Source organism: Triturus cristatus, chromosome 2_2 (assembly GCF_964204655.1).
Source record: "Triturus cristatus chromosome 2_2, aTriCri1.1, whole genome shotgun sequence".
Taxonomy (NCBI): domain Eukaryota; kingdom Metazoa; phylum Chordata; class Amphibia; order Caudata; family Salamandridae; genus Triturus; species Triturus cristatus.
The window spans coordinates 565,644,475-565,788,653 of NC_140582.1; positions in this window are offsets into that span (position 1 = coordinate 565,644,475).

Here is a 144,179-nt window from a genome sequence, read left to right on the forward strand (position 1 = left end):
ACCCCCAGGGTTGGAATGTGATCCCTCCTAGATTTACTAGGCATAATAGTCAACGAAAGGAGTACTTGAGGTCTTTTACACCCCTGGAGACAATTAATAGGTTCGATGTGTTCTCGGGTATGGATGATTGTGATTGATGTTTAAGGATTGAGAAGGAACGGGGGGTTAGCTCTAGTGCATCCAGGCCAATGGGAAATGGGCTGGTGATCCACGGTAAGGCTAAAGAATTACCTAATGGAATTATGGCCCCTGCGGATCTTTCAGGTCTGGATTGTTCATCTTCGGTCCATATGGACGGAGGGAGTTATCCCCTAATTCCTACGGTGTACTCCCAAACTCCCAATGCCCGGGAACCATGAGAAGCGGGTGGTAGTAAAGAAGTCCCCATTACTCTGCCCTCCAACAATAAAAAGATCATACATTTAGTTTCTTGGAACATAGCAGGTCTGAGGAAAAAGTTGGCCCTCCCAGAATGGCACAGCTTTATTGAAAAATACGACGTATGCATGTTCCAGGAAACATGGAGTTTAACCCCCGTTTTTAAATCGGGGTATGTAACCTTTTGGCTACCCACTCATAGTGGTGGTAAGGGCAGACCAGCCGGGGGACTACATATATGGATAAAAGTAGAATTAAATTGGAAGGTTACTGCTCATGATCTGGAAAGTGAGGACATCCAACATCTAACAATCATAGGCCAGGCAAAAGATAGCCGAGTGGAATTATTCAATATTTATGATAGAGGGATCCAGGGAGATAAAACGTCAAAAACCTTTATGCTCTTAGAGCAGGCCTTAGGTAACTGCTCCCCATCATCTAAATTCCTTGTGGGTGGGGATTTCAATTGCACATTCGAACCGCTAAGCAGGGATGACCTTCTGGGCATAGCGGAGGAGGATGCAAACTGGTCTATCCCTACCTTGTCACTTCCTCCAATCAGGAAATGGACAACCAAGGCACTGCAGATTAACGCTCTTACTGTTGATTTCAAATTAAGAGCATTGAATGGTAGATCATCCTCTGATCGGGCAGGGGCCATGACGTTTAATAGACTTAATGGCCCGTCCCGAATTGATTACATTTTATTGGACATCACTATGTGGTGTGACTTAGTGGATATGGAGGTAGTTCCCTCGCAGGACAGTGATCATAACCCACTGAGTTTGAAGTTAGGGTGGAGCAAATTAAAAAGTAGTAGTGAGCAACCCCCACTGAGGCGAACAAATGAGGTGGTCCCATATAATGGAAATCGGAGGCTGAAATGGGAGAAGATTAGCTCCGACCCTGAGAAACTGTTTAATATCAGGGCTCATATAGAAGATCTGACTTGTGAACTGACGGGATTAGATCCAGAAATAGGGGATGCCCACGAGCTGCTTCTTCCCCAGATTTATAAAAAGGCTATCGAGAAAGTGGGCAACTATTTTCTAATCTCGAGCTCAAAAAAAAAAACGCCCAAACCCAGTAACCCCTGGTACTCTGCAAAGTGCCGGGCTAAAAGACGCGAGTTAACTGTGGCCCTGCGCAAAAAGAATCAACCCCTAATTAGAGTTGCAAGGAAGGAATATGCAAAAGAACAAATACGAGCAAAAAAAGACTGGGAAGAACAGTATTGGCAGGATCTCAAAAGTGCCTCAGAAAGGAAAAATGCTTCATTGTTTTGGGATCTGATCAACAAGGCTAGACAGGGTAACCAACCTGTACTTGTGAATCATATTACCAGCGAACAATGGTATTCCCACTTTTCAAAAATATACAGCGGACTGGAGGCAACCAGACCCCCCCCCTTTGATCCAGCCAGACGGGTTTCTCCCATCATGGGGCCCGTGGATCCGTTCTTGACTTCGGAAGTAGTATTGGCTATAAAACACCTGACCCCGAGGAAGGCCGCCGGTCAAGATGGTATACCTGGGGATCTCCTTTTGGAAGATCCCACAACCTGGGCTTCAGTTATTGCATTGATAATGAATTTAATTTCCAGGGGGCACCCCATCCCAGATTCGTGGAGGGGTGCTGAGGTGATCACAGTATATAAAAAAGGTGATAGGGATGACCCTGCTAACTACAGACCATCAGTCTGATTGACGTGATCCAGAAAGTGGTTGGCAGGGTCATCATCTTGAGGGTAGGTGCATGGATGGAGAAGGAACAGGTGCTCTCCCATTTCCAGGCCGGGTTTCGGAAAAAAGTGGGCACGATGGACCAGGTCTTCCGCCTCCTTGCGATCTATTGGAAGTCGGTGACAATTAATCGTGGTAGCCTTTATCTGGCTTTCATAGATCTCAGGATGGCGTTCGACCTGGTCCCTCGCGCAAGGTTGTGGGAAATCCTGGAGAAGATGGGCTTCCCGGCTCCATTGTTGGATTTCATTGTGAGACTCCACGAGGATAATTATGCTAGGGTCAGATGGGGCACTCAGGGACAACTGACGGAGAGGGTGCCCATGAGGAGAGGAGTTCGCCAGGGATGTGTTATGGCGCCGACTTTATTTTCCCTATTCGTGAATGGTGTGGTGGATTATCTGAGGGAAGAGCCGGCGGATGCTCCATCCCTGGCCGGGGAAAAAAACCCTACTCTTCTCTTCGCGGATGACACCATCTTGATCTCGAAAACCCCAGCAGGGCTCCAAAAGCTTTTGAACCGCTTTAGTGAGTTCTGTAAGGATAGGGGTCTCACAATCAACACCTCCAAAACGAAGCTAATTGCCCTTGCACCACCCAAAAGATTTAAGAACTCCCTCACGTTAAATGGTGAACTCCTGGAGATGGTGGATAGTTTTGATTATTTGGGGGTTAGGGTGAATAGCCGGATGACCTGGAAAGACCATCTGGCTAAAATGCTATTAAACTTTAAAAGAGTAGCTGGGGCGGTTTTGCGAGAACATAGGGCGTCATTGAGCAAACCAGTGGCACCTATCCTCGCAATTTATGAAGGACAGGTTTTGCCATCTGCACTCTATGGCTCTGAATTATGGGGGTTTGAGAACATCCCGGAGATAATCACTTCAGAAAACAAGTTCCTGAGGGATCTTGTAGCATTACCAGTCTCCACTCCATTAATCCCCTTACGTCTTGATATGGGCAGGCGCCCCCTTAAAGAATTAGTGCGCCTTCGCCCTTTACTTTCTTGGGTGCGTCTGAGAAGAACTGAAGAGCTCCAAAACTATGCAGCCGCTCTAGATGATCTTATCCTACTCGATAGAGGTAATAGGATTAAGTGGCTGTGTAACCTGAGACAGATGGTTGGCTTTTTGGGTCTGAGTGATCTATGGAGGAGTCAATCCCCTCCACCCAAGCTAGTTATTAAGAAGCTGTATTGGGATTGGGTGCAGCGGGAGACTTCTAGAAGAGGCACAGGGGGTGCTCTTACTGAGCGATTCCTAGAGTTCAAATGGTCTAGGATATTTGAACCACTTCTTGATTTTATTGAGAAGCCCTTGGATAGATCACTGTATTTAAAAGTTAGGTTTGGGATCCTCCCAGTAAATGCATTCACCTCTGGGTGGAACAACCTATGTGGCTCCTCTAAGGCTTGTCCGTGCTGTGCAGCACCTTTAGAATCTGTAGCACACCTTATGTTTGCTTGTCCAGCTTATAGGGTGCCGAGGAGGATTTGGTTAAAACCTTTGTGTAAACAATTGGGCCTCAGGTGCCATGTAATGGCGCTGAGGGTCCTTTGTACTGATACGTCTTCCACCTTGATGGTATGTGGCGTAGCCAAATTCATTGGAAAAGCCTGGTTGATACGAATAAGGAGACTTAAGTCCCAACTTACCCAACAGGATAGAGGGCTTTTAACAATATAGATTTGACACTATTGGCATTAGACAAAATGGAAAGTGGGTAGTAAGATCCTACCACGTATCTAGCATATCTGCTTTTTATTATAAGTTGTGTAGTATGATATTATATATTCGATTTTATTATTGTTAATGAAATATATTGACGAGTTGTTTTACTCTTTTAAATGTGTTGTAACAGTCAGGATCTCGACATGATTTAATTGTATTTTAACCTTGTATTTATGTGCTTTTATGATGTTTTATTCATCGAATAAAGAATACTGACTGACTGACTGACAGTAGTGTGCTTTAATCAGCATCCAAAAATAAGTTTGTCCCTTGAAAGTTCAAAAAGTACAATGCCCATAGGGCAATCCAAAGTTCCAATCCAGGTGGGGGACACAGTGGGACGCGTGTCCCCTAGCTTGCCTGCACAGTCAGACTCCTTCGTCTTCCAGAGCGGGGAGGGCATCATGTGGGGGGGAAGGACCAGGCACCGCAGGGACATGAGGGCGAAGGGTAGGCGTCGTGGGTGCAGGGATGGAGGACTCCACCACAGGGGGTGGGGCAGGGCCAAAGGCGGAGGCCAGGATGGCGCTGCACACCTTAGCAAGGTCCTCCAGCGACTCCCCTGCACCCGAAGGAACCACAGGCCCCAAGGAGGGGGGGGGGCGGAGGGATGGGTCGCAGCGCCACTGGGGGAGGGTGTGGACAGGGGGAAGGAACTCAACCACCCTGACCGGGGACTCCCTTGACCGCTTGCAGGGTGGTGTCACAGTGGGGCTCAGGGACAGAGCGGCCATGAAGGAGTCTTTGCCGGATATGTGGCCAGGAGAGCTGATGGGAGGGGATTTGGAGGGAGTGGATTTGGTGGAATGCGGACTCCCACTCTGGCTGCGTGACTTACGTTTGCCCCCGACCCAGTGGGTGTGCCTACTTCACCCTGTGTGTGCGTGCCAGGAGGTGTGCGTATGACCTTCCCTGCTGGTGTGGTGCCTGTGACTGTTGTGGTGGGTGCATGCTGACGTCTGGGTGTACGTGGGACAGGCATGGACACGGTCGCTCCCTCCTGCCCTGCTCCTCCCTTAACGCTGGCTGGGTATCGTTAGCGCTGCTACTGTGCCTACTTTGATTGAAGCATTATTCAACTGCGACTCTGCTTGCTTGAATTTACTGCATCTCGCTAGCGCTGTGAGAGTGCCTATATCGATTGAAACTCGTTATTTTTCACAGTACCTTGCTCATAGAGATAGCGCTTTGTCTGTCTGCTTGACTGTCTGCGCCCCGCTACTCACCACAGATTAATTATTTATCTATTCCTCCCCAACCCGGTCGGCTATTGCCTTTGAGCCGCCATTACCTGGGTTGTTGTTGTTGTGGCCGGAGCCCGCCCCCTACACCACGCACCCGCCTCCCAGCAGCTCCTCCCTCCCACTCAGAGGCAAGGCTTCCCCGTGCACATCGCGACGCTGTGACCGTCCTGACTCTGTTGGACACGGTCGCTCCCTCCTGCCCTGCTCCTCCCTTAACGCTGGCTGGGTATCGTTAGCGCTGCTACTGTGCCTACTTTGATTGAAGCATTATTCAACTGCGACTCTGCTTGCTTGAATTTACTGCATCTCGCTAGCGCTGTGAGAGTGCCTATATCGATTGAAACTCGTTATTTTTCACAGTACCTTGCTCATAGAGATAGCGCTTTGTCTGTCTGCTTGACTGTCTGCGCCCCGCTACTCACCACAGATTAATTATTTATCTATTCCTCCCCAACCCGGTCGGCTATTGCCTTTGAGCCGCCATTACCTGGGTTGTTGTTGTTGTGGCCGGAGCCCGCCCCCTACACCACGCACCCGCCTCCCAGCAGCTCCTCCCTCCCACTCAGAGGCAAGGCTTCCCCGTGCACATCGCGACGCTGTGACCGTCCTGACTCTGTTGGACACGGTCGCTCCCTCCTGCCCTGCTCCTCCCTTAACGCTGGCTGGGTATCGTTAGCGCTGCTACTGTGCCTACTTTGATTGAAGCATTATTCAACTGCGACTCTGCTTGCTTGAATTTACTGCATCTCGCTAGCGCTGTGAGAGTGCCTATATCGATTGAAACTCGTTATTTTTCACAGTACCTTGCTCATAGAGATAGCGCTTTGTCTGTCTGCTTGACTGTCTGCGCCCCGCTACTCACCACAGATTAATTATTTATCTATTCCTCCCCAACCCGGTCGGCTATTGCCTTTGAGCCGCCATTACCTTGGTTGTTGTTGTTGTGGCCGGAGCCCGCCCCCTACACCACGCACCCGCCTCCCAGCAGCTCCTCCCTCGCCCCTCCCCCTCCACTATCCTTATATGACAGATGCAATAGCGCGCAGCGTTCACGCGCAGCGATCGCGCCCCGGTCGCGCCGAAGGTGCGCCAAAGGTAAGCCCGTCTACGCCCGTCCGCGCCTGGACCGCGCCCAGCGCCATTCCCCCTGGTCCTCGTAATGCCCACCCCTCCCGCATTACTTACGATGCCACCACCCTCCTAGCCCTCAACCCCGGCCGTTCCCCCAACTGCGTCCAAGCCGCCCCTGGACACACCCATGGACCCTTCTCCTGCAACTCCTGCAAGTTCGACGGCACCAAGAACAACTCCTCATCCACAAACACAAAACATATAACCGACCCCCACCATCTAAAATGCATCCTACTCAACACCCGATCGATCCACAGGCACGCCATTGACCTCTGGAATCTACTAGACACCATCTCTCCGGACGTAGCCTTCCTAACAGAAACATGGATGAATGCCTCTTCAGCCCCAGACATCACCATTGCCATCCCGGAAGGCTATAAGATCATTCGCAAGGACCGTACCGGCCACATAGGAGGAGGCATCGCTATCGTCCATAAGAAATCCATCCGCATCTCAACCAGCTCAGACGTCAATCTCACCAACTCTGAATACCTTCACTTCCAGATCCACACCGACCCCAAGACCACGCTCAGAGGCACCCTCCTTTACAGACCACCAGGACCCCGCGCACAATTTAGTGAAGACATCACAGACTTCATCACTCCACACGCGCTCCCCTCCGAGGAGTACATCCTTCTGGGAGACCTCAACTTTCACCTTGAAAAGAACAACGACCGCAACACCACCACCCTTTTGGACAACCTCGCCAACCTCGGACTCAAACAACTTGTCACTACCCCCACCCACATCGTAGGTCACACACTCGACCCTATCTTCACCTCCAGCAAACATATCTCCTTCAGCCACACCACAGCTCTCCTTTGGTCTGACCACAGCTGCGTTCACTTTACCTACAACAAGCCCACATCCAACATCCACCACCAACCCACTCTGCAAAGAAGCTGGAACAAAATCACCATCGACCAGATCTCCTCATCGCTTCTGCAAAACCCCCCAGCCCACTCCTCAAACCCAGACCAAGCAGCCACCAACCTCACCCAATGGTTATCCAACAGCGCCGACATCCTAGCACCACTGAAAAAACGACAAATCAAACCAGGCAGCAAGAAGGCCTCCTGGTTCAACGATGATCTTCAGAAATCCAAGAAACTCTGTCGCTCCCTTGAGAAGGCCTGGAAAAAAGACCCAACCACCAGCACCAAGGACGCCTTCAAAAACGCCACCCGCATACACCACCAACTGATCCGGAATGCCAAGAAAGCCGCTTTCAAGAACCGACTAGATAACAACGCCCACAACAGCAAGGAATTATTCAACATCGTCAAGGAATTTACCAACCCCTCGGCCAACTCCAACGACATCACCCCCTCTCAAGCCCTCTGCGACTCCCTAGCCTCATTCTTCCACAACAAAATTGCAGACATCCACAACAGCTTCGACAACCGACCCAGAGACCAACCCACCCAACCCCCTGCAGGACCCCCACCCCCCCCGAATAGCCTCAATGACTGGAAGCCAATCTCCACTGAGGACACCATCCGTCTGATTAACTCTATCCACTCAGGATCCCCCACAGACCCATGCCCTCACCACATCTTCAACAAAGCAGACTCCGTCATAGCACCACACCTCCGAGACGTCATCAACTGCTCCCTCAAATCCGGCACCTTCCCGGAAAGCTGGAAACATGCCGAACTCAGCGCCCTTCTGAAGAAACCCACAGCTGACCCCACCGAACTCAAAAACTACCGCCCCATCTCGCTCCTCCCATTCCCGGCCAAAGTCATCGAGAAAGCGGTCAACAACCAGCTCGCCGCCTTCCTCGAAACCAACAAATCCCTCGACTCCTCACAATCCGGCTTCCGAGCCAAGCACAGCACTGAAACCGCCCTCATCGCCGCAACAGACGACATTCGAACTCTACTGGACAATGGAGACACAGTCGCCCTCATCCTCCTCGACCTCTCCGCAGCCTTCGACACGGTCTGTCATAGCACCCTTTTACAACGCCTCAGAAACGTCGGAATCCAAGGAAAAGCACTGGAATGGATCACCTCGTTCCTCACCGGAAGAACCCAGAGAGTCAGGCTTCCACCATTCAAGTCAGAGGCCACTGAAGTCATCTGCGGCGTACCACAAGGATCTTCACTCAGCCCCACCCTCTTCAACGTATACATGAGCCCCCTCGCGGTCATCGCACGCCAACATAACCTCAACATCATCTCCTACGCCGACGACACTCAACTGATCTTATCACTCACCAGAGACCCTAACACCGCCAAAACCAACCTGCATGAAGGAATGAAAGAAGTAGCCGAATGGATGAAACACAGCCGTCTGAAACTGAACTCAGACAAAACAGAAGTCCTCATCCTAGGCACCTCCCCCTCCGCCTGGGATGACTCTTGGTGGCCAGAGGCCCTTGGAAAAGCACCTATCCCGACAGACCACGCACGGAACCTGGGCGTCATCCTGGATTCCTCACTCTCGATGAACAGACAAGTCAACGCCGTTTCTTCATCTTGCTTCAACATTCTTCGCATGCTCAAAAAAACATTTCGCTGGATCCCCACCGAAACTAGAAAAACAGTCACCCACGCTCTGGTCACGAGCCGACTGGACTACGGAAACACCCTTTACGCCGGTACCACCGCAAAACTCCAGAAAAAACTCCAACGCATCCAGAACGCTTCAGCTAGGCTCATATTAGACATCCCGCGTATAGAACACATCTCTGGTCACCTGAAAAGCCTCCACTGGCTCCCCGTCAATAAGAGGATTACTTTCCGCCTCCTAACCCACGCACACAAAGCACTCTACGAAATCGGACCCGAATGCCTCAACACACGACTATCCTTCTACACCCCCCCCGCCAGCTACGATCCTCCAACCAGGCCCTTGCCACTGTACCTCGCATCAACAAAACCACCATGGGAGGTAGATCCTTCTCCTACCTGGCAGCTAAAACCTGGAACTCACTTCCCACTCACCTTCGCCTTACTCAGAACCACCTAGCATTCAGAAAGCAACTTAAAACGTGGATATTTGACAAGTAAGTCCCCACCCTTCCTCAAGCGCCTTGAGACCCTCTGGGTATGTAGCGCGCTATATAAATTTACTGACTTGACTTGACTTGAAGTGTGGATGGGTCAGGGGTAGGGGGTTGGACGTAGCGCTGCAGGAGACCCACTGCTGCAGTCTGTGTCGAGTCAATGGACCTCAGCAAGTTGCGTTGGTCAGCCTGCGATGAAAAAATGCCCTCCAAGTATGCCTCCATGTTGTTCAGCACTTGGCTGTGGCCATGGAGGACATTAAGCATCGCAGCCTGACCAACCTGCAACTGCCGCTGGATGTCCACAGACTCGGCATTGGCGGCAGCAGTGGAGACAGGGGCAGGGGGTGCGGTGCCTGGCAGGAAGGAGACATGTGGTGACCGGGCACGCTGGGAAGGGACACGAGCAAGTGGGAGGCGGCTGATGGCAATGGATGGGGCGGGGTGAGATGTTGTGCCGCTGGCAGCTGCTGGTGCAGCCTCCGCCCACTCGGAGAGATCATCCTCGGACCCGTCAGCTTCATATTCTGTCGTGCCAGTGGACAGGTCCTCGGCCTCACTCTCCTCCGCCTCAGTTCCACTCAATGTGCCAGCCACGATGTCAACGCTGGCACTGGTGCTCGGTCCCTCCGCTCCGTCTGTGCTCATGTCTCCCTCCGTGTCCCCCGACGATGCTGTGGGCAAGGTGAAGAGACAGCAATTAATCACACACCTGTATACATATGTCACATGAGTCCAATCTACATAGGTTACAGTGCATAGCCTGAAAAGAAAGATCAGTAACATCTACAACACAAGGTACAGATGTAGGGCATGCAACACACAGTTGGTTGACCCACCATGCCACTGAAAAACCATGGAGAGCATGACACAATAGCAAATGACATGAAATGGAGTTTGACAGAGGAGCCAGGCCCTGGGGACAATCCAGCACTGCATCTGCACCACACAGCGTTGCCGAACATAGGGATGAGCAGGGACCATATCCATGGACTTGTGGCCCATGCTGCATAGGTAATACTGAAAACATGCCCAACATGACTGGCTCACTGCACCTTGAGTGTATGTCCAGACAAACATCACACACTGGCCAGACCTAGCAAGGAGATTTCAGGTTTTGACATGTAGGCTTTGCCCGCACCAACCACCCCCTACATGAGACAATTTGTTGAGACACAGGAAGCACTTACATCTCTTAGTCTGGGTGAAATACACAGGGGCTGCATAAATGCAAGATTGGACGCCAAATACCCAAGGTGCGCCTGTCCAAATAATCATGTACAAATGGTCATCATCAGATGATTGTAACAAGACACACAGGCACTGGCCACCGTGAGTATGAACAAGGAAAATCAGGTCAGGCTGTACAGTGGACACTTGTACTACATTTTACGTCAATATACATGGTGCCAGGGGACAATGGCACAGAGCACAACCTATGCTGTAGACACTGAGAGTGTCCACGTTTTGTGATGACACACATGACACCTAGGAAAATATGCCCCAGGGGACAGTAGTGGCCACACAACTCCATGGTCCTGAATGGGAATGACTGCAACACATGCCACCATCCCTGCACTATGCGTATCGCACACTCATGCACATCATGTCACAGGCCACAACATAGGACATGCATCCTGTAAGGCATGACACTTGAGAGACTAACTCCAATGTCTGGACTCAGCATCAGTGCCAACTGACATGGAACCCACATGTACTGAACTGGACAGGGCACAGGCAAGGTCCCAAAACCTGTTACACACCACCCCCACACATGATGCTACAGGCATAGTTCACGTGGAGAAAGCGCCAGCCTACATTACCTTGTGAAGGAGTGACTACACACAGACCAGGGAACACATTGCAAGGAGGGGAAGGGAGGCAGGAGAGCACCGCTATACTGTGGGTAACTGGATCTGCACAGCACCTTTAAACCCTGGCAGTGTATCCATGCAACTGTGCACTTACAAATGCTGGTGACACACAACAAACACACATGTACCTACCCCCTTCCTGCTGCTGCTTCTCCTGTAAGCGCCTGTCCAAGTCTGGAAATTCCACCACCAGCACACGCTTGTGGATGTGGGTCAGACGGCGGCGCCCGCGGTTCTTATGGGTGTCAGGTGAGTCCCCCAGCAGGACCCGTGCGATCCTCCGCGTCCAGCACCGGATATCCTGCCAGCGTTTCCTCACCTGGGCCAGGCGCCGCTTGCGACCGTCCATCCTCCTCACGGCACTGACGTCGTTCATCCATATCTGCTTCTTGGCAGAGGCGCCTACCTGTGAGGATGAACAAGTGACACTACATCAATACACCAGGCACATGTCACAGAGAGACATATTAGAACAAATTTGCTGTTTACAACAAGGCATAGTATGCATCCAACGCATTGCACCTTTGTCATAGGGACATGATCCTCTGGGGAAGGGCAAAAGCAGTACGTGCCATTGAAAGTACACAGGTGGAATGAGGGCAACGACACAATCAATGATCCAGGCTCACACTGTGCATCAGAAGGTACACCAGGATAATGTGCAGCACCTCTAAGCAGTCACATGCCACAGGCCACTGACGCTACCGCAGCAGAGTACACAGACACACACAGGCACAGGACATTCACCTGCCATTGCCAAATGCAGCGACAAACCTCACTCTGCACATGTGCCACTAGACGGGGGGGCTCACAGGTGTGGGGCTGGCTCTGCACGTCAGACACACAGCACTGCTCCCTGCTCACATCACATGGGCAGGGTATATCCATCCCTCATGCAGCCCGGGTGCCACACTCCGCATATGCACCCACCCACATGACAGGGGACTTACACACACACACCGATGTCCAGGGTACGAACACATCATGTGGACACTCTCAGCACAGGTACACAGAACTAACACACATCTGTGGGTACAGTCACCTGTCACACTGGGCTGACCACATAATAAAATGAGGACTGTAGAGGCTACATTCCCATGAGGACAAGACAGGCAGAATGTGGCATGCACCATGCAGTGATTGTCACAGTAAACACAATGCAAGTGAGGACGGCAGACATGCACCACAGCATGCACTGGCTGGGAGACATCAGGCATTCCCTCCCCGGGACCCCCCTACAGTACATAGCATGTGTGTCACACCTGGACACAATGCCAGAAGTCACAGTCACAAACAAGGGACACAGTCTGTGCTAGTAGACTCTGCACTCACCTGATACCCTGGTCGCCCATACAGCAGGGGGTACTGTGGGAGGATCACATCCAGCAAAGCCAGGTTCTCCTCCAGGATGAAAGGCCGTGACCTCTCCACAGACCTTGACATGGTTCCAGGGAATCAGTAGCAGCAGCTGGGTCGTCGAATCCAAAGATGTGCAGGCAAGTGCTCCCTCATGGGACCTGGCTGCCTTATATCTGCCTTGCTGGCCTGTTTCATGCACAGGAGTACAGAGTGATTGGTCACTCACATTTGCATCCTATGTTTCCTCCAATCCCTTCAAACCTAGCACAGTCAGTGGGTTCTTATTGTGTTTTTTTCTTGAGCATGATGTCAACTCCAGAACCACATTGCAACAAAGTAGATTCATTCAAACTGACTACTGCTGTGCACCTGCTGAAAAAAAATTCAAACTTTAAACTTGGTCTCCATGACAACCAGCATGCATGTAGGCCTTTATACTTGTCCCTCATGTATCCCCTATGTAATTTGGAGTTTCACACACAGGTACGGTGCGTACCGGGGCCCTGGGGCACCACAAATGCATAGCAACGGCCCGTACAGGCGTGTGTACGGTCCGTATCACTATGGGTGTGCTCGCGTATGCGTACCCATAGTGATAGTGAGCGTACGCACGCGTGTACGGTCCGTACCACTATGAGTACGCATACGCGAGAACACCCATAGTGAAAGTGAGCGTACAGGCGTGTGTACGGTCCGTATCACTATGGGTGTTCTCGCGTATGCGTACTCATAGTCGTACGGACCGTACACACGCCTGTACGCTCACTATCACTCTGGGTGTTTGTTAGAAGGCGACCTCAGAGGGGCCCGGAGGGGGCCCTGACTGTTCTAAGGCCAACCCTCGAGGTATCGTAGCCGGGCACTGGCGGGAGACTCCTCAGGGGAGAAATCTCGTATCTAGGATCGTACACTCAGCACCACACGACAAAGAGACACCACACCGAGAGTTCTTAAGAATAAATCTTTATCAGATCGGAGTTGTAGGATCTTTATGATCAGCAAGGAGCGCGGGCTCACAAAGTCTTGGGGGGGGTAGGAGGTAGCGGGACAGTCTTTGGGGATATGGATCAGATGCAGGAGCGTACCCGGCGCACAGCTCACAATCCTCGAGCTGGGGGATACGCTTGTCGTCGTGGGGTCCGGCGGGACCAAGAGAGTCTGTGGGAGCCGCGAGTCACTCAGCAGGGCTCAGGTACAAGTTCGGAGGTCTTACGATCTTCAGGGAGCCGCGAGTCACTCAGCAAGGCTCAAGCACGAGTTCGGAGGTCTTACGATCTTCAGGGAGCCGCAAATCACTCAGCAGGGCTCAAGCACAAGTTTGGAGGTCTTACGATCTTCAGGGAGCCGCGAGTCACTCAGCAGGGCTCAGGTGTTTCCAAGGCGAATCTGCCGGACAGTCCCAGAGCACCCCTTGTTATAGGGCGACTCCTCTTTGATGTCCGGAGTCTGGGCAGGCAGGGGTCCTCTCACCTGGGGGTCGCTTGTCGGGGTTTCCTGCCATTGTCCTTTGATCCTTTCAGGGCCGGGTCGGGAGGAGTCCCAGACACCCAGCAGGCGGGGAGCCAGCCCTCGGGGAGGCCGGCGGGCCGATCAAAACCCACCTTCCCAGGGAAGCGCAGAGGTGTGATAGAACTGCTCCTCCCTCTCTCATCCCAAGGGGAGCGCGATGTCCTCCAGCCGGAGTGGCGCCTCTAGGCCAGGGTCGCGCTGGGGCCGGGCGGCCATCTTGGTGCATGAAGTGGGCACGCGGGCCCGGTGTGGCCGAAAGGAGGAAGGCCATGGACGGGGAAGTCCGGGTCGGGTGTGTGTGTTCTGGTGGGAAGGATCGGCTAGGTCGTGGGCTCGGGGGCTGTGTGAGGCGCAGGGTCAGGTATGGCTATGTTACGAGGGCCGGGTCTAACACGCGTCCCCCCCAGCTGAAAGCCGGAGAGAACTACCCATCCTCTTGGGGGTTCTCTTCGCTGAGGCGGAAGAACCGGGAGAGGCCGTCAGCGTTGGCGTGGTCCGTACCAGGGCGATGTTCCACGGTGAAATCCATCCCCTGGAGGGAGATTGACCACCGCAGTAGCTTTGGGTTTTCTCGTCGCATCTGCATGAGCCATCGCAAGGGGCGATGGTCGGTTTGGACCTTGAAATGGGTGCCGAACAGGTAAGGGCGTAACTTCTTGAGGGCCCAAACTACGGCGAACGCTTCGCGCTCGATGGTGCTCCATCTCTGTTCTCTGGGCAACAGCCTTAGGCTGAGGAAGGCTACGGGCTGGTCTAGGCCTTGGTCATTCACCTGGGAGAGGACTGCCCCGATGCCATGCTCGGAGGCACCAGTTTGTACCACAAACTCCTTGGAGTAGTCGGGGGCCTGGAGGACGGGGGCAGCGCACATGGCCGCTTTCAGGGCATCGAACGCCTCTTGGCAGGCAGGGGACCACTGCACTTTCTTGGGCTGTTTCTTGGACGTGAGTCCCGTGAGGGGACCGACCAGGCTGCCGTAATTCCGGATGAATCTCCGGTAGTAGCCCGTGAGGCCCAGAAAGGCTCGGACCTCCGTTTGGGTAGTGGGGGGTTCCCAGGCTAGGATGGCATCGATTTTGGGCTGTAGAGGGGTGACCTGCCCGCTTCCGACCTGGTGCCCCAGGTAGGTTACCGAACCTTGCCCAATCTGGCACTTGCTGGCTTTCACGGTGAGGCCTGCCTGGTGCAGGGCGGTTAGCACCCTCCGGAGGTGCTGGAGGTGCTCACTCCATTCAGAGCTAAAAACTGCGATATCGTTGAGATATGCAGCACTGAATTTTTCCAGCCCGGCCAGGACTCTATTTACCAGTCGCTGGAAGGTGGCCGGGGCATTTTTCATCCCGAAGGGCATCACGCGAAAGCGATAGTGCCCATCCGGGGTGGAGAAGGCGGACCGCTCCTTGGCTCCTTCTGTGAGCGCAATTTGCCAGTAGCTGCAGGTGAGATCGAAGGTGCTGAGGAACCGAGCAGCCCCAGCCAATGACTTCATTGAGTCCCCGGTAGTCCACGCAGAAGCGGAGTTCTGGGGCGACACCGGGGGCAGCTGCTTTTGGGACCAGGACCACGGGGCTGGCCCAGGGGCTGTCTGAGGGTTCGATCACTCCTAGGGTCAACATCTTCGAGACCTCGGCTTGAATGCAGGACCGGACCCGATCAGGGACTCGGTAGGCTCGGTGTCTCACCGGTGGGCTGTCTCCGGTATCCACGTCATGGACACACCAGTCGGTGACTTTGGGGACCAGGGAGAAGAGGTCGGAAAACTGTCCTAGGAGCTGGCGGCAAGCCTCACGTTGCTGGGAAGTGAGGGATGGGGAGAGGTTCACTCCCTCTACGGAGCCGTCCTTCTCTTTGGTGCACAGGAGATCAGGGAGAGGATCCGACTCCTCCTCGGACCCGTCATCAGTGGCCAGTAGGAGGCTCAGCTCCGTCCGCACAAAGTGGGGCTTTAGGCGGTTCACGTGGAGGACCCGGAGGGGGTCCCGGGGTGACTGGACGTCCACCAAGTACGTGACCTGGCTCTTCCGCTCAACCACTTTGAAGGGCCCGGTCCATTTATCCTGGAGGGCGCAGGGTTTCACGGGGGCCATGACCCATACCTGCTGGCCCCGCTGAAACTCGACCAGAGTGGCATTCTGGTCGTACCAGCGCTTCATCTCCTCCTGGCTCGCCTCCAGGTTGGCCTCGGCCATCTCTCGGAACTTGCTAGTCTGGTTTCGGAGGGTCAGGACGTATCGGAACACATCTCGGGTGGGGCCTCGGGGCGCCGCCTCCCACCCTTCCTTGTCCAGGCTGAGGGGCCCCCTGACGGGGTGTCCATAGAGTAACTCAAAGGGGCTGAACCCTAAGGATTTCTGGGGAACTTCTCGGTAGGCGAATAGGAGGCAGGGGAGCAGGACGTCCCACTTACGCCGGAGGGGCTCTTCCAAGCCCGCGATCATCCCCTTCAGAGTCCGGTTAAACCGCTCTACCAGGCCGTTTCCTTGAATGTGGTACGGGGTGGTGACTTTATAGGACACCCCGCATTGTTGCCATAAGGACTTCATGTATCGGGATATGAAGTTGGTACCGCGATCGCTCACGACCTCGCGGGGAAAACCCATTCGGGAGAAGATTCCCATCAACGCCTGGCCCACCACGGGGGCTGTGACGGTGCGCAGGGGGATGGCTTCAGGGTATCGGGTGGCATGATCCACCAGGACGAGGATAAAGCGGTGCCCTTGGGAGGTTGGGGGGTCCAGGGGCCCCACGATGTCGATCCCGACCCGCTCAAAAGGGGTACTGACGACAGGGAAGGGTTGGAGGGGAGCCTTGCGCTTTCCTCCGCTCTTCCCACTGGCCTGGCACGTGGGACAGGACTTGCAGTGGGCTTCTACATCTGCTTTCATTCTGGGCCAGTAGAAGTGAGTCACGAGGCGACTGTAGGTTTTGTCCTGGCCCAAGTGGCCTGCGAGGGGAACGTCGTGGGCCAAGCCCAGGAGGAGGTTTCGGAAGCGTAGGGGTACCACCAGCACCCGGCCGGATCCTAGCTCCACCGACTTCTGCTCGCTGTACAAAAGGTCATTCTCCCAATACACCCGGTGCGTCCCAGTCTGGTCGCCCGCGGCCTGGGCCTCTGCCTGTTGCCGGGGCCCGACCAGGGAAGGACAGGTAGCCTGCTCTCGGCAGAACTCCTCTCGGGAGGGGCCCCCCTCGTGGCGCCACTGGGCCAATTCGGGCAGATCGCCTATCTCGGTGACCTGGGCGGAGTCGGAAGGTGGGGGTTCGTCCCTGGCGACCGACCCTTCTTGTGGGGGGATGTGGGGACCCTGGGCGGGGACCATCCTATCTTCAGTGGTCGGGGCGTCGTCGATTTCCCTCAGGGGGGTCGGTCGGGCCGCCAGGGATCGGGTGGTGGCGCACACCCACTCAGGGAGGCCCATCATCCCTAGGTGGGTCTTGCGCTCGACTTGTTTCCAGGGGGAACTTTCCAGGTCGTTCCCCAAGAGACAGTCGACTGGCTGGGAGGTTCTCACTGTGACTTTCAGTTTACCGACCACCCCTCCCCACTCAAAAGGCACCAGGGCTACTTTACATAGACTTTCCGTGTTGTCAGCGGAAATGACCGGGCAAAAGACGTTGGGGAGGACCTGGTCTTCGTTGACTAAATGACTGAGGACACCGGTGATGCTGGCCCCGGTGTCACGGAGGGCTTCTACTTGGTGGCCATTGATCGTTACGAGCTGCCCATATTTCTTCGTGTTGGAGGGCAGGAGGCTTCCAGGGACCATTTCTCTATCTCCTAAGGACACTAGGGCCATGGCTGCGGGTTCCCACTCTACGGTCTCCTCAACCTCCTCCCCCAGTGCTACATTGGCTATCTGTCTAGCGGGGGATGCTGCCTGGGTGGTGTGTGGGGCCATGGGGCATTCAGGGTCGTTGGCGTAATGCCCGGGCTTCTGACAACGGAAACAAGTGATGGTCACCCGGTGCCCCCGTCTCAGGGGGGGGCCGGATACAGCTGGTGGGGGTGCCAGGAAAGGCGGAGGTTGGGACTTCGGGGGACTAGACTGGGACTCTCTCTGCCCTCCCTGGTTTCCCCCCCCTCTCTGGCGGGGTGGTCCCTGACTGGCTCGGGGGTACTCTCCTACAGGGCCCCGGGAGACCCGGGTGTTGGTCCAGCGATCCGCCTCGACAGCCAGCTTTCTCGGATCTGTGAGCTTGCTGTCGAGCAGATGCTGGCGCAGTTCCACAAAGCAGTTCGCAGCCAGGTGATCCCACAACATAAGGTCTGTTAGTTCTTCCAGCGCGGTTACCTTGCAGCCCTTGATCCACCCATCGAAGGCGCGGCTGAAGAAATTCACATACTCCACCCAGGTGGTACCCGGGATCTCGCCGGCAGTCCCGGAACCGCTGGCGGTACATCTCCGGGGTGAGGCCGTACCTTGTGAGGAGGGCCGCTTTCATGTGGTCATAGGAGGTCTGCATGGAGGTTGGTAGGTCGAGCAGGGTGTCTCTCCCTTCGCCCAGGAATCGTCCCCACAACCCGGCCCCCCAATCCTTCTGCGGGACCCGATGGGAGGTCATGGCGACCTCGTAGGCCCGGAACCACTGTTGAATGCCATCGTTTTTGTAATATTCTTTGACCACATCCTTGGGGATGTGGACCTTCTGCTCCGCTGGGGAGGCCGCCTCTCGGTTCCCCGGGGGCCGCGCTTCTTCGCTTTTTGCTTTCAGCTCCATTTCCTTCAAGCTGCGTTCATGTTCCAGTTGAAGTCTCCTTCCTTCGTGTTCCCGTTGGAGTTTCTTCTCTTCTAGTTCTCCCTGCACTCGCATCTGTTCCACCGCTAGCTTTTTCTCGGCTAATTTCAACTCGCCCTCAATTTTGAGTTTGGCTAATTCGAGTTCGTGATGGCGACTTCTTTCTCTGTCTGCGAGTTCCTCCGGGGATAGGCCCCCGTCTGGTACGAAGCTTCGCACCTGGTTGCTGCTGCGTTCTCCTTGGGAGGGTCCAGCTTCGTCGTGGGGCTCCACCGCTCCTTCTGGGCGGGAGGCTCCAGAATCCACCCAAGCTTTCAGTGCCTTTTGCATATCTTCTTTGGTGTTGAGACCAGTGGTAGCGATTTTGAGTTCCTTACAGAATTGCTTCAGTTCTTTGTGTGTGTACTCTTCCAGCTGTTCCACCTGGAACACGGTACTGGTGTCGTTTTCTGTGAGAACCACGGCGTTTCCTTCTGCCATCTTTGTCGGTAGTGCGTCAGCCGTTCACGGTACGATCTCTAGATTATGGGCCCGAATCCCGTCGCTTGCCACCAATGTTAGAAGGTGACCTCAGAGGGGCCCGGAGGGGGCCCTGACCGTCCTGAGGCCAACCCTCGAGGTATCGTAGCCGGGCACTGGCGGGAGACTCCTCAGGGGAGAAATCTCGTATCTAGGATCGTACACTCGGCACCACACGACAAAGAGACACCACACCGAGAGTTCTTAAGAATAAATCTTTATCAGATCGGAGTTGTAGGATCTTTATGATCAGCAAGGCAAATATATACAAGTGGAGCGCGGGCTCACAAAGTCTTGGAGGGGGGGTAGGAGGTAGCGGGACAGTCTTTGGGGATATGAATCAGATGCAGGAGCGTACCCGGCGCACAGCTCACAATCCTCGAGCTGGGGGATACGCTTGTCGTCGTGGGGTCCGGCGGGACCAAGAGAGTCTGTGGGAGCCGCGAGTCACTCAGCAGGGCTCAGGTACAAGTTCGGAGGTCTTACGATCTTCAGGGAGCCGCGAGTCACTCAGCAAGGCTCGAGCACGAGTTCGGAGGTCTTACGATCTTCAGGGAGCCGCGAGTCACTCAGCAGGGCTCAAGCACAAGTTCGGAGGTCTTACGATCTTCAGGGAGCCGCGAGTCACTAAGCAGGGCTCAGGTGTTTCCAAGGCGAATCTGCCGGACAGTCCCAGAGCACCCCTTGTTATAGGGCGACTCCTCTTTGATGTCCGGAGTCTGGGCAGGCAGGGGTCTTGTCACCTGGGGGTCGCTTGTCGTGGTTTCCTGCCATTGTCCTTTGATCCTTTCAGGGCCGGGTCGGGAGGAGTCCCAGACACCCAGCAGGCGGGGAGCCAGCCCTCGGGGAGGCCGGCGGGCCGATCGAAACCCACCTTCCCAGGGAAGCGCAGAGGTGTGATAGAACTGCTCCTCCCTCTCTCATCCTAAGGGGAGCGCGTTGTCCTCCAGCCGGAGTGGCGCCTCTAGGCCAGGGTCGCGCTGGGGCCGGGCAGCCATCTTGGTGCATGAAGTGGGCACGCGGGCCCGGTGAGGCCGAAAGGAGGAAGGCCACGGACGGGGAAGTCCGGGTCGGGTGTGTGTGTGTTCTGGTGGGAAGGATTGGCTAGGCCATGGGCTCAGGGGCTGTGTGAGGCGCAGGAGTCAGGTATGGCTATGTTACGAGGGCCGGGTCTAACAGTGTTCTCGCGTATGCGTAATCATAGTGGTACGGACCGTACACGCGTGCGTACGCTCACTATCACTATGGGTGTTCTCGCGTCTGCGTACTCATAGTGGTACGGACCGTACACACGCCTGTACGCTCACTATCACTATGGGTGTTCTCGCGTATGTGTACTCATAGTGGTACGGACCGTAAACGCGTGCGTACGCTCACTATCACTATGGGTGTTCTCGCATATGCGTACTCATAGTGGTACGGACCGTACACACGCCTGTACGCTCACTATCACTATGGGTGTTCTCGCGTATGCGTACTCATAGTGGTACGGACCGTACACGCGTGCGTACGCTCACTATCACTATGGGTGTTCTCGCGTATGCGTACTCATAGTGGTACGGATTGTACACACGCCTGTACGCTCACTATCACTATGGGTGTTCTCGTGTATGTGTACTCATAGTGGTACGGACCGTACACGCGTACGTACGCTCACTATCACTATGGGTGTTCTCGCGTATGCGTACTCATAGTGGTACCGACCGTACACGCGTGCGTACGCTCACTATCACTATGGGTGTTCTCGCGTATGTGTGCCCATAGTGGTACGGACCGTACACGCGTGCGTACGCTCACTTTCACTATGGGTGTTCTCACGTATGTGTACCCATAGTGATACGGACCGTACACGCGTGCGTACGCTCACTATCACTATGGGTGTTCTCGCGTATGTGTACCCATAGTGGTACGGACCGTACACGCGTGCGTACGCTCACTTTCACTATGGGTGTTCTCGCGTATGTGTACCCATAGTGATACGGACCGTACACGCGTGTGTACGCTCACTATCACTATGGGTACACATACGGCAGCATTCCCACAGTGATAGGGAACGTACACAGGCCCTCTGAGCGAATGTACGGTGCCTTTCACACATCACAGTGGTGACAGGCAGCACACCGGAAGGAATAGGGCTGACATACTTGTCCATGGATGGACATCAAGGCATTGTCTGGGCAGTACTACATGTGTGGGGCACAGGTGTGAAAGGCTGTGATGTGGCACATTACTCCTGAGTCGAGAATGCACCAGATGTATGATGTGATGTGTACAGATGTCATGTGTGACGGTGCAATGTGTGCCAGGCATGCCCTTAACTCCTTTGACATGTGTGCATGTCGTACTGCACACTTGGGATGAGCGTCACTGGCATGGCACAGTCAACAACACACGCAAGTGTCCCCTGATCCCCGCTACAGGGGTTACCACACCAGACATGTGACTACCCACGGTGCACGATGTGACTATGTCATGTATGTGTGGGGTGTTCCCTTTAGCTTGATGTTGTTGCTCACTCAAAAGCATCAGCTGTTGCAGCAACCAACATGTGTCTGTGTGTAGATGGACATGGCACACTGTTACGCACACCAGGCAACATGTGGTATCGGGTGTGAGGTACGTATGTATGCATGGGACACGGAGTAGCGTAACAAGGACATGTCTGCATCCTCTCTATGAATTTGTGGTGAGTCATTACATGTACACCTTATTGGCAAGGTGTGTGGGCTGTCCTAGTGTAATGTCATGTGACCTGTGGCTCTAGTGTTCCACTACCAGTCTCTGAAATCGACATCCTACTTCTGCTGATGCGTTGATGTATGTCACTCCTGTGTTGCGTCTGGCTGTTCACTTACACTGGGACACAGCTAATCCCATGCCATGGCATGTGGAGGTTCACAATCTCCGTGTGTAGCTGGGTCTTGGTAGGAGTGTCACCTGGCAGCCATACGTGTCCAGGGCATGTGGCACATACCTGACTCCGTATGTCGCATATGTGTATTGACAGATTAACATGTGCTCAGCACCAAAAAATTGTTGTTGTAGTGCACTCACATTTCCTTGTCACTTCCAAATTACTGCAGAGCGCCGCCTCTTCCCCGAGCAATTCCGGACTTGGCTGACATGCGGGAGAATGACTGTATCCGGTGCTACCGCTTCCCCCAACCGTTGATTGAGGAGTTGACGGCGAGGCTGGCACCACACCTGCAACCGCTGCACAGGTATCCGACGGCACTGACACCCAAGCTGAAGGTAATGGCAGCCCTACATTTTCTTGCCACGGGTACCTTTCAAAATACCATCGCTCATGTTGGTGGCATGTCGCAGAGCATGTTCTGCCATGTGCTGCATGATTTCTTAGAGACCATGTTGCTTCACCTGGATGAGTTCATCCATTTCCCAACCCCTGAAATGTTGACTGGGGTCAAGCGTGGATTCTATGCCCTGGGAGGGATTCCCCATGTCATTGGGTCCATAGATGGGACACATGTGGCTTTGGTACCACCACAGGCACAGGAGGTAGCGTACAGGAATCGCAAGCACTACCACTCCATCAATGCCCTTGTGGTGTGTCTGTCCAACATGGTGATTTCACATGTCTGTGCTCGTTTTCCAGGATCAGCACACGATGCCTACATCATGAGGCGTAGCAGGGTGCCTGAAATGATGACGCAGCTGCGCAACGAACGAGCATGTGTTGTTGGTGGGTACACTCTGTCTGTCCTGTATTTTGCGTAGACTTCCAGCACGACCGCTTCTCCTGTCCTACTTATGTCCATGTGCTTTCCATGTAGGGGACGCTGGCTATCCTAACATGCCATGGCTGATCACACCTCTCCGCAACCCCATCACGCCGGCCCAGCTCCGCTACAACACCGCCCATGGCCGGACAAGGCGAGTGATGGAGAGGACATTTGGCCTCCTGAAGAGCCGATTCAGATGCCTCCACAAGACCAGCGGCGCCCTCCCATATGCTCCGGCGAAGGTCTGCAAGATCTGCATGGTGTGCTGCATGCTGCACAACATGGCAGTTGAGAAAGCTGTGCCACTCATCCTGGATCAAGATGATCAGGACCATCCACCCGTGGAGGACCAAAGTCTTGGCAATGGGGCTAGTGATGTGGAGGATGTGGTTCCGCAAGAGGATATCCGGAGTCGGCTCATACGCGACTTCTTTGCTTAGTGGTGAGTACCAGTGTCTGTGTGTGCACGCATTGGTCCCCGTGTGGCATGTGTTGCCATGTGTGTGTCCATCTGCATGTATGCCACGTGAGTCAGAGGTGTGTGTGGATGTGTCACTGGAGTGATGGTGCCAGTGATGAGTGTATTTCCCCAGTCATAATTGTGACCTAGCATGCTGTCATCCTTATATGTGTCGAGTACATGCACATGCAAGTGGCTGTGCTTTTTGTGGCTGACTTCTTGTGTGTCTCTCATCCCCAGGTACTTGCGCATGCCGTCTGCTGGTTGCATTGTTGTGGCACTGGTATTCCTCATGGACACGTCATCGTGTGCTGACTCAGCGTTACACGCACGGACAAGTTTGGAAGTCTCCTTAGGGTAAGGGATGCATCAGGGGTGTATTGGGTGTGGCAGTTGTTTACGATGTGTGCACACTGCCCCTGTCGATGTTTGGTTCCTCTGCAGACATGTCGCATCACCATGGAAAACATGACATGCAGCTGGGTACACCTGAATAGATGGTCAGACTTGTTGACAGTCATCAGTGATGGGATTGTGGATTGTGGTGATGGCATCAATGTGTGTTACACTGCCCTCGGACACATACGGTTTGCATTGGCTTGACATGGTGTGGGACTTCCACATCAGCGGATCAATGGTGTATGGCAGCCTCTCCGTGAGCAGCAGGGGGTGTTTAGCTGTTAGCCGACACTTGTGTGCCAGTTCCATGGCTATCACGTATTTGTGCTGCAGAAGGGGGGTTCCAGTGTTGGACCCACATGTTACGCCACATGACCCGTTCATGTGTACTCCGAGTTGCCTCTGCAATCCCGAATACATGACTAATAAAGGTGTCCCTATGCCTCAAAGGTGCCTCTTCTCAGTCAATGCTGGTGTGTTGCCACGGTGCATCCAGCATGTCTGGCATGGTTTTCCGTGATAGTGGCTATGTGTCTATGTGTAGAGTAGCAAGATGCAAGCTGTTTGTGTGGGATTAGACTGTGTATTGTGCATGATGTCCATGACTGTGTGGGTATTGTGACATGTGCCATCCCCATGCATCCAACGTTGGCCAGGCCACCATTCTCTGCATCCACCTGACTCAAGCTTGCAGGACATGGTTCTGCCACCTGTCCACACATACCTGGGTGCCCCACAGGACACTCCACATGATCCCTGACCTCAGCGCATGGCTGTCGCTGTACTCAATATGTCTGTCGGCACGGTTGTGCGGCCACCCCCTCAGCTGGTTGGGCCCATCACGGGTGTGTATGGTGCTCCATGTCTGTCTTGCCTAATACAATGTGACCCATGTGTGTCCTGTGCCAGACTCAGGCCCCAGGGTGTGGATGGTTGAAGTCAAATGAGAACTCAGGCATGGTTAGACTTTACAAGACACATGTAAGGTAATAATGCAATATGTAGGCATCTTCTCTTTATGGTGTAACTTTTTATTTTGGTTGGGGTACGGGGGGGGTATGACATGAGGAGCTTTCCGGGTGTGTGGAATCCAAAGTTCACAAGGGGAGTTGGTGTCCTTGCCATTTGAAATCCTCAGAGTCCATGCCACAGTCTTTGTCAACATTGGTCAGACAGTGACCAGCAAGTCCATGTGGCAGAGAATGTATTTTGCTGCTGTGCTGCTGTTGGTCCAGTGGGCCAGGTGCCAGGCCAGGTGTCCTGGGAGATGGTGCTGTTGCGCTGACCCTCACGGTCTTTTCCGTGGACAACCCGCCCTCCTGCGGGGACCCTCAGAAGCAGGCCATGACGATGTTTGGGATGCTCCGTCGGATGTCTCCTCCTCCTTCTCCTGATCCCTCCCTGTGGGTGGTGATGTTCTACGCCTGATGGCACAGGGAGGGTTGCCCATGTTGTCGGCTATCCGACGGAGTGTACTGTGAATTTCCCTGAACACCGTCACGAGCCCAGCCTGTCTGTCCTCCATCCGCCCTTGGTGTCGCAGTAGACAGGCATGTTGCTCCGCATGTTGCTGGGCCTGCTGGGTCTTGATCTCCTCGAGGATGGACACAACCTGGGCCATGCCCGTGGTGTCCTGCCGGTATGTGTCCAGGATGTTTCTGACATGGGAATATACCGGTTCCGCAGCCAACAGGTCAGGCTCGCGCCTCCGCCGTCCTCCACTCCCACCACCCCTGCCCACTTGCACCTGGCCTGCCCTTGTGGGCACATCGGGTCTCCGGGACCCCTGAGGGGTGGCATTGGCGTTGTCGCCTGCCTCCTCCTGGGTGCCCGGTACACCGTGTCCCTCCTGGCCAGCCTGGCTGCATTGTGGTGGTGGGGCAGGGATCCTGGGTGTCTCCTGGGATGTGGCAGGAGTGGGGGTGGTTGTTGGCCCAGTTGTACCTGACGCAGGTGCTGCAGGTGGTTGGACACCAGAGGGGCCAGGTTGGTCGGGGTCGGGTTCGTCCACAGAGTGGTGAGAGTCGTCGCTGCCGGTGGGTCCGTCATCCCGCCGAGCCGGGTCCTGTGAGTCTTCCCCCCCAGTGTTGGGGGGTGATCCACGACGTTGACCTGTGTGTGAGAGAGACAATGTTAATTTTGTTCCATGCAACATCCATGTTTCATTGGTTTCTAAGTTGGCACATTTCCTCTGGGAATTAGGATATGTCTTGCATTCCACTCACAGTGCACTTGTGCATGGATATGTCCCTTGGCCACAGCTTTTGCGACTTTACCTATGTGTGGCACAGTCTTACTTGCTGCGTCAATTGTGACTGCAGTCAGCAGTGGAGTGAACAGGTGTGGCGAGCCATGCATAGGCGCCTTCCGTGTTGCACTGTACGTGGGCACATGGAGTTGTTCCACACACTTATATAATGCAGGTAGCTGGCGTTGTGCTCGTGCACAGGTTGAGACATGGCCCAGTGTTTTGCCATGGAGAAGAGGGGGGATTCAGGCACTGGCCACCCTTGTCTACATGCACGCAGTCCACCTGCTGACGAGCAGACATTCCCACACCCCCCAAGGCTGAATTGGTCTCCCTGTGTGTCCCTTTCTCACTCCCTCTCTGTCCCCCTCTCCCTCCCTCTGTGTGTCAGCCTCCTCCCTCTGTCCGTCTCCCTGTGTCTCCCTCCCTCTCTCTCCCCCTCTCCCTCCCTCTGTGTGTCACCCTCTGTCACCTCAGCCCAGCTTCCTAGGCACACACTTTTTGCAGATCTTTGACTGGCCCTTGGCTTGGTCATGTGAGTTTGTTTCTGATCTGCAGGCACCCATTGGGTGTAGTGTCTGTGTCTGCGCTGCTGCTGTGGTGGTGTGTGCTGCCACTCTTTCACAGTGTTGGCTGTTCATTAGCTGCTGTCATGTGCAAAAACGTGCCGTCACCCCCATGTGTTAATGCAAGGCGTCCGCCATTTGCTGGCAAGTCTTTCCTGTGTGGGGACACACTGTTTGTCTGGCTGTGACCTAGGCCATATGGGCAGGGGGCATTGTTGTCTGCTTCTGAGTTGCACTATGTGATTTTTGTGGCCCACACTCCCGCCATCCGGCTTACCGTGTCTTGTGTTGGTGTTTTCTGTGGCCTGTGACTTTGCATTGTGCAGCTGGGTGCATGGGGCATGGTGGCGCCAGTGGCATGTGCATGTTCATGGAGTGTTGTTGAGTCATGCGATAGTTTGGGGTGGTTGCGTGCCTGTTTGTGAGTTTGGTTGTGGATGACGTTCCCCCCATGTGAGGTGAGTTGTTTGTTTACTCACCCGGGTCTCGGAGTCCGTCTAATCCGTCCACTGACACCACCGGCAGTATGGCCATCACCCTCTCCTCCCAGGGATGGTAGTGTACGGTTCTGCGGGGCGGCCCTCCTCCAGTGACGTTGGCCTGGTTGTGGTCGTCGGTCATTTTGGCTCGGACCCTCCTCCGCAGATCGTACCACCTGGCTTGGCATTCATGCCTGGTCCTTCTGGTGGCCGCAACAGCATTCACAGCATCAACAATCCTCTGCCACATGGCGGTTTTTTCGGACATGCAGGTCTGTCTGACCAATGTTCCAAAGAGGTGTGGCTCGACTCTGAGGATTTCGTCGACAAGGACCTCCAACTCTCGGCTAGTGAACTTTGGATTCTTGTTAGTGGGCATGGTGAGGGGTGTGGGTGTGGATGGTGGGGGGGTGTATGGATGGTTGTGGGTGTGTGGGTGTGGTTGTGCAGGTGTGTGTGTGAATGTGATGAGGGGGTGTTTGTGAAGGTGTGTGTGTGAAGGTGTGCAAGTGTAAGGTGTAGTAAAGGTTCTAGTATGGTGCTGTAGGTTGTCTGTGGGGTCTGGCAGCAGTGAGTCTGTTGCAAAGGCTCATGGTTTGTGTGTGTGGGCCCTTTTTATTGGTCCATTGGTGGGTGTGGCTGTGTTTGAAGTTTGGGTGAGTGTGTTATAAGGAGTGGTTGTGTTTTGGGCCTCTGTTTGGGATTTTGGCAGTTGCAGGTCAGTGAATGTGTTGTTTTTGTGTTTGTTGGACATGTTTTGTGGCTTTGTGCTATTCGAATGGTGTATTCTTGTGTTGTTTTGCTTTGTCCTGGTTGTGTACGTGCGTTTTTAGCGTGTGTACGGTGTGTATTTCGGGAATTTTGTTGGACAGTGCTGTCCTTGTGTCTGGCTTGGTACGACTCGTACATGCGCGATGTTGTGTGAAGGTGCTGGTGTTGGGGCCTGGGGTGCACTCTGTACTTAGAATGTTGGGGTGGGGGTACGCTCCATGAATACGCGGGTGAGGGTACGGGTCGTACATACACTGTTTGGGTGGGGGTACGCTCCATACGTACGCGGGTGAGGGTACGGGCCGTACATACATGGTTGGGGTGGGGGTACGGTCCGTACATACACGGTTGGGGTGGGGGTACGCTCCATGCATACGCGGGTGGGGGTACGGGTCGTACATACACTGTTGGGGTGGGGGTACGCTCCATACGTACGCAGGTGAGGGTACGGGTCGTACATACACGGTTGGGGTGGGGGTACGGTCCGTACATACATGGGTGGGGTGGGGGTACGCTCCATGCATAAGCGGGTGGGGGTACGGGTCGTACATACACTGTTGGGGTGGGGGTACGCTCCATACGTACACGGGTGAGGGTACGGGTCGTACATACACGGTTGGGGTGGGGGTACGCTCCATACGTATGCGGGTGAGGGTACGGTCCGTATATACACGGTTGGGGTGGGGGTACGCTCCATGCATACGCGGGTGGGGGTATGTGTCGTACATACACTGTTGGGGTGGGGGTATGCTCCATACATATACGGGTGAGGGTACGGGTCATACATACACGGTTGGGGTGGGGGTACGGTCCGTACATACACTGTTGGGGTGGGGGTACGCTCCATACGTACGCGGGTGAGGGTACAGTCCGTACATACACGGTTGGGGTGGGGGTAGGCTCCATGCATACGCGGGTGGGGGTACGTGTCGTACATACACGGTTGGGGTGGGGGTACGCTCCATGCATATGCGGGTGAGGGTACGGGTCGCACATACACTGTTGGGGTGGGGGTACGCTCCATACTTACGTGGGTGAGGGTACGGGTCGTACATACACGGGTGGGGTGGGGGTACGGGTCGTACATACACTGTTGGGGTGGGGGTACGCTCCATACGTACGCGGGTGAGGGTACGGTCTGTACATACACGGTTGGGGTGGGGGTACGCTCCATGCATACACGGGGGGGTACGTGTCGTACATACACGGTTGGGGTGGTGGTACGGTCCGTACATACACGGTTGGGGTGTGGGTATGCTCCATGCATATGCGGGTGAGGGTACTGGTCGTACATACACTGTTGGGGTGGGGGTACGCTCCATACGTACGCAGGTGAGGGTACGGGTCGTACATACACGGGTGGGGTGGGGGTACGGGTCGTACATACACTGTTGGGGTGTGGGTACACTCCATACATTCATGGGTGGGGGTACGTCTCGTACATACACAGGTGTACATACTCGGGTGGGGATTCGACTCGTACATAGGAGGGCTGGGGGGGTGTTGGGCTCGTATGCGGGCACATGTCTCCATGGTTGCTATGGGAGTTCGGTGCGGACGGTGTTTTTTCCATACGGTTGTAACATCGGACGCACGGGATGGATCGTAATTCCGCGGTCAGACTTCACTTTTCACATTTGTACGGTAAATCGTCCGGGGACGTGTCGGACACATTTTCCGACCTGAGGACGTGTGGGGAATGATTCCCAAAGCGATTCGTATGGACTTTTTTCCCATGCAAATCATGATTGGCAATTTGTACGGCACTTTTACGATTCGTACGGTAAAAAGACCGGATACGAGTCGTACGGGGAATTTTTTTACCGGATCGTGATCGGCACCTAAGTGTACAATACGCTACAGATAGTACTTTTGCCTACCAGGTTAAAAAACTAATAGCACTAGCATACGTACCTGTAACAGATGTAGCAGAACACTATAATATTCTAATAGAAAGTCCCTATTACAAAAAGAACAAAGACAAATTAAGCCAACTCCTTGACTACTTTGAGGACACCTGGGTGGGAAAATTACACCGATCAGGACATAGAAGACAACCAAAGTTCCACATTCCTTGGTGGAATGTATACCTGAGTACCTTAAATAAACAATCCAAAACAAACAATAGTGTTGAAGGATGGCATAATGCCTTCCAAGCAACTACAAGCAGAGTGAAACCTACCCTACAAAAACTCCTGGAATCTCTACAAAATGAACAAAGCTACCAAGAATTACGGATGCAACAATCTGTTACTCAAATAGGTCCTAAATTAACTAAACAAACCAAACAAATGTTTGATCTACTACAAAGTCAAGTAAACCTATACCCATCAACAAGTGGCCTAGACTACCTATCACTAATAGCCAAAAGCATTTTATAATGAACATACCCACAGCTAATAAATGAAATTGGTCAATACAATAAACAATTGCAATCATATATTAATACTATATTTTCCTAAATAATATATAATTGTCATATACATTTCTTTTTCATATAGGAAATATATATGTACAATTAAATATTATTTCTCTAAATATAATGGTGCCGATTACGATCCGGCAAACACCGGGTACGAACCGTCGGTCGGAGCGTTTTCTCCGTCCGACTCGTACCCGGTCGTAAAACTTCACAAACATGGAATTACGATTCGCATGGAAACACCATTTCCGTACGAATCGTAAAAAACATCGACCGACGAAAATATACATACGAATGTGCTCCGGGAATGCTGCGACGTGACGTCGGGACGCTGTCAGGCAGCGTTTCACGACCCAGGAACCACGATTCGAACCGACAGCAGTCCGGACGGCAATATTTTCACGGCACCAAAAAAGTGCCGGAAAAGCGAAGTACGTCGCAAAACGACCAGAGTAGGTGGCCTGGTACGTGCCGTACCCCCCCCAGCCCCCGTACGTACGCGCCGACCCCCCCCAGCCCCCGTAAGTACATGCCGACCCCCCCCAGCCCCCGTACGTACGCACTGACCCCCCCCAGCCCCTGTAAGTATGCGCCGACCCCCCCAGCCCCTGTACGTACGCACCGACCCCCCCCAGCCCCCGTACGTTCGAGTCGTACCCGCCCAGCCCCCGTACGTTCGAGTCGTACCCCCCGTGTATGTACACCCGTGTACGTGTCGAACCCCCCGTGTATGTACACCTGTGTACGTGTCGAACCCCTCGTGTATGTACACCCGTGTACGTGTCGAACCCCCCGTGTATGTACACCCGTGTACGTGTCGAACCCCCCCGTGTATGTACACCCGTGTACGTGTCGAACCCCCAAAAATGAGCAGGACATTAGATACATTATTGTCAACAGGTGTGAGTGACTATCCTTAACAAAACTCTAATACAGATTGTTTCCTAACCGAGTCTAACATCCTCCTCTGCATTTTTGTATACTAACATTTCAAGGGCCATATGGCAAGGTCGCTAACCGGTGTCAGGTCCTACTAGCTGCGTGTTAGAAGGCGACCTCAGAGGGGCCCGGAAGGGGCCCTGACTGTCCTGAGACCCACCCTCAAAGTATCGTAGCCGGGCACTGGCGGGAGATTCCGCAGGGGAGGAATCTCGTACCTAGGATCGTACACTTGGCACCACACGACAAAGAGACACCACACCGAGGGTTCTTAGGATTCAAGCTTTCTCAACTCGAAGTGGTAGGATCTTTATGATCAGCAAGGCAGATATTTACAAGCAGAGCGTGGGCTCACAGAGTCTTGGCGGGGGTAGGAGGTAGCGGGACAGTCTTTGGGGGGATCGGATCAAATGCAGGAGCGTACCCGGCGCACAGCTCACAATCCTCGAGCTGGGGGATACGCTTGTCGTCGCGGGGTCCGGCGGGACCAAAGAGAGTCAGGGGGAGCCGCGAGTCACTCAGCAGGCTCAAGCACCAGTTCGGAGGTCTTACGATCTTCAGGGAGCCGCGAGTCACTCAGCAGGGCTCAAGCACAAGTTCGGAGGTCTTACGTTCTTCGGGGAGCCGCGAGTCACTCAGCAGGGCTCAAGCACAAGTTCAGAGGTCTTACGATCTTCAGGGAGCCGCGAATCACTCAGCAGGGCTCAAGCATAGGTTCGGAGGTCTTACGTTCTTCGGGGAGCCGCGAGTCACTCAGCAGGGCTCAGATGTTCCAAGGCGAATCTGCCGGACAGTCCCAGAGCACCCCTTGTTATAGGTCGACCCCTCTTTGATGTCCGGAGTCTGTGCAGGCAGGGGTCTTGTCACCTGGGGGTCGCTTGTCGAGGTTTCCTGCTATTGTCTTTTGATCCTTTCAGGGCCGGGTCGGGAGGAGTCCCAGACACCCAGCAGGCGTGGAGCCAGCCCTCAGGGAGGCCGGAGGGCCGATCGAAACCCATCGCCCCAGGGGAGTTCAGAGGTGCGATAGAAACTGCTCCTCCCTCTCTCATCCCCTGGAAGCGTGATATCCTCCAGCCGGAGTGGCGCCTCTAGGCCCGGGTTGTGCTGGGGCCGGGCGGCCATCTTGGTGCACGAAGTGGGCACGCGTGCCCGGGATCGGCCGAAAGGAGAGAGGCCATGGACGGGGAGGCCCGGGCTGCGTGTGTGTGTTCTGGTGGGAAGGATCGGCTGGGCCGTGTGCTTGGGGTCCCTGGTACCAGGTTAGGTAGTGCGAGGTCAGGAAGGGCCATGCTACGAGGCCGGGTCTAACACGCGTCCCCCCCAGCTGAAAGCCGGAGAGAACTACCCATCATCTTGGGGGGTTCTCTTCGCTGAGGCGGAAGAACCGGGAGAGGCCGTCCGCGTTGGCGTGGTCCGTACCAGGGCGATGTTCCACGGTGAAATCCATCCCCTGGAGGGAGATTGACCACCGCAGTAGCTTGGGGTTTTCTCCTCGCATCTGCATGAGCCATCGCAAGGGCCGATGGTCGGTTTGTACTTTGAAATGGGTGCCAAACAGGTAAGGGCACAGCTTTTTGAGGGCCCAGACTACGGCAAATGCTTCGCGCTCAATGGTGCTCCACCTCTGTTCCCTGGGCAACAGCCGCCGGCTGAGGAAGGCGATGGGCTGGTCTAGGCCTTGGTCATTCACCTGGAACAGGACGGCCCCAATGCCATGCTCGGAGGCATCGGTCTGGACTACAAACTCCTTGGAGTAGTCGGGAGCCTGGAGGACGGGGGCCGTGCACATGGCCTTCTTTAGGGCATCGAACGCCTCCTGGCAGGCAGTCGTCCACTGCACCCTCTTGGGCTGTTTTTTTGATGTGAGTTCGGTGAGGGGGCCAACCAGGCTGCCATACCCCCGGATGAATCTTCGGTAGTAGCCAGTGAGGCCCATGAAGGCTCGGACCTCCGTTTGGGTGGTGGGCGGTTCCCAGGCTAGGATGGCGTCGATCTTTGGCTGTAGAGGGGCGACCTGACCGCTCCCGACCTGGTGCCCCAGGTAGACTACTGATCCTTGCCCAATCTGGCACTTGCTGGCTTTCACTGTGAGGCATGCCTGGCGCAGAGCGGTTAGTACTCTCCGGAGGTGCTGGAGGTGCTCACTCCATCCGGAACTGAAAACAGCGATGTCGTCTAGATAGGCCGCACTGAACTGTTCCATCCCGGCCAGGACCCTATTCACCAGTCGCTGGAAGGTGGCCGGGGCATTTTTCATTCCGAAGGGCATCACGCGGAAGCGATAATGCCCATCTGGGGTGGAGAAGGCGGACCGCTCCTTGGCTTCCTCTGTGAGCGCAATCTGCCAGTATCCGCAGGTGAGGTCGAATGTGCTGAGGAACCGGGCCGCCCCGAGTCGGTCAATGAGCTCGTCGGCTCGGGGTATGGGGTGGGCATCGGCCCGGGTGACGTCATTGAGCCCCCGGTAGTCCACGCAGAATCGGAGCTCGGGGGCGACACCGGGGGCTGCTGCCTTCGGAACTAGGACCAGGGGACTGGCCCAGGGACTATCGGAGGGCTCGATCACCCCCAGGGCCAACATCTTCGAGACTTCAGCTTGAATGCAGGACCGGACTCGGTCAGGGACTCGGTAGGCTCGGTGTCTTACTGGCGGGCTGTCCCTGGTGTCCACGTCATGGACACACCAGTCGGTGAATCGGGGGATCAGGGAGAAGAGGTCGGAGAATTGTCCTAGGAGCTGGCGACAGTCCGCTTGTTGCTGGTCAGTGAGGGATGGGGAGAGGTTCACTCCCTCTACAGAGCCATCCTTCTCCTTGACACACAGGAGGTCCGGGAGGGGATCGGACTCATCTTCGGCCCCGTCATCGGTGGCCAGCAGGAGGCTCAGTTCTGTCCGTACGAAGTGAGGCTTGAGGCGGTTCACGTGTAGGACCCGCAGGGGATCCCGGGGCGACTGGACGTCCACCAAGTACGTGACTGTACTCTTCCGCTCAATCACTTTGAAGGGCCCGGTCCACTTGTCCTGGAGGGCGCCAGGCTTCACGGGGGCCATGACCCATACCTGCTGGCCCGGCTGGAACTCGACCAGAGTGGCATTCTGGTCGTACCAGTGCTTCATTTCTTCTTGGCTGGCCTCCAGGTTGGCCTCGGCCAGCTTTCGGAACTTCCTGGTCTGGTTCTGGAGGGCCAGAACGTAGTGGAACACATCTCGTGGGGGGGTCTGGGGAGCTGCCTCCCACCCTTCCTTAACCAAACTGAGGGGACCTCGGACGGGGTGCCCATATAGTAATTCAAACGGGCTGAACCCCAAGGACTTCTGTGGGACTTCCCGGTAAGCGAACAGGAGACAGGGGAGCAGGACGTCCCACTTACGCCGGAGGGGTTCTTCTAGGCCGTGGATCATCCCCTTCAGAGTCCGGTTAAACCTTTCTACTAGGCCGTTCCCTTGGGGATGGTACGGGGTGGTGAACTTATAGGACACCCCACATTGTTGCCACAGGGACGTCATGTATTTCGAGATAAAATTAGTGCCGCGATCGCTCACGACCTCGCGGGGAAAACCCACCCGGGAAAAGATCCCCATCAGGGCTCGGCCCACCACGGGAGCCGTGACGGTGCGTAGGGGGATCGCCTCAGGGTATCGGGTGGCGTGATCCACTAGGACCAGAATGAAACGGTGACCTTGGGAGGTGGGGGGATCCAGGGGCCCCACGATGTCGATTCCGACTCTTTCGAATGGGGTACTGACGACCGGGAAGGGTTGGAGGGGAGCCTTGCGCTTCCCCCCACTCTTCCCACTAGCCTGGCACGTGGGACAGGACTTGCAGTGGGCTTCTACAGCTACTCTCATCCTAGGCCAGTAAAAGTGAGTCACGAGACGGCTGTAGGTTTTGTCTTGACCCAGGTGGCCGGCGAGGGGGACGTCGTGGGCCAAGCCCAGGAGGAAGTCTCGGAAGCGTAGGGGTACCACCAGCACCCGGCCGGATCCTAGCTCCACCGACTTCTGCTCACTGTACAAGAGGTTATTCTCCCAATAAACTCGGTGTGTTCCGGTCTGGTCGCCTGCGGCTTGGCCCTCGGCCTGGTGCCGTAGTCCGACCAGGGAAGGACAGGTGGCTTGCTCCCGGCAGAACTCCTCCCGGGTGGGCCCGCCCTCGTGGCGCCACGGGGCCAATTCGGCCAGATCGCTTAACTCGGGGACCGGGGTGGTGTCGGAGGGTTCGTCGCTGGCGACTGACCCTCCCGATGGGGGGACGGGAGGACCCTCGGCGGGGACTGCTCTGACTCCCTCGGTCGGGGGGTCCTCGACTTCCCCAGGGGGGTGAGTCGGGCGGACATAGATCGGGTGGTGGCGCACACCCACTCGGGGAGTCCCATCATCTCTAGGTGGGCCTTGCGCTCGACGTACTTCCAGGGAGAACTCTCCAGGTCGTTCCCTAAGAGGCAGTCGACCGGCTGGGAGGTTCTTACGGCAACCCTCAGTTTACCTATCACCCCTCCCCACTCAAACGGCACCAGGGCTACCTGACACATACTCTCTCTATTATCTGCGCAAATTACGGGGCAAAAGACGTTGGGTAGGATCTGCTCCTCGGGGACTAAGTGCCTGAGGACACCGGTGATGCTGGCCCCGGTGTCTCGCAGGGCTTCTATCTGGTGGCCATTGATTTTGACGAGCTGCCCGTACTTCTTCGTGTTGGAGGGCAGGAGGCTACCAGGGACCATCTCTCTGTCTCCCAGGGACACTAGGGCCATAGCTGCGGGTTCCCACTCCCCGGTGTCCTCAACCTCCTCCCCCAGGGCTACGTTGGCTATCTGTCTAGCAGGGTTTGCAGCAGGGGGGACCTGGGGGGCCATGGGGCACTCCGGGTCATTGGCGTAGTGCCCGGGCCTTTGACAACGGAAACAAGTGATGGTTACCCGGTGCCCCCGTCTCCCGGGGGGTCCGGAGACTGGTGGGGGGGCGCCGGGAAAGGTGGAGGTTGGGCCTTCGGGGGACTCGACTGGGACTCTCTCTGCCCTCCCTGGTTCCCTCCCCCTCTCTGGCGGGGTGGTCCCTGACTGGCTCGGGGGTATTCTCCTACACTGCTCCGGGGGACCCGGGTGTTGGTCCAGTGGTCTGCTTCCACAGCCAGCTTCCGGGGATCGGTGAGTTTGCTGTCGAGCAGATGCTGGCGTAGTTCCACAAAGCAGTTCGCCGCCAGGTGTTCCCACAACATGAGGTCGGTGAGTTCCTCGAGGGTGGTGACCTTGCTGCCCTTGATCCACCCATCGAAGGCCCGACTGAAAAAGTTTACATACTCCACCCAGGTGGTGCCCGGGATCTTCCTGCAGTCCCGGAATCGCTGACGGTACATCTCTGGGGTGAGGCCGTACCTAGTGAGGAGAGCCTCTTTCATGTGGCTGTAGGAGGTCTGCAGGGAGAGGGGTAGGTCGAGCAGGGTGTCCCTTCCTTCGCTCAGAAACCGTCCCCACAGCCCTGCCCCCCAGTCCTTCTGCGGGACCCGATGAGAGGTCATGGCGACCTCGTAGGCCCTGAACCATTGTTGAATGTCATCATTTTTATAATATTCTTTGACCACGTCCTTGGGGATGTGGACCTTCTGTTCCGCCGGGGAGGCCGCCTCTCGGTTCCCCGGGGGCCTCCCGTCCTCGTTTCTGGCTTTGAGCTCGATCTCCTTCAAGCTGCGTTCGTGCTCTAGTTGGAGCTTCCTTCCTTCGTGCTCCCGTTGGAGCTTCTTCTCTTCCAATTCGCCTTGTACGCGCATTTGTTCTACTGCTAGCTTTTTTTCCGCTAATTTCAATTCGCCTTCGATTTTGAGTTTGGCTAACTCGAGTTCGTGATTGCGACTTCTCTCTCTGTCTGCGAGTTCTTCCGGGGAAAGGCCCCCGTCTGGCACGAAGCCTCGCACCTGATTGCTGCTGCTTTCGCCTTGGGTGGGTTCTGCTTCGTCGTGTCGCTCCCCCATGCCTTCTGGGCGGGAGGCCCCGGCATCCACCCAAGCTTTCAGTGCTTTCTGCAAATCTTCCTTGGTGTTGAGACCAGTGGTAGCGATTTTAAGTTCCTTGCAGAATTGCTTCAGTTCTTTGTGCGTGTATTCTTCTAGTTGTTCGACCTGGAACACCCTGTTGGTGTTGGTTTCTGCGGGGCTCATGGCGCTTCCTTCTGCCATCTTTGTCGGTAGTGCGTCAGTCGTTCATGGTACGATCTCTAGGTTATGGGCCCGAATCCCGTCGCTTGCCACCAATGTTAGAAGGCGAATTCAGAGGGGCCCGGAAGGGGCCCTGACTGTCCTGAGACCCACCCTCAAAGTATCGTAGCCGGGCACTGGCGGGAGATTCCGCAGGGGAGGAATCTCGTACCTAGGATCGTACACTTGGCACCACACGACAAAGAGACACCACACCGAGGGTTCTTAGGATTCAAGCTTTATCAACTCGAAGTGGTAGGATCTTTATGATCAGCAAGGCAGATATTTACAAGCAGAGCGTGGGCTCACAGAGTCTTGGCGGGGGTAGGAGGTAGCGGGACAGTCTTTGGGGGGATCGGATCAAATGCAGGAGCGTACCCGGCGCACAGCTCACAATCCTCGAGCTGGGGGATACGCTTGTCGTCGCGGGGTCCGGCGGGACCAAAGAGAGTCAGGGGGAGCCGCGAGTCACTCAGCAGGCTCAAGCACCAGTTCGGAGGTCTTACGATCTTCAGGGAGCCGCGAGTCACTCAGCAGGGCTCAAGCACAAGTTCGGAGGTCTTACGTTCTTCGGGGAGCCGCGAGTCACTCAGCAGGGCTCAAGCACAAGTTCGGAGGTCTTACAATCTTCAGGGAGCCGCGAGTCACTCAGCAGGGCTCAAGCACAAGTTCGGAGGTCTTACGATCTTCAGGGAGCCGCGAGTCACTCAGCAGGGCTCAAGCATAGGTTCGGAGGTCTTACGTTCTTCGGGGAGCCGCGAGTCACTCAGCAGGGCTCAGATGTTCCAAGGCGAATCTGCCGGACAGTCCCAGAGCACCCCTTGTTATAGGTCGACCCCTCTTTGATGTCCGGAGTCTGTGCAGGCAGGGGTCTTGTCACCTGGGGGTCGCTTGTCGAGGTTTCCTGCTATTGTCTTTTGATCCTTTCAGGGCCGGGTCGGGAGGAGTCCCAGACACCCAGCAGGCGTGGAGCCAGCCCTCAGGGAGGCCGGAGGGCCGATCGAAACCCATCACCCCAGGGGAGTTCAGAGGTGCGATAGAAACTGCTCCTCCCTCTCTCATCCCCTGGAAGCGTGATGTCCTCCTGCCGGAGTGGCGCCTCTAGGCCCGGGTTGTGCTGGGGCCGGGCGGCCATCTTGGTGCACGAAGTGGGCACGTGTGCCCGGGGTGGCCGAAAGGAGAGAGGCCATGGATGGGGAGGCCCGGGCTGCGTGTGTGTGTTCTGGTGGGATGGATCGGCTGGGCCGTGTGCTTGGGGTCCCTGGTACCAGGTTAGGTAGTGCGAGGACAGGAAGGGCCATGCTACGAGGCCGGGTCTAACACTGCGCCTCCCCTAAAGATCTGCGCATGCGCAGCCGGGCCCGGTAATTACCCGGTCCATGCCGTGAACTTCATTTACCCACTTAAGGAGGGCCCTTACTCTGCGCCATCCAGTGACGTCATGAGTATGCGCGCGCGGGATGGCTACCAGCCTAAGGAAAGCGTGACTCCCCAACCCGCGCCCCTTTGAAGCACCAGTTACCTTGCCCCTGAAGTTCTAGGAGGGGCCAATGTCCCCTCCCCCTGGGCGGGAACCTCCATAGGATGATGCCCGCCCCCTCAGACCTTAAAATAGTTGCTCACCTGTCATGACCTTACCGCACGCCCCATTCCTAATAAATACGACGACCTATGGGAAAAAATTCTAAAGGACAACTATACAGTGTTGGCTGTTCATTAGCTGCTGTCATGTGCAAAAACGTGCCGTCACCCCCATGTGTTAATGCAAGGCGTCCGCCATTTGCTGGCAAGTCTTTCCTTTGTGGGGACACACTGTTTGTCTGGCTGTGACCTAGGCCATATGGGCAGGGGGCATTGCTGTCTGCTTCTGAGTTGCACTATGTGATTTTTGTGGCCCACACTCCCGCCATCCGGCTTACCGTGTCTTGTGTTGGTGTTTTCTGTGGCCTGTGACTTTGCATTGTCCAGCTGGGTGCATGGGGCCTGGTGGCGCCAGTGGCATGTGCGTGTTCATGGAGTGTGGTTGAGTCATGCGATAGTTTGGGGTGGTTGCGTGCCTGTTTGTGAGTTTGGTTGTGGATGGCGTTCCCCCATGTGAGGTGAGTTGTTTGTGTACTCACCCGGGTCTCGGAGTCCGTCTAATCCGTCCACTGACACCACCGGCAGTATGGCCATCACCCTCTCCTCCCAGGGATGGTAGTGTACGGTTCTGCGGGGCGGCCCTCCTCCAGTGACGTTGGCCTGGTTGTGGTCGTCGGTCATTTTGGCTCGGACCCTCCTCCGCAGATCGTACCACCTGGCTTGGCATTCATGCCTGGTCCTTCTGGTGGCCGCAACAGCATTCACAGCATCAACAATCCTCTGCCACATGGCGGTTTTTTCGGACATGCAGGTCTGTCTGACCAATGTTTCAAAGAGGTGTGGCTCGACTCTGAGGATTTCGTCGACAAGGACCTCCAACTCTCGGCTAGTGAACTTTGAATTCTTGTTAGTGGGCATGGTGAGGGGTGTGGGTGTGGATGGTGGGGGTTGTGTGGATGGTTGTGGGTGTGCGGGTGTGGTTGTGCAGGTGTGCGTGTGAATGTGATGAGGGGGTGTTTGTGAAGGTGTGTGTGTGAAGGTGTGCAAGTCTAAGGTGTAGTAAAGGTTCTAGTATGGTGCTGTAGGTTGTCTGTGGGGTCTGGCAGCAGTGAGTCTGTTGCAAAGGCTCATGGTTTGTGTGTGTGGGCCCTTTTTATTGGTCCATTGGTGGGTGTGGCTGTGTTTGAAGTTTGGGTGGGTGTGTTATAAGGAGTGGTTGTGTTTTGGGCCTCTGTTTGGGATTTTGGCAGTTGCAGGTCAGTGAATGTGTTGTTTTTGTGCTTGTTGGACATGTTTTGTGGCTTTGTGCCATTCGAATGGTGTATTCTTGTGTTGTTTTGCTTTGTCCTGGTTGTGTACGTGCGTTTTTAGCGTGTGTACGGTGTGTACTTCGGGAATTTTGTTGTACAGTGCTGTCCTTGTGTCTGGCTTGGTACGACTCGTACATGCGCGATGTTGTGTGAAGGTGCTGGTGTTGGGGCCTGGGGTGCACTCTGTACTTAGAATGTTGGGGTGGGGGTACGCTCCATACATACGCGGGTGAGGGTACGGGTCGTACATACACTGTTGGGGTGGGGGTACGCTCCATACGTACGCGGGTGAGGGTATGGGTCGTACATACATGGTTGGGGTGGGGGTACGGTCCGTACATACACGGTTGGGGTGGGGGTACGCTCCATGCATACGCGGGTGGGGGTACGGGTCGTACATGCACTGTTGGGGTGGGGGTACGCTCCATACGTACGCGGGTGAGGGTACGGGTCGTACATACACGGTTGGGGTGGGGGTACGGTCCATACATACACGGGTGGGGTGGGTATAAGCTCCATACATAAGCGGGGGGGGTACGGGTTGTACATACACTGTTGGGGTGGGGGTACTCTCCATACGTACGCGGGTGAGGGTACGGGTCGTACATACACGGTTGGGGTGGGGGTACGCTCCATATGTACGCGGGTGAGGGTACGGTCCGTACATACACGGTTGGGGTGGGGGTACGCTCCATGCATACGCGGGTGGGGGTATGTGTCGTACATACACTGTTGGGGTGGGGGTATGCGCCATACGTACACGGGTGAGGGTACGGGTCATACATACACGGTTGGGGTGGGGGTACGGTCCGTACATACACTGTTGGGGTGGGGGTACGCTCCATACGTACGCGGGTGAGGGTACGGTCCGTACATACATGGTTGGGGTGGGGGTAGGCTCCATGCATACGCGGGTGGGGGTACGTGTCATACATACACGGTTGGGGTGGGGGTACGCTCCATGCATACGCGGGTGGGGGTACGTGTCGTACATACACGGTTGGGGTGGGGGTACGGTCCGTACATACACGGTTGGGGTGTGGGTAGGCTCCATGCATATGCGGGTGAGGGTACGGGTCGTACATACACTGTTGGGGTGGGGGTACGCTCCATACGTACGCAGGTGAGGGTACGGGTCGTACATACACGGGTGGGGTGGGGATACAGGTCGTACATACACTGTTGGGGTGGGGGTACGCTCCATACATTCACGGGTGGGGTTACGTCTCGTACATACACGGGTGTACATACACGGGTGGGGATTTGACTCGTACATAGGAGGGCTGGGGGGGTGTTGGGCGCGTATGTGGGCACATGTCTCCATGGTTGCTATGGGAGTTCGGTGCGGACGGTGTTTTTTCCATACGGTTGTAACATCGGACGCACGGGATGGATCGTAATTCCGCGGTCGGACTTCACTTTTCACATTTGTACGGTAAATCGTCCGGGGACGTGTCGGACACATTTTCCGACCCGAGGACCTGTGGGGAAGGATTCCCAAAGCGATTCGTATGGACTTTTTTCCCATGCGAATCATGATTGGCAGTTTGTACGGCACTTTTACGATTCGTACGGTAAAAAGACCGGATACGAGTCGTACGGGGAATTTTTTTACCGGATCGTGATCGGCACCTAAGTGTACAATACGCTACAGATAGTACTTTTGCCTACCAGGTTAAAAAACTAATAGCACTAGCATACGTACCTGTAAGAGATGTAGCAGAACACTATAATATTCTAATAGAAAGTCCCTATTACAAAAAGAACGAAGACAAATTAAGCCAACTCCTAGACTACTTTGAGGACACCTGGGTGGGAAGATTACACCGATCAGGACATAGAAGACAACCAAAGTTCCACATTCCTTGGTGGAATGTATACCTGAGTACCTTAAATAAACAATCCAAAACAAACAATAGTGTTGAAGGATGGCATAATGCCTTCCAAGCAACTACAAGCAGAGTGAAACCTACCCTACAAAAACTCCTGGAATCTCTACAAAAAGAACAAAGCTACCAAGAATTACGGTGCAACAATCTGTTACTCAAATAGGTCCTAAATTAACTAAACAAACCAAACAAATGTTTGATCTACTACAAAGTCAAGTAAACCTATACCCATCAACAAGTGGCCTAGACTACCTATCACTAATAGCCAAAAGCATTTTATAATGAACATACCCACAGCTAATAAATGAAATTGGTCAATACAATAAACAATTGCAATCATATTTTAATACTATATTTTCCTAAATAATATATAATTGTCATATACATTTCTTTTTCATATAGGAAATATATATGTACAATTAAATATTATTTCTCTAAATATAATGGTGCCGATTACGATCCGGCAAAAACCGGGTACGAACCGTCGGTCGGAGCGTTTTCTCCGTCCGACTCGTACCCGGTCGTAAAACTTCACAAACATGGAATTACGATCCATCCCGTGCGTCCGATGTTACAACCGTATGGAAAAAACACCGTCCGCACCGAACTCCCATAGCAACCATGGAGACATGTTCGACACGTACACGGGTGTACATACACGGGGGGGTTCGACACGTACACGGGTGTACATACACGGGGGGTTCGACACGTACACGGGTGTACATACACGGGGGGTTTGACACGTACACGGGTGTACATACACGGGGGGGGTTCGACACGTACACGGGTGTACATACACGGGGGGGTTCGACACGTACACGGGTGTACATACACGGGGGGTTCGACACGTACACGGGTGTACATACACGGGGGGTACGACTCGAACGTACGGGGGCTGGGGGGGTACGACTCGAACATACGGGGGCTGGGGGGGGTCGGCGTGTACGTACGGGGGCTGGGGGGGTCGGCGCGAACGTACGGGGGCTGGGGGGGTCGGCGCGTACGTACGGGGGCTGGGGGGGGCGGCGCGTATGCAGGCACATGTCTCCATGGTTGCTATGGGAGTTCGGTGCGGACGGTGTTTTTTCCATACGGTTGTAACATCGGACGCACGGGATGGATCGTAATTCCTCGGTCGGACTTCACTTTTCACATTTGTACGGTAAATCGTCCGTGGACGCACATTTTCCGACCCGAGGACGTGTGGGGAATACTTCCCAATGCGATTCGTATGGACTTTTTACCATGCGATTCGTAATTGGCAGTTTGTACGGCACTTGTGCGATTCATACAGTAAAAAGACCGGATACGAGTCGTACGGGGAATTTTTTTACCGGATCGTGATCGGCACCAATATATATAACAATAAACTATAATAACATTTCCCACCCAAATTATTAAAAAATATAACTTACCATTGATGTAGCCATAGAAGATGAATTCCACCAAGTAATACTCCTTCCATTTGTATGTCAATCCATAGTAATAATAAAAATTTAGGCCCCCAAAAATGCAAAAATTCAACACATCCAATGTTAATCCATCCTCGACAAATCCAAAAACGTGAAACCCTCAAAAACCCGAAAAATAGGTCAAAATAATAACAAACGCTCCTGGAAATCCCGGGGAAAAAAAGTGTGGTAACTTTATTAGTTTCATTAACTAAAACACACTTTTGTTAAAATAAAAAATTACGTCTCTCTTTCCAGCATAATATCCAAACCCTAAAAAACCCGAAAATATGTGAAAAATAAAAATAAACGCTCCATGAAATCCCGTAAAAAGTTAAAAATTGTGTTAACAATATTACTTAAATCTGGTGTGACTGCCTTCCTATCCCAACTGCGGGCGTGGGATGTGGTTCCCTTCCTCTCTCCTCCTCCTCCCCCCCCCCCCGTTCCCCCTAGGGAAATGCCTTGCGGCACTCAGACTGATTTTTAGTGGCGGCATGTTTTGGTATAGGGGGTGGGTTTAGGGTGGGTTTGGGAGTTTCAGGGGTTGTGGGAATGTTCGACGGGCTCTGCCCCCCCAATGAGTACGATATACTGAGAGATGGGTATACTATACGCTACAATGTACCAGGTTGCTGGGCCTCTGGGAATCCAGAGGTGATATATGGCTGCAATCCTATACTTCCAACATTTAGTCACAGGTTTGACTTCTATCTCCTGCATTTTCTCCCCTACCGCCTATATGGTTAATGTGATAAATGCAATTTGTAACCCAATGCTCCTTCTCATGAAAACTTAATAAAGTGTTTTTAAAAAAAAAACAATATTACTTAAATCAAGTAACACACACTTAAAAAAAAAAAAATACGCGTCTTGGTCTTCGACAAAACATCGATCACAATTTACCTGAAAAAAGAACAAAACATACCCACCCACACAATGACACTCAAATACATGAATTAAATACAATTACATCATTTCAAAACAACACATATTTAATCAAAATATTTACTTCAAAAACTACGTCACAACCAGTAAACAAACACACGTAACTAAAACATTACTAACACCTCCAAAACACCCAAAACAATTCAAATTATCAATAAATACACTATAAACATCCTAACTACCATAAACATAAGTATTTAATAACATTTAATACTTAAAACACCCCTTACCTTGCTCAACGCGACGCAGCTTCCAACCGCGAGCTTCCTCAGTCCAAAATGACCCAAAATAACATGAAGCGGTTAAAAAATAATCCCATTAAAATTAAAATACCTACTTAAATCAGTGTAAATACATTAAAACAATAAAAAACATCATTATAATCATATATAAATATAACATTAATTTATCTTAATTTATAAAAAGGAATTTCTAATAAACAATACCTTTAAAAATGATATTCATAATAATTATAAATACATTATTATTATGATTATAATACAGTAATTTTTTTTTCACAACTGTACAAACTATAAAAACTTTTATTTAATAATTTAATTTTTTTAAATAAAACTTACATGTACATTATAAAATGGAAAAATGTATAATATGAATATGTCCTAGAATAATATTATTAATCACCATTAAAAATACATACCATAAGAATATACTTTTTGTCATGTAGTAATTATGTACTACATCAACAACATAAAAATGACACAATATTCTTCAGAAATTAAATATGCAATGATTTATTTTATGTATATATGCAACAAAAACATTATTATATCAATACTGTAAGAATATGTTTATTTGCAAACAATGTAAAAAAGTTATAAATGTTATGTATGTTTATTTTTAATTATCAATACTTCTGTTATACAATGTGATGATATCAATAAATTTTATTTTCCTTAAAACTTTGCAAAAATACATAAATGTATGGCTATTTGCTGTATCTCTACTAATGTATACTCCATTCTGTAAATAAAAAAAAACAATCATCTCTCTACTTTCTTCAACAAAAATAAAGCTTATTTAAAAATATAAAATGTGTCATTTAATGTAATAATTTATTACTATCAAATGTATAATTTAGCTAATTTAATTGTTTAAAAATGTTAATAATCACATTTTTTCCAACATTAAATGAAAAAACATACTTCATTAAAACAATACATATACATTCTGCACACTAACCCTATACAAATTACTATTCCCATTTCACCTACATTAAAGTCTGGTAATGTGCTGGACACTAACCCTATATAATTTACTATTGCCACTCCAGTTGACATAAAGTCAGGAAAAGTGCTGGACACTAACCCTATATAATTTACTATTCCCACTCCAGTTAACATAAAGTCAAGGAAGGTGCTGGACAGTAACCCTATATAATTTACTATTCCCACTCCAGTTAACATAAATTCAGAGAAGGTGCTGGACAGTAACCCTATCTAATTTACTATTCCCACTACAGTTAACATAAAGTCAAAGAAGGTGCTAGACACTAACCCTATATAATTTACTATTCCCACTCCAGTTGACATAAAGTCAGGAAATGTGCTGGACACTAACCCTATATAATTTGCTATTCCCACTCCAGTTAACATAAAGTCAGGAAAGGTGCTGGACACCAACCCTATATAATTTTCTATTCCCACTCCAGTTAACATAAAGTCAAGGAAGGTGCTGGACAGTAACCCTATATAATTTACTATTCCCACTCCAGTTAACATAATCTCAGGGAAGGTGCTGGACACTAACCCAATAAAATTTACTATTCCCACTCCAGAAAGATCATATATATATTTAATAATCAATTTAATTTTTTAAATATCTATTTTTATCCTATTATTTTTTAAAATAACTCCCCACCCTTCTCCCCTAATATCCCCACATCCCACCCATAAATACAAAATATAAATATAAATTAGAATTTCCAATAAAAAGTATATAATTAGGATTTTACATTAAATTTTCACAATTTTAAATTATTTCCTAATAAAAATGTAGTAATTAATCTATAATTTTGTAATAATAATTTACATACACTCCTCACCCTTACACCCTAATAACCCAACATCCCAACCATGAAATAAAAATATAATTTCGAAATTAATTTTAAAAATTTAAAAAAATTTTGTCAAAATTACATTCAAATGTATACATTTCTAATTCTTTAATATTAAATGTTATAATTTATTATCTGATTTTACAGTAATATTTTAAAAACACTCCCCATCCTTATACACTAATAACCCTACATCCCACCCATAAAACAAAAATAAAATTTCATAATAATTTTCTAAAATTAAATTATATAATTTCGAATTTACATTAAAATTTAGAAATTTCTAAATCTTCAATATTACATATTTTTACATTATTATCTGATTTTAAACTAATATTTTTAAAACACTCCCCACCCTTATCCCCTAATAACCCAATATCCCGCTGCTACAACATAAATATAATTTCTCATCATTTTCAAAAAAAATATTATATAATTTCGAAATTACATTACAATTTTGAAATTTGGAATTATTTAAAAATTAAAATTTTTATATTATTATCTGATTTTACACTAACATTTTTAAAACACTCCCCACCCTTATCCCCTAATAACCCAACATCCCGCTCCTAAAATATAAATATAATTTCGAAATTATTTTCTAAATTAAAAATATATAATTTCGAAATTTCATTACAATTTAAAAATCATAATTATTTAATATTTAATTTTTTTTAATTATTATCTGATTTTACACTAATGTTTTAAAAACACTCCCCACCCTTATCCCCTAATAACCCAACATCCCGCTCCTAAAACATATCATACAATAAATTACTTAACACTATTAATTATATTTTAAAAAATAATAAAGTAATTTGACATATAATTAAACAATTTACTCATTCAATATACACTAAATAGACATTTTAAACATTATATATATTATATTTCAATATTTCTAACAAAACTAATCAATCGATATTATCTACAAACGATATTACTACATCGATATTTCATACTTCGATATTTTACTAAACAAAAAAAAAACGATATTACTTACATCGATATTCTACACTTCGATATTAATGTTATATCAATATTTTAACTTCGATATTATTGTTATTCGATATTAAATTTTCGATATTATGTCTATTTACCAGGAGCAGGGCATCCAGAGAACAACAGTATGCACTGTGCACAATCATAGCTCATGGGTAAAGCAAACTCTGCAGCTGACAAGTGCACTTGCCCATCCCCTGCAAACAACATATCCCTGACCCAGAAGACCCCACATCATACAAAACAGACATATGAGTCTCGGCGAACACAACTACCTGTACATTAGCACATCACAGTCTGCTGTGGCATGTAACACAGCTGCATGAAGTGCACAGTTGCATACACCATTGTGCACTGTCAAGTGATCACACACCTATATGTCACACAGGTATTGTCTCTCATAATCACATCTCAGATGTCCTGCTGACCCTCAAACTCATGAACACCACAGTTGTATGGAAAAGGAAGCCACACCACAATGACACAGAGGCAGACACCTGAAGGCACATGTCACTAAGCACAACCTGTAAGTTGATACACAGGAGTGGGATTACAGAGGTGCCGATCACGATCCGGTAAAAAAATTCCCTGTACGACTCGTATCCGGTCTTTTTACCGTACGAATCGTATAAGTGCCGTACAAACTGCCAATTACGATTCGCATGGGAAAAAGTCCATACGAATCGCATTGGGAATAATTCCCCACACGTCCTCGGGTCGGAAAATGTGTCCGACACATCCTCGGACGATTTACCGTACAAATGTGAAAAGTGAAGTCCGACCGCGGAATTACGATCCATCCTGTGCGTCCGATGTTACAACCGTATGGTAAAAACACCGTCCGCACCGAACTCCCATAGCAACCATGGAGACATGTGCCCGCATACGCGCCCGATCCCCCCCAGCTCCCGCATGTACGTGCCGACCCCCCCCAGCCCCCGCATGTACACGCCGACCCCCCCGAGCCCCCGCATGTACGCGCCGACCCCCCCCAGCCCCCACATATACACACCGAGCCCCCACCCCAGCCCCCGCATGTACGCGCCGAGCCCCCACCCCAGCCCCCGCATGTACGCACCGAGCCCCCACCCCAGCCCCCGCATGTACGCGCCGAGCCCCCACCCCAGCCGAACGTACCCCCCCAGCCCCCGTACGTTCGAGTCGTACCCCCCCAGCCCCCGTACGTTCGAGTCGTACCCCCCGTGTATGTACACCCGTGTACGTGTCGAACCCCCCCGTGTATGTACACCCGTGTACATGTCAAACCCCCCCGTGTATGTACACCCGTGTATGTTCGAGTCGTACCCCCACCCGTGTATGTACACCTGTGTACGTGTTGAACCCCCCCGTGTATGTACACCCGTGTACGTTCGAGTCGTACCCCCACCCGTGTATGTACACCCGTGTACGTGTCGAACCCCCCCGTGTATGTACACCCGTGTACGTGTCGAACCCCCCCGTGTATGTACACCCGTGTACGTTCGAGTCGTACCCCCACCCGTGTTGGGGGTACGCACCGTACATACACGGGTGGGGGTACGACTCGAACGTACACGGGTGTACATACACGGGGGTTCGACATGTACACGGCTGTACATACACGGGGGGTTCGACACGTACATGGGTGTACATACACGGGGGGTTCGACACGTACACGGGTGTACATACACGGGGGTTCGACACGTACACGGGTGTACATACACGGGGGTACGACTCGGGTGTAGATACACGGGGGGTTCGACACGTACACAGGTGTACATACACGGGGGGTTTGACACGTACACAGGTGTACATACACGGGGGTTCGACACGTACACGGGTGTACATACACGGGGGGTTCGACATGTACACGGGTGTACATACACAGGGGGGTTCGACACGTACACGGGTGTACATACACGGTGGGGGTTCGACACGTACACAGGTGTACATACACGGGGTTCGACACGTACACGGGTGTACATACACGGGGGGGTACGACTCGAACGTACACGGGTGTAGATACACGGGGGGGTTCGACACGTACACAGGTGTACATACACGGGGGGTTCGACACGTACACGGGTGTACATACACGGGGGGTTCGACACGTACACGGGTGTACATACACAGGGGGGTTCGACACGTACACGGGTGTACATACATGGGGGTACGACTCGAATGTACACGGGTGAACATACATGGGGGGGTTCGACACGTGCACGGGTGTACATACACGGGGGTTCGACACGTACACAGGTATACATACACGGGGGGGGTTCGACACGTACACGGGTGGGTTCGACATGTACACGGGTGTACATACACGGGGGGTTCGACACGTACACGGGTGTACATACACGGCGGGTACGACTCGAACGTACGGGGGCTGGGGGGGTACGACTCGAACGTACGGGGGCTGGGGGGGTACGACTTGAACGTACGGGGGCTGGGGGGGTTCGACTCGAATGTACGGGGGCTGGGGGGGTACGACTCGAACGTACGGGGGCTGGGGGGGTATGACTCGAACGTACGGGGGCTGGGGGGTATGACTCGAACATACGGGGGCTGGGGGGGTACGACTCGAACGTACGGGGCTGGGGTCGGGGCTCGGCGCGTACATGCGGGGGCTGGGGGGGTCAGCGCGTACATGCGGTGGCTGGGGGGGGTCGGCGCCTACATGCGGGGGCTGGGGGGGGTACGGCGCGTACCGGGCCAACTACTCTGGTTGTTTCGCGGCGTACTTCGCTTTTCCAGCACTTTTTGGATGCCGTGAAAATATTGCCGTCCGGACTGCTGTCGGTTCGAATCGTACTTCCTGGGTCGTGAAACGCTGCCTGAAAGCGTCCCGACGTCACGTCGCAGCATTCCCGGATCACATTCGTATGTATATTTTCATCGGTCGGTGTTTTTTACGATTTGTACGGAAATAGTGTTTCCGTGCAAATCGTAATTCCATGTTTGTAAAGTTGTACAACCGGGTACGAGTCGGACGGAGAAAACGCTCCGACCGACGGTTCGTACCCGGTTTTTACCGGATCGTAATCGGCACCAGAGTGTTTCTAAAAGCCCTTGAGTAGGGATGACTGCCCAGGTCTACGTGAAACAGTGTTTAGCCCTGGACAGTAGTCAGGTGGCTAAGCAAGTGTGACACACTTGATATACATACTCATGAGGCACACAAACTGGAGTACCCTGCTGCATGTGTATGTTTGAAATACCCCAGCCACAAGTGGCGAGTCAGACCAGCAATTGTAACACATATCAAGGGCACACACAGATCACATGTCAGATCTCAGGCATTGTGTAAACAATTGATCCACCCATGAAACACACAACAGAGTCACAGTAACAGATGCTGTCCGGAACCTGAAGCATAGCTGATGGCAGGGACACAGTGCCCTAGTGACACAAGCAACAGACTGTAGGGTCCACACCAGTGGATCAGATGAGGAGGGTACATCACACAATTGAGTGACATGAGTATTGGACTACAAGACCTGCGTAATGTGGAAGTGTGACCAGGCCAAAAGACTGCAATTAGCATGTTAGACATAGTACACAGATTAGGCATGGACTTACCCCCTCCTTGCTGTCTGGCCTTCAGCTGCCCATCCAGGTCCGGGAAGACCACTGCCAGGATCCTGAGTATGTGGGGGTCAGGGTCCGGTGTCCACCCCTCCCGCGAGGAGGCGACAGCTTCAGCTGGAGCCTTGCAAACCTCCGGGTCCAGCCCCGAAGGTCCTGCCACATCTTCTGGCAGTTGCGGATCCGGCGCTTGTAGACCCCCACCGATCGAACTGCCCGGGCGAGGGTCAGAAATATCTTCTGCTTCTGGTGGGCATCAACCTGTGAGGATGACAAAGTTAAAAGTCCATTAACACACATGGCCCATATTTGTGCTGCACACAGTTGGATATACATATCGTCATCACAAAGCAAAATGAGTTACACAGGTAGTGCAACCATGGGGAATGAAAAATCACCTGCATGTCTGACATGTTAACAATTCCTGGTAAGTTTAAGCTTGCACAAATGCACTTTAGCTGCAGAACACCTGTTCATTACATGTACCTACACACTTTGGGGGACGAAAGTACTCAGTGACTTTGCTTGCCACTGGTGTACACACTGCTAGTACTGCTAGTCAGACAACATGCACAATTAGGAAGGCAGTGGACTGCACACTCACCTGCTCCTCTGGTTTCCCATACAGCTTGCTGTACTGTGGAAGGAACCCGTCCAGCAGGGCCTGTTTCTCCTCCTCAGTGAAGGCTGGGGCCCTCTCCAGAGTACGTGCCATAGCCAGAGGATGCTGAGACAGCAGCAGTGGTAGGAGGGATGTGGTCCAGTAGCATGTAGTGCAGGCAAGTGAGCTCCCTGGGGGCCAGCCAGCCTTATATCTGTGCTGCAGAGGTAGAATCTGGGCTATGTGTCCCAAGTGATAGGTCCAACACAGTTCCATTCTATGAATCTGTCCAATCCATGGAAATGTACGACTAGTACACGTTTTCCGTATTGTTCAAATCTTCACCTTCATAAAAACCTAGGAATTGCAACATTGTTGTAGGCATCCAACTGAATTTCCAGTGCACGACTCGTACAAGTTTTGAATCTGCATCCGTCTCCATGACAGTCCAGAGCCAATGGGTGTGCCCGGCTCGGTCAACTGACTATACAACGCGAAGTTTGAAAATACACACGCACCCGTCTCTATATGATTCAATTGCCAAGGCGTACGCCGGTCTCGGTCCATGCCTGCCCGACGCGTATGCATGATAGTCACCCGCGTCGGATCTCAGTGCAGTCAATGGCTAAGCGTACGCACAGCTCGGTCCGGAACTGTGCAATGCGTACACATAGTTACCCGCATTGGACCTCATTGCAGTCAATGGCTAAGTATACGCACGGCTCGGTCCGGAACTGTGCAATGCGTACGCATAGTCACCCACATCGGACCTCATTGCAGTCAATGGCTAATCGTACGCACGGCTCGGTCCGGAACTGTGTAATGCGTACGCATAGCCACCCACGTCGAACCTCATTGCAGTCAATGGCTAAGCGTATGCACGGCTCGGTCTGGAACTGTGCAATGCGTACGCATAGTCACCCACGTCAGACCTCATTGCAGTCAATGGCTAAGCATACGCACGGCTTGGTCTGGAACTGTGCAATGCGTACGCATAGTCACCCACGTCGGACCTCATTGCAGTCAATGGCTAAGTGTACGCATGGCTCGGTCCGGAACTGTGCAATGCGTACGCATAGTCACCCGCGTCGAACCTCATTTCAGTCAATGGCTAAGCGCATGCACGGCTCAGTCCGGAACTGTGCAATGCGTACGCATAGTCACCCGCGTCGGACCTCATTGCAGTCAATGGCTAAGCGTACGCACGGCTTGGTCCGGGACTGTGCAATGCGTACGCATAGTCACCCGCGTCGGACCTCATTGCAGTCAATGGCTAAGCGTACGCACGGCTCAGTCCAGAACTGTGCAATGTGTACGCATAGTCACCCGCGTCGGACCTCATTGGTGTGACTATTTGACGGCTTCAACACACAATTACTTGCCAGGGACTCAGGTGCACACCTACCACACTACATCATTGGCAACACAGTGTCCCATGGCATGTAAGGCTGCATTCCCTGTGTGTTGGGGGGGCAACATTTGGTTTGTTGTGTGGCATTTTTTTGCAGCCACTCCCAGGCTGTGCACGTGTTCATGGGGACACAATCCTTTGTGTGTTGTGCACATTACCACTGTGATGTGCAACTGCACAGTTATGGCCATGAGTCATGGACACAGTTTCATGTTGGATATGTATAGGACATGTCACATACACCCTGAGTCCTGGGGGTGGTGGTATGTACGTCACAGTGAGACCTATAGCCCCAATTCTGATGTGCACCCACAGTCTGTGTGCATGTTGTGTCTCAGATGTGGCTAATCAAATGTGCCCAATGGGAGACAGTCTCCACATCCATGTGGTTTGTGCATCAACATTGATGTTGTGTGTGTGTCTACGAGACGTACATGTAGGGCCTGCAGAGATAACAGTGGCCACTACCTGTGGGACTCACGGTTGCCTTGTGGCGTGTACATGATACGCCATGTCATACCAGTGTCCATGTGGCAATACAGGGACCGTGGGTATCTGCATGGCAAAGATCTGTGATGCAAAGATCTGGGAGACATCACGCCTCACTTGTCACTGTGGTGTGTGTTTGTAACGTCACAGCAGTACATAGGTAGGGTGACACAGCCCAATGATTGGCCATTGCACTAGATGGGACTTATGTGGACATGTGGACTTGAGATATGAGGTGATCGGCATGTAGGTGACATGTGTGTCCATGCCCAACAGCACACACCTCAGTACATTGTGTATTGTCATGATGTATCATATGATATTTTGCTTGGTCATAGCCACATGGGTGGATGAATCGACAATCTTCCTTTGTGCATCTCTGTTCTGCAGGGCACCAGTGTCCATAGACCATTCCCAGACCTAGAAACCATGCAGGAACGCGACTGCATCCGACGGTACCACTTCACCAGGCCACTGATTGAGGAGTTAGCAGAGTAGTTGGTGCCACATCTGCTACCTGGCCGGATATACCCTACAGCACTGACCCCAGAGGTGAAGGTGATGGCAGCCCTGCACTTCTTTGCTACTGGTACCTTCCAGTACACTGTGGCTACTGCTGGTGGTATGTCGCAAACTATGTTTAGTCGTGTGCTACGCGAAGTTTTGTAGGGGATGTTGCATGACCTGTACATCAAGTTTCCTAGCTCAGGTCAACTCACTGAAATAAAGGATGCCTTTTATTCACTGGGGAGGATGCCGAACGTCATCGGATCTATTGATGGTACACATGTGGCCCTGATACCACCACAGGCACATGAGCAGGCATACCGGAACAGGAAACATTTCCACTCCATCAATGCTCTGGTGGTATGTCTTGCAGACATGTGTATCACACATGTGTGTGCCCGTTTCCCCGGTTCTGCGCACGATGCCTACATCATGAGGAGTAGTCGCATTGCAACGCTGATGTCATAGATGCCAGACCAGCGTGCCAGGCTTGTCGGTGTGTACTGACTGTTTACCATTGTGTGTGTTTGGCAATGTTGTATTCCACCCTCCTTCAAAACTCTGCTAATTGTTCAATTGTTTGTGTGTCTGTGACTCTGGATATCCCAACATGCCGTGGTTGCTGACACCCCTCAGGAACCTTGTGACACCAGCCGAGATGCGCTACAATGAGGCACATGGTCGGAGCAGGAGGGTTATTGAGCGGACATTTGGTCTCCTGAAAAGCCGCTTCCGCTGCCTGGACAAGACCGTAGAGGCCCTCCAGTATGAGCCTGCAAAGGTGTGCAAAATTATCCTTGTATGCTGCATGCTACACAACATGGCACACACACATCCAGGACGACGATGACCTACCTCCGCGACCTGTGGAGGTTCCAGGCCTGGGCCATGAAGCCAGTGATGATGATGATGAGGGTGACGTCCGCACACAGCTCATCAAGAACTTCTTCACCTGAATGTGAGTTTACAGGGTTGTTATGTCAATGTGTTGAGTTAGCCAGAAATGTGTTGTGACTGCTCTGTTGCTGTTTGAGTGTGTCTGTGTGCCACTTGACTGGATGCGTGCAGTGATGTGTCCTTTCAGGTGGTCTGTACTCCACTATAGTGTAGAACTGCTAACTTGTTTCTGTGTAGGTTTTTTGTGACATGTTTTGTGCATGTGTATTGCATTTCTCTCCTGTTCTGCTGTGCTTTTGACTGTTTCTTGTGTCTGTCCTTCCCAGGGTACTTTGCCTGTTGTTTGGTCAACACTGACCCCCAACATCCAGAATCCAACACTAGTGTGGAAGTTGTCAATTCCCATCAAGTGATGTGCCACACACCCCTGGACGTCAATTCTCCGACACTTTGTGACAGTGTGTCCACTGTAACGTACAATTACCTTGCAACTATTGTTGAATAAACATGTTGCTGATGTGTAAGGAACCTGTGCTACGCTTTGTTATGGGCGTTGTCTGTCTTCCCACATCTGACTGACATTTGCTTACCTCACATGTGGACTTGTTACCACTGACTGTGGATAGGTGTTGTGTCTGTGCATAACAATGTGTTTCAGGTCAACATCATTGTGTGGGATGAGTTACATGGCCATGTTGAGTATGTGTTGTGGTGCCATAGTGGTGTGTCTCTCTCACATGTGTCACATCACCATGACTCACATAACGGTGGTCACATTGTTGTAGTATTTGGTATGCACTGTGTTGTTTAGCAGATCAACATCTCCATGACACATGACTAGTTGGAATCACAACAGAGGCAAGTATGATGTACTGGTGAGTTTATTTACAAACATGGGTGAGGATAGTGCACAGGATGGTGGGTGCTGTACATTGGGTTTTGAATCCAAAATTCACAGTAGAGTTGGAAGTGTTGGTAGCTGAAATGTCCAGAGTAAAGTCCACAGTCATCTGCTACATTGGACCAACATGAACCCTCGATGTCATGTAGGCGAGTTGTGTCAATTACGACAAGGTTAATGGGTTGCGCACAAAGAACATTGTCCAGAACAGGTTTAGAGGCCCTGGGGGATGTGCAGGGACATCTGCGTCTCACTTGTCATTCTTCGGACAAATCCTCTTCTTCTTGGGGTGGGATCCTCAGGTGCAGGCGTCTGCGGTGCAGGAGACTCTCCGCCAGAGTCATCCTCCCTCTCTGTGGCACTGGCAGATGGTGTGGCAACAGATGTTGTGGCCACACAGGGAGGTGTGGACATGTTTGTGCTGAGCTGGCGGAGGCATAGGAGTATGTCCTGATGCACAGCAGTAAGTCCATCCCACTTTGCCTCCATGCGGGCATGGTGGGAAGCCTGCTCCTGTTGAATGTCCTTGAGGATCCCCACTACCTGGCCAAATCCTCCGGTGCTATCCTGGTACACATCTATGATGCGTGCCAGTTGGGGGTCATCATGCAGTCCAGACCCCTCTGCAAGGCGCGCCCTCTGATTCCCACCCCTTCTAGCACCCCTATCCACATGGGCAGGACCTGCGGCAGCACGCACAGGTGACACTGGGACCCCTTGGGTGTTGTTGTTGCTGGTGGTGTTGTCTGTAGCTTCCTGGGGTCCTGTGTCCCTGTGCTGTCGGTGTTCTGTGGCCTTGGTCTGTCCGTGTTGGCGGGGGTGCCCTGTCTGTTTCCAGATGCTGGAGGCGTGGGTACAGGGGGTGCAGATGTTGGTACTGCTGGTGCTGCACGATGACTCACACCGGAGGTGCCAGGTTGTTTGTCGTCATCCGAAGAGGACAGAGATGGATCCACACCAGAGAACTGAGGGTGTACCAGAGTCTGGGACAGGGACTCCTCTTCATTTGGTGCTGTGTCCCCAGTGTTTGGAAGAGACACACAATGTAAGTTAGATTTCTACAGGCATCAATGGTTCACATACATGACATTTTCTACTGTACGTCCGGATGCCTGCCTGTACACTGCTTTGTCCAGGGTTGTCACAGACAGAGATTGATATTGTTGTTGCACATTGCCCAGCCAAAATGAAGCATTTCAATGTGCATGTCGAAGTGTGTGCATGCCCAGCTCATGTATAGATTTGTCTGTACATGACCATTACTACTCAAGGGCCATCACGTTGCTGACACAGGTGTGTCATCCCTGTACACATGTGAGCTTTAACGAGGACATACGTGCTATTCCACTGAGGATATGTTGTAAGATTGGGGCATGTGTGGTATAAGATTTTGCTAGTCTTTGTGTGCCACATTGGTGTATTGGTACGACATGGTCACAGTTTGGTACGCCTGTGATCTCTTTGGAGGAAGTGTTTTTTGACAGTGTTCCTAGTTCACATCTCATTTCATACAAGTGATGATGTCACCATTGTTAATGAGTCTGGAGCAGAGTTTTGTACGTGCATATGTGATTTGACTTCTCCATTGTGACATGGATTGGGCAAGGTAGCACTCTGGCTTTTCAATGCTCATGACAGTGAGTGCCGGTGGTGTGTGTGTTGCAGTTTGGCTGCTGTGAGTAGCATGTCTCCTCCAATGCAGTCCAGGTTAGACCTTGGTGCCGATTAGGATCCCGGAGAAACCGGGTACGAACCGTCGGTCGGAGCGTATTCTCCGTCCGACTCGTACCCGGTTGCAAAACTTTACAAACATGCAAGTACGATTCGCACGGAAACACTATTTCCGTACGAATCGTACAAAACACCAACCGAGGAAAATAAAAATACAAATGACATCCGGAAAAGCGCCGACGTGACGTCGGGAAGCATGCAGCCTGCGTTCCACGAACCAGGAAGTACGATTCGCACCGACGTCATCCCGCGCGGAGAATATTTTCCGGCAGCCAAAAACTGCCGGGAAATCAGGACGACGCGCACAAGGAGCACGTGTACGCGACGGACAGACATGGACCCGAACCTACGTGTCATCCCGGCCCTTATAGCAGTCGACCTCCTCTACAGGTACCGACGCAGACGCCGCAGAAGGTCAGAACAACACCCAGGGGAAAAGGGGGGGGGGCAGGGGCAGGACACAAACCCCCCACCCAAGTCACATAGCACACATGCCCTGGACATACCTGACCTCCAGGCCCTGGTCACTTCGAGGGGGTGGGGGCGTGTCCAGCAACTCCAGCGTCCTCCACAACGGAAGTGGGCGACGACGCGAACCGGCAACACAACAATACAGGTACGTACCGTACCCACGCCTTAAGAGCGTGGGTACGAGTCGTACCACGCCCACACCCATGTCACCCCAACAATGGCGGTACGGCCCGTACCCATGTGCCAAAGGCCTGGGTACGGGCCGCACAAGCACTCCACAGCGTGGGCACGGGTACGTACAGACCGTACCACCACCCGCGTATGTATGGAGCGTACCCCCACCCCAACAGTGTATGTACAGACCGTACCCCCACCCGTGTATGTATGGACCATACCCACACCCGCGTATGTATGGAGCGTACCCCCACCCGTGTATGAATGGACCGTACCCACACCCGCGTATGTATGGAGCGTACCCCCACCCCAACAGTGTATGTACGGACCGTACCCCCACCCGTGTATGTATGGACCGTACCCACACCCCACCCGCGCATGTATGGAGCGTACCCCCACGTGTATGAATGGACCGTACCCACACCCGCGTATGTATGGAGCGTACCCCCACCCCAACAGTGTATGTATGGACCGTCCCCCCACCCCAACAGTGTATGTATGGACCGTACCCCCACCCACGTATGGATGGAGCATACCCCCACCCCAACAGTGTACATATGGAGCGTACCCCCACCCGTGTATGTACGGACCGTACCCACACCCGCGTATGTATGGAGCATACCCCCACCCCAACAGTGTATGTACGGACCGTACCCCCACCCGTGTATGTATGGACCGTACCCACACCCGCGTATGTATGGAGCGTACCCCAACCCGTGTATGAATGGACCGTACCCACACCCGCGTATGTATGGAGCGTACCCCCACCCCAACAGTGTATGTACGGACCGTACCCCCACCCGTGTATGTATGGACTGTACCCACACCCGCGTATGTATGGAGCGTACCCCCACCTGTGTATGAATGGACCGTACCCACACCCGCATATGTATGGAGCGTACCACCACCCCAACAGTGTATGTACGGACCGTACCCCCACCCCAACAGTGTATGTACGGACCGTACCCCCACCCATGTATGTACGGACCGTACCCCCACCCGCGTATGTATGGAGCGTACCCCCACCCCAACAGTGTATGTACGGACCGTACCCCCACCCATGTATGAATGGACTGTACCCACACCCGTGTATGTATGGAGCGTACCCCCACCCCAACAGTGTATGTACGGACCGTACCACCACCCCAACAGTGAATGTACGGACCGTACCCCCACCCGTGTATGTATGGACTGTACCCCCACCCGCGTATGTATGGAGCATACCCCCACCCCAACAGTGTACATATGGAGCGTACCCCCACCCCTGTATGTACGGACCGTACCCCCACCCGCGTATGTATGGAGCATACCCCCACAGCAACAGTGCATGTATGGAGCTTACATGCCCAGACGCAGGAGGGGTGGGTGCAGAGTCCTCCCAGCAGTGCCCAGACACAGGAGGGGTGTGTGTAGAGTCCTCCCAGCAGTGCCCAGACACAGGAGGGGTGGGGGCCTATCACTCCCAGCAGTGCCCAGACACAGGAGGGGTGGGGGCCTCTCACTCCCAGCAGTGCCCAGACACAGGAGGGGTGGGGGCCTATCACTCCCAGCAGTGCCCAGACACAGGAGGGGTGGGTGTAGAGTCCTCCCAGCAGTGCCCAGACGCAGGAGGGGTGGGTGTAGATTCCTCCCAGCAGTGCCCAGACACATGAGGGGTGGGGGCCTATCACTCCCAGCAGTGCCCAGATGCAGGAGGGGTGGGTGTAGAGTCCTCCCAGCAGTGCCCAGACACAGGAGGGGTGGGGGCCTATCACTCCCAGCAGTGCCCAGACACAGGAGGGGTGGGGGCCTATCACTCCCAGCAGTGCCCAGACACAGGAGGGGTGGGTGTAGAGTCCTCCCAGCAGTGCCCAGACACAGGAGGGGTGGGGGCCTATCACTCCCAGCAGTGCCCAAACGCAGGAGGGGTGGGTGTAGAGTCCTCCCAGCAGTGCCCAGACACAGGAGGGGTGGGGGCCTATCACTCCCAGCAGTGCCCAGACGCAGGAGGGGTGGGTGCAGAGTCCTCCCAGCAGTGCCCAGACACAGGAGGGGTGGGAGCCTATCACTCCCAGCAGTGCCCAGACGCAGGAGGGGTGGGTGCAGAGTCCTCCCAGCAGTGCCCAGACGCAGGAGGGGTGGGTGCAGAGTCCTCCCAGCAGTGCCCATGGAACGCAAAGGGTGGAGTACCCACAGATACAATGCCCACAAATGTCAGTCAGGTGCACAAAGACCCTGCAGTACATGTACCACATGTGTGCGAGGCTGGGAGTACACACATGCATAGCGCCTAAAAGAGAACATGTCCACATGAAGTCTTGTCAACAGTCTACATACACAAGTACAGTGACCACCAAGGATGCCACGAATGATGCAGGTGGAGACATCGCTCAGCATGCATGTGCAAAGTTGAAGGAGTCCGTCACACCCCCAGCTGATGTACACAGCTCAGCACCACATAGTGGAAACACCCTGCAGGGAAGATGTCAGGTTACACAGAGGAAGGAACACACCTTGGGACGATGTCATCATGCAGTAACTGCTCACATGAACAAAGTAATTTGGCCAACAGCTTGTGATGGCACACAGATACCAGGGTCCACCCTATGACCAGCACAAGACTACATTTCCCACACACCCAACACATTATCACCACCCAAAATCATGGAGCAGGTCCACCAACAGCAATACCAGATAAACAGTAGTGTTCAAAGGAAAAAACACCCGACACGCATACGCGAGCAAACCCATAGTAATACGGACCGTACACACGCCTGTACGCTCACTATCACTATGGGTGTGCTCGCGTATGCGTACCCATAGTGATACGGACCGTACACACGCCTGTACGCTCACTATCACTATGGGTGTGCTTGCGTATGCGTACCCACAGTGATACGGACCTTACACACGCCTGTACGCTCACTATCACTATGGGTGTGCTCGCGTATGCGTACCCATAGTGATACGGACCGTACACACGCCTGTACGCTCACTATCACTATGGGTGTGCTCGCGTATGCGTACCCATAGTGATACGGACCGTACACACGCGTGTACGCTCCACTATCACTATGGGTGTGCTCGCGTATGCGTACCCATAGTGATACGGACCGTACACACGCGTGTACGCTCACTATCACTATGGGTAGGCCTACGGCAGCACTCCCATAGTGATAGGGAACGTACACACGCCCTCAGAGCAAATGTACGGTGCCTTACACACATAACAGTGGTGACAGGCAGCACACAGAGAGGAATAGAGCTGACATACTTGTCAATGGATGGACATCAAGGCATTGTCTGTGCAGTACTACATGTGTGGGGCACAGGTGTGAAAGGCTGTGATGTGGCACATTACTCCTGAGTTGTGAAGGCAATAGATGTATGATGAGATGTGTACAGATGTTATGTGTGACGGTGCACTATGTGCCAGACATGCCCTTCACTCCTTTGACATGTGTGCATGTCGTACAGCACACTTGAGATGAGCGTCACTGGCATGGCACAGTCAACAACACACGCAAGTGTCCCCTGATGCCCGCTACAGGGGTTGCCACACCTGACATGTGACTACCCACGTTGCACGATGTTACTATGTCATGTATGTGTGGTGTGTTCACATTAGCTTGATGTTGGTGTTCCATCAAAAGCATCTGCTGTTGCTGCAACCAACATGTGTCTGTGTGTAGATGGCCATGGCACACTGTTACGCACAACAGGCCACATGTGGTATCGGATATAAGGTGTGTATGTATGCATGGGACACGGAGTAGCGTAACAAGGACCTGTCTGCATCCTCTCAATGTATGTGTGGTCAGTCATGACATGTACACCTTCATGGCAAGGTGTGTGGGCTGTCCTAGTGTAATGTCATGTGACCTGTGGCTCTAGTGTTCCGCTACCTGTCTCTGCAATCAACATCCTACTTCTGCTGATATGTTGATGTATGTCACTCCTGTATTGCGTCTGGCTGTTCACTTACACTAAGACACAGCTAGTCCCATGCCATGGGATGTGGAGGTTCACAATCTCCGTGTGTAGCTGGGTCTTGGTAGGAGTGTCACCTGGCAGCCATACGTGTCCAGGGCATGTAGCACATACCTGACTCCGTATGTAGCATATGTGTATTGGCAGATTAACATGTGCTCAGTACATATGAATTGTTGTTGTAGTGCACTCACTCTTCCTTGTCACTTCCAAATTACTGCAGAGCACCGCCTCTTCCCCGACCAATTCCGGACTTGGCTGACATGCGGGAGAATGACTGTATACGCTGCTACCGCTTCCCCCAACCATTGATTGAGGAGTTGACGGCAAGGCTGGCACCACACCTGCAACCGCTGCACAGGTATCCTACGGCACTGACACCCAAGCTGAAGGTAATGGCAGCCCTACATTTTCTTGCCACGGGTACCTTTCAATATACCATAGCTCATGTTGGTGGCATGTCCCAGAGCATGTTCAGCCATGTGCTGCATGATTTTTTAGAGGCCATGTTGCTTCACCTGGATGAGTTCATCCATTTCCCAACTCCTGAACAGTTGACTGGTGTCAAGCGTGGATTCTATGCCCTGGGAGGGATGCCCCATGTCATTGGGTCCATAGATGGGACACATGTGGCTTTGGTACCACCACAGGCACAGGAGGTAGCGTACAGGAATCGCAAGCACTACCACTCCATCAATGCCCTTGTGGTGTGTCTGTCCAACATGGTGATTTCACATGTCTGTGCTCGTTTTCCAGGATCAGCACACAATGCCTACATCATGAGGCGTAGCAGGGTGCCTGAAATGATGACGCAGCTGCCCAACGAACGAGCATGTGTTGTTGGTGGGTACACTCTGTCTGTCCTGTATTTTGCGTAGACTTCCAGCCCAACCGCTTCTCCTGTCCTACTTATGTCCATGTGGTTTCCATGTAGGGGACGCTGGCTATCCCAACATGCCATGGTTGATCACACCTCTCCGCAACCCCAGCACGCCGGCCCAGCTCCACTACAACACCGCCCATGGCCGGACAAGGCGAGTGATAGAGAGGACATTTGGCCTCCTGAAGAGCCGATTCAGGTGCCTACAGAAGACCGGCGGCGCCCTCCCATATGCCCCGGCGAAGGTCTGCAAAATCTTCATGGTCTGCTGCATGCTGCACAACATGGCAGTTGAGAAAGCTGTGCCACTCATCCTGGATCAAGATGATCAGGACCATCCACCCGTGGAGGACGAAGGGCTTGGCAATGGGGCTAGTGATGTGGAGGATGTGGTTCCGCAAGAGGACATCCGGAGTCAGCTCATACGTGACTTCTTTGCTTAGTGGTGAGTACCAGTGTCTGAGTGTGCACGCATTGGTCCCCGTGTGGCATGTGTTGCGATGTGTGTGTCCATCTGCATGTATGCCACGTGAGTCAGAGGTGTGTGTGGATGTGTCACTCGAGTGATGGTGCCAGTCATGAGTGTATTTCCACAGTCATAATTGTGACCTAGCATGTTGTCATCCTTACATGTGTCGAGTACATGCACATGCAAGTGGATGTGCTTTTTGTGGCTGACTTCTTGTGTGTCTCTCATCCCCAGGTACTTGCGCATGCCGTCTGCTGGTTGCATTGTTGTGGCACTGCTATTCCTCATGGACACATCATCGTGTGCTGACTCAGCGTTACACGCACAGACAAGTTTGGAAGTCTCCTTAGGGTAAGGGATGCATCAGGGGTGTATTGGGTGTGGCAGTTGTTTATGATGTGTGCACACTGCCCCTGTCGATGTTTGGTTCCTCTGCAGACATGTCGCATCACCATGGGACACATGACATGTAGCTGGATACACCTGAATAGATGGTCAGACTTGTTGACAGTCATCTGTAATGGGATAGTGGATTGTGATGATGGCCTCAATGTGTGTAACACTGCCTTCGGACACATACGGTTTGCATTGGCTTGACATGGTGTGGGACTTCCACATCAGAGTATCAATGGTGTATGGCAGGCTCTCCGTGAGCAGCAGGGGGTGTTTAGCTGTTACCCGACACTTGTGTGCCAGTTCCATGGATATCAAGCATTTGTGGTGCAGAAGGGGGGTGCCAGTGTTGGACCCACATGTTACTCCACATGACCTGTGTATGTGTACTCCGAGTTGCCTCTGCATTCCGGAATACATGACTAATAAAGGTGTCCCTATGCCTCCAAGGTGCCTCTTCTCAGTCAATGCTGGTGTGTTGCCACGGTGCATACGGCATGTCTGGCATGGTTTTCAGTGATAGTGGCTATGTGTCTATGTGTAGAGGAGCAAGATGCAAGCTGTTTGTCTGGGATTAGACTCTGTATTGTGCATGATGTCCATGACTGTGTGGGTATTGTGACATGTGCCATCCCCATGCATCCAACGTTGGCCAGGCCACCATTCTCTGCATCCACCTGACTCAAGCTTGCAGGACATGGTTCTGCCACCTGTCTACACATACCTGTGTGCCCCCCAGGACACTCCACATGATCCCTGACCTCTGCGCATGACTGTTGCTGTACTCAATATGTCTGTCGGCACGGTTGTGCGGCCACCCCCTCAGCTGGTTGGGCCCATCACGGGTGTGTTTGGTGCTCCATGTCTGTCTTGCCTAATACACCGTGACCCATGTGTGTCCTGTGCCAGACTCAGGCCCCAGGGTATGGATGGTTGTAGTCATATGAGAACTCAGGCATGGTTAGACTTTACAAGACACATGTAAGGTAATAATGCAAAATGTAGGCATCATCTCTTGATCGTGTAAGTTTTTATTTGTGTTGGGGTACGTGTTGGGGGGGGGTATGACAAGAGGGGCTTTCCGGGTGTGTGGAATCCAAAGTTCACTGGGGGAGTTGGTGTCCTTGCCATTGGAAATCATCAGAGTCCATGCCACAGTCTTTGTCAACATTGGTCAGACAGTGACCAGCAAGTCCATGTGGCAGAGAAGGTCATTTGCTGATGTGCTGCTGTTGGGCCAGTGGGCCAGGTGCCAGGCCAGGTGTCCTGGGAGATGGTGCTGTTGCACCGACCCTCACGGTCTTTTCCATGGACGACCCGCCCTCCTGCGGGAAACCTCAGAAGCAGGCCGTGACGATGTTTGGGATGCTCCGTCGGATGTATCCTCCTCCTCCTGATCCCTCCCTGTGGGTGGTGATGTTCTTCGCCTGGTGGCACAGGGAGGGTTGCCCATGTTGCCGGCTATCCGACGGAGTGAACGGTTAATTCCCGTGAGCACCGTCACGAGCTCAGCCTGTCTGTCCTCCATCCGTCCTTGGTGTCGCAGTTGACAGGCATGTTGCTCCGCATGTTGCTGGGCCTGCTGGGTCTTGATCTCCTCGAGGGTCCCCTTCATCTCGTTGAGGGTGGACACAACCTGGCTCATGCCCGTGGTGTCCTGCCGGTATGTGTCCAGGATGTTTCTTACATGGGAATATACCGGTTCCGCAGCCAACTGGTCAGGCTCGCGCCTCCGCCGTCCTCCACTCCCACCACCCCTGCCCACTTGCACCTGGCCTGCCCTTGTGGGCACATCGGGTCTCCGGGACCCCTGAGGGGTGGCATTTGCATTGTCGCCTGCCTCCTCCTGGGTGCCCGGTACACCGTGTTCCTCCTGGTCAGCCTGGCTGCGTTGTGGTGGTGGGGCAGGGATCCTGGGTGTCTCCTGGGATGTGGCAGGAGTGGGGGTGGTGGTTGGCCCAGTTGTACCTGACGCAGGTGCTGCAGGTGGTTGGACACCAGAGGGGCCAGGTTGGTCGGGGTCGTCCACAGAGTGGTGAGAGTCGTCGCTGCCGGTGGGATCGTCATCCCGCAGAGCCAGGTCCTGTGAGTCTTCCCCCCCAGTGTTGGGGGGTGATCCACGACGTTGACCTGTGTGTGAGAGAGACAATGTTATTTTTGTTCCATGCAACATCCATGTTTCATTCGTTTCAAAGTTGGCACTTTTCCTCAGGGTATTTGGGTATGTCTTGCATTCCACTCACAGTGCACTTGTGCATGAGTATGTCCCTTGGCCACAGCTTTTGAGACTTTACCTATGTGTGACACAGTCTTACTTGCTGCGTCAATTGTATCTGCAGTCAGCAGTGGAGTGAGCAGGTGTGGCGAGCCATGCATAGGTGCCTTCCGTGTTGCACTGTACGTGGGCACATGGAGTTGTTCCACACACTTATATAATGCAGGTAGCTGGCGTTGTGCTCGTGCACAGGTTGAGACATGGCCCAGTGTTTTGCCATGGAGAGGAGAGGGGGTTTCAGGCACTGGCCACCCTTGTCTACATGCACGCAGTCCACCTGCTGACGAGCAGACATTCCCACACCACCCAAGGCTGAATTGGTCTCCCTGTGTATCCCTTTCTCACTCCCTCTCTGTCCCCCTCTCCCTCCCTCCCTGTGTCAGCCTCCTCCCTCTGTCCGTCTCCCTGTGTCTCCCTCCCTCTCTCTCCCCCTCTCCCTGCCTCTGTGTGTCACCCTCTGTCACCTCAGCCCAGCTTCCTAGGCACACACTGTTTGCAGATCTTTGAATGGCCCTTGGCTTGTTCATGTGAGTTTGTCTCTGATCTCCAGGCACCCATTGGGTGTAGTGTCTGTGTCTGCGCTGCTGCTGTGGTGGTGTGTGCTGCCACTCTTTCACAGTGTTGGCTGTTCATTGGCTGCTGTCATGTGCAAAAAGTGCCTTCACCCCCATGTCTTCATGCAAGGCGTCCGCCATTTGCAGGCAAGTCTTTCCTGTGTGGGGACACACTGTTTGTCTGGCTGTGACCTAGGCCATATGGGCAGAGGGCATTGTTGTCTGCTTCTGAGTTGCACTATGTGATTTTTGAGGCCCCCACTCCCGCCATCCGGGTTACCGTGTCTTGTGTTGGTGTTTTCTGTGGCCTGTGACTTGGCATTGTCCAGCTGGGTGCATGGGGCATGGTGGCGCTAGTGGCATGTGCGTGTTCATGGAGTGTGGTTGAGTCATGCGATAGCTTGGGGTGGTTGCGTGACTGATTGTGAGTTTGGTTGTGGATGACGTTCCCTCCATGTGAGGTGAGTTGTTTGTGTACTCACCCAGGTCTCGGAGTCCTTCTAATCCGTCCATTGCCACCACCGGCAGTATGGCCATCACCCTCTCCTCCCAGGGATGGTATTGTACGGGTCTGCGGGGCGGCCCTCCTCCAGTGATGTTGGCCTGGTTGTGGTCGTTGGTCATTTTGGCTCGGACCCTCCTCCGCAGATCGTACCACCTGGCTTGGCATTCATGCCTGGTCCTTCTGGTGGACGCAACAGCATTGACAGCATCGACAATCGTCTGCCACATGGCTGTTTTTTCAGAAATGCTGGTCTGTCTGACCAATGTTCCAAAGAGGTGTGGCTCGACTCTGAGGATTTCGTCGACAAGGACCTCCAACTCTTGGCTAGTGAACTTTGGATTCTTGTTAGTGGGCATGGTGAGGGGTGTGGGTGTGGATGGTTGTGGGGGGTGTGGGTGTGGATGGTTGTGGGGGGTGTGGGTGTGGATGGTTGTGGGTGTGTGGGTGTGTGGGTGTGGTTGTGCAGGTGTGTGTGTGAATGTGATGAGGGGGTGTTTGTGAAGGTGGTTGTGTGAAGGTGTGCAGGTGTAAGGTGTAGTGGAGGTTGTAGTATGGTGCAGTTGTTTCTCTGTGTGGTCTGGCAGCAGTGGGTCTGTTGCAAAGGATCATGGTTTGTGTGTGTTGGGCCTTTTTATTGGTCCATTGGTGGGTGTGGCTGTGTTTGAACTTTGGGTGGGTGTGTTATAAGGAGTGGTTGTGTTTTGGGCCTCTGTTTGGGAGTTTGGCAGTTGCAGGTCAGTGTATAGGTTGCATTTGTGCTTGTTGGACATGTTTTGTGGCTTTGTGCGATTCGAATGGAGTCTTCTTGTGTTGTTTTGCTTTGTCCTGGTTGTGTACGTGTGTTTTTAAGCATCTGTACGGTGCGTACATCAGCCATTTTGTTGTACAGTGCTGTCCTTGTCTCTGGCTTGGTACGACTCGTACATGCGCGATGTTGGGTGAGGGTGCTGGTGTTGGGGCCTGGGGTGCGCTCCGTACTTAGACTGGTGGGGTGTGTGTTCGCTCCGTACATACACGGGTGGGGGTACGGTCCGTACATACACTGTTGGGGTGGGGGTACGCTCCATACATACGCGGGTGAGGGTACGGTCCGTACATACACTGTTGGGGTGGGGGTATGCTCCATACATACGCGGGTGAGGGTACGGTCCGTACATACACTGTTGGGGTGGGGGTACGCTCCATACATACGCGGGTGAGGGTACGGTCCGTACATACACTGTTGGGGTGGGGGTACGGTCCATACATATGCGGGTGAGGGTACGGGCCATACATACACTGTTGGGGTGGGGGTACGCTCCATACATACGCGGGTGAGGGTACAGTCTGTACATACACTGTTGGGGTGGGGGTACGCTCCATACATACGTGGGTGGGGGTACGGTCCGTACATACACTGTTGGGGTGGGGGTACGCTCCATACATACGCGGGTGTGGGTACGGTCCGTACATACACGGTTGGGGTGGGGGTACGCTCCATACAAACGCGGGTGTGGGTATGGTCCGTACATACACTGTTGGGGTGGGGGTATGCTCCATACATACGCGGGTGTGGGTACGGTCCGTACATACACTGTTGGGGTGGGGGTACGCTCCATACATATGCGGGTGGGGGTACGGTCCGTACATAAACTGGTGTACATACACGGGTGGGGGTACGGTCCGTACATACACTGTTGGGGTGGGGGTATGCTCCATACATACGTGGGTGGGGGTACGGTCCATACATACACGGGTTGGGGTGGGGGTACGCTCCATACATACGCGGGTGTGGGTACGGGCCGTACATACACTGTTGGGGTGGGGGCATGCTCCATACATACGCGGGTGAGGGTACAGTCCGTACATACACTGTTGGGGTGGGGGTACACTCCATACATACGCGGGTGGAGGTACGGTCCGTACATACACTGTTGGGGTGGGGGTACGCTCCATACATACGCGGGTGGGGGTACGGTCCGTACATACACTGTTGGGGTGGGGGTACGCTCCATACATACGCGGGTGTGGGTACGGTCTGTACATACACGGTTGGGGTGGGGGTACGCTCCATACATACGCGGGGTGGGTACGGTCCGTACATACATGGTTGGGGTCGGGGTAATCTCCATACATACGCGGGTGTGGGTACGGTCCGTACATACACGGTTGGGGTGGGGGTACGCTCCATGCATACGCGGGTGGGGGTACAGTCCGTACATACACTGGTGTACATACACGGGTGGGGGTACGGTCCGTACATACACTGTTGGGGTGGGGGTACGCTCCATACATACGCGGGTGGGGCTACGGTCTGTACATACACGGTTGGGGTGGGGGTACGCTCCATACATACGCGGGTGTGGGTACGGTCCGTACATACACGGTTGGGGTGGGGGTATGCTCCATGCATACGTGGGTGGGGGTACGGTCCGTACATACACTGGTGTACATACACGGGTGGGGGTAGGGTCCGTACATACACTGTTGGGGTGGGGGTACGCTCCATACATACGTGTGGTGGAAGTACGCTCTATACATACGCGGGTGAGGGTACCTTCCGTACATACACTGTTGGGGTGGGGGTACACTCCATACATACGCGGGTGGGGGTACGGTCCGTACAAACACTGTTGGGGTGGGGGAACGCTCCATACATAGGCGGGTGAGGGTACGGGCCGTACATACACTGTTGGGGTGGGGGTATGCTCCATGCATACGTGGGTGGGGGTACGGTCCGTACATACACTGGTGTACATACACGGGTGGGGGTACGGTCCGTACATACACTGTTGGGGTGGGGGTGCGCTCCATACATACGTGGGGTGGGGGTACGCTCCATACATACGCGGGTGAGGGTACCTTCCGTACATACACTGTTGGGGTGGGGGTACACTCCATACATACGCGGGTGGGGGTACGGTCCGTACATACACTGTTGGGGTGGGGGTACGCTCCATACATACACGGGTGGGTGTACGGTCCGTACGTACGGGGGTGTACATGCACGGGTGGGGGTTCGGCGCGTACATACGAGGGGTGGGGGGGTGGTTGGGCGCGTACATACGGGGGCTGGGGGGGTGTTGGGCGCGTATGCGGGCACATGTCTCCATGGTTGCTATGGGAGTTCGGTGCGGATGGTGTTTTTTCCATCCGGTTGTAACATCGGACGCACGGGATGGATCGTACTTGCGCGGTCGGACTTCACTTTTCACATTTGTACGGTAAATTATCCGGGGACGTGTCGGACACATTTTCCGACCCGAGGACGTGTGGGGAATTATTCCTAATGCGATTCGTATGGACTTTTTCCCATGCGAATCGTACTTGGCAGTTTGTACGGCACTTGTACGATTCGTACGGTAAAAAGACCGGATACGAGTCGTACGGGGAATTTTTTTCCAGGATCCTAATCGGCACCTTAGTCTCTACAGTGTCTATGAGTGGTGTGTTGTGTGAAGGATGCATATGTTTCAGCACGATGTAGGAGTGGAATGCAGCTCACAACAGCACTGAGTGTGAATGAGACCATGCTATGGTGTCAGCTATATTGGTGTGTCCATTCCATTCACTGTCAGATATCCCCTGTCAATGATGTATATGTGAGTTCCTGTGTGTTTTGTGCAATGTACCATATATGGCTCTCCACACTTGTCATCTGCAAGACACACCTCCCCAGCCAGGCCAGGGGGCACCCCTGGACACTGCATCCCCAGACACTGAGTTTAAACATATGGTTGCACTGGCTGTGTGTGTGACCGTGTTTTGTTTGGCCAGTGCATATGTGCGATTGTCAGCCACATCATTTCGCAGGCCCACGTGCCAGACATCTTGCCCGGGCATCATCTTTGTGAGTGACTGGTACCACGTGTGCAATGTGTTTTAGCATAGAAGGTGTGTGTAAGGCCAGCATCTGTGTTATTTGTTTACAAGTCAGGGCCTCCTTCTCCCCCAGGCCAGTTAACCCATCATGAAGTGTGCCAACATTGCAGTGGGTGCAGGTTAACTTTCAGATCAGTCAGTGCAGTCCTGGTGTTTGTTGTTGCCCAGTTCCCAGCATGGCCTTGTGCTCCCCACAACAGAGCCCGGTGTCAGACATCTTGTCAGTCCATTCCCACTCCGTGTGAGGCGAGCATGGTTCAGTGTGAGCTTGATGGGCCATGTGGGTGGGTGGGCAATGCCTATGACTGCAACTCCCATCATGCTCTTGGCTACATCCCCCTTCCCAGCATGCCCATACTTCCTTCCTTTTGACTCTGCTTCCCTGTGAGAGGGTGTGACAGCAATGGCAAGATGGCTGACTGTGCAGTCCTTGTGTTTGTTTGGCTACAAGTCCAAAGATAGCCCCTGTGCTTCACACAGCAGCACCCAGTACGGTGTATCTTTGGCTGATATTTCACTACGGTGTGAGTCAATACCTGGTGAGTTGTGTGGAGGTTGTGTTGTGTGAGGCGAGCATGGTTCCGTGTATGCTTGCTGGGCCATGTGGGTGGGTGTAGATTGTCTGTGACTGCGACTCCCATCATGCTCTTGGCTACACCCCCCATCCCAGCACGCCCATACTTCCTCCCTCTTGACTCTGCTTTCCTGTGATGGGGTGTGACAGCAATGGCAAGATGGCTGACTGTGAAGTCCTGGTGTTTGTTGTTGCCCATTTCCCAGCAGGGCCTTGTGCTCCCCACAACAGAGCCCAGTGCCAGACATCTTGTCAGTCCCTTTCCACTCCTTGTGAGGCGAGCATGGTTCAGTGTATGCTTGCTGGGCCATGTGGGTGGGTGTAGATTGTCTGTGACTGTGACTCCCATCATGCTCTTGGCTACACCCCCCTTCCCAGCATGCCCATACTTCCTCCCTCTTGACTCTGCTTTCCTGTGATGGGGTGTGACAGCAATGGCAAAATGGGTAACTGTGAAGTCATGGTGTTTGTTGTTGCCCATTTCCCAGCAGGGCCTTGTGCTCCCCACAACAGAGCCCAGTGTCAGACATCTTGGCAGTCCCTTCCCACTCACTGTGATGTTAACATGGTTCAGTGTATGCTTGATGGGCTATGTGGGTGGGTGTAGATTGTCTGTGACTGCGACTCCCATCATGCTCTTGGCTATACCCCCATTCCCAGCATGCCCATACTTCCTCCATCTTGACTCTGCTTTCCTGTGAGGGGGTGTGACAGCAATGGCAAGATGACTGACTGTGCAGTCCTTGTGTTTGTTTGGCTACAAGTCCAAAGATAGCCCCTGTGCTTCACACAGCAGCACCCAGTACGGTGTATCTTTGGCTGATATTTCACTACGGTGTGAGTCAATACCTGGTGAGTTGTGTGGAGGTTGTGTTGAGGGGTGTGTGTCTCCACATGCTGGTAAGTATGGTCAGAGCTGCCAGTCCTCCTTCCCACCCAGCCAGACATCCCACCATGAAACGTGCTTCCATTGGAGGGCATGCAAGTTGTCTTTCAGGATGTCAGTCAGTGGTGTCCTGCTTCTGATTGGCGCACAACCCCTACCATGGCCTTGTGCTCCACACAGAAGGACCCAGTGTCAGCCATCTTGTCATTCATTTTCCACTCCCTGTGATGTGGGCATGGTTCAGAGAGGTCTTGATGGGTCAATTTGGAGGGGGAGCATTATCTGTGACTACAAACCCCATCATGCTTTTGGATACACTCACTTCACCTGCATACCCACTATTCCTTCCTGTCAGTCAGCTGCACTGTTAGGTAGTGTGTTTGTGGTGGCAAACTGTCTGACAATGTTTATTTGGCTTTGTGCCATTGCCTTGCTCTATTTGTTTGTAGGTTGGTACTTGTCATGACACAGTTCCAAGTCACTAGGAGATGGCAGGTATTGTGTTTGTCTGACTAGCATACACATCTTGGGATGATTATCTATTGGTTACTGTGGCTTTCACTGTCCCCTTGTCACACAATATTGAGTAAGTTGGTTGTGTACTCACCAGGCTCTGGTATGTCTGCTAGACCATGGACGCTCTCTGGTGGTAGGATATCCCGCACCTTCTCCTCCCAGGTCCTGAAGTATACTGGTTTGGCAGGAGGGCCACCACCAGTGCGCTGACTCAAGGCGTGATCTTTCTCGATGAGTTTCTTGACCCTCCTGCGCACGTCATACCACCTGTTCTGGATATCGTCCTTTGTGCGCAACGTTGGTCCTTGTGCTTTCACATTGTCCACAATCCTCGCCCACATCTTTGTTTTCTGTGGCATGGGGGTCCTTTGGACCAATGTACCAAACAAATGTGGCTCTACTCTGATGATCTCTTCTACCAGCACTTCTAACTCACTATCTGTGAACTTTGGATTCTTCGGTGGGGGCATGGTGATGGGTGGTGGTGGTGAGTGATGTGTGTGTGACGGTGCAAGTGAGGGTGGGTTAGTGTTGGTTTTGCTAGCTGTATGTGTGGGTGCTTTTGGTGAGGTGCTAATGGTGTGAAAGTTGTGTGATGGGTGAGTTGTTAGTGTGTCTGGGGTTGCTGTGTGATGGTGTTTTCTGCTGGCTGTTGTCTCCTATTTGCAAAGGATCATGGTAGTGATTGATGTCCTTTATATAGGTGCAGTTGTTGGTGTGTCTTTGTTCCAGGTTTTTTTGGGGGATATTTATTGACTTTGTCTTTGCTTGTTTGGTCCTTTTTTTGTATTTTTTCCTTTGGCTTTACTAGGCATGAAGGAGACGTTCTTCTGACCGAGACGGACGCTGATGGCTCGTGCGGGCTTCTCCGGCTCGTTCACGCTGACTTTCTTCTGTGTTTCATACGCGTCGGTCGCGGAGATCTCTATTGCTTGAGGTCCCTGATTTCTGTGTGTGTCGGTCATGCGGCTTGGCCTCCGTGCGAGTCGGTCTGGGTTTACACGCATTGCATCGCACTGTGCGGATCGGACATCACGGGTGCGTGTCGGTCGGGTTCATTCCTGGTACGTGTCCGTCGATGCAAATCGTGTCGGTTTTCCGGGCGACTCACTGTTTTCCCTATGGCTCGGTCGTATGGCTTGTATTCCGTACGTCAGTTGTAATTCACACGCATTGCATCGTACTGCACGGGTTGTACGGCGCCGGTCCGTGTCTGTCGGTCTCCGTTCCTGGTCCGTGTCGGTCGGTACGTTTTGCGGCCGGAATCGGCCCCTAAGTATAAATATTTCCTACCATCGACCGACACAGAATGTGGAGGAAAAGAATAATGTAAGGGAGATTCTACAGCCAGTGGAAGGTTATTCATCTGTAAGGAATCATAGAAGGCATATATGTGATGTACGGGGAGGTACTTTTTTTATGGCTACTGCCCCAAAACTTCACCCTTCGGCCAGAGGGAGCGAAGGCTCTCTCAAAAACAAACTAATTCATTGGATAAGGAGTGTATGTCAATGTCATTGTGAAATGCACTCTGACATTTTAAAAGCCAGACAACACACTCTTCCTTTATATGAAGCAAATAATCACGATTATATAGAAGTGCTATTAAAGAATATGAAGGTTGTAGATGGGCATGTGTCATTAGACATTGGCACTAGTCCTCCTGCCAAATTTAGGATACAATTTAAATATAATCAACTACTGGGACAGCTAAACCACTCTCAGCCAAATACTACCCTATGTACCAACAAGACCCTCACTAGTGAACAGGACCAAGCCTTGACAGTGAGGATTGACTGGTTGGTAGGGCTAGGGCTGACACGCAGACAATATCCTCGAAGGTGAACTGTGGTCCTACGAGGTCTATACCTAATAAATCATCCATTGCCTGTATAAGTCAGGATACTACACCCATAGATGACAGTAAAGGTATTATAGAATGTAATAACTACATTCATAAAAGAAGTTGAGGGATATATTAAATATTTTATCTTGGAACATAGCACAAATTACATTTAAAATAGGAGTTCCAGAATAGGTTTATTTTATAGAACAGAGTGACATATGTATTTCGAAAGAGATATGGTGTATCTCTCTAGTGTTGAGGTCTGGTTTATTAATTTTTATATTAATGCACTCCCAAAAGGAGCAGGCAGCCATACGGTGAGCTTAAAATATAGGTTAAAATGTCGATAATAAGAACAATTAAACAATTAATCATCAATTCTGAAGACGTACTTGGCATTATTTTGAATTAATCAAAACCAAAAATGTTCATATATATATATATAAAACTGTAGAGCTAGGGGTGGTGGTAAATGTGAAACTTTGAATACCCTTGAATCATATATGGAAAACAGCAACGAACCAGGTTATAAAGATATGGCAGGGGAGTTTAATACAGTGTTTGAGCCATTGGGCGATAATGAACTGTTAATCACAGAGATGGCCGATGAGAGGTGGGAAATCCTTTGATTAGATTTACCAACAACATAGCTAATGCGGTGCTCCATCATGTTACAAAAATACGGTGCAACCCTGCATTTCTCCCTGCACTGGTGCTAAATTAAGCTGCTCGCACCAGTGCAGGCACCCTGGCACCATAGTAGAAGGGTGCCTTTGTTGAGGGAATGATTGCTTATGTACATGAAAGGGCACATAAATAATGAAACATGGTGTTGTGCAGGACAATACAGCACACTTAGAAGAAGCAAAAACAAGGAGAAATTAAGCAATTCTCCTTGTTTCACCATGTTAAGACCGGGTTTTCCCTGGTCTTAATTTTGGCGCTGCCTCCTATTGACGCCACCCTTATAAATAGGTGGCAGTGTCAAAATCAATGCCCATTGCCCAATCCTTTCACGCTAAGTATAGCATGAAAGGGTACCTTATTTACAAGGGGGCATTAAGCCATGTTATGTGGCTGAACACCACCTTGTAAATAAGGTGAAGCCCCTATTGCTACCGGAATATACTAAAAGTAATGGTCTTATGGCAATAGAGGGCTTGTAAATATGCCCCAGTGAGCCTTGTGGTGCCCTTCATTTGACCCAACTGATTGGGAGGAGAGTTCCTAGGTCTTATTATTTGGCTGAGGCTCAATCGGCAAGAGCTGAACCATGTGAGTGTGTTCAGAGACATTGGCCACTGTGTAGGTAGAATTGTAATCTATTTTGTGAAAGTGGCTGAGAGATCAGGGAAGAATGCTGGACTTTTATCTTTTTTGAGGAGAGTTGATTTGAGTAAACATATTAGGGAAAATGGCACTTCTTCATGTTTGAAAAGATATTGAAAAAGGTGGAAATTGGTTATCCATTGTTTCAGCATGTGCAGTAACAGCTACATATGGACATGGGTCTCCAAAGACCTTTATGAAAATGAGGGTGTTTTTTGAGAAATTATCCTGCTTGTGTGATAGATGAGATTCCTTTCACACTTGAATGGGCCTGGTCTGCCTGGGACAATGCTGTCTCCACCTCCTTCTGAGCAGCTGTACCAGAGAGGACAGAACTGGTTTTGGCTGAGCAAAACGCTTCTCTGTGACCAGAGAACAAAAGAATTTGTGCTATAAAAAGTGGGGCAGAGACCCCTCAACTTTAAATTACTGCTGAACTAAGGAACCTGCCAGGAACAAGAACCGGGAAAGCTGGATGAGGACTCCTGCCCCTGTGCTGTGTGCTGTTGGGGCTGGGCAGCAGTGGTTGCTTCTGTCTTGGGCAGGGAAAGGACTGGACTGTGCTTTCATCATCCTGCTGTTAGAGTTTTCTCCAAGTGCTTGAAGTAGATCTTGCCTCCTGTTGGAAGTCTCAGGGATAGAAAAGACTTCAAAGATTACTTCTGGAATTCAAGAGGAACCTTTGCCAAGGAGAAGAGCTGGAGAAACTGAGGAGAAGTACTGCCCCTTTGCTGTGTGCTGTCTGGGGTTGGCCTGCAGGGGCTGTTTCTGCCAAGGAAAGGACAAGAACTTTGCTGTGTGCCGTGTTCTCTACTTGAGGTTCTCCAAGGGCTTGAAGTATAGCTTGCCTCCTGTTTTGAAGTCTCAGGGATACAGAGACTTCACCCCCCAGCTCCCCTGAACTCCCTTGCTGAGAGTTCTGACCTGCCAAGAGGTGCCTGTTGCTGTTCTAGGCCTCTAGAGGTTGTTCCTGCTGTTGAAAGCTGGAAAAGGAATGCAACGAGGAGAAGTGTGACGCATCCGTATCTGTTTCCGATGAATCGCTGAATAAAACGACGCAGCACCTTCTCATGGCTCTAAAAATCACTGCACACTGCATCGGGTGCACCGATATCCAAAGTCCGAGATCACCGCACTGATTCCGACACAAGCCCTTACTTATGTCCATGTGGTTTCCATGTAGGGGACGCTGGCTATCCCAACATGCCATGGTTGATCACACCTCTCCGCAACCCCAGCACGCCGGCCCAGCTCCACTACAACACCGCCCATGGCCGGACAAGGCGAGTGATAGAGAGGACATTTGGCCTCCTGAAGAGCCGATTCAGGTGCCTACAGAAGACCGGCGGCGCCCTCCCATATGCCCCGGCGAAGGTCTGCAAAATCTTCATGGTCTGCTGCATGCTGCACAACATGGCAGTTGAGAAAGCTGTGCCACTCATCCTGGATCAAGATGATCAGGACCATCCACCCGTGGAGGACGAAGGGCTTGGCAATGGGGCTAGTGATGTGGAGGATGTGGTTCCGCAAGAGGACATCCGGAGTCAGCTCATACGTGACTTCTTTGCTTAGTGGTGAGTACCAGTGTCTGAGTGTGCACGCATTGGTCCCCGTGTGGCATGTGTTGCGATGTGTGTGTCCATCTGCATGTATGCCACGTGAGTCAGAGGTGTGTGTGGATGTGTCACTCGAGTGATGGTGCCAGTCATGAGTGTATTTCCACAGTCATAATTGTGACCTAGCATGTTGTCATCCTTACATGTGTCGAGTACATGCACATGCAAGTGGATGTGCTTTTTGTGGCTGACTTCTTGTGTGTCTCTCATCCCCAGGTACTTGCGCATGCCGTCTGCTGGTTGCATTGTTGTGGCACTGCTATTCCTCATGGACACATCATCGTGTGCTGACTCAGCGTTACACGCACAGACAAGTTTAGAAGTCTCCTTAGGGTAAGGGATGCATCAGGGGTGTATTGGGTGTGGCAGTTGTTTATGATGTGTGCACACTGCCCCTGTCGATGTTTGGTTCCTCTGCAGACATGTCGCATCACCATGGGACACATGACATGTAGCTGGATACACCTGAATAGATGGTCAGACTTGTTGACAGTCATCTGTAATGGGATAGTGGATTGTGATGATGGCCTCAATGTGTGTAACACTGCCTTCGGACACATACGGTTTGCATTGGCTTGACATGGTGTGGGACTTCCACATCAGAGTATCAATGGTGTATGGCAGGCTCTCCGTGAGCAGCAGGGGGGGTTTAGCTGTTACCCGACACTTGTGTGCCAGTTCCATGGATATCAAGCATTTGTGGTGCAGAAGGGGGGTGCCAGTGTTGGACCCACATGTTACTCCACATGACCTGTGTATGTGTACTCCGAGTTGCCTCTGCATTCCGGAATACATGACTAATAAAGGTGTCCCTATGCCTCCAAGGTGCCTCTTCTCAGTCAATGCTGGTGTGTTGCCACGGTGCATACGGCATGTCTGGCATGGTTTTCAGTGATAGTGGCTATGTGTCTATGTGTAGAGGAGCAAGATGCAAGCTGTTTGTCTGGGATTAGACTCTGTATTGTGCATGATGTCCATGACTGTGTGGGTATTGTGACATGTGCCATCCCCATGCATCCAACGTTGGCCAGGCCACCATTCTCTGCATCCACCTGACTCAAGCTTGCAGGACATGGTTCTGCCACCTGTCTACACATACCTGTGTGCCCCCCAGGACACTCCACATGATCCCTGACCTCTGCGCATGACTGTTGCTGTACTCAATATGTCTGTCGGCACGGTTGTGCGGCCACCCCCTCAGCTGGTTGGGCCCATCACGGGTGTGTATGGTGCTCCATGTCTGTCTTGCCTAATACACTGTGACCCATGTGTGTCCTGTGCCAGACTCAGGCCCCAGGGTATGGATGGTTGTAGTCATATGAGAACTCAGGCATGGTTAGACTTTACAAGACACATGTAAGGTAATAATGCAAAATGTAGGCATCATCTCTTGATCGTGTAAGTTTTTATTTGTGTTGGGGTACGTGTTGGGGGGGGGTATGACAAGAGGGGCTTTCCGGGTGTGTGGAATCCAAAGTTCACTGGGGGAGTTGGTGTCCTTGCCATTGGAAATCATCAGAGTCCATGCCACAGTCTTTGTCAACATTGGTCAGACAGTGACCAGCAAGTCCATGTGGCAGAGAAGGTCATTTGCTGATGTGCTGCTGTTGGGCCAGTGGGCCAGGTGCCAGGCCAGGTGTCCTGGGAGATGGTGCTGTTGCACCGACCCTCACGGTCTTTTCCATGGACGACCCGCCCTCCTGCGGGAAACCTCAGAAGCAGGCCGTGACGATGTTTGGGATGCTCCGTCGGATGTATCCTCCTCCTCCTGATCCCTCCCTGTGGGTGGTGATGTTCTTCGCCTGGTGGCACAGGGAGGGTTGCCCATGTTGCCGGCTATCCGACGGAGTGAACGGTTAATTCCCGTGAGCACCGTCACGAGCTCAGCCTGTCTGTCCTCCATCCGTCCTTGGAGTCGCAGTTGACAGGCATGTTGCTCCGCATGTTGCTGGGCCTGCTGGGTCTTGATCTCCTCGAGGGTCCCCTTCATCTCGTTGAGGGTGGACACAACCTGGCTCATGCCCGTGGTGTCCTGCCGGTATGTGTCCAGGATGTTTCTTACATGGGAATATACCGGTTCCGCAGCCAACTGGTCAGGCTCGCGCCTCCGCCGTCCTCCACTCCCACCACCCCTGCCCACTTGCACCTGGCCTGCCCTTGTGGGCACATCGGGTCTCCGGGACCCCTGAGGGGTGGCATTTGCATTGTCGCCTGCCTCCTCCTGGGTGCCCGGTACACCGTGTTCCTCCTGGTCAGCCTGGCTGCGTTGTGGTGGTGGGGCAGGGATCCTGGGTGTCTCCTGGGATGTGGCAGGAGTGGGGGTGGTGGTTGGCCCAGTTGTACCTGACGCAGGTGCTGCAGGTGGTTGGACACCAGAGGGGCCAGGTTGGTCGGGGTCGTCCACAGAGTGGTGAGAGTCGTCGCTGCCGGTGGGATCGTCATCCCGCAGAGCCAGGTCCTGTGAGTCTTCCCCCCCAGTGTTGGGGGGTGATCCACGACGTTGACCTGTGTGTGAGAGAGACAATGTTATTTTTGTTCCATGCAACATCCATGTTTCATTCGTTTCAAAGTTGGCACTTTTCCTCAGGGTATTTGGGTATGTCTTGCATTCCACTCACAGTGCACTTGTGCATGAGTATGTCCCTTGGCCACAGCTTTTGAGACTTTACCTATGTGTGACACAGTCTTACTTGCTGCGTCAATTGTATCTGCAGTCAGCAGTGGAGTGAGCAGGTGTGGCGAGCCATGCATAGGTGCCTTCCGTGTTGCACTGTACGTGGGCACATGGAGTTGTTCCACACACTTATATAATGCAGGTAGCTGGCGTTGTGCTCGTGCACAGGTTGAGACATGGCCCAGTGTTTTGCCATGGAGAGGAGAGGGGGTTTCAGGCACTGGCCACCCTTGTCTACATGCACGCAGTCCACCTGCTGACGAGCAGACATTCCCACACCACCCAAGGCTGAATTGGTCTCCCTGTGTATCCCTTTCTCACTCCCTCTCTGTCCCCCTCTCCCTCCCTCCCTGTGTCAGCCTCCTCCCTCTGTCCGTCTCCCTGTGTCTCCCTCCCTCTCTCTCCCCCTCTCCCTGCCTCTGTGTGTCACCCTCTGTCACCTCAGCCCAGCTTCCTAGGCACACACTGTTTGCAGATCTTTGAATGGCCCTTGGCTTGTTCATGTGAGTTTGTCTCTGATCTCCAGGCACCCATTGGGTGTAGTGTCTGTGTCTGCGCTGCTGCTGTGGTGGTGTGTGCTGCCACTCTTTCACAGTGTTGGCTGTTCATTGGCTGCTGTCATGTGCAAAAAGTGCCTTCACCCCCATGTCTTCATGTAAGGCGTCCGCCATTTGCAGGCAAGTCTTTCCTGTGTGGGGACACACTGTTTGTCTGGCTGTGACCTAGGCCATATGGGCAGAGGGCATTGTTGTCTGCTTCTGAGTTGCACTATGTGATTTTTGAGGCCCCCACTCCCGCCATCCGGGTTACCGTGTCTTGTGTTGGTGTTTTCTGTGGCCTGTGACTTGGCATTGTCCAGCTGGGTGCATGGGGCATGGTGGCGCTAGTGGCATGTGCGTGTTCATGGAGTGTGGTTGAGTCATGCGATAGCTTGGGGTGGTTGCGTGACTGATTGTGAGTTTGGTTGTGGATGACGTTCCCTCCATGTGAGGTGAGTTGTTTGTGTACTCACCCGGGTCTCGGAGTCCTTCTAATCCGTCCATTGCCACCACCGGCAGTATGGCCATCACCCTCTCCTCCCAGGGATGGTATTGTACGGGTCTGCGGGGCGGCCCTCCTCCAGTGATGTTGGCCTGGTTGTGGTCGTTGGTCATTTTGGCTCGGACCCTCCTCCGCAGATCGTACCACCTGGCTTGGCATTCATGCCTGGTCCTTCTGGTGGACGCAACAGCATTGACAGCATCGACAATCGTCTGCCACATGGCTGTTTTTTCAGAAATGCTGGTCTGTCTGACCAATGTTCCAAAGAGGTGTGGCTCGACTCTGAGGATTTCGTCGACAAGGACCTCCAACTCTTGGCTAGTGAACTTTGGATTCTTGTTAGTGGGCATGGTGAGGGGTGTGGGTGTGGATGGTTGTGGGGGGTGTGGGTGTGGATGGTTGTGGGGGGTGTGGGTGTGGATGGTTGTGGGTGTGTGGGTGTGGTTGTGCAGGTGTGTGTGTGAATGTGATGAGGGGGTGTTTGTGAAGGTGGTTGTGTGAAGGTGTGCAGGTGTAAGGTGTAGTGGAGGTTGTAGTATGGTGCAGTTGTTTCTCTGTGTGGTCTGGCAGCAGTGGGTCTGTTGCAAAGGATCATGGTTTGTGTGTGTTGGGCCTTTTTATTGGTCCATTGGTGGGTGTGGCTGTGTTTGAACTTTGGGTGGGTGTGTTATAAGGAGTGGTTGTGTTTTGGGCCTCTGTTTGGGAGTTTGGCAGTTGCAGGTCAGTGTATAGGTTGCATTTGTGCTTGTTGGACATGTTTTGTGGCTTTGTGCGATTCGAATGGAGTCTTCTTGTGTTGTTTTGCTTTGTCCTGGTTGTGTACGTGTGTTTTTAAGCATCTGTACGGTGCGTACATCAGCCATTTTGTTGTACAGTGCTGTCCTTGTCTCTGGCTTGGTACGACTCGTACATGCGCGATGTTGGGTGAGGGTGCTGGTGTTGGGGCCTGGGGTGCGCTCCGTACTTAGACTGGTGGGGTGTGTGTTCGCTCCGTACATACACGGGTGGGGGTACGGTCCGTACATACACTGTTGGGGTGGGGGTACGCTCCATACATACGCGGGTGAGGGTACGGTCCGTACATACACTGTTGGGGTGGGGGTACGCTCCATACATACGCGGGTGAGGGTACGGTCCGTACATACACTGTTGGGGTGGGGGTACGCTCCATACATACGCGGGTGAGGGTACGGTCCGTACATACACTGTTGGGGTGGGGGTACGGTCCATACATATGCGGGTGAGGGTACGGGCCATACATACACTGTTGGGGTGGGGGTACGCTCCATACATACGCGGGTGAGGGTACAGTCCGTACATACACTGTTGGGGTGGGGGTACGCTCCATACATACGTGGGTGGGGGTACGGTCCGTACATACACTGTTGGGGTGGGGGTACGCTCCATACATACGCGGGTGTGGGTACGGTCCGTACATACACGGTTGGGGTGGGGGTACGCTCCATACAAACGCGGGTGTGGGTATGGTCCGTACATACACTGTTGGGGTGGGGGTATGCTCCATACATACGCGGGTGTGGGTACGGTCCGTACATACATTGTTGGGGTGGGGGTACGCTCCATACATATGCGGGTGGGGGTACGGTCCGTACATAAACTGGTGTACATACACGGGTGGGGGTACGGTCCGTACATACACTGTTGGGGTGGGGGTATGCTCCATACATACGTGGGTGGGGGTACGGTCCATACATACACGGGTTGGGGTGGGGGTACGCTCCATACATACGCGGGTGTGGGTACGGGCCGTACATACACTGTTGGGGTGGGGGCATGCTCCATACATACGCGGGTGAGGGTACAGTCCGTACATACACTGTTGGGGTGGGGGTACACTCCATACATACGCGGGTGGAGGTACGGTCCGTACATACACTGTTGGGGTGGGGGTACGCTCCATACATACGCGGGTGGGGGTACGGTCCGTACATACACTGTTGGGGTGGGGGTACGCTCCATACATACGCGGGTGTGGGTACGGTCTGTACATACACGGTTGGGGTGGGGGTACGCTCCATACATACGCGGGGTGGGTACGGTCCGTACATACATGGTTGGGGTCGGGGTAATCTCCATACATACGCGGGTGTGGGTACGGTCCGTACATACACGGTTGGGGTGGGGGTACGCTCCATGCATACGCGGGTGGGGGTACAGTCCGTACATACACTGGTGTACATACACGGGTGGGGGTACGGTCCGTACATACACTGTTGGGGTGGGGGTACGCTCCATACATACGCGGGTGGGGCTACGGTCTGTACATACACGGTTGGGGTGGGGGTACGCTCCATACATACGCGGGTGTGGGTACGGTCCGTACATACACGGTTGGGGTGGGGGTATGCTCCATGCATACGTGGGTGGGGGTACGGTCCGTACATACACTGGTGTACATACACGGGTGGGGGTAGGGTCCGTACATACACTGTTGGGGTGGGGGTACGCTCCATACATACGTGTGGTGGAAGTACGCTCCATACATACGCGGGTGAGGGTACCTTCCGTACATACACTGTTGGGGTGGGGGTACACTCCATACATACGCGGGTGGGGGTACGGTCCGTACAAACACTGTTGGGGTGGGGGAACGCTCCATACATAGGCGGGTGAGGGTACGGGCCGTACATACACTGTTGGGGTGGGGGTATGCTCCATGCATACGTGGGTGGGGGTACGGTCCGTACATACACTGGTGTACATACACGGGTGGGGGTACGGTCCGTACATACACTGTTGGGGTGGGGGTACGCTCCATACATACGTGGGGTGGGGGTACGCTCCATACATACGCGGGTGAGGGTACCTTCCGTACATACACTGTTGGGGTGGGGGTACACTCCATACATACGCGGGTGGGGGTACGGTCCGTACATACACTGTTGGGGTGGGGGTACGCTCCATACATACACGGGTGGGTGTACGGTCCGTACGTGCGGGGGTGTACATGCACGGGTGGGGGTTCGGCGCATACATACGAGGGGTGGGGGGGTGGTTGGGCGCGTACATACGGGGGCTGGGGGGGTGTTGGGCGCGTATGCGGGCACATGTCTCCATGGTTGCTATGGGAGTTCGGTGCGGATGGTGTTTTTTCCATCCGGTTGTAACATCGGACGCACGGGATGGATCGTACTTGCGCGGTCGGACTTCACTTTTCACATTTGTACGGTAAATTATCCGGGGACGTGTCGGACACATTTTCCGACCCGAGGACGTGTGGGGAATTATTCCTAATGCGATTCGTATGGACTTTTTCCCATGCGAATCGTACTTGGCAGTTTGTACGGCACTTGTACGATTCGTACGGTAAAAAGACCGGATACGAGTCGTACGGGGAATTTTTTTCCAGGATCCTAATCGGCACCTTAGTCTCTACAGTGTCTATGAGTGGTGTGTTGTGTGAAGGATGCATATGTTTCAGCACGATGTAGGAGTGGAATGCAGCTCACAACAGCACTGAGTGTGAATGAGACCATGCTATGGTGTCAGCTATATTGGTGTGTCCATTCCATTCACTGTCAGATATCCCCTGTCAATGATGTATATGTGAGTTCCTGTGTGTTTTGTGCAATGTACCATATATGGCTCTCCACACTTGTCATCTGCAAGACACACCTCCCCAGCCAGGCCAGGGGGCACCCCTGGACACTGCATCCCCAGACACTGAGTTTAAACATATGGTTGCACTGGCTGTGTGTGTGACCGTGTTTTGTTTGGCCAGTGCATATGTGCGATTGTCAGCCACATCATTTCGCAGGCCCACGTGCCAGACATCTTGCCCGGGCATCATCTTTGTGAGTGACTGGTACCACGTGTGCAATGTGTTTTAGCATAGAAGGTGTGTGTAAGGCCAGCATCTGTGTTATTTGTTTACAAGTCAGGGCCTCCTTCTCCCCCAGGCCAGTTAACCCATCATGAAGTGTGCCAACATTGCAGTGGGTGCAGGTTAACTTTCAGATCAGTCAGTGCAGTCCTGGTGTTTGTTGTTGCCCAGTTCCCAGCATGGCCTTGTGCTCCCCACAACAGAGCCCGGTGTCAGACATCTTGTCAGTCCATTCCCACTCCGTGTGAGGCGAGCATGGTTCAGTGTGAGCTTGATGGGCCATGTGGGTGGGTGGGCAATGCCTATGACTGCAACTCCCATCATGCTCTTGGCTACATCCCCCTTCCCAGCATGCCCATACTTCCTTCCTTTTGACTCTGCTTCCCTGTGAGAGGGTGTGACAGCAATGGCAAGATGGCTGACTGTGCAGTCCTTGTGTTTGTTTGGCTACAAGTCCAAAGATAGCCCCTGTGCTTCACACAGCAGCACCCAGTACGGTGTATCTTTGGCTGATATTTCACTACGGTGTGAGTCAATACCTGGTGAGTTGTGTGGAGGTTGTGTTGTGTGAGGCGAGCATGGTTCCGTGTATGCTTGCTGGGCCATGTGGGTGGGTGTAGATTGTCTGTGACTGCGACTCCCATCATGCTCTTGGCTACACCCCCCATCCCAGCACGCCCATACTTCCTCCCTCTTGACTCTGCTTTCCTGTGATGGGGTGTGACAGCAATGGCAAGATGGCTGACTGTGAAGTCCTGGTGTTTGTTGTTGCCCATTTCCCAGCAGGGCCTTGTGCTCCCCACAACAGAGCCCAGTGCCAGACATCTTGTCAGTCCCTTTCCACTCCTTGTGAGGCGAGCATGGTTCAGTGTATGCTTGCTGGGCCATGTGGGTGGGTGTAGATTGTCTGTGACTGTGACTCCCATCATGCTCTTGGCTACACCCCCCTTCCCAGCATGCCCATACTTCCTCCCTCTTGACTCTGCTTTCCTGTGATGGGGTGTGACAGCAATGGCAAAAAGGGTAACTGTGAAGTCATGGTGTTTGTTGTTGCCCATTTCCCAGCAGGGCCTTGTGCTCCCCACAACAGAGCCCAGTGTCAGACATCTTGGCAGTCCCTTCCCACTCACTGTGATGTTAACATGGTTCAGTGTATGCTTGATGGGCTATGTGGGTGGGTGTAGATTGTCTGTGACTGCGACTCCCATCATGCTCTTGGCTATACCCCCATTCCCAGCATGCCCATACTTCCTCCATCTTGACTCTGCTTTCCTGTGAGGGGGTGTGACAGCAATGGCAAGATGACTGACTGTGCAGTCCTTGTGTTTGTTTGGCTACAAGTCCAAAGATAGCCCCTGTGCTTCACACAGCAGCACCCAGTACGGTGTATCTTTGGCTGATATTTCACTACGGTGTGAGTCAATACCTGGTGAGTTGTGTGGAGGTTGTGTTGAGGGGTGTGTGTCTCCACATGCTGGTAAGTATGGTCAGAGCTGCCAGTCCTCCTTCCCACCCAGCCAGACATCCCACCATGAAACGTGCTTCCATTGGAGGGCATGCAAGTTGTCTTTCAGGATGTCAGTCAGTGGTGTCCTGCTTCTGATTGGCGCACAACCCCTACCATGGCCTTGTGCTCCACACAGAAGGACCCAGTGTCAGCCATCTTGTCATTCATTTTCCACTCCCTGTGATGTGGGCATGGTTCAGAGAGGTCTTGATGGGTCAATTTGGAGGGGGAGCATTATCTGTGACTACAAACCCCATCATGCTTTTGGATACACTCACTTCACCTGCATACCCACTATTCCTTCCTGTCAGTCAGCTGCACTGTTAGGTAGTGTGTTTGTGGTGGCAAACTGTCTGACAATGTTTATTTGGCTTTGTGCCATTGCCTTGCTCTATTTGTTTGTAGGTTGGTACTTGTCATGACACAGTTCCAAGTCACTAGGAGATGGCAGGTATTGTGTTTGTCTGACTAGCATACACATCTTGGGATGATTATCTATTGGTTACTGTGGCTTTCACTGTCCCCTTGTCACACAATATTGAGTAAGTTGGTTGTGTACTCACCAGGCTCTGGTATGTCTGCTAGACCATGGACGCTCTCTGGTGGTAGGATATCCCGCACCTTCTCCTCCCAGGTCCTGAAGTATACTGGTTTGGCAGGAGGGCCACCACCAGTGCGCTGACTCAAGGCGTGATCTTTCTCGATGAGTTTCTTGACCCTCCTGCGCACGTCATACCACCTGTTCTGGATATCGTCCTTTGTGCGCAACGTTGGTCCTTGTGCTTTCACATTGTCCACAATCCTCGCCCACATCTTTGTTTTCTGTGGCATGGGGGTCCTTTGGACCAATGTACCAAACAAATGTGGCTCTACTCTGATGATCTCTTCTACCAGCACTTCTAACTCACTATCTGTGAACTTTGGATTCTTCGGTGGGGGCATGGTGATGGGTGGTGGTGGTGAGTGATGTGTGTGTGACGGTGCAAGTGAGGGTGGGTTAGTGTTGGTTTTGCTAGCTGTATGTGTGGGTGCTTTTGGTGAGGTGCTAATGGTGTGAAAGTTGTGTGATGGGTGAGTTGTTAGTGTGTCTGGGGTTGCTGTGTGATGGTGTTTTCTGCTGGCTGTTGTCTCCTATTTGCAAAGGATCATGGTAGTGATTGATGTCCTTTATATAGGTGCAGTTGTTGGTGTGTCTTTGTTCCAGGTTTTTTTGGGGGATATTTATTGACTTTGTCTTTGCTTGTTTGGTTCTTTTTTTGTATTTTTTCCTTTGGCTTTACTAGGCATGAAGGAGACGTTCTTCTGACCGAGACGGACGCTGATGGCTCGTGCGGGCTTCTCCGGCTCGTTCACGCTGACTTTCTTCTGTGTTTCATACGCGTCGGTCGCGGAGATCTCTATTGCTTGAGGTCCCTGATTTCTGTGTGTGTCGGTCATGCGGCTTGGCCTCCGTGCGAGTCGGTCTGGGTTTACACGCATTGCATCGCACTGTGCGGATCGGACATCACGGGTGCGTGTCGGTCGGGTTCATTCCTGGTACGTGTCGGTCGATGCAAATCGTGTCGGTTTTCCGGGCGACTCACTGTTTTCCCTATGGCTCGGTCGTATGGCTTGTATTCCGTACGTCAGTTGTAATTCACACGCATTGCATCGTACTGCACGGGTTGTACGGCGCCGGTCCGTGTCTGTCGGTCTCCGTTCCTGGTCCGTGTCGGTCGGTACGTTTTGCGGCCGGAATCGGCCCCTAAGTATAAATATTTCCTACCATCGACCGACACAGAATGTGGAGGAAAAGAATAATGTAAGGGAGATTCTACAGCCAGTGGAAGGTTATTCATCTGTAAGGAATCATAGAAGGCATATATGTGATGTACGGGGAGGTACTTTTTTTATGGCTACTGCCCCAAAACTTCACCCTTCGGCCAGAGGGAGCGAAGGCTCTCTCAAAAACAAACTAATTCATTGGATAAGGAGTGTATGTCAATGTCATTGTGAAATGCACTCTGACATTTTAAAAGCCAGACAACACACTCTTCCTTTATATGAAGCAAATAATCACGATTATATAGAAGTGCTATTAAAGAATATGAAGGTTGTAGATGGGCATGTGTCATTAGACATTGGCACTAGTCCTCCTGCCAAATTTAGGATACAATTTAAATATAATCAACTACTGGGACAGCTAAACCACTCTCAGCCAAATACTACCCTATGTACCAACAAGACCCTCACTAGTGAACAGGACCAAGCCTTGACAGTGAGGATTGACTGGTTGGTAGGGCTAGGGCTGACACGCAGACAATATCCTCGAAGGTGAACTGTGGTCCTACGAGGTCTATACCTAATAAATCATCCATTGCCTGTATAAGTCAGGATACTACACCCATAGATGACAGTAAAGGTATTATAGAATGTAATAACTACATTCATAAAAGAAGTTGAGGGATATATTAAATATTTTATCTTGGAACATAGCACAAATTACATTTAAAATAGGAGTTCCAGAATAGGTTTATTTTATAGAACAGAGTGACATATGTATTTCGAAAGAGATATGGTGTATCTCTCTAGTGTTGAGGTCTGGTTTATTAATTTTTATATTAATGCACTCCCAAAAGGAGCAGGCAGCCATACGGTGAGCTTACAATATAGGTTAAAATGTCGATAAAAAGAACAATTAAACAATTAATCATCAATTCTGAAGACGTACTTGGCATTATTTTGAATTAATCAAAACCAAAAATGTTCATATATATATATATAAAACTGTAGAGCTAGGGGTGGTGGTAAATGTGAAACTTTGAATACCCTTGAATCATATATGGAAAACAGCAACGAACCAGGTTATAAAGATATGGCAGGGGAGTTTAATACAGTGTTTGAGCCATTGGGCGATAATGAACTGTTAATCACAGAGATGGCCGATGAGAGGTGGGAAATCCTTTGATTAGATTTACCAACAACATAGCTAATGCGGTGCTCCATCATGTTACAAAAATACGGTGCTACCCTGCATTTCTCCCTGCACTGGTGCTAAATTAAGCTGCTCGCACCAGTGCAGGCACCCTGGCACCATAGTAGAAGGGTGCCTTTGTTGAGGGAATGATTGCTTATGTACATGAAAGGGCACATAAATAATGAAACATGGTGTTGTGCAGGACAATACAGCACACTTAGAAGAAGCAAAAACAAGGAGAAATTAAGCAATTCTCCTTGTTTCACCATGTTAAGACCGGGTTTTCCCTGGTCTTAATTTTGGCGCTGCCTCCTATTGACGCCACCCTTATAAATAGGTGGCAGTGTCAAAATCAACGCCCATTGCCCAATCCTTTCACGCTAAGTATAGCATGAAAGGGTACCTTATTTACAAGGGGGCATTAAGCCATGTTATGTGGCTGAACACCGCCTTGTAAATAAGGTGAAGCCCCTATTGCTACCGGAATATACTAAAAGTAATGGTCTTATGGCAATAGAGGGCTTGTAAATATGCCCCAGTGAGCCTTGTGGTGCCCTTCATTTGACCCAACTGATTGGGAGGAGAGTTCCTAGGTCTTATTATTTGGCTGAGGCTCAATCGGCAAGAGCTGAACCATGTGAGTGTGTTCAGAGACATTGGCCACTGTGTAGGTAGAATTGTAATCTATTTTGTGAAAGTGGCTGAGAGATCAGGGAAGAATGCTGGACTTTTATCTTTTTTGAGGAGAGTTGATTTGAGTAAACATATTAGGGAAAATGGCACTTCTTCATGTTTGAAAAGATATTGAAAAAGGTGGAAATTGGTTATCCATTGTTTCAGCATGTGCAGTAACAGCTACATATGGACATGGGTCTCCAAAGACCTTTATGAAAATGAGGGTGTTTTTTGAGAAATTATCCTGCTTGTGTGATAGATGAGATTCCTTTCACACTTGAATGGGCCTGGTCTGCCTGGGACAATGCTGTCTCCACCTCCTTCTGAGCAGCTGTACCAGAGAGGACAGAACTGGTTTTGGCTGAGCAAAACGCTTCTCTGTGACCAGAGAACAAAAGAATTTGTGCTATAAAAAGTGGGGCAGAGACCCCTCAACTTTAAATTACTGCTGAACTAAGGAACCTGCCAGGAACAAGAACCGGGAAAGCTGGATGAGGACTCCTGCCCCTGTGCTGTGTGCTGTTGGGGCTGGGCAGCAGTGGTTGCTTCTGTCTTGGGCAGGGAAAGGACTGGACTGTGCTTTCATCATCCTGCTGTTAGAGTTTTCTCCAAGTGCTTGAAGTAGATCTTGCCTCCTGTTGGAAGTCTCAGGGATAGAAAAGACTTCAAAGATTACTTCTGGAATTCAAGAGGAACCTTTGCCAAGGAGAAGAGCTGGAGAAACTGAGGAGAAGTACTGCCCCTTTGCTGTGTGCTGTCTGGGGTTGGCCTGCAGGGGCTGTTTCTGCCAAGGAAAGGACAAGAACTTTGCTGTGTGCCGTGTTCTCTACTTGAGGTTCTCCAAGGGCTTGAAGTATAGCCTGCCTCCTGTTTTGAAGTCTCAGGGATACAGAGACTTCACCCCCCAGCTCCCCTGAACTCCCTTGCTGAGAGTTCTGACCTGCCAAGAGGTGCCTGTTGCTGTTCTAGGCCTCTAGAGGTTGTTCCTGCTGTTGAAAGCTGGAAAAGGAATGCAACGAGGAGAAGTGTGACGCATCCGTATCTGTTTCCGATGAATCGCTGAATAAAACGACGCAGCACCTTCTCATGGCTCTAAAAATCACTGCACACTGCATCGGGTGCACCGATATCCAAAGTCCGAGATCACCGCACTGATTCCGACACAAGCCCTGCTTTGCAGCTGCAAGAACCCATGCATCATTCCGGATTGACACGCATTACATTGAGGCACCAGGTCTGTCGCAACGTTGGGGGACGCAGTAAGAAACTGACGCATCACCTCCCCACGCAGTAAGAAACCGGCGCATCACCTCCTCTTCGGTAAGGAAACAAAATATCACCTCCCCTGGGCAGCAGTAAGGAACCAACGCATCACCTCCCCCAAAGCAAGGAACTGATGCATCACCTTACCTGCGTGTAAGGAACAGACGCATCACCTTCCCTCCAACACTTTGTGTTTGTGTGCGTGACGCATCCAAGGTACATTGTCTGAAAAGTTTTGCATCTGCAATTTGCTTTGAACACAACTATTTCTAAAATCTCAATTAACCCTGGGCGTAGTTTGCGTAGGTTCGCTACGTGTAGCTATGCGATGTGCACTTCGCACTACGCATGCTACGTGTAGCTACGTGAACTGTGTAGTGCAGTAGGGAAATACTTTTCGCACTGATTGCACAGTGCCAGATGCTTGTCCGCACTGTGCAATCATTGCAAGCGGTCGTTTTCTGCCACTCGAGTAGATTTGTACTCGAGCGGCAGCTTTGTCAATGAGGACTGATAGTTTCTCATCGCGAGTGGTCGTGAGCATATGCGACCACTCGCAATGAGAAACCTGACCTCACCGCTTTGAGAATCTCGCCGGGAGGTTTATTTTCCACGCTCGTGATCGGCAACTTGATGTTGCTGATAACGAACGAGGAAAAAGTCTCGCCGGGATGTTAATTTTGCTCGCTCGCGTTCGCCAACTTGACGTTGAAGACCACGAACAAGCAAAAAATACCCGCTACGCTATGCGTTTTTGCACTGTACTACGCACAATTCACGTAGTGCGTAGTAGCGCAAATTACGCACACTCCGCGAGCGTAGCATAGTACTACGCCAAGGGTTAATCTGAATGTCATATTTTTATTACTGTATTGTGGATTTTTGTCGTTTTGGTCTTGATTCTGTTTAGACCAGGATTACTTATTTTTCTAAACTGGTGTGGTGTCTATTTGTAGTATTTTCATTGTATTACTGTATGCATGCATGAATGCTTTACATACTGCCTCTGAGATAAGCCTGTCTGCTCGTGCCAAGCTACCAAGGGGGTGAGCAGGTGTTATTTTAGAAGTGCATCCCCCTTACCCTGACTAGGAAGAAGGGTCACTACTTGGACAACGGTGCAAACCATTGCCAACTAGAGACCCCCATTTCCAACAGTATTCATCCAATCCTAAGTAAGAAATGTAGGTGGGATCTGGGGGTTCCGACCTCAGTCTTAACTCTTGGATGTATGCAGTAGAAAAAGCCACATTTTTTTCAAATGGCAATATTGAAAAGAACCTTGCCATAGTTTACCACAAAAACATGTTGTTTTTTTGTCACCTTAAGCCTCGACTACCATATTACCTTATATGTTTTCTCCATGCACACCAAATTAAGAGATTACAAAAAGCATTGATTCTTCTACCTCCTTATCTTGGGCTAAACAATGACCAATCTGTGTCAACCCAACTGAAATGCTTCCATTGGTTTTCAGGGCAAGAGAAATTGAATTCAAGGTCCTCTTTCTTACCAATGTCTGGAGTTTGTTTCTCCAACAAGTAGCTTGTGCGTTACTGATAGCTCTCCAGCTACCTCTGAGTAGCTCTCCAGTGTACAGTCCAGCCTAATAAATTAGAAGCTTTTGCTTGGTTGAATTAATATTTCTATACCACGATTGAAATGTTTGCATTTGAGATAAAAATGTCTTCAGAACTCATAAGTTGATTTTTGACGAAAAATGGCTGAATCTCCAAAATATATTTGAAGCTGCTATTTAAGTGATGCAGAACATATTACTAAAATCATTACCTTGGTGTCAAGACATTGCAGCATGGACTGTTATGTATTACACATGTAAAGGAATTTAAAATTGACAAAGCCTTTTTTACATTACTGCTTGCAACCCTGCCTGATGCAAGGATGTGATTACTGCTGATAAATTTGCAGTAATGTACTCTTGTCTGACACAGAGTCTGGTATGACACTAATAATATAAGTAGCTTAATATGACTTCAAATGAGCATAAATAGCTCTTTTTATAGAAAAGGGTGGAGACCTCTGGGCTCGAGGGCTCTGTCTCTGCCACTATAGCCTTACATGATAAGTTAAAAAATGCAACCTAAACCATTCACTTTGCTTCAAATTCCACAAGGAAGCAGAAATAGGAACTGTGGTGACATACAAGGTACTGTAGTGGCACCCCCACCTCTCTAACAAACTTCCCATTGATATTCAGGCCACTGCAGCTCTCATGCTCATCAGATGCAAGAAAATGCACCCCTATTTCATTTCTAGCACACCCTGCAACCTGTACTATGACTGTGACTAAAGTATTGTTATAAAACATTGGTTACTGTCACCAATAACTTTGACATTTTCAAGATGATTTAGGCCTTAGCACCATTTGGTATTGACTTTTCAGTCAATATACTTATCTGGAGAATGGTGCACTGTCCCAAAGCCAGAAAACATATACACCTAAACTGAGGAAGTTCAATCATTGTCACAGGCACCTTTGGGCTCTACTACAAATGATTAGCTAAAGTCTTGAACACAATTATTTTGTGTTAACTAGAGTTAAAAATAAGCAACTTTGGGTAAATGTCAATAATGTAAAGAAACCAGTTGCTATGTAAAGAATACTAACAGAAAAAAAAATCTTTTGAGTCATTATTTTACAAATTTATGATGAGATTAAGGCACCTGGTGCATTATTAAATAAAGTAGGCTGGAGGCACAATGGTGCCGATCACGATCCGTTAAAAAAATCCTCCGTACGACTAGTATCCGGTCTTTTTACCGTACGAATCGTACAAGTGCCGTACAAACTGCCAATCACGATTCGCATGGTAAAAAGTCCATACGAATCGCATTGGGAAGTATTCCCCACACGTCCTCGGGTTGGAAAATGTGTCCGACACGTCCTCGGACGATTTACCGTACAAATGTGAAAAGTGAAGTCCGACCCAGGAATCACGATCCATCCCGTGCGTCCGATGTTACAACCGTATGGAAAAAACACCGTCCGCACCGAACTCCCATAGCAACCATGGAGACATGTGCCCGCATACGCGCACAACACTCCCCCAGCCCTAACGTTCGAGACGTACCCCCGTGTATGTACACCCCTGTACGTGTCCTACCCCCCTGTATGTACACCCGTGTACGTGTTGTACCCCCGTGTATGTACCCCCGTGTTCGTGTCCTACCCCCGTGTATGTACACCCGTGTACGTGTCATACCCCCGTGTATGTACACCCCTGTACGTGTCCTACCCCCCCTGTATGTACACCCGAGTACGTGTCATACCCCCCGTGTATGTACACCCCTGTATGTGTCCTACCCCCCCTGTATGTACACCCGTGTACGTGTCGTACCCCCCGTGTATGTACCCCCATGTACGTGTCCTACCCCCCGTGTATGTACACCCCTGTACGTGTCGTACCCCCACCCGTGTATGTACACCCCTGTACGTGTCGTACCCCCGTGTATGTAACCCCGTGTACGTGTCGTACCCCCGTGTATGTACACCCCTGTACGTGTTGTACCCAACCCGTGTATGTACACCCCTGTACGTGTCGTACCCCCGTGTATGTACACCCGTGTACGTGTCGTACCCCCCGTGTATGTACCCCCGTGTACGTGTCCTACCCCCCGTGTATGTACACCCTTGTACGTGTCACACCCCCACCCGTGTATGTACACCCCTGTACGTGTCCTACCCCCCCCTGTATGTACACCCGTGTACGTGTCGTACCCCCCCATGTATGTACCCCCATGTACGTGTCCTACCCCCCGTGTATGTACACCCCTGTACGTGTCGTACCCCCACCCGTGTATGTACACCCCTGTACGTGTCGTATCCCCCCGTGTATGTACCCCCGTGTACGTGTCGTACCCCCGTGTATGTACACCCCTGTACGTGTCGTACCCCCACCCGTGTATGTACACCCCTGTACGTGTCATACCCCCGTGTATGTACACCCCTGTACGTGTCGTACCCCCCATGTATGTACCCCCGTGTACGTGTCGTACCCCCCGTGTATGTACACCCCTGTACGTGTCGTACCCCCACCTGTGTATGTACACCCCTGTACGTGTCGTACCCCCGTGTATGTACCCCCGTGTACGTGACGTACCCCCGTGTATGTACACCCCTGTACGTGTCGTACCCCCACCCGTGTATGTACACCCCTGTACGTGTCGTAACCCCCGTGTATGTACCCCCGTGTACGTGTCATACCCCCCGTGTATGTACACCCCTGTACGTGTCGTACCCCCGTGTATGTACACCCCTGTACGTGTCGTACCCCCGTGTATGTACCCCCGTGTACGTGTCCTACCCCCGTGTATGTACACCCCTGTACGTGTCGTACCCCCACCTGTGTATGTGCACCCGTGTACATTAGAGTCGTACCCCCACCCGTGTATGTACACCCGTGTACGTCAGAGTCGTACCCCCACCACAACCTCCTAAGTACGGAGCGCACCCCAGGCCCCAACATCACAACCGCATGTACGAGTCGTACCAAGCCACACAGAAGGACAGCACTGTACAACAAAATGGCCCATGTACACCCCGTACACACGTTAAAAACGCACGTACACAACCAGGACAAACCAAAACAACACAAGAATACACCATTCCAATGGCACAAAGCCACTAAACATGTCCAACAACCACTAAAACAACACATTCACTGACCTGCAACTGCCAAAAACAAACAGAGGCCCCAAACACCACCACTCCTTATAACACACCCACCCAAACTTCAAACACAGCCACACCCACCAATGGACCAATAAAAAGGGCCCACACACACAAACCATGAGCCTTTGCAACAGACTCACTGCTGCCAGACCCCACAGACAACCTACAGCACCAAACTAGAAGCTTTACCACACCTTACACTTGCACACCTTCACACAACCACCTTCACAAACACCCCCTCATCACATTCACACACACACCTGCACAACCACACCCACACACCCACAACCATCCACACCCCCCCCACCATCCACACCCACACCCCTCACCATGCCCACCAAAAAGAATCCAAAGTTCAGTAACCGAGAGTTGGAGGTCCTTGTCGATGAAATCCTCAGAGTCGAGCCACACCTCTTTGGAACATTGGTCAGACAGACCAGCATTTCAGAAAAAACAGCCATGTGGCAGACCATCGTCGATGCTGTGAATGCTGTTGCGGACACCAGAAGGAACAAGCAGGAATGCCAAGCCAGGTGGTACGATCTGTGGAGGAGGGTCCGAGCCAAGATGACGGATGAACACAACCAGGCCAACGTCACTGGAGGAGGGCCGTCCCGCAGACCCGTACACTACCATCCCTGGGAGGAGAGGGTGATGCACATACTGCCGGTGGAGGCAGTCGAAGGATTAGGAGGACTCCGAGACCCGGGTGAGTACACAAACAACGCACCTCACATGGGGGGAACGTCATCCACAACCAAACTCACAAACAGGCACGCAACCACCCCAAGCTATCGCATGACTCAACCACACTCCATGAACACGCACATGCCACTGGTGCCACCATGCCCCATGCACCCAGCTGGACAATGTCAAGTCACAGGCCACAGAAGACACCAACACATGACACGGTAACCCAGATGGCGGGAGGGTGGGCCCAAAAAATCACATAGTGCAACTCAGAAGCAGACAACAATGCCCTCTGCCCATATGGCCTAGGTCACAGCCAGACAAACAGTGTGTCCCCACACAGGAAAGACTCGCCAGCAAATGGCGGACGCCTTGCATTAACACATGGGGGTGAAGGCACTGTTTTGCACATGACAGCAGCTAATGAACAGCCAACATTGTGAAAGAGTGGCAGCACACACCACCACAGCAGCAGCGCAGAGACACACACTACACCCAATGGGTGCCTGGAGATCAGAAACAAACTCACATCAACAAGCCAAGGGCCATTCAAAGATCTGCTAACAGTGTGTGCCCAGGAAGCTGGGCTGAGGTGACAGAGGGTGACACACAGAGGGAGGGAGAGGGGGACAGAGAGGGAGGGAGACACAGGGAGACGGACAGAGGGAGGAGGCTGACACACAGAGGGAGGGAGAGGGGGACAGAGAGGGAGGAAGAGGGGGACAGAGAGGGAGGGAGACACAGGGAGACGGACAGAGGGAGGAGGCTGACACACAGAGGGAGGGAGAGGGGGACAGAGAGGGAGGGAGACACAGGGAGAGGAAATCAGCCATGTGGTGTGTGGGAATGTCTGCTCGTCAACAGGTGGACTGCGTGCATGTAGACAAGGGTGGCCAGTGCCAGCACCCCCCTTCTCCTCCATGGCAAACCACAGGGCCATGTCACAACCTGTGCACGAGCACAACGACAGCTACCTGCATCATATAAGTGTGTGTAACTACTTCATGTGCCCACGTACAGTGCAACACAGAAGGCGCCAATGCACGGCTCGCCACACCTACCCACTCCACTGCTGACTGCAGTCACACTTGATGCAGCAAGTAAGACTGTGCCACACATAGGTAAAGGCGCCAAAGCTGTGCCCAAGGGACACACCCATGCACAAGTGCACTCTGAGTGGAATGCAAGACAGATCCAAATTCCCAGAGGAAATGTTCCAACTTTGAAACTGATGAAACATGGATGTTGCATGGACCAAAATTAACATTGTCTCTCTCACACACAGGTCAACCTCGTGGTTCACCCCCCAATACTGGGGGGGAAGACTCACAGGACCCGGCTCTGCGGGAGGCCGATCCCACCGGCAGCGACGACTCTCACCACTCTGTAGACGACCACGACCAACCTGGCCCCTCTGGTGTCCAACGACCTGCAGCACCTGCGTCAGGTACAACGGGGCCAACCACCACCCCCACTCCTGCCACATCCCAGGAGACACCCAGGATCCCTGCCCCACCACCACAAAGCAGCCAGGCTGGCCAGGAGGGACACGGTGTCCCTGGCACCCAGGAGGAGGCAGGCGACAACGCCAATGCCACCCCTCAGGGGTCCCGGAGACCCGATGTGCCCACAAGGGCAGGCCAGGTGCAAGTGGGCAGGGGTGGTGGGAGTGGAGGATGGCGGAGGCGCCAGCCTGACCAGTTGGCTGGGGATCCGGTATATTTCCATGTCCGAAACATCCTGGACACATACCGACAGGACACCACGGGCCTGGCCCAGGTTGTGTCCGTCCTCGAGAGGATCAAGACCCAGCAGGCCCAGCAACATGCGGAGCTACATGCCTGTCTACTGCAACACCAACGGAGGATGGAGGACGGACAGGCTGAGCTTGTGACGGTGTACACGGGAATTCATGATACACTCCGTCGGATGGCCGACAACATGGGCAACCCTCCCTGTGCCAGAAGGCGTAGAACATCACCACCCACAGGGAGGGATCAGGAGGAGGAGGAGGAAACATCCGATGGAGCATCCCAAACATCGTCATGGCCTGCTTCTGAGGGTCCCCGCAGGAGGGCGGGTTGTCCACGGAAAAGACCGTGAGGGTCGGCGCTACAGCACCATCTCCCAGGACACCTGGCCTGGCACCTGACCCACTGGAGCAACAGCAGCACAGCATCAAAAGACATTCACTGCCACATGGCCTTGCTGGTCACTGTCTGACCAATGTTGACAAAGACTGTGGCATGGACTCTGAGGATTCCAAATGGCAAGGACACCAACTCCCCTACTGAACTTTGGATTCCAAACACCCAGAAAGCCCCTCATGTCATACCCCCCCCCCACTAAAATAAAAAGTCACACCCTGAAGAGAAGATGCCTGCTGGTTGCATTATTACCTTACATGTGTCTTGTAAAGTCTAAACATGCCTGAGTTCTCTTTTGACTTCAACCATCCACACCCTGGGACCTGAGTCTGGCACAGGACACATAGGTCACAGTGTATTAGGCAAGACAGACATGGAGCACCATACACACCCGTGATGGGCCCAACCAGCTGAGGGGGTGGCCGCACAACCGTGCTGACAGACATATTGAGTACAGCAACAGTCATGCGCAGAGGTCAGGGATCATGTCCAGTGTCCTGGGGGGCACCCAGGTATGTGTAGACAGGTGGCAGAACCATGTTCTGCAAGCTTGAGTCCGGTGGATGCCGATAATGGGGGCCTGGCCAACGTTGGATGCATGGGGATGGCACATGTCACAATACCCACACAGTCATGGACATCATGCACAATACACAGTCTCATCCCACACACACAGCTTGCATCTTGCTACTCGACACATAGACACATAGCCACTATCAGGAACAACCATGCCAGACATGCTGGATGCACCGTGGCAACACACCAGCATTGACTGAGAAGAGGCACCTTGGAGGCATAGGGACACCTTTATTAGTCATGTTTTCGGGATTGCAGAGGCAACTTGAAGTACACATGAACACTTCATGTGGAGTAACATGTGGGTCCAACACTGGCACCCCCCTTCTGCAGCACAAATGCGTGATAGCCATGGAACTGGCACACAAGTGTCGGCTAACAGCTAAACACCCACAGCTGCTCACGGAGAGCCTGCCATACACCATTGATCCGCTGATGTGGAAGTCCCACAGCATGTCAAGCCAATGCAAACCGTATGTGTCCGAGGGCAGTGTTACACACATTGATGCCATCATCACAATCCACTATCCCATCACTGATGACTGTCAACAAGTCTGACCATCTATTCAGGTGTACCCAGCTGCATGTCATGTGTACCATGGTGATGCAACATGGCTGCAGAGGAAACAAACATCGACAGGGGCAGTGTGCATACATCGTGAACAACTGCCACACCCAATACACCCCTGATGCATCCCTTACCCTAAGGAGACTTCCAAACGTGTCCGTGCCTGTCACGCTGAGTCAGCACACGATGAAGTGTCCATGAGGAATAGCAGTGCCACAACAATGCAAGCAGCAGACGGCATCCGCAAGTACCTGGGGAATAGAGACACACAAGAAGTCAGCCACAAAAAGCACAGCCACTTGCATGTGCATTTACCCGACACATGTATGGATGACAACATGCTAGGTCACAATTATGACTGGGGAAATACAACCATCACTGGCACCATCACTCCAGTGACACACCCACACACACCTCTGACTCACGTGCCATACATGCAGGTGGAGACAAACATCACAACACATGCCACAAAGGGACCAATGCGTGCACACTCAGACACTGGTACTCACCACTAAGCAAAGAAGTTGCGTATGAGCCGAGTCCGGATGTCCTCTTGCGGCTCCACATCCTCCACATCACTAGCCCCATTGCCAAGCCCTTCGTCCTCCACGGGTGGATGGTCCTCGTCATCTTGATCCAGGATGAGTGGCACAGCTTTCTCAACTGCCATGTTGTGCAGCATGCAGCAGACCATGAAGATTTTGCAGACCTTCGCCGGGGCATATGGGAGTGCGCCGCCGGTCTTGTGTAGGCACCTGAATCGGCTCTTCAGCAGGCCAAACGTCCTCTCTATCACTCGCCTTGTCCGGCCATGGGCGGTGTTGTAGCGGAGCTGGGCCGGCGTGATGGGGTTGCGGAGAGGTGTGATCAGCCATGGCATGTTGGGATAGCCAGCGTCCCCTACATGGGAAGCACATGGACATCGTTAGAACAGGAGAAGCGGTCGTGCTGGAAGTCTACGCAAAATACAGGACAGACAGAGTGTACCCACCAACAACACATGCTCGTTCGTTGAGCAGCTGCGTCATCATTTCAGGCACCCTGCTACGCCTCATGATGTAGGCATCGTGTGCTGACCCTGGAAAACGAGCACAGACATGTGAAATCACCATGTTGGACAGACACACCACAAGGGCATTGATGGAGTGGTAGCGCTTGCGATTCCGGTACGCTACCTCCTGTGCCTGTGGTGGTACCAAAGCAACATGTGTCCCATCTATGGACCCAATGACATGGGGCATCCCTCCCAGGGCATAGAATCCACGCTTGACCCCAGTCAACATTTCAGGGGTAGGAAAATGTTTGAAGTCATCCAGGTGAATCAACATGGCCTCTAAGAAATCATGCAGCACACGGCAGAACATGCTCTGGGACATGCCACCAACATGAGCTATGGTATTTTGAAAGTTACCCGTGGCTAGAAAATGTAGGGCTGCCATTACCTTCAGCTTGGGTGTCAGTGCCGTAGGATACCTGTGCAGCGGTTGCAGGTGTGGTGCCAGTCTCGCCGTCAAATCCAGAATCAACCGTTGGGGGAAGCGGTAGCACCGGATACAATCATTCTCCCGCATGGCAGCCAAGTCCGGAATTGGTCGGGGAAGAGGCGGCGCTCTGCAGTAATTTGGAAGTGACAAGGAAGAGTGAGTGCACCACAACAACAAATTATTTGTCCTGAGCACATGTTAATCTGTCTATACACATATGCGACATACGGAGTCAGGTATGTGCCACATGCCCTGGACACGTATGGCTGGCAGGTGACACTCCTACCAAGACCCAGCTACACACGGAGATTGAGAACCTCCACATGCCATGGCATGGGATTAGCTGTGTCCCAGTGCAAGTGAACAGCCAGACGCAAGACAGGAGTGACATACACCCACACATCAGCAGAAGTAGGATGTTGATTGCAGAGACTGGTAGCGGAACACTAGAGCCACAGGTCACATGACATTACACTAGGACAGCCCACACACCTTGCCATGAAGGTGCACATGTCATGACTCACCACACATTCATAGAGAGGATGCAGACATGTCCTTGTTACGCTGCTCCGTGTCCCATGCATACATACGCACCTCACATCCGATACCACATGTGGCACGGTGTGCGGAACAGTGTGCAATGTCAATCTACACACAGACACATGTTGGTTGCTGCAACAGCTGCAGCTTTTGAGGGTGCTCCAACATCAACCTAATGGGAAACCCCCACACATACATGACATAGTCACATCGTGCACCGTGGGTAGTGACAAGTCAGGTGTGGTAACCCCTGTACTGGGCATCAGGGGACACTTCCGTGTGTTGGTGTCCGTGCCCTGCCAGTGTCGGTCATCCCAAGTGTGCAGTACGACATGCACACATGTCAAAGGAGCCCAGGGCATGCCTGGCACACATTGCACCGTGACACATTACATCTGTACACATCTCATCATACATCTGGTGCCTTCTCGACTCAGGAGTAATGTGTCACATCACAGCCTGTCACACCTGTGCCCCACACATGTAGTACTGCCCAGACAATGCCTTGATGTCCATCCATGGACAAGTATGTCCGCCCTATTCCTTCCTGTGTGCTGCCTGTCACCACTGTGATGTGTGAAAACCGCCGTACTGCTGCTAAGAGTGCCTGTGTATGTTCCTATATCACTATGGGAGTGCTGCCGTATGTGTACCCATAGTGATGGTGAGCGTACAGGCATGTGTACGGTCAGTAAGTATGCATACGCGAGAACACCCATAGTGGTACGGCCCGTACACACGCCTGTACGTTCACTATCACTATGGGTGTCCTCGCGTATGCGTACTCGTAGTGATAGTGAGCGTACAGGCGTGTGTACGGGCCGTGCCACTATGGGTGTTCTCGCGTATGCGTACTCGTAGTGATAGTGCACGTACAGGCGTGTGTACGGGCCGTACCAGTACGAGTACGCATACGCGAGAACACCCATAGTGGTACGGCCCGTACACACGCCTGTACGTTCACTATCACTATGGGTGTTCTCGCGTATGCGTACTCGTAGTGATAGTGCACGTACAGGCGTGTGTACGGGCCGTACCAGTATGAGTACGCATACGCGAGAACACCCATAGTGGTACGGCCCGTACACACACCTGTACGTTCACTATCACTATGGGTGTCCTCGCGTATGCGTACTCGTACTGTTACGGCCCGTACACACGCCTGTTCGTTCACTATCACTATGGGTGTCCTCGCGTATGCGTACTCGTAGTGATAGTGAGCGTACAGGCGTGTGTACGGGCCGTACCACTATGGGTGTTCTCGCGTATGCGTACTCGTAGTGATAGTGCACGTATAGGCGTGTGTACGGGCCGTACCAGTACGAGTACGCATACGCGAGAACACCCATAGTGGTACGGCCCGTACACACGCCTGTACGTTCACTATCACTATGGGTGTCCTCGCGTATGCGTACTCGTAGTGATAGTGAGCGTACAGGCGTGTGTACGGGCCGTACCAGTACGAGTACGCATACGCAAGAACACCCATAGTGGTACGGCCCGTACACACGCCTGTACGTTCACTATCACTATGGGTGTCCTCGCGTATGCGTACTCGTAGTGATAGTGAGCGTACAGGCGTGTGTACGGGCCGTACCAGTACGAGTACGCATACGCGAGGACACCCATGGTGATAGTGAACGTACGCACGCGTGTACGGGCCGTTGCTATGCATTTGGGGTGCCCTAGGGGCCCGGAACGCACCGTACCTGTGGGTGAAGCTCAATTTTACATAGGGGACACATGAGGGACAAGTATTAAGGCCTACATGCATGCTGGTTGTCATGGAGACCAATTTTTAAGTTTGAATTTGTTCTGGAAGGTGCACAGCAGAAGTCAGTTGGAATGAATCTACTTTGTTGCAATGTGTTTGTGGGGTTGACATCATGCTGAAAAAAAAAACCACAATAAGAACCCACTGACTGTGCTAGGTTTGAAGGGATTGGAGGAAACATAGGATGCAAATGTGAGTGACCAATCACTCTGTACTCCTGTGCATGAAACAGGCCAGCAAGGCAGATATAAGGCAGCCATGTCGCATGAGGGAGCACTTGCCTGCACATATTTCGATTCTACCACACTGCTGCTGCTCCTGATTCCCTGGAACCATGTCAAGGTCTGTGGAGAGGTCACAGCCATTCACCCTGGAGGAGAACCTGGCATTGCTGGATGTGATCCTCCCACAGTACCCCCTGCTGTATGGGCGACCAGGGTATCAGGTGAGTGCAGAGGCTACTAGCACAGACTGTGTCCCTTTTTTTGTGACTGTGACTTCTGCCATTGTGTCCAGGTGTGACACACATGCTATGTACTGTAGGGGGGGTCCCAGGGGGGTGAATGCCTGATGTTTCCCAGCAGTGCCCAGAGACAGGAGGGGTGGGTGCCTATCACTCCCAGCAGTGCCCAGAGACAGGAGGGGTGTGTGCAGAGTCCTCCCAGCAGTGCCCAGAGACAGGAGGGGTGTGTGCAGAGTCCTCCCAGCAGTGCCCAGAGACAGGAGGGGTGTGTGCAGAGTCCTCCCAGCAGTGCCCAGAGACAGGAGGGGTGGGTGCCTATCACTCCCAGCAGTGCCCAGAGACAGGAGGGGTGTGTGCAGAGTCCTCCCAGCAGTGCCCAGAGACAGGAGGGGTGGGTGCCTATCACTCCCAGCAGTGCCCAGAGTCAGGAGGGGTGTGTGCAGAGTCCTCCCAGCAGTGCCCAGAGACAGGAGGGGTGTGTGCAGAGGCCTCCCAGCAGTGCCCAGAGTCAGGAGGGGTGTGTGCAGAGTCCTCCCAGCAGTGCCCAGAGATAGGAGGGGTGTGTGCCAATCACTCCCAGCAGTGCCCAGACTCAGGAGGGGTGTGTGCCTATCACTCCCAGCAGTGCCCAGAGTCAGGAGGGGTGTGTGCAGAGTCCTCCCAGCAGTGCCCAGAGACAGGAGGGGTGTGTGCAGAGGCCTCCCAGCAGTGCCCAGAGTCAGGAGGGGTGTGTGCAGAGTCCTCCCAGCAGTGCCCAGAGTCAGGAGGGGTGTGTGCAGAGGCCTCCCAGCAGTGCCCAGAGTCAGGAGGGGTGTGTGCAGAGTCCTCCCAGCAGGGCCCAGAGTCAGGAGGGGTGTGTGCAGAGGCCTCCCAGCAGTGCCCAGAGACAGGAGGGGTGTGTGCAGAGGCCTCCTAGCAGTGCCCAGAGACAGGAGGGGTGTGTGCAGAGGCCTCCCAGCAGTGCCCAGAGACAGGAGGGGTGTGTGCAGAGGCCTCCCAGCAGTGCCCAGAGACAGGAGGGGTGGGTGTGATGCACAGTGTGAGCCTTGATAATTGATTGTGTCTTTGCCCTCATTCCACCTGTGTACTTTCACTGGCACGTACTGCTTTTGCCCTTCCCCAGAGGAGTATGTCCCTATGGCAAAGGTGCAATGCGTTGGCTGCATGACATGCCTTGTTGTAACCAGCTAATTTGTTCCCATATGTGTCTCTGTGACATGTTGCAGGTGTATTGATGTAGTGCCACTTGTTCATCCTCACAGGTAGGCGCCTCTGCCAAGGAGCAGATCTGGCTGACCGCCGTCAGTGCCGTGAGGAGTGCGGATGGTTGGAGGCGGAGCCTGTCCCAGGTGAGGAAACGCTGGCAGGATATCCGGTGCTGGACGCGGAGGATCGCACGGGTCCTGCTGGGGGACTCACCTGAGAGCCATAAGAACCGCGGGCGCCGCCGTCTCTCCCACATCCACAAGCGTGTGCTGGCGGTGGTATTTCCAGACTTGGACAGGCGCTTACAGGAGATGCAGCAGCAGGAAGGGGGTAGGTACATGTGTGTTTGTTGTGTTTCACCAGCATTTGTAAGTGCACTGTTCCATGGATGCACTGCCAGGGTTTAATGGTGCTGTGCAGATCCTGTTACCCACAGTATTGCAGTGCTCTCCTGCCTCCCTTCCCCTCCTTGCAATGTGTTCCCTGGTCTGTGTGACGTCACTCCGTCACAAGGTTATGTAGCCTGGTACCTTCTCCACGTGTACAATGCCTGCAGCATCATGTGTGGGGGTGGTGTGTAACATATTTTGGGACCTTGCCTGTGCCCTGTCCAGTTCTGGTCTTGTGGGTTCCATGTCAGTTGGCACTAATGCTGAGTCCAGACATGGGAGTTAGTCTCTCAAGTGTGAGGCCTTTCAGCACGCATGTCCTATGTAGTGGCCTGTGACAATTTGTGCATGAGTGTGCGGTACGCATAGTGCGGGGATGGTAGCGTGTGTTGCAGTCATTCCCATTCAGGAGCATGGAGTTGTGTGGCCACTACTGTCCCCAGGGGCATATTTTCCGAGGTATCATGTGTGTAATCTGAATATGTTGACAATCTCTGTGTCTACAGCATAGGTTGTGCTCTGTGCCATTGTCCCCTGGCCAAATGTATATTGACGTGAAATGTAGTACAAGTGTCCACTGTACAGACTGACCTGATTTTCCTTGTTCATACTCACGGTGGACATTGCCTGTGTGTCTTGTTACAATCATCTGATGATGCCCATTTGTACATGATTATTTGGACAGGCGCACCTTGGGTATTTTGTGTGCAACCTTGATTTGTTGCATCCCATGTGTATTTCACCCAGACTAAGGGATGTAAGTGCTTCATGTGTCTCCAAATAATAGTCTCATGTAGGGGGTGGGTGGTGCGGCCATGGCCTTCATGTCACAACCTGATATCTCCTTGCTAGGACTGGCCAGTGTGTGATGTTTGTCTGGACATGCACTAAAGGTGCAGTGTGCCAGTCATGGTGGGCATGTTTTCAGTTTAACCTATGCTGCATGTGCCTCTTGTTCCTGGATATGGTCCCTGCTCATCCCTATTTCCTGCCACGCTGTGTGGTGCAGACGCAGTGCTGGATTGTCCCCAGGGCCGTGCTCCTCAGTCAAAATTAAATTCCATCTCATTTGCTATTGTGTCATGCTCTCCATTGTTTTTCGGTGGCATGGTGGGTCAAACAACTGTGTCTTGCATGCCCTACATATGTACCTTGTTTTGTAAATGTAACTCTTCTTTTGTTTCAGGCTATGCACTGTGACCTATGTAGATTGGACTCATGTGACATATGTATACAGCTGTATGATTAATTTCTGTCTCTTCACCCTGCCCACAGCATCGTCGGGGGACACGGAGGGAGACATGGGCACAGACGGAGCAGAGGGACCGAGCACCAGTGCCAGCGGTGACATCGGGGCTGGCACATCAAGTGGGACTGAGGCGGAGGAGAGTGAAGCCGGGGACCTGTCGACTGGCACAACAGAGTATGAAGCTGACGGGTCTGAGGATGATCTCTCTGAGTGGGCGGCGGCTGCACCAGCAGCTGACAGCGGCACTACATCTCGCCCCGCCCCCTCCATTGCCATCAGCCGCCTCCCACTTGCTCGTGTCCCTTCCCAACGTGCCCGGTCACCACATGTCTCCTTCCTGCCAGGCACCGCACCCCCTGCCCCTGTCTCCACTGCTGCCGCAATGCCGAGTCTGTGGACATCCAGCGGCAGTTGCAGGTTGGTCAGGCTGCGATCCTTAATGTCCTCCATGGCCACAGCCAGGTCCTCAACAACATGGAGGCATACTTGGAGGGCATTAATTCATCGCAGGCTGACCAACGCAGCTTGCTGAGGTCGATAGACTCGACACTGACTGCAGCAGTGGGTCTCCTGCAGCGCTACGTCCCACCCCCTACCCCTGCCCCATCCACACTTCCCACTCCCATGCCTGTCCCACGTACACCCAGACGTCAGCATGCGCCCACCACAACACACACAGGCACCACACCAGCAGGGAAGGTCAACCGCACACCTCCTGACATGCACACACAGGGTGAAGTAGGCACACCCACTGGGTCGGGGGGCAAACATGTGACACGCAGCCAGAGTGGGAGTCCGCATTCCACCCAATCCACTCCCTCCAAATCCCCTCCCCTCAGCTCTCCTGGCCACATCTCCCCCAAAGACTCCTTCATGGCCACTCTGTCCCTGAGCCCCACAGTGACGCCACCACGCAAGCGGTCAAGGAAGTCCTCGGTCAGGGTGGTTGATTCCCCCCCCTGTCTACACCCTCCCCCAGTGGCGCTGCGACCCATCCCTCTGACCCCCCCCCTCCTTGGGGCCTGTAGTTCCTTTGGGTGCAGGGGATTCCCTGGCGGACCTGGCTAAGGTGTGCAGCAAGCTTCTGGCCTCCACCTTCGGCCCTGCCCCACCCCCTGTGGTGGACTCCTCCATCCCTGCACCCACGATGCCTACCCTTCACCCTCCTGTCCCTGCGGTGCCTGTTTCTTCCCCCCCACATGATGCCCTCACCCCTGTGGAAGACAACGGAATGTAACTGTGCAGACAAGCCAGGAGACACGCATCCCACTGTGTCCCCCATCCAGCTGTGACTTCTGGACTGCCCTATGGGCTTTGTAAATATAGAACTTTCTACGGACATACAATTTTTGATCTTGCTGATTAAAGCCATTTTTGTTTCCTTTGAACACTACTGCTTTTCTGATATTGCTGTTGGTGGGGCTGCTACATGATTTTGGGTGGTGCTCATGTGTTGGTTGTGTGGGAAATGTAGTAGTGTGCTGGTCATAGGGGGGACCCTGGGATCTGTGTGCCATCACACGGTGTTAGCTAGGTTTCTGTGTTCATGTAAGCAGTTGCTGCATGGTGAAATTGTCCAAAGGTGTATTCCTTCCTCTGTGTACCATGACATCTTCCCTGCAGGGTCTTCCCAATATTTAGCGCAGAGCTATGTGTACATTAGCTGGGTGTGTGACGGACTCCTTCTACTTTGCACATGCATGCTGAGCGATGATTCCACCTGCATCATTCGTGGCATTCTTGGTAGTCATTGTACTTGTGTATGTGGACTATTGACATGATTTCATGTGTACATGTATTCTTTTCTGCGCTATGCATGCGTATACTCCCAGCCTCGCACACATGTGGTACATGTACTGCAGGGTCTTTGTGCACCTGACTGAAATTTGTGGGCATGGTATCTGTGGCTACTCCACCCTTTGCGTTTCATGGGCACTGCTGTGAGTGTTAGGCACACACCCCTCCTGTCTCTGGGCACTGCTGTGAGTGTTAGGCACACACCCCTCCTGTCTCTGGGCACTGCTGGGAGGACTCTGCACACACCCCTCCTGTCTTTGGGCACTGCTGGGAGGACTCTGCACACACCCCTTCTGTCTCTGGGCACTGCTGGGAGGACTCTGCACACACCCCTCCTGTCTCTGGGCACTGCTGTGAGTGTTAGGCACACACCCCTCCTGTCTCTGGGCACTGCTGGGAGGACTCTGCACACACCCCTCCTGTCTCTGGGCACTGCTGGGAGGACTCTGCACACACCCCTCCTGTCTCTGGGCACTGCTGGGAGGACTCTGCACACACCCCTCCTGTGTCTGGGCACTGCTGTGAGTGTTAGGCACACACCCCTCCTGTCTCTGGGCACTGCTGGGAGGACTCTGCACACACTCCTCCTGTCTCTGGGCACTGCTGGGAGGACTCTGCACACACCCCTCCTGTCTCTGGGCACTGCTGGGAGGACTCTGCACACACCCCTCCTGTCTATGGGCACTGCTGGGAGTGTTAGGCACCCACCCCTCCTGTGTCTGGGCACTGCTGGGAGGACTCTGCACACACCCCTCCTGTGTCTGGGCACTGCTGGGAGTGTTAGGCACCCACCCCTCCTGTCTCTGGGCACTGCTGGGAGGACTCTGCACACACCCCTCCTGTCTCTGGGCACTGCTGTGAGTGTTAGGCACACACCCCTCCTGTCTCTGGGCACTGCTGGGAGGACTCTGCACACACCCCTCCTGTCTCTGGGCACTGCTGGGAGGACTCTGCACACACCCCTCCTGTGTCTGGGCACTGCTGTGAGTGTTAGGCACACACCCCTCCTGTCTCTGGGCACTGCTGGGAGGACTCTGCACACATCCCTCCTGTGTCTGGGCACTGCTGTGAGTGTTAGGCACACACCCCTCCTGTCTCTGGGCACTGCTGGGAGGACTCTGCACACACCCCTCCTGTCTCTGGGCACTGCTGGGAGGACTCTGCACACACCCCTCCTGTCTCTGGGCACTGCTGGGAGTGATAGGCACCCACCCCTCCTGACTCTGGGCACTGCTGGGAGCGATTGGCACACCCCCCTCCTATTTAACAATATGTACGCTTAGTCCATACACGTGTGTGGGTTCGCTCCATGGGGGTACGGGTCGTACTTACACTGTTGGGGTGGGGGTACGCTCCATACGTCTGCGGGTGAGGGTACGGGTCGTACTTACACTGTTGGGGTGGGGGGTACGCTCCATACGTCCGCGGGTGAGGGTACGGGTCGTACTTACACTGTTGGGGTGGAGGTACGCTCCATACGTACGCGGGTGGGGGTACGGGTCGTACTTACACTGTTGGGGTGGGGGGTACGCTCCATACGTCCGCGGGTGAGGGTACGGGTCGTACTTACACTGTTGGGGTGGAGGTACGCTCCATACGTACGCGGGTGGGGGTACGGGTCGTACTTACACTGTTGGGGTGGGGGGTACGCTCCATACGTCCGCGGGTGAGGGTACGGGTCGTACTTACACTGTTGGGGTGGAGGTACGCTCCATACGTCCGCGGGTGAGGGTACGGGTCGTACTTACACTGTTGGGGTGGAGGAACTCTCCATACGTACGCGGGTGGGGGTACGGGTCGTACTTACACTGTTGGGGTGGGGGGTACGCTCCATACATCCGCGGGTGAGGGTACGGGTCATACTTACACTGTTGGGGTGGAGGTACGCTCCATACATACGCGGGTGGGGGTACGGGTCGTACTTACACTGTTGGGGTGGGGGGTACGCTCCATATGTCCGCGGGTGAGGGTACGGGTCGTACTTACACTGTTGGGGTGGAGGTACGCTCCATACGTACGCGGGTGGGGGTACGTGTCGTACTCACACTGTTGGCATGGGGATACGCTCCTTGCACACGCAGGTGGGTGTACGTGTCGTACTTACACTGTTGGGGTGGGGGGTGCGCTCCTTGCATACGCGGGTGGGGGTACGTGTCGTACTTACACTGTTGGGGTGGGGGTATGCTCCTTGCATACGCGGGTGGGGGTACGTGTCGTACTTACACTGTTGTCATGGGGGGTGCGCTCCTTGCATACGCGGGTGGGGGTACGTGTCGTACTTACACTGTTGGGGTGGGGGGTACGATCCTTGCATATGCGGGTGGGGGTACGTGTCGTACTTACACTGTTGGCATGGGGGGTGCGCTCCTTGCATTCGCGGGTGGCGGTACGTGTCGTACTTACACTGTTGGGGTGGGGGGTACGCTCCTTGCATACGCGGGTGGGGTACGTGTCGTACTTACACTGTTGGGGTTGGGGGTACGCTCCATGCATATGGGGTGGGGGTACGGTCCGTACATATCCGTCCCCACGCTATGTGATGCTTGTGCGGGCCGTACCAGGCCTTTGCCACGTGGGTACGAGCCGTCCCGCCATTGTTGGGGTGACGTAGGTGTGGGCGTGGTACGACTCGTACCCACGCTCTTAAGGCGTGGGTACGGGACGTACCTGTCTGGTTGTGTTGCCGGTTCGCGTCGTCAAGAACTTCCGTTGTGGCGGTCGCTGGCTTAGCTGGACACGCCCCCACCCCCTCGTAGTGAACAGGGCCTGAGGGTCAGGTATGTCCAGGGCATGTGTGCTGTGTGACTTGGGTGGGGGTTTTGTGGCCTGCCCTGGTCCTGCCACCCCCCCCCTTTCCCCCCTCCCTTAGTTGTTCTGACCTTCTGCGGCGTCTGCGTCGGAACCTGTAGAGGAGGTCGACTGCTATGAGGGCCGGGATGACACGTAGGTTCGGGTCCATGTCTGTCCGTCGTGTACGGGTACTCCTTGTTCGCGTCGTCCTGTCTGTCCGTCGCGTACCGGTACTCCTTGTTCGCGTCGTCCTGATTTCCCGGCAGTTTTTGGCAGCCGGAAAATATTCACCGTGCGGGATGACGTCGGTGCAAATCGTAATTCCTGGTTCGTGAATGGCAGGCTGCGTGCGTCCCGACGTCACGTCGGCGCTTTCCCGGATCGCATTTGTACGTTTATTTTCGTCGGTCGGGGTTTTGTACAATTCTTACGGAAATGGTGTTTCCGTGCGAATCGTAATTCCATGGTTGTATATTTTGACGACCGGGTACGCGTCGGACAGAGAATATGCTCCGTCCGACGGTTCGTACCCGGTTTTTACAGGATCGTGATCGGCACCAATGTGTCTGCCTGGCCGCTTCTGGGCTCTGGGCACTTTGGTATGACAAAAAGGGCCCCAGATGGTTGTGAGACCTTCTGTAATGCAGATATTGTTCTGTCATTAGGGAGTGTTATCATGCAAATGGGGTAAACACTTTGCCGTTATTATGGACACGGGCATAGCGGCAAAAAGTGTTGTCAGGTGGCTCAAAGACTGTGCACCACGAAGAGGTGGCACGCAGTCAGTGTACCTAACTAGGGCACGCTCTGAAAGGAGCAAGGGTATCCAATGGATTCCCCAAGATCCCTTTTCCGGTGGGAGCAGTTATTTCCTGTGCCAGCCTGAAGGTGAAATTTCTGTCCCCTTTAAAAGTGCAGACCTGGGTGCCACATGCACTGTAAAAGGCAGGCGGACTGCTTCAATCAGCCGCTCTGTCTTTCACTAATGTGGTGCTCCATGGCAACACAAATTTGCTGGTGCCCAGCGGGCAGCGCGTTGTCAGTAATAGGATGCATTGTCCCTTGCTTGTGTCTGGCGCACTCAGTTTAAGGTGCGCTATGGCTCAAACAGGAGCAAAGCACACTTACTGTAATGTGGCAAAACATTTTAAGGGGATCAGAAGGAAAATACTGAAGCATAATATATATGTGGTATGGCACACGACAATGTGTCCTAAACCTGGCAACGCTAATTCATTGCAAAAATATAATTATCATGGTACTAGACCACAGTTGCTATCTATTATAACTTGCTAGAAACATAATTCAATTTTATCCAGTATATCAAAAATAAACTCATCAAATTCCCTTTCTAGAATCTATAACAATACATTTCATAATGTTGTGTATTGAACCACAGGCCTTGCACAAAGTAACTTTCTTCTGAGTTTTGAGTCTACAGGCACAGTATAGAGGAAGGCCATTTTATTAGGACCCCGTTAGTGGAATTCACTTTATCCTTCAACAAAGACAATCAAAGCTCGCATCACCACTAAAATATTTAGGGCCATATGTATCAATGTTAGGTTTTGCGATTCTCAAATAGCGAATTTTTGGGAATCGCTATTTGAGAATCGCAAAACGCTATGTATGTAGGATTTGCAATACATTTTGCAAATCCTACATATTCCTTAATTGCGAATTGCAATTTAAGGAAGACATTCTCAATTTGCGATTCACAATTAGAGAATCGCAAATTGAGAATGCAATTTCAAGTGTGCCATGGTGTCAAAAGGGCACCCTGTTGCACCCCTGAAATGAGCATGGGTGCACATGTGGCGCACATACATGCCCTAAGGGCATGTGTGTGCGCCACATGCCACTTTGAAAAATGCAAAAATGTGCATTTTTGAAAGAAATTGCAAATTACCACCAACCTGTAGTTGATGGTAATTTGCGATTCCTTAAGGCCAAATTGCACTTTTTTGGTGCTTCTTACATTGCATTTAAGGAATCGCAAAATTTGCGATTCCTTCACTGCAATTGCAAAATAAGCAATCACAAATTTTACGATTCCTTATTTTGCACGCAGATTTGCCTTTATACATACCACTTAGCAAAATTGCTATCGCAAACGCCGAAATTCTGCGAATTTCGGCGTTTGCGATAGCAATTTTGCTTGATACATATGGCCCTAAGTTCCATGCTCTAAGAAGTTTGTTCCTCAGTGTCAGTGCAAGGACCATACGTATAATTTCTTCTTCTGTGGTAAACTCCCTTCATTAATACTTTTTCTTCCAACTAGCATTTATTTTGTCTGTACAAGTACTTAGCACACTGAGGAGGATTAAGTGTCATTGAGTTTTATATAGAACCTATAATACAGTGATTCCAACACAATGGGGCAGATTTACAATAACTGGCGCATCCCTGCATATCAGCAGGGACGCGCCAGTTATTTTGCGTCACGGCTCCGCCACCATGGATGCACCGCTCCAGCAAGGCTCTGTGGTGCCCTAGCTCCACAATGCTGCGTCAATCCTTATGCCTGCTTCAAGCAGGCGCAGGGTTTTGATGCAGCATGGGCTCAAAAGTGACTGAGTGAAATCTTGTAGATTTCACTCAGCCACTTTTAGGAGGCGTTCCTGTGACGGACCGCCCCCCCCCTGCGCTGGAACGCCTACTTCTGGCGCAGGGCTTTACAACGTGACGCATCTCCCAGATGCGTCACGTTGTAAATACCCCGCAGCCTGGCGCTGGTTTTGCACCGCCGCTGCGTCACAAAAGTGACGCAACGGCGGCGTAAAAGTGGCACAAGGCGCTTATAAATCTGCCCCAATGTGCTTATCTTGCATTTTGTAATTCAGTTTTGTAATGAAGTCGGGAAGATGACAAAAAAGGCGAAATCATCCTCTTAATCAAACTCATACAAACATATTTTAAACATATTTTCCGTACGATCATTATTTGAGTTCGTAGCAGCAAAAAACAATGATGCTGACAGCACCCTCTCCTATTTAATTAAAATGCTTAAAGTGCTGTGATGAAAATATATAGAAATATAAGTAAAAACACATGTCGTCATAAACACGTTTTAGAAATACATTAAACATTACCGTAGAAATTAGATGAAAGTTACACTCTGTTACAATTAACATTTATTTCTCAAAATAGCTTGGAAGCGAAAACATATAACAAGGAATTCTCCTAAGAATAAAAAGGCTTCTAAGTTTCATTTTTTATAATACCAGGATCCTGGTATCTACTGCACCTCAAAGGAATTAACTGCTTTTATGACCGAGCTAAATTTTGAACTTGTGACCTTGTCTGCCAGGCACTTCACACACAGAAGAAAAAGTTTAATAACATTCCTTAGAAACATAAGTACAGGCGATAAAAATGTCTAGAGATAAAATACACAGTGGCTTTCTTTGGTTTCATAGGAAGAATACTTCAAACACAGCTTTCTCCCATTCTCCTCTACTCATGTTCAATGCTCCTCTAGTATGGGGGCCCTTCCCTGACCCCTTCTTTGCACAGACTATCTCTTGCCTCTGTTTAATGCAGTTGTCTTAATGCAGGCTTAACATCTGCATTTCAGTTTTTAGAAACTGGTTAACTGCTTTTCTGATAACGTTGAATGCCTTTTTGATTTCCTAGAATTTGCCAAATAATTAACCTTTCTGAGCAGCAGGAACTATTCTTTGTCTCATGAAGGTTCCCTTCTCCCATATTGGTTGTAGTTTTGCAACTATTAATTAGCTGAACTAAAGTAATTTGTAAAGAAACGATACTGTTAGACTTCACCCTTTCTACAGGGTCACCCCAAACTATTTGTTTTCACTCCCTTCCTTTGCTAACCCGGTTTTTGTTGGTGTTTAGGACTCTGTGCATTTTACTACTGCTAACCAGTGCTAAAGTGCTTGGACTGGCTCCCTAAAATGTGTTAAAATTGTCTTACTTCTAATTGGCACATTTAATTTACTTGATAGTATTATACAGTACTACATGTACCCAAATCAAATGCTACTCGTGGGCAGCAGCACTCATGCCACCCACTCAAGTAGCCTTTTTTAACATGTCTGAGGCCTGACACTGTGGCCTGTAGTGCAATTTTAATCGATCATTTCACCTGGCAAAAAAAACCTTTTAATACTAAGTCACCTATAATGTATGACCTAAAGGCTCATAAGGCAGGGTGCACTGTGTTAAAAAGTTGGACATAAGTACTTGCATTTTTAAAAGATGCTTAGTTGAACAGGATTGTCCTTCCCCGCAGGATGGCTGGGGGGAGGGGGAGATTGTGCCCTGACTCACTCACTCTTCAAAAGGCTTTGCTTACAGCACACACAAAAAAATCTGATACTGCACTGATCTGCCTTTTCTCACCTCAGACAGTTTGGAGCCTTGACAGGGAAAGAGAAAGAAATTTCTAGAACCCGATGTTGGAGTCCTTCCACACAAGAGAACCAAAACAGAGTCTTGCAATGCAATGCAGTGCAGACCTTGCACCAATGACATAAAGAAGAGCTCCCGGAAGGCCAGACTTAGGGGGTCATTAGGATGGCAGTGGGAATCCCAATCTGTCCGCGGCGGTCCGCCCGCCACAGTTCCGTAAGGCAGTCCTTTTCCGCCCACCTTGCTGAACCAAAACACAGGGCAGCATTACGGCATCGTAGGGATTACGATATCCCATTCCGCCTTTCTTTTCACGGCAGTCATCCCACCACGAAAACGCAGGCAGAGGCTGGATTCGTTGTGGGCCCCCTCTATTTTGGGGGGTGCACGTACCCCCCCCTGTATTTCCATGCACTACGTGGCAGGCACCACGTGGTGCCTGTCACGTAGTGCAGGGAAATGCAGTGCATGCCATTTTAACATTGCATACGGTGCTGCAGCCAGCACTGTCCGCAATGTTAAAGGCCCTGGATGCGCCTGCCAGTGTGGCGGACGCGTATTCTAATTGCAGTGGGGGGGACCACCGCATGTCTTGTGGGTGGTCCCAGACACCGCAACGACGGCGGGCGGACTCGTAATGAGCCCCTGAGTGCTGTGCCCGGCCTGTGCCCCACCATGGTCGATCTGAACTTGTGATTTTGGCCCAGTCCAGTGCAATCAGAAACCCACAGTTAGTGCTTTCTGTTTCTTGGTTCTATTTTTACTTAAACCTATCAAATTCAATACTTCCTCCTCTATTGATTAGATTTTTGTTTTTCTCATATAATTTTACTTATTAACGTTTGCTCCTTTTTTCTGAATTCGTACGGGATTTTTCTTGTGTGTGTTTTCACTTTGTTACTGTTTTGTGCTGGATAAACACTTTACACTTTGTCTCAAGTTAAGCCTGGCTGCTTTTGTGCCAAGTTACGAGACGGTTAAGCAGAGGTTAATTTAGGGACTTTTGTGGTCACCCTGGCAATGATTGTAATTTTTGTCTAAATGAGGCTTCCCCCCCAACCATTAACCCAATTCTTACAGATACCATATTATATTGCACCAGTGATTGCTTCTTCAAAAAGGACTAGCTACATGGTCTAATGTAAGCTAGATGGATGCTGTGAGATTTGCCAGTAAGGGGATTTATACATTAGAAAGACATGTGTCAAACTCTGTTTACATGTGAGACGATTGGAAAAATCTTTAACTTAATCACTGAAAATATTGAAAGCAATTTTATGTAGTTAAGGTTTTTATACAACAAAGATGAAAGAAGAAACTTGTTATTTCAAATAATTTATTTGCTTGAAGTGAAATAAAATAAAGCTCTCAGTACGTTCTTTTAACACCAGCAGACTATAGTACCAGTTCTAGGTTTCTGTATGGAATGACATAGATTTAAAGATAATGGTATGGGCAATAGGGTGTCTGACCTCTTGGTTGGAAGCAGGTTTTGATATGGTTTGTGAGTGTTTGGCTCTCAATGTAGTGATTTGTGATTAAAATACGTAGGTGAGAAAAATGAGAGCAACAAAAAGTGATGGTTGGAATGCATGAAATAATCTCGGACACTGGAAATTACTCTTAGCTGGACTTCATGTTTTTTTTTCCTGCTCACTTTGCACAACAGACATGACCTCATCACAAAAGAGTGAACCCAGCCAATTAGCTAGCCTTCATCCACTCTATAAGGGAACACTCAAAATCCAAAACATGTCAGCCTTGTTGGGACTCACCAGGGATGTGGTACCTTGCAATTTATCAACAGCGATCAATAGGATTTTACTGTGGCAGGGCACATGCATCACACTTGGAGCAACTCACTGAAAATGACAACAGGTGAAAGATCGAATCTTGATTTCACCTCTGCTTTTGGAAGTTATTTTTTCTGTGTTAGAACTGGAGGTCTCTAGTTGGCAGAGGTAGGTACTTTTGACCAAATAGGGACCCTTGCTTCTAAATCAGGTAAAGGGGATTACACTACTGGATAACCCCTGCTCACCCCCTTGGTAGCTTGGCACCAGCAGACAGGCTTATCTCAGAGGCAGTGTGTTAAGCATTTGTGAACACATACAGTAATACAGTGAAAACACTACAGATGGACACCCCACAGGTTTTATAAAAATAAGTATTCTTTATATAGATTTAACACAAGACCACAAACAACAAAAATCCACAATACTGTACTCATAATTGACTTAAAGATGGTAGAAGTAACTTAGTTCAAGTTGATGGTAAATGCGACAAAGTTCTCACAAAAGTACCTGGATGCGTAACGCAAAATAAACAAAAGGCTTGCAGCGTTGTAGATGCGTCGGTTCCTTGCTTCACGAAGACGCTGCATCGTGCCTCAATGCTTGCGCAGAGTAGGGGATGCGTCTTGATCCTTACCGGAGAGGAGGTGATGCGTAGATTCTCGTACTGCGGCCTGGTTGCGATGCGGCAAGATGGCGCCTCAATGCGATGTGACAATCCGGTGCGATGCGATAAGATGGTGCCCTTGATGCGACGACTTGTAGACAATGCGTGCACGCCCGGCGACACTGTAACTTGGGAGCCGTGACAGGCCCTGCGACACGCTTCTCCGGTGATGCGACGGTGACCTCTGCAGGGGCGTCACGCTTCTCTGGTGATGCGTCGGGTAACAGCTTTGATGGAGACACGCTTCTCTGGTGATGCGGTGGCGACCTTTGCGGCATTGACACGCTTCTCCAGCGATGTGACGGCAACAGCTGCGACTGCGACGCGCTTCTTGTCGTTGAGTCGTGCTTCCAGCTCCCAGCGACACGCAGGCCTCTGCAGACAGAATCCCCAGCAAGGAAATTCAGAGAGGAGCTGGTGGTGAAGTCTTTTGTCCCTGAGACTTCAGCAGGAGGCAAGCACAAGTTCAAGCCCTTGGAGTAAAATTCTGCAAGATGATGAAAGTCACTTTGAAATTTCTTCTCCTCTCCTTGGCACTTAAGACACCACTGTAGGCCAACCCAACAACACAGCACACTGGCAGGGGGGCAGTACAACTCCTACAGCTTCCTTTGGTTCTTCTCCTTGGCAGAGGTTTGTCTTGTTGTTCCAGAAGTGATCTAAAGTCTTGTGGTCTGTGTCCCCATATTTATAATACTATTCTCTTTGTTCTCTGAAGGCAGAGAGGCCTGGGCCTAGTCCAAACCAGTTCTGGTCAGTCCTGGAGCACTTTGTTGATAAGACTCCTTCTTTCCTTTCATAGTGTAGACCAGGGACATCAGACGCACCACAGGAGGTGGAGCCAGCATTGTGGAGGGAAGGCACAGCCCTATTCAGGTCCCGGGTGCAGCTCCTCCCACCCATCTACATGCAGATTTTTCTATGCAGCCCTGTGCTGACTCACCCTGTCTCCTGGATTCCCCCAGCCCCTGTCACTCAAACTCCAGACACTCAATACACAACCTACCAGAGGCAGGCTTGGACAGTTAGGCAAGAAAATACCAACATTCTAAAAGTGGTAGAATGTTAAAACCAACTCCACTATCATTCTGAGTTCAGGCATACTAAACTCGAATTTCTTCCATGTTCCCTGGGTCAGTTAGGATTATAGGATGTTATAATCAAACTGCCCATTCTGGCCAATGGGGAACAGGTATCATTGCAATAGTGAAAAACGAAAATGGCTGTAATTCACTATTAGGAAATGCCACACACACACCAGGGTATGTCCTACCTTATACTTACAATGCACCCTGCCCTTGGGCCTACCTTAGGGGTGTCTGATATGAAGATAAGGGAAAGTTTAGGGACTGGCAAGTGGGTGCACTTGCCAAGTCAACATGGCAGTCAGAGACTGCACACAGGCTCTGCAATGGCAGGCCTGAGACAGACTTCACAAGCTGCTTCTGTGGTTGGCACAACCAGTGCTGCAAGCAGCATTTGATTTTGAGCCCTGGGCACACATGGTGCACTGTACTAGGATCTGACAAGTAAATCAAATAACCCAATCATGGAGTCACTAATCAATGGGGAACAACCTTTACAACGCAACTATTACAACGCACTACACTTACAACGCAATTTTTACAACGCAACATCCACTACAACGCATTCCATTACATCGCATGACACTACAACGCATTTTTAAAAACTACCTTTACAACGCATTCCATTACATCGCATACTACCTTTACAACGCATACCATTACAACGCATAATATTACATTAAAACCCCTACACTATCCAACACTTACCCTACTGTTGCACCCCCTGGAGTTAGAATAGTAATTTTTACCCCCATACTATCCAACACTTACCCTACTGTTGCACCCCCTGGAGTTAGAATAGTAATTTTTACCCCTATACTATCCAACACTTACCCTACTGTTGCACCCCCTGGAGTTAGAATAGTAATTTTGACCCCATACTATCCAACACTTACCCTACTGTTGCACCCCCTGGAGTAAGAATAATAATTTTTACCCCTATACTATCCAACACTTACCCTACTGTTGCGCCCCCTGGAGTAAGAATAGTAATTTTTACCCCTATACTATCCAACACTTACCCTACTGTTGCACCCCCTGGAGTAAGAATAGTAATTTTTACCCCTATACTATCCAATACTTACCTTAAATGCAATGTAATATTATGCATTGTAATGGTATGCGTTGTAAAGGTAGTATGCGATGTAATGTAATGCGTTGTAAAGGTACTTTTTAAAAATGCGTTGTAGTGTCATGCGATGTAATGGAATGCGTTGTAGTGGATGTTGCGTTGTAAAAAATGCGTTGTAATTGCATGCGTTGTAAAAGTGTGCGTTGTAACGACATACATCCCTAATCAATACATCAATTTAACATAGGGAGCACTTGCACTGTGGCACTGAATAGCAGTGGCACAGTGCCAGCAAAACATATCAAAAACAGAGGATACAATCAGAAAAAATGGAAGGGAGACTCACGCCAATGGTACCAGGTCTAACACATGTCCTCCCCAGCTGAAATGTGGGGAGAACTACCATTCCCCTTGGGAGTTCTCATCACTAAGGCGGAAAAATCTGGACAGACCATCAGCATTGGTGTGTTCTGTACCGGTGGGGAGGGGGGTGTTCCACCGTAAAATCCATCCCCTATAGGGAAATGGACCACCTCAGCAACTTTGGGTTCTCACCCCTCATATGCATCAACCATCTGAGGGGTCTGTGGTCTGTCTGAACCTGGAAGTGAGTCCCAAACAGGTATGGTCTCAACTTCTTCAGCGCCCAGACCCCAGCAAATGCCTCACGCTCAATTGCACTCCACCTCTGTTCCCGGGGAAGTTTCCTCCTACTGATGAAGGCTACAGGTTGGTCTAGGCCCTCTTCATTAATCTCTGATAGAACAGCCCTCACACCATGCTCTGAAGCATCTGTTTGAACAATGAATTCTTTTGAGAAGTTGGGCATCTGATGCACGGGTGCTGTGCACATGGCAGTCTTCAGGGCGTCAAAAGCCTTCTGACAGGTGTCAGTCCAGTTCACTTTCTTGGGCTGCTTCCTGGAAGTCATCTCAGTCAAGGCTGCAACAATTTTGCCGTACCCCTTGACAAACCTCCTGTAGTACCCCGTGAGTCCTAAAAAGGCTCTCACCTGTGTGTCAGTCTTAGGGGGTTCCCATGCCAGGATGGTATCAATCTTGGGTTGCAGGGGCGCCACCTGGCCGCTCCCTACCTGGTGCCCAAAGTACACCACGGAACCCTACCCGATCTGGCATTTACTATGCAAGTACAAGTCCTACAGCTTCCTTTGCTTCTTCTCCTTGGCAGAGGTTTATCTTGTTGTTCCAGAAGTGATCTAAAGTCTTGTGGTCTGTGTCCCCATATTTATACTACTATTCTCTTTGTTCTCTGAAGGCAGAGAGGCCTGGGCCTAGTCCAAACCAGTTCTGGTCAGTCCTGGAGCACTTTGTTGATAAGACTGCTTCTTTCCTTTCACAGTGTAGGCCAGGGACATCAGACACACAACAGGAGGTGGAGCCAGCATTGTGGAGGGAAGGCACAGCCCTATTCAGGTCCCAGGTGCAGCTCCTCCCACCCATCTACCTCTCTATTCAGCCCTTTGCTGACTCACCCTGTCTCCTGGAATCCCTCAGCCCCTGTCACTCAAACTCCAGACACACAATACACAACCTACCAGAGGCAGGTTTGGACAGTTAGGCAAGAAAATACCTACTTTCTAAAAGTGGTATTTTCAAACACAGAATGTTAAAACCAACTTCACTAAAAGATGTATTTTATCATTCTGAGTTCAGGCACACTAAACTCGAATTTCTACCATGTTCCCTGGGTCAGTTAGGATTATAGGATGTTATAATCAAACTTCCCATTCTGGCCTTTGGGGAACAGGTAGCCTTGCAATAGTGAAAAACGAAAATGGCTGTAATTTACTATTAGGACATGCCACACACACACCAGGGCATGTCCTGCCTTTTACTTACAATGTACCCTGCCCTTGGGCCTACCTTAGGGGTGTCTGGTATGAACATAAGGGAAGGTTTAGGGACTGGCAAGTGGGTGCACTTGCCAAGTCGACATGGCAGTCAGAGACTGCACACAGGCTCTGCAATGGCAGGCCTGAGACACACTTTACAAGCTGCTTCTGTGGGTGGCACAACCAGTGCTGCAAGCCCAACAGCAGCATTTGATTTCCAAGTCATGGGTCCACATGGTGCACTGTACTAGGGTCTGACAAGTAAATCAAATAACTCAATCATGGAGTCACTAATCAATACATCAATTTAACATAGGGAGCACTTGCACTGTGGCACTGGATAGCAGTGGCACAGTGCCCAGTTATCTAGCAGCAAAACATATCAAAAACAGAGGAGGCAATCCGAAAAAATGAAAGGGAGACTCACGCCAATGGTACCAGGTCTAACAGGCTGCATAGCAGCTTATCACTTTTTTGATCACAGTGTCAGTACCTACAGCGATCAACAATACAAATCCATTTTTACCATGAGAAAAAAGAAACCATACTTTCCAAATTGCCAGTCCATGTCTGCTATATTAAAGGAACAGAGCCAACTAAGGTATGTTTAATCTATTTTGCATATCATTGGTGAGATGCAGACAGAGTTCAATGGCATATGATAATTTAGAATGTTTTACATTAATTCAAGGATTCCATTCATCACCATTTGTTCTTATCTATTAGTAACCCAAAGTGGGATGGGCATGCCATGAACTACAAATGATGGCATGGAATACATTCATCAATGTGTTGCTGTCTAGGTCCTCTAAGGTGTAGCAGTATGCTGGGTCATTGAAGGTGATCTCTCTGTGCAATACGATTCAGGTGATACTTCACTGATGAGGCCCAATGAAGTCAAAACCTACTTGGGGTTGCTTGTATTCCATTTCAGATGGAACACAGCCAGTTGGGGACAAACTATCCCTTTTGGAGTGAGTCAAGAATGATTTGTGTATAGATATGCATTATTTCTAATGGCATAGAAACGCTAAAAACTAGGGTATTTGGTATCTGGTAAAAAAACAAGCAATATGTTTTTTCAGAGGTTTGTAATAAGAAAATGTTGCTGATACATTATTTTGATACACATATTACCTATCAGCCTTTTGTGGAGATGCTTTGCAAGCCTTTCAACTCGCTCATCATTGGCAGGTGTTACATACATTTCACCTCTTTCACCCACTCACCTGCAAGTCTGTTTCCTTTCAGCCTCCATGGGGGATGGTGATCATGACATCGGTATTTGCTCTGTAGCAGAGACCTATTTAGTCTCCACAATCCCACTGACAGCTGGGCTGTACATGTGATGTCTTGACATAACAAGGGCAGCCAATGTCTTTAGCAGTTGTGTCTGGTGTCCTTTAACAGTGGTGGGCTTAAATTCTTTTCTCAAGCTAGAACAAATAAGATAGTGGAGAGGGTTCACTGATAACACATCGACACCCCATACCACAATATCGAGTCATAAATATAGATGTCAAAAATATCATACCTACATTTATAAAGGCAAGTATAAAAATATCAAAACTAAAATATCGATTACATAAATATAGATGTAAAAATTATAGTTTTATATATATACATATATATATATACATATATATATATATAATAAATATTAAATAATAAATAATAAACTTTATTAAAAAAACTAAATAGATTTAATATACATTTAACCAAAACAACAAATTAACTTAACTTAAAAAAATTAAACACTCATAGATAATAATTATTATATATATTTAATGTAAAACAATAAACTATTTCTTTAAATTTATTTTATGTTTAAAAATATTAAAAAATGTAACAAATAAATATATATATACATATACCAATAACATAAAATATATGATAAAACACACTCTATTATTAATTAAGACATTAAACTATTTAAAAATATTTAAACTTAAATTTCCCACTCTAATCAATGCAACAGTAGGTAAAGTGTTGGATAGCGGAGGGCAAAAAATTACTGTTGCCACTCCAGTGTGTGCAACAGTAGGCAAGTGTTGGATAGCAGAGGGATAACATGTAATATTCCCACTCCAGTCATTGAAAGAGTAGGGAAAGTGTTGGATAGTGGAGGGGTAAAAATGACTATTCCCACTCCAGTCAGTGCGACAGTACGGAAAGGGTTGGATAGCAGAGGGGAAAACGTAATATTCCCACTCAAATTAGTGCAACAGTAGGGAAAATGTTGGATAGCGGAGGGGTAAAAATTGATATTCCCACTCCAGTCAGTACAACAGTAGGGAAAGGGTTGGATAGCTGAGGGGTAAAAATTACTATTCCCACTCTAATGAGTGCAACAGTAGGGAAAGTGTTGGATAGCGGAGGGGTGAAAATTACCATTCCCACTCCAGTGAGTGTAAAAGTAGGGAACGTTTTAAATTGGGAAAGGATACAAATTAAAAACAAACAAAATATTAACAACAACAAAAAATATTTGAAAAACAAAATAAAGTAAAAGAATATATAAACATGTAAAAAATATAAAAATAAATATATTTAATATTAAAAATAAAAAAATAAAAAAACATATTATAATGTTAAATACATATCATTAATACCTACAAATATTATATTAAATAAAAAATACAAATATTTCTCAAAGAAATACTTTTAGTTACAAATTATTTATAAACAAAAACATTATTACATACACTTATCTTATTTACATCCTACTCTATAACACCTTACAATTCACAACCCACATCTAAATTAAAAATGAAATGTACTTCCATAATTAACATACTTAATTAAATAAATGTTAATTAAAAACAAATTAAAACACATGAAAAATAATTACCTTCCCATCCGATTCCTTTACCCCTATAAACCCCGCAACACACATCTAAAATTCATTAAACAATTCTCATATTTCATTTTCAATTAATTGAATATTGAAAATGAACAACTAATAACTAATGAATTGAAAATATATTACTTCCTACCCTTTACTCCATGTACCCCACAACCCGCACCTTAAAATAATTACACAATTTAAATATTTAATTTTCAATTTTATAATTAATCATAATTTCCAATTAATTATTAATTAATTAGAAATAAATTACTTCCCACCCTTTACCGCTAAAACCCTCACACTTAAAATTAATTAAAAAATGTAAATATATAGGGGCCGATTCCAATCCTGGGAAAAGGCTGTACGAATCGTTGTACGGAGCGTTTTCTCCGTACGACTCGTACCCGGTAACCTGTCCGTTCAACCTAGGAAGTACGATTAGTACAGAAAGCCTATTTCCGTACGTTTCGTACAAAACACCGTACGGGTCAAAAAAAACTACGATTCTGATCCGGAACAGCTTGTACGCGACGTCCGGACGCATTCAAGCAGCGGTTTCCGGCCCAGCAAGTACGAATCGTCCCTACGTCACTCCGTACGGCTCTTTTTTTACAGGAGCCAAACACAGCCGGAAAAACAGAGTCCGACGCGAACCGCTATGCAACGGAGCCCCGGTATGTGACGTATACGCCATGAACCCCATCGTACGTGCCATCCTCCTAGCCTACGACATGGTGCACCGGACCCGACGCACATACCGCAGAAGGTGAGAACAACACCCAGGGGCCAGGGGGGCGGTGAGGGGCAGGAAACATGCCCCATACCCAAAGCAAAACCTATAATATGGAGTCCATACATTATCATGAGGGTCTGGTCACTTGGGGGGGGCATGGCCAGCAACACCTGCGTATCGCAACAACGGAAGTGGACGTGTACGGTGCATTGCACACGTACCCCTAGCACCAGTAGAACAGTCATACGGACCGTACACACGCAATGAATGCGTGGGTATGGTGCGTTCCACTCGTACCCCTACGGCACCAGTAGAACAGTCATACGGACCGTACACACGCAATGAATGCGTGGGTACCGTGCGTTCCACACGTACCCCTACGTCACCAGTAGAACAGTCATACGGACCGTACACACGCAATGAATGCGTGGGTACGGTGCGTTTCACACGTACCCCTACGGCACCAGTAGAACAGTCATACGGACCATACACACGCAATGAATGCGTGGGTACGGTGCGTTCCACATGTACCCCTGCGGCACCAGTAGAACAGTCATACGGACCGTACACACGCAATGAATGCGTGGGTATGGTGCGTTCCAAACGTACCCCTACGGCACCAGTAGAACAGTGATACGGACCGTACACACGCAATGAATGCGTAGGTACGGTGCGTTCCGCACGTACCCCTATGGCACCAGGTGAACAGTGATTCGGACCGCACACACGCAATGAATGCGTGGGTACGGTGTGTTCCACACGTACCCCTACGGCACCAGTAGAACAGTGATACGGACCGTACACACGCAATGAATGCGTCGGTACGGTGCGTTCCACACGTACCCCTATGGCACCAGTTGAACAGTGATTTGGACCGTACACACGCAATGAATGCGTGGGTACGGTGCGTTCCACACGTACCCCTATGGCACCAGTTGAACAGTGATTCGGACCGTACACACGCAATAAATGCGTGGGTACGGTGCGTTCCACACGTACCCCTACGGCACCAGTAGAACAGTCATACGGACCGTACACACGCAATGAATGCGTGGGTACGGTGCGTTCCACACGTACCCCTACGGCACCAGTAGAACAGTCATACGGACCGTACACACGCAATGAATGTGTGGGTACGGTGCGTTCCACACGTACCCCTACGGCACCAGTAGAACAGTGATACGGACCGTACACACGCAATGAATGGTTGGGTACGGTGCGTTCCAAACGTACCCCTACGGCACCAGTAGAACAGTGATACGGACCGTACACACGCAATGAATGCGTGGGTATGGTGCGTTCCAAACGTACCCCTACGGCACCAGTAGAACAGTGGTACGGACCGTACACACGCAATGAATGTGTCAGTATGGTGCGTTCCACACGTACCCCTACGGCACCAGTAGAACAGTGATACGGATCGTACACACGCAACGAATGTGTGGGTACGGTGCATTCCACACGTACCCCTACGGCACCAGTAGAACAGTGATACGGACCGTACACACGCATTGAATGCATGGGTACGGTGCGTTCCACACGTACCCCTACGGCACCAGTAGAACAGTGATACGGACCGTAAACACGCAATGAATGCGTGGGTACGGTGCATTCCACACGTACCCCTATGGCACTAGTAGAACAGTGATACGGACCGTACACACGCAATGAATGCGTGGGTACGGTGCGTTTCACACGTACCCCTACGTCACCAGTACATTTGGGATACGAGGCGTACACACGCCACAAATGTGGGCTTATGGACTGGCCCTGCATGTTTCCTTCATATTGGTGTGTGTGTAGGTCCAGGCCAGCAGTGTACTGCTCCAAAGGGGTGGGTGGGTGGGTGCAGAGGATTCCCAGCAGTGGCCACACATATAGGGGTGGGTGAGATAAATACCAGCAGTGTCCAGACATATGGGGGTGGGTGCACAGGACTCCCAGCGGTGGAAAGAGACATGGGGGTGGGTGCAGGCGACTCCCAGCAGTGGACAGAGACATGGGGGTGGGTGCAGAGGACTCCCAGCAGTGAACAGATACATGGGGGTGGGTGCAGATGAATACCAGCAGTGTCCAGACATATGGGGGTGGGTGCACAGGACTCCCAGCAGTGGCCTGCAATATGAGGGGTGTGTGCAGATGAATACCAGCAGTGTCCAGACATATGGGGGTGGGTGCACAGGACTCCCAGCAGTGGCCTGCAATATGAGGGGTGTGTGCAGATGAATACCAGCAGTGTCCAGACATATGGGGGTGGGTGCACAGGACTCCCAGCAGTGGCCTGCAATATGAGGGGTGTGTGCAGATGAGTACCAGCAGTGTCCAGACATATGGGGTGGATGCACAGGACTCCCAGCAGTGGCCTACAATATGAGGGGTGTGTGCAGATGAATACCAGCAGTGTCCAGACATAAGGGGGTGGGTGCACAGGACTCCTAGCAGTGGCCTGCAAAATGAGGGGTGTGTGCAGATGAATACCAGCAGTGTCCAGACATATGGGGGTGGGTGCACAGGACTCCCAGCAGTGGGCAGAGACATGGGGTGGGTGCAGAGGACACCCAGCAGTGGACAGAGACATGGGGGTGGGTGCAGATGAATACCAGCAGTGTCCAGACATATGGGGGTGGGTGCACAGGACTCCCAGCAGTGGCCTGCAATATGAGGGGTGTGTGCAGATGAACACCAGCAGTGTCCAGACATATAGGGGTGGGTGCACAGGACTCCCAGCAGTGGACAGAGACATGGGGGTGGGTGCAGAGGACTCCCAGCAGTGGACAGAGACATGGGGGTGGGTGCAGATGAATACCAGCAGTGTCCAGACATATGGGGGTGGGTGCACAGGACTCCCAGCAGTGGCCTGCAATATGAGGGGTGTGTGCAGATGAATACCAGCAGTGTCCAGACATATGGGATTGGGTGCAGATGATTACCAGCAGTGGCCTGCAATATGAGGGGTGTGTGCAGATGAATACCAGCAGTGTCCAGACATATGGGGGTGGGTGCACAGGACTCCCAGCAGTGGCCTGCAATATGAGGGGTGTGTGCAGATGAATACCACCAGTGTCCAGACATATGGGGGTGGGTGCACAGGAATCCCAGCAGTGGACAGAGATATGGGGGTGTGTACATCATTATCAGATGACCACACCTACATGGTGATATGGACGCATCCCTAACTTTGGACTATGATGATAGTGCTATGACAACACATCACTGACAGCAGTGTCCCACTCTCAGGAGGAGGGATGTCTTTCACACACTGCATGACACACCACATGTGGGTGTGAGGACATATAACACATGCATACCCACCCATGGCGGATGCAGCACAATACACACCCTGATATCATGCCACAAGACTGTATAGTCACGTAACTGCCTACAAAACTAAGATAGCCAAAGGGAACACACACTGTCACGCACATCCCAGGACTGATAGGAATGTCCAGGTGCTGGTCCAGCCACCAAGATGTTGTCTCTCATGGAAGGAATAGGGTGGAAGTCCCCTAGATATAATGCCCACAATTGTCAGTCAGGTGACCAAATAACCTGCATAACAAGTACCATTTGTGTGGTAGGCCGTGATTACACACATGCATAGTGCTGAAAAGGGGGAATTTGTCCATGAAGGCATTTCAACATACTCAAAACACAAGTACAGTGACTAGCAAGGATGGCACAGACGATTCAGCAGGAGACAACGGTGAGCAGGCATGGCCATTGTTGAAGGGATGCGTCACCAACAAAGGAAATGTTGACACAGGTCAGCACAACAATTGAGCAACTGTTTGCAGGGAAGATGTCAGGTGCCACAAATGAAGGAACATTCCTTGACACAATGTCTCTAAACTAAATTAACACACACTACCAATGATTCTTTGCAGAGACATTGTGATGGCACACAGATACCATGGTACACCTCATGACTATCATACAAAAACATTTCTCAGAACCCTAACACATTACCAGAAAACCAACTCCAGGAGCCTCAGCACCAACATCAAGTCCCTGAAATGCAATAGTATTGAAAGTAAAAATAAAGGCTTTATTCAGCACAAAAAAGGATTTGCAAAATAAGACTATTTACAGAAGCCAATGGCCAATCCATAATTCAAGTCCAAGGGGGGATGTAGGGGACCGCGTCTACCCCTAGCTTGCCTGCACAAAGGAACCTCAATGTTTGTCGACCAGGGGGGGGGCATCATCTGTGGCAGGACCAGGCACCGCAGGGACAGGAGGGGGAAGGGTAGGTGTTGCGGGTGCAGGGGGCGATGTCTCCACCACAGGGGGTGGGGCAGTGCCGAAGGTGGAGGCGAGCTCGGCGCTGCACACCACTGCCAGTGCCTCCATCCGAACCCCTGCACCTGGGGATTCCCCAGGTCAACAGAGGGTGTGGTGGGTGAGGGATGGGGTGCAGTGCTCCTGGGGGAGGGGGTCGACCTGGTCGGGGGCTCTTCTCCCGTGCCCAGGGACTTCCTCGCCCACTTGTGGGATGGTCGCTCAGTGTGGGCGAGGTCCAGCTTACCCATAAAGATCTCCTTGGGTGAGAGTTTGGTAGGGGATCCAAGGGGAGTGGTTTTGGAGGAACAGGGTTGTGAGGACTGCAGACTGCGACTGTGGCTGCGTGTATGTCGTCTGTCCCCAGACCCTGTGGGTGTGCCTACATCCCCCTGAGTGTGCATGCCAGGAGGTGTGCGCTTTGCCTTACTTGGGGGTGTGCTGGCTGTGTCTGGTGGGGTGCGTGCCCGTGACTGTCTGGGTGTGCGTTGGACAGGCATGAGAGAGGGAAGTGTGGATGGGTCTGGGGTAGGGGGGGACGGAGCGCTGCAGGAGACTAACTGCTGCCGTCAGGGAAGAGTCCATGGACCGCAGAATCCTGCGTTGGTCAGACATCATTGCCTACATGCCCTCCATGAACGACACCATCTGTGTGAGCAGTTGAGTGTGTCCATGGAGGACATTCAGCACCGATGCCTACCCAACCTGCAACTGCCGCAGAAAGGCCACAGACTCTTCACTGAGGGCAGCAGAGGTGACAGGGGCAGGGGGTGCGGTGCCTGGTTCGAAGGAGAGATGGTGGGCCTCTGCACAGACAGAAGGGACGGGAGCAACTGGGAGGGCGGAGATAGTAAGGAGGATGCGGGGACAGATGTGGGGATGCTGCCAGGTGGTGTTGCAGCCTCCGCCTCCCCCAGGAGGTCAGCGTCGGACCCGTCGGCGTCGTAGCTGCTATCATGTCCAGACAGGTCCTCTGACTGACTCCCATCGCCCTCCATGCCACTGGCTCCTCCTGACTCCACAGCACTGATGGCACTGTCACTTGGTCCCTCCTCCAGGTCCGTGCAGGTGTCTCCCTCCGTTGCGGATGATGATCCTGTGGGCAAGGAGAAGAAACCGAAATGCATCAGTCACCTGTATACATCTGACACATGTGCACAAAAAGCAATAGGTCACAGTGCATATCAGGCAATGCATCATGAGTAACAGCTAGGTTACTCCGCACATATGTAAGCCCGGTACTGCCCAGTTGGTAGACCCACTATGCCACTTGGACACAAGGAGAAAAAGAACACACCAGGCCACTACTTGAATGAGAAATACACTGAGAAGCTAGTGTCTGTGAACCGGTGAGCACAGCAATACAATGAAGTCATGCCACCTCTTGTTTACCCTGAAAGAAACAGTAGTGGTGCACCCAACGTAAACTGACACACCTCAATACTCAAGGTGTCACCACACTCAGAGACCTGTAAGTACTTTTGAACACAAAATGAAAAAATGTTGGTACCTTGGGACTCACAATACTTTACACAATCAACATGTTTGGAATGTGCCAATTCGTCATTTCGCAAAAAGAACACTCATGTGCCTGCATGAAATATGTCTCACAAGGCAGTGCACACAAAACTACATTGACACTGTCATTGAAGAAGCTGGCACCTTTTCTAAGAAGCCACTGTTAGAAATGAATGGTGTTGCAGAAAGTACATATACATGGGCACACGGAGGTCTGGATGTCTTGGGACTTGTTAGTTTGTATTACCAACAACAAAGGAGTCTCACAAAATCCAGACCACTGTGGGAACATGTATATGGAGTATCTGCAACACCATTTAATTCTAACAGTGGCTACTTTGCAAAGGTGCCCGCGTGTTCCATGAAAGTGGAAACGTCGTTTGGTGTGCACTTCCTTGGGAGACATCTTTCATGCAGGCACATCAGTGTTCTCAACACAAATCATAAAATTACCACATTTAAAACATGAAGAACTGTTGACAAGTGCTGTGAGTGCCAAGGTACAATTTTTTTTGAGTAACAACTTGAATTATGGCAGTTGTCACATGGCCATCTGTCATCTGATTACACAGTTGGCTACACATATGACCTACTGCCTGTTATCTGGAGTGGCACCAATCTCCACACCCAGGACAATGCATACGCTACGGGGCCTGCAATTGGGTTGTTAATAAGCATAGCTGTACTGTGGAGACACCCTCGTGGCAAGCCAGAATGTCCACACAGATGTCAGCACACAAAGTCCAAACTGCGTTGCATCTGAACCACACACAGGTGCCAAAAATATATGAGCAGGAATCATGTTTTAGGAAAAATGACACAGGCTTCAAAGCACAAACATTAAGCACTGACCAGCATCACAGGGGCACTGCACGGTGATCCTGTGTACAGCCAATTCTCACACACAGGTCAGACCTGGCAAGGAAAAATCAGGGGTGCCCATGTAGGCCTCTCCCGCACAACCACCCATACCTGAGTCAATGTGATTGACACAGATCAAGAAGTGACACCTCTTATTCAGGATAACAAAAACTGTGCAGCAAAAATTGCTAGATTTACACAACATCACCTCCTGGGGCTGGCAACACATATTTGTGACAAACAACCAGCAACAGATTTTTGTGAATAGCCACACAGGCACTGCCCAGTGTGAGTATGCAAAATGGTGTATCCCTGTCTACTGGACACATGTAGCACACATTAGAACAATAGAAACTAGGCCAGGGACCAATGCCACAGAGGCAGACCTATGTTGAACCCACAGAGAATTTGCACAGTGTTGGATGACACACATGATTAGGAGGCCAGGGTGTCTCAGGGGACTGTAGTGGGCACACTGCTCCGTGTTCCTGGAATGAGCTGACTGTACCATGAGCAACCGTCATGGCACTATGCATATCTCACACTCATGCACATCATGTCTGAGGCCACCACATTGGTCATGCATGCTGCAAGGGTGTTCAGTTGAAACCTCACACTCCTATGTTGAGAATCATCATCAGTGCCAACAAAAATGGACCCCCAACATAGTGAACAGGTCATGGCACAGGCAAGGTACCAACACAAGTCACGGACCACCCTCCCACATGATGCAGAAAGCAATGTGCACTTAGAGTTACTGGAACCTTAGATGACCATGTGCAAATGTGATTACACACAGACCAGGGACACATGTCAAGGAGGGGAAGGGATGAAAAAGAGCACCAGGTGACATTGGGGAACAGAAAATGCACTGCACATATAAACTCTGGGAGTGTATCCAGGCTAAGGAGCACTTCCAAAAGCTGGTGACACATAACACAACAAACAGCCATGTACCTACCCCCTCGTTGCTGCAGTCTCTCCTGTAACTGCCTATCGAGGTCAGGGAATACCACCGCCAGGACACGGCTCATGTGGGGGGTCAGGCGTCGGCGCCCGCCGTGGGGGCGAGGAGAGTCGATCCCCAGCTGGACGCGGGCGATCCGCCGGGTCCAGCACCGGATGTCCTGCCACCTTTTGCGGACCTGGGGCAGACTCCGACTATGCTGCCCCGCAGATTTCACGGCCCTGATGATGTCCCTCCAGATCACCCCCTTCTCGTAGGCAGTTACCTGTCAGGATGACAAAGTGACACAACATCAATACACCTGCTCCATGTCCCAGAGACACACATTTGAACATCTTTAAAATGTTGAACAGGGCATAGGATGCTGACAGGAATTGCATCATTCACAATAAGAAATTGGCCTGTGTGCAAGCCCCAATGCACTACATGGCATTGAAAGTCAACAGGTGGCATGAGGGGTGCGACACACTCACTGATCATGGCACACACCGTGCAGCACATGCAACCGCAGGCTGATGGCCAGCACGTGTCAGGCAGTCACATGTCCCACTCCACTGACGCACCCTCAGCAGACTAGACAGACACACCCAGGCACAGATCACTCACCTGTCAGTCACAACAGGGGATACAACCCTCAATCTGCATATGTGCCCCTTGCCAGTGGGGTGTCACAGGCATTGTGCCAGCTCTGCAAGTCAGACACACAGCACGGCTTACTTGTCACATCAGATGGGTAGATGTGTTGCCTCCTCCATGCAGCTGTGGTGCAACACTTCACATAGACACTCACCCACATGACAAGGAACATTCACACACATCAATGTCCATGAGGTTGTACACATCATTTGGACACTCTCACCACAGGTCCACTCAACTCATACACATCTGTGGGTACAGTCACCTGTCACACCGGGGGGACCACTGAATCACCTCAGGATAATAGGAAAAAAAGCCACCAAAGATTTGCCAGGCTGAATGTGTCATGCACTATGGAGTGAATGTCACAGTAAGCACAATGCAAGTGAGGAGTGCACACAGGAACTACCTCATGCTCTGCATGAGAGACATAAGCATGTCCCCCCCTGGGACCCACTCTAAACAATATTGCATGTCTGTCACACCTGGACACAATGCCAGAAGTGACAGTCACACAACAGGTGCATAGGGAAAGGTAGTGGAGTCAGCACTCACCTGCTCCCCTGGTCTCCCATACAGCTTGGGGTACTGTGGGAGGAGGACGTCCAGCAAGGCCCCATTCTCCTCCAGGGTGAATGGCTGGGCCCTCTCCACAGTACATGCCATGGTCAAGAGGAAGCAGAGACAGCAGCAGTGTGGTCGACTGGAAAGTTGTGCAGGCAAGTGCCCTCTCATGGGTTCTGGCTGCCTTATATCTGTCTTGCTGAGGGGCATTCATTGTGAGGAGTACATAGTGATTGGTCAGACACATTTGCATCGTACATTTACTCCAATCCCTTTAAACATACACCTATGACATGCATTTGCATCATTCAAATTTTGAGTATCATGTCAAGTCAACAACCACTTTGCAACATTGTATTTTTTGGCCAACTGACTGTTCCAGGACACCTGATGGACACATTTCAACTGAAAACTCAGCATCCATGACAACCAGCATGCATTTAGGGCCTAATACTTGTCCCTTATGTGTCCCCTATGTAATTTTGAAATCCACACACAGGTACGGTGCGTTTCACACGTACCCCTACGGCACAAGTACAATGGTGAAACGAAGCGTACACACGCGATGATTGCGGGTGTACGGTGCGTTTCACACGTATCCCTACGGCACAAGTACAATGGAGAAACAAAGCGTACACACGCGATGATTGCGGGTGTACGGTGCGTTTCACACGCACCCCTACGGCACAAGTACAATGGTGAAACGAAGCGTACACATGCGATGATAGCGGGTGTACGGTACGTTTCACACGCACCCCTACGGCACAAGTACAATGGTGAAACGAAGCGTACACATGCGATGATAGCGGGTGTACAGTGCGTTTCAAACGTACCCCTACGGCACAAGTACCATGGTGAAACGAAGCGTACACACGAGATGATAGCGGGTGTACGGTGCGTTTCACACGTACCCCTACGGCACAAGTACAATGGTGATATGAAGCGTACACACGTGATGATAGCGGGTGTATGGTGCGTTTCACACGTACCCCTACGGCACAAGTACAATGGTGAAACGAAGCGTACACAAGCGATGATAGCGGGTGTACGGTGCGTTTCATACGTACCCCTACAGCACAAGTACAATGGTGAAACGAAGCGTACACAGGCGATGATTGCGGGTGTACGGTGCGTTTCACACGCTTACAATGGTAATACAGGCATACACATGCCAGGAATGGAGGGCTACGAGTCGCACAAGGATGTCCATCAAGTACTTGTCATTGCATACTTTCATGTGCAGGCCCTAGGTGTGTCAGCCAGTGATATTGCACATGTCATCTCATCTAGTTGCACAATTGATATGTGATGATCTGTGTACACATGTCATGTGTGATGGGGCACTATGTGGCACACATCACCTTGACACTTGCCACATGTGTGTCTGTAGTCCAACTGTGTCATGCACAGCAGCAGTGGGATGGCACAGTCATCACCACCCGCACCTGTCTCCTGATGCCAGGGACAGGGACACTCTCTCAACTGACATGTCACGATCAGCGTGCCCCTATGTGACTATGTCAGGTGTGTGTCATGTGTTCCCATGAGCTTGCTGTTAGTGTTCCGTCAACTGCATCTGCTGTTGGTGAATCCAACATGGGTCTGTGGGTCTGTGTGGGGATGGGCATGACACACATCTACGCACACCATGCCACATGTGAATTCCCATGGCTGTAGGGTCTCTGTGCATCGGACATCATATTTTCCCAGCCATACATGTCTGCGTCGACTCAATGGCTGTGTTTAATTGTTGTCACGTGTACCCCTTCATTGCAATGTGTGTCATATGTACATTTAAAATGAGGAAGTGACTAGCGATTTGCGAGTCAAAGAGTTGCACAGCTACATTTACATTTGTGTTTCAAATAATCCACGTATTCATCTAGTAGTTCAATGTTCATCCAATTTATTTCAAAAGTAATCCAATCCTTATTCGTCACGTCAAAGATACATAGTTACAATATTTTGTGCGTTTTATTGCTCCAGAATTGCCCATCCGGGCCTATTCATAGGCACATTCTGCAACTTAGTTCCTCTATCACATCAAATTCACCCAATGCATTTCGGTCCTCCTGGACCTTCGTCAGGGGTATCTATGGTGTTTAAAAAAATACGCGTCAATTATATGCTCTGAAAATGTGTAGCTGATGCATAATAAATAAATAAAAAACATATCCTATTAGTTGCGAACCAAACTGTACCCCCGTTAAATCAGTACCTTTCCATCTAACTTCTGTGCCAAATACTAGTGACTCCCACCAATGACATGCCCTTTAATGTAAACCAATCAGTGCTTTTATAAAATGTGCCGTAATCTTCACTAACAGTAACTTATCACACCCTCTGTTTAAAGCTCGCCTGAATGTTAATACTCTAACCCCTCTTTTCTATTCTCTATCCCAATGGCGATGTTCTCTTCATCATACCTGTGTTTGTCAAATCAAGTCTTTTAACAGCATGGCAGGCTTGATAGAAATTCCATTGAAACCTTGAGAGGGTTAAACCCCAAATCGACAACCTTGAAAACATTGAAAAACATTGAACAATTGAAAGGAAGCAACAACACATATTGACAACCTCAATCAAATTGAAAACCATTGAAATGTTGCCCTTTGAACACATGCAAATTGATAAATCGATAGAGAAACACATTTCCTACCCAGAAATACTGGATGCATGCATATACATTGATAAACATTGAAATGTTGCCCTTTTGAAAACAACTAGAACACATGCAAATTGATAAATCGATAGAGATACACATTTCTTACCAAGAAATACTGGACGCATGCATATACATTGATAATTTGAGTACATAAATCGATATGTGCAATACCTACAGAGAATGCTGCACGCATGTTAATGTTTACTACGCAAACTCTGTACAGGAAACCTTCCATGCACAAATTGAAAAACTAGAGAAAAATTGAGAATATGAATTTTTTTTTTGAAACTATGCCAACCTGAACACTGTAAAATAAAAAAAAAATATTGAACAATCGATTTCTTGAGAGCATGTCACTTGCCTTCTTGAAACTTAAATAAATGTGGCAATTGAAAATGAGCATATTCATGAAGACAAACCATAGTAAAATAAAGTACTTGAAAACTTGAATGAACCACCTGTGTGTTAACAGACCAACGAGTGTTCATACTGGAAATTAGAATATGCTGCTGCAAAGGAGATTGAAAACCACTAGAACACTCTATTTGAAACGTTCAAAACTGGAAATAGATATGTTGCTGCAAAAGAGATAGATGGCCACTAGATGGCATGGTAATATTAGGATTGAAAACGTTGGTCACCAAAACTGCACTCGAGTCACATTAAAATATGAAACTTTCGACGTAAAAATTAGTCTTAAACAGAGAAACATATAAGAACTCCGAGTAGCGCAACAACTTAAAAAAACGTTTCCCAACCTTGATGCGAGTGTTCTCTGACCTCAATAAGAAGTCTCCAGACTTCAACATTTCCTTTACCGGTATATTCCTTGACCTCGATAGAGAAAACCACCTTGAAAAATATAAAAACTAGGATGATGGCACGTTTTGAGAAAACCTGTAGCTTGGTGGTGCACTCGATGATCAAACTGCGACGATCTTGGACGACTCCAGCCTGGTAATAACTTTATTGTCACAGGATAAAACGTGGTTGGCAAAAAACAAAGCGACGCCATTGAATAAATGTGGAGCTTTATGAACACAGACAACGTGGTTGGCACCATAAACAAGGCTATGATTTTCAATGATGCACACGGATGTAGAGACAAACTTAAGATGGCGGCACGTTTTTTTGACGGTGAGCCGGATGGCTCACGGTACGTCCTGACTTGAGGGCGTCCTAGAGCAGGAATCGAAGGCAAACAGCGAGGAATGTTGAAGAAAACCATGGTGACATCGAAGAGTACTGGAATGCAGGTAAAATAGCGCGCACAGCTGAAAAGACTCGTGCCAGATATTTAAAACATAGCGTGGCTGTTAAACTGTCATCAATCGAGGAAACCCACAAACAAATAGCCAATAAAATGCAAAAACATAACTCACCATCCAACTCACGCTGTAACCTTGTGCCGGTAATATAAGTGAAAACCCACGTGTAAGATAAACAGCAGTTGAAACACGATACCCAGATGCACAAAGCTTGTAAATATGTGCACGAGGAGAACACAACAGTGTTCCTTGAGTCTCGAATATTTTACCACGTTACTCCGTAGGCACCTGTAGTTTCTGGGCATCCGCTGGGCGTTGATTTACTTGTTTGTAGATACCGCAGCTTAAATAATGTCAATGTTCCTTGAGGCTTGAATATTTTACCAGAAGCACGTAAATTGTAGATGTCACACAGTTGATATCGATGTATACACATGTCTCAGATAGAAAAGATGTGGCCACTTGAGGTTGAATAAAACGCACAAAGATTGCTTTGATATAGAAAGGCTCTTGAAGGCAGACCATCCATAGACCCACAATGTTTTTGTGCGGTGATTGGAAAAAACATTAATTGAGACAAGCTTGTAAAAAAAAATCTGGCAAATCCACAGCAGTTTGAAAATACAGCAAAGCTTGTAGAAATAAATCTCTGCTTTTACCTTCCCTCTTGAAGTAGTTGGATAGTTGAAAAAGTTAAAATATTCTTTGAAGTTGATGAAATATTGAAAAAGAATCTGGCATGTGCAGGTTGGGGCGACCGGTGTGATGGTCACTGGTGGGGCTCTGAAGCCAGAGTCTTTGCTTGATATTTGATGAGATTTGAATCTCTTGCCTTCTTGAAACTTGACTTCTTTAGTTGCCTTCTTGAAACTTGAATTCCATTAGTTGCCAACGTAGGTAAGATCAACTCGTCGCCAAAAAGATGTAGTAATGTAGTCCAGACAGGTTGAGGTATTTCAAGAGGATTTATTGTAAGATGTTAAGTATCCTGGAATAAGCCCCACCAGGAGCAGCCAGCAGGCAGCTCAGCCCCATCATAACTGTGGCTTATCTTCAATCAGCACCCAACATTCCGTAGTACATCACAGTGCTGAAGCATTCCACTAGAAGGGCACTGAGTGGGTAAAAGCAACCATAGAAATATGCAATAGATAGAATACAACATATGATGTTTCACAGGGCGGTGTGAAGGATCTTTTGTTTATTCCTCTGCCTCTCTGTTTTATATCTTTCTATTCTCTTTCTCGTTGTTTAATGAAGAAGGGAATAAGAGTACTTATTTGTGTTTGTACCTTTAGGTGGTTTTCTCTAAGTCTTTCTATCTTTCCTGTTCCTTTTGTGTATTCGTTGGAGAAGGGAAGAAGAGTACCTATCCTTCCAGTCTAATTATTCTTTTTACCTCCTTTTCTTCCACAACAGCAAACTAAACATAGAAGTATAGGAACACCTGTCAAAGAAAGCGTACCAATCATTAGCCTCTATCACACCTACTGGCCAGACAGATGCGACAGAAGCCAATGCACAGCATGCAGAAAATACAGAAAAGAAATGATAGAATAAAATCAGACACATTCCTTCTCTGAGAACACAATACAATACAAACACGCTCCTTAAGTTGACATAACATAGGCACTATTAGTCCATCATCAAACCAACACATAAAAGGAACAAAAAGAATAATTAGACTGGAAGGATAGGTACTCTTCTTCCCTTCTCCAACGAATACACAAAAGGAACAGGAAAGATAGAAAGACTTAGAGAAAACCACCTAAAGGTACAAACACAAATAAGTACTCTTATTCCCTTCTTCATTAAACAACGAGAAAGAGAATAGAAAGATATAAAACAGAGAGGCAGAGGAATAAACAAAAGATTCTTCACACCGCCCTGTGAAACAGCATTAAAAAATTAGATTGAATATTATTGAAAAGAGTACCTATCCCATCCTCGTCGCCAAAAAGATGTAGTAATGTAGTCCAGACAGGTTGAGGTATTTCAAGAGGATTTATTGTAAGATGTTAAGTATCCTGGAATAAGCCCCACCAGGAGCAGCCAGCAGGCAGCTCAGCCCCATCATAACTGTGGCTTATCTTCAATCAGCACCCAACATTCCGTAGTACATCACAGTGCTGAAGCATTCCACTAGAAGGGCATTGAGTGGGTAAAAGCAACCATAGAAATATGCAATAGATAGAATACAACAGGCATCTCCTGACCCACTTATTTACATGATGTTTCCATGTAGGGGACTCTGGATATCCCAACATGCCATGGCTAATGACACCTCCCCGCAACCCAAGAACAGCTGCAGATCACAAGTACAACAATGTACACAGGCAGACCAGGCGAGTGATTGAGAGGACGTTTGGCCTCCTGAAGAGCCGATTCTGGTGCCTTGACAAGACAGACGGGTCCCTCCCATATGCACCGGAGAAGGTCTGCAAAATCTTCATTGTGTGCTGCATGCTGCACAACATGGCCGTTGAGAAGGCAGTGCCACTCATCCTTGATCCTGATGAGGAGCAACACCCACCCGTGGAGGATCCAGGGCTTGGTCACGAGGCAAGTGATGAGGAGGAGGAGGATGATATCCCGAGTCATCTCATACGCAACTTCTTCTCATAATGGTGAGTCACTGGGTATGAGTGTGCAAGCTTGTAGCATTGAGTGGCATGTATTGCAATGTGTGTGTCCAGCTGACTGAATGCAAAGTGACTTTGATGTGTGTAATGATGTGTCACTAAAGTGATGATGTCATGCCACACAGTTTTGCGGAGAGGACTTTCTTTGAAATTTGCATGTGTCCAACATTGTTCATGTTTCGTAACTGACCATGTGTGCGGCGAGATTTGTTTTAGGTGACTTCTTGTGTGTCTGTCATTCCCAGGCTTTTGCGCCTGTTGTCTGCTTGTGTTATCTTTGTCCTCTTGCTATTCCTCATGAGGATTGCAACGTGTGCTGAATCAGCGTTCCATGCACGGACATGTGGAAATGTCAGTTTGGGTAAGGATTGCAGCAAGGCTTTTTGGTGGTGGTATGGGTTGGGAATGTGAGGGGACTGCTTCTGTGCATGTTGTGGTACCATGCATACATGTCTTCTCACCATGGATCATATAACATGTAGCATCACTCCATTGACATGATAGTCACCCTTCTTGACAGTCATCTGTAGTGGAGTGTGGAGTCTGATGAAGGCATCAATGTGCGTAAAACTTGCCTCGAAACATTGCTGATGCTACGGGTGGACATAGTGTGGGACATAACAACAACTGGCTCTATGGTGATTTGCAGCATCTCCGTGTGCAGCAGGATGTGTTTGGCTCATCCCCTTGACTTGTGTGCCAGTTCATTGGGATTTCCAACATCCGTGTTGTGAAGGGGGGGTCCAGCGTATGTCCCACATGTTCTGTCAACTGACCTGTGAGTCTGTTCATATGGATGCATTTCCCTTTGTGTGAGTTTGTGCAATAAAGGTGTTCTGCACAATCCTCATCTCTGTCACTGCATTCCAGTTTGCATGCGTCATCTATGGTAGAATTGTCAAAGATTGAGCATATGAGCTTATGTGTACTTCAGCAACATGCATGCATTTCTTCATGGCTAATAATCTCTATTGTGCATGAAGTACCTGGTTGTGTATGTATTTGTGCAGGTTGCTCCCCACGACGGGACTTCAACGCCTGCTGACGGTGTGTCTCCTGTGCGCAGCTCCGCATTTTGTTGCCTGATCCTGTGGCCGTCAATTTTGTTGATTCTTCATACATTTTCTCGGAGTGACCCATGAGTAACCTGACACTCCTTCCTTTACATACATCTGTTGCACTGTGCCTTTCTGACCTCCTTGTCTTTGTGTGCTACTTTTTGCCTAGTTTCTCACCCCTTCCGCCTGCTGCTGCCTCACCTGCGGCATCGCCCCACTGAGTGCCCTGATTCGGCAACCCACACGCCTACAAAATGCTCCTCCCTTCCCCCTTCCCCCTCCACCCATTCTAAATGAAGCCAGCAGCTTGCCTGTGCCACTGTTGCACCAACGCCGTGCCAAAGGCAGGACCGTTTGTGCCTGCAATGTGCACAGTGCACGACCCTCTGGTCCTTGCATGACCCACGTCACACAACAGGATCATGCTGCAGCCACCCTCCAAGCAATGTCCTCCAGACAATCAACTGCCTGCTATCAGGCAACCCCTAAGCGCACACACGACACCTTTGCATGCTGAGTGTGCAACTCCAACTGCCTACACAGCGCTGCCCCGCCTACCAGACCCTGTCAGAACAACCAGGTCATGTGCCTCCTACTCCAAACCTGCTCCATCCACAGGCACGCCATTGGACTCTGTTACCTCCTCAACACAACGGCCCCACACATCACCTTCATGAGAGTAACCTGGTCAAAAGCATCATCAGCACACAACTTCTTCATTGCCATCTCAGACGGATACAAGATCACCCGCAGGGACGGCAACAGCAATCCCGGAGGATGAATTGCAATTTATTCCCAAGTACACCCTCTGAGTCACAAATCTGGTTTTGCTCCAACC